A 141,895-nucleotide genomic window follows, 5' to 3' on the forward strand; every position below is an offset into this window, starting at 1 on the left:
AGGTGCAAGCAAGTCCGGTCTCTTCTCCAGCCAACTACAGAGTTGGAAGGGGTTTGAAGGAGCAGGGAATAACCTGGCACCGCTCCAGATTCTCTGTGTCCATCCTTCATTTAACTTACCCCTTCACAGTCTGTGCAGCCTCTCTCCTCATGAAGGAGAAAACAGAACCCCAGTGTCCAGAGAAGGAAGAAACAGGACCATAGAAGTGAGGTGATCTGTCCAAGATTTTGCACCTAACAACCAAGGAAACTGGGATCCCAGCCCATATTCTGACCGTAAAGCCCAAGTCCTACCCACAAAGCCAAGTGGATCCCAAAAGGTAAGAGTCACTTAAAACGTAACGACTGGCCTTTGCTCATTTTCTCTGGGCATTTCCCAAGATGACCCCAGAGCTGCCAACATCTACACATCCCTGGCTACAAAGAAATCTGCTCTGTGCATTAGGGAAAGGACGAGTGAGTGGTGACCTGAGCCCAGTGAGAAGGAGATCTCCAACAAGACAGACAGAAGAGAAAACCATCAGTTTATTGTGTAAGGAATCCAGGACCTTGTTGGTACAGGAAATGTCCACCCCATGGCCTGAGAAGCAGCGATGTCTCTCCAGGCCTCCCTCTCATGCCACAGGATGCCAGGTACAGATCGAGACCCCATGAGAAGGAGGAACATTTTTAAAACGAAGAGAAGGGCCAGTTGCCTGCCCTATGCTGTTATTCCAGAAAGGCCATGAGGCACTTTTCGGAGGTACGGTCCCAAAGGTAAGCCTCCACCAGGCCTGTGGCCCGTGCCCACTGAACAGATCAGTCACGGTGGCCCCTGATGAGCCGGTGAGAGCACACGTCAACACCACTCCGACGGGAAGTGCCAGTCAGTGCAGCTGCTGCCATTCCTCCACCAAGTAACTGCATCACGGCCCCATTTTCTGGGCCACACTGGACGAACGAACACTTACAGGGACACTTGCGGCATACCGGGCCCTGGTCCAGGCCCCTTCCATGTGCCAAGTCCTGAGAGGTGAGCAGTTCTCTCGTTTGACAGACAGGATAACCAACAATCACAAGATGCTCAACAACCAAAAAGGTGCCAAGGTTTCTTGGAAATCTGGTATGGCCAATTCTAGAAAATGTCAATCTAGAGAGGCGGCTCTCCAAGGGTGGTCCCTGGACCACAGCCTCCTGGTCACCGGGAACGGTGTGAGGGAACAGATTCTCAGGTATACCCCAGACCTGCTCGACTGGAAACTCTAGGGGTGGACCTCCTTATCCCTAGTTTAACATGCCCTCCAGGGGACTCAGATGCACTGAAATCGGAGGACCAGGAGCTAGAGACTCCCAAAGGGCACAAGAGCCGAGAGTCAGCAGCAGCTGCAGGTCCCCTAAAACAATGCTTTTCCCAATGTGTGTTCCGAGGAGCACAGGCACACTTGGAGACTGTTAATGGCTATTCCCCAGTGAGGGATTCCACGGTCAATGAATTTGAGAGTCCCTTGGCTTTAATAAAGTTGAAGAGGTGTTTTTAATCACAGGACTGCTAGAGTTTAACTAAACCAATGCACCTTGTGCATCTCAGAGAAAGTACCCAAGTGGCGCGTCCCGGATCTCCTAGACTAAGGAACCCCCCTTTCTGACAACACCTATTATTATCTCCCAGGACACCTGTGTTCCACAGACCCCAGCCTTGAAGAAAGGAAAGCCAAAAAACGCAGAAATTCAGGAAGACAGCAGTAAATGCCGATACCCATTCTGTATTCCACAAGATTGGCTCTCGTTTGGCTTCTGTTTAATGACCGCCTTTGGCAAGCTCGCTGTCTTATGTAAACTAGAGGAACACGGAGTTCACTCAGCCTTAGGGGAGCGGCGGGGCTGGGGTTCTGAGGAAAAGAAAGGCCCGTGCCAGTGACCCTGGGGCCCCGAGTGAGTAATCCACCGCCAGAGCCCAGAAGCACCAGGCGGGCTATTATTGTTATTAGATTTTCAATAAGGAGGGCTGACATTTCCAGGAGCTCGTCAATTACTTTAATAACTGTAATTTTTCAGGGTGGAGAGGCCACGGGGGTGAATGTTACTCATTTCACAGACAGGGGAACACTTGAAGTGAGCGCCCCCATCTGGCTCCAGGGCTCTGGGAAAACAACATGTCACAGATTCAACAGCAGCCGGGGTAGGCAGGTTCTGAAAACAACTACCTGCTCTCAGAGTTGTAAATGCTTCAGTCCTTCCCTGGGTCTGGTGGTGGGAGTCTGCGGGAGGTCCCGGAAGGGTCTCTGACTGAGGTGTTCCACAGGCTGGGAGGGGTGCACATCGCATCTAGGTGAGGGGCTCAGATAGAAATGAAAGGGGGTAGGAAGAGGAACGGAGAGGTGACATCATTTCTCAGGGCCGACAGTCAGGGAGGTGTCATTTACACCTCCCGAGAGCCACGCTGTGGGAGTGCGTCAGACCGGTGGTCATGCCCTCACTTGGCTCTGCCCAACGCAGGAAGCAGGTTGAGCTGAGGACACCACAGTACCAGGCGGTGAGGGAGACATGATGTGAGGGCAGGAGGGAGGGACAGGACGGGCCAGAGGGCACCATGGCCCTGACGCCAGACCTGTGGTCCAGCTGGTGAATCCAGACTTCCCTCCTGTCATTGTCCCACCTCCAAGGCCTAGAACCTTCCCGCTTATCTCAGTTGTGCCTTGCGAAGGTCATCATCCACATTAGAACATGTGAGCAGGGCACAGGGTGCCCTGATGCCAACAGTAGGCAGAGTAGGAGCTCTGGCACCACCAAGGACAGGGAAGTCTCTGGAGGAAGGAAGCTATGAACCAGGAAGTTGAACTGGGAACAGAAAGCCAGAAAGAGCCCAGAACCCTGACGGCCTTGGAGCCACCACACCAGGGTCAATGGCACTGAAAATACTGACTAAAAGCAAATGTATAGGCTATTCAAAAAAAATTTTTTTAATTATCAAGGGTCAAAGCAGCTGGGGCCGCTCTGGGGCACCCTCCCACTATGCTCTCCGGAACCCTGCATCAGGGTAAGAATGGGGTGGCACCAGCAAATCGGGGATGTCATTGCCCTGACTCGCTCTATTGGCGATTTAGAGACACCAGCCATTCCTGGGAGTCCTGGAGCATGCCTCCTTCTGCTCTAAAAACCAGGTCCCGTGCCCACCACAGGCCATCTGCCCTCCTTCTGCCCTCGCTTCTGGAACTGCTCCACGTCCCCTACGCCACTGGCCCCACCTGCCACACCGGGAAAGCAACCCTCGTCCGCAGACCCATGGCACCCACAGTCCTGGAGAGAGAGGATGGGGTGCTCTCCCAGAGCCGCACATCCCACGTTAGGAAAGATGAGTCTTTTTTTTTTTTTTTTAAGATTTTATTTATTTATCAGAGAGGGGGGGGGAGAGAACGAGCACAGGCAGACAGAATGGCAGGCAGAGGCAGAGAAAGAAGCAGTCTCCCCACTGAGCAAGGAGCCCGATGTGGGACTCGATCCCAGGACGCTGGGATCATGACCTGAGCCGAAGGCAGCTGCTTAACCAACTGAGCCACCCAGACGTCCCAGGAAAGATGAGTCTTAAACAAATGAAAACATTATCCTATTGCTGCTCAGAGCTCAAATCCCTGGCCGGGGCAGCATGCTAAGACTCACGGCAGGTTTTAGGTGAAGGATTTATTGGCTACCACAGGGCAAGACTTTACTTTTGTTTAAATCACATTTTCCCCCCCAAATAGATGCTCAAATTCAGCTGTGGGGCAAATCCTGGACTGTTCACTTAAAAATTCCCAAAGACGGCCGGGGCTCGTCACGACACCTGGCAGCACAGGTTCCTGCTTCCTGACCCCAGACTTCTGGTCAATCCCTGACACTTGGGTGGAGACACGTCCCTGCGGGGCTGCTGCCCCTCGTCCTGCCCACGGAGCCCAAGAACCGGCCCAGGAGTCACAGTGCTTGCCTCCCTCTGGGACCGGACCAGGGCTCCAGTCACCCACACCGAGTCAGAGAACTGCACGCAGAGACCAGAACGAGGCTTCCAACCTTCGTTGATGCCAACCACTGTGAGGAGAGGCTGAGGCCTGTTTCCCCAAAGTCACGACTGACCCTTCCCCATGTCTACAACCAGTCTTCTTGAAGCTCTCTCGGCCCACCTCCAAAATATCAGGAGCACCCGTGCTCTAAAAGCCTCTGCTTGCCAGCCCTGATCTTCCAGTCCAGACTGCCCTCTTAAAAGAATGTTCTTTCTTTCTCTTTCCACTTGACTCAAGAGATAGCTGCGGCTTTGATGCATTGCTGCAGCTGAGTGAAACTAAGATATTTTCTGAACCAATAAAGATGATTTCATGCTCTATGGTCCAAAGTGTCTCTTGGATAGAAAAACATTTTAAAAATACTTAAGGCCACATGTGTCTCTCTCCCAGGCCACAGACTCTCAGTAATTCCAAGGGCAAAGCTCTTCACACGAGGCCAATAGAGTAAGGAGGCCTCAGAAGCCAGGGCTGCTGGCCCCTCGCCCCAGCTTGGCCCTGGGCAAACCACCCAGGCACCAAAGCCATTTCCCTGACTGAGAACTGGCAGCAGCTCTGGCAAGGCCTTCATCACCAAGGAGACCGAGCACCAGTCAGGACCCGCTGCGTGATTCTCCTAAGGACATGGAAGGCCAGATGCTGCGGTGGTGAACATCACGGCAGCCTCCTGCTGGGAAACCACTGAATGCTGAGCTCAAGCCAAATACGGCACAATTTTGTGGAAGTCTAAGAACATCGACTGTCCTTGTGAACTGCTCAGATAATGAGAAAATAATGACACTGGCTCCACGCACTGCTGGCTCTCCCCATACACACGTGAGATCTCTAGCAAAGGAAGACAGGCTCTCAGGATGAGGGAGAGAATGTTCTAGAGTCACCAAAATCTCACTTGTGCCAACACCACTGTCACCGGCTGTGGGACCCTGGGGAAGTCCCTTAGCCTCTCTGAGCTTCAGCTTTCTCTCTGGGATGTGAGGCCACTACCTCGCCCTCCTGGGTAGTCGGAAGGGTTAGAGACCCTAAGCCCAGCATAACTTCTGGTGGCTCTTTCCTTAATCACAGGGACCCAGCAGTGGGAAGCCACCAGGTCAGGTGCAGGTGGGAATGCAAGGCTGCAAACACCAAAGGGCACGACAAACCCATTGGTCCCATTTGTCATTTACCCGCAAGGGCCAGAGACCAAGGAGGAAGACGGTGACAAAGAGGAAAAGACCATCAGGAAAACAAACGTGGCTAGATATCAAGCCCTCCCGAGAGTGGGTATTTCCAAATTGCTCCTAATAGCTAACCTCGCAGCAGCAGGCATTTTTCTGGCATGATCTTTCCCATCCTATGAACCGTGTTTCTGAGTCTCTGGAGTTAATATTCGGTCCCGGTTTTGTTCAAAGAGTTTTAACATTTTCTGCATGTCGTGGTCAGCCTCAATCACCTGGAAATTAAACACATGGGTCACAGGGCTGCACTTGACCTCCACATCACCCTCCCTTCCCAGATGAAGAGGGACAGAGATGGAGGCAGGCCGGAGGAGGCAAGGAGAGGCAGAGAAGTCCAAGGTCACAGGCAGATAAAAAGGAGGGTTAGAGCAGAACAGCACCAGGTTCTAGGCTAATTCACATTCTCAACTATGTTTCCACTTAAGAATCTGCTACGGTTGCCCCTGCAGCTTGCCCGTGAATGATTTTTCCCCCCATCATTTTAGGTTACCCAATTATGATGGGGGAAAACAGATTTTATTTCCTTAAAAATCCAGTAAAGTAACATCTCACTTTCCAGCAACCTCATAGCCTGGAAGCACCATGAAGAGTAGACGTGTCTGAGCAGCCTACACAGATGTCCCTCAGGCTACGCACAGAAGTCTGCGCGCGGCCCTCCCTCGGATCCCACACCGGGTGCACGTTCCCGACCATCTCGGGATCCATCTGCCTGCCTGAAAAACTGAGCAGCAGCATATCCGGGGAGGACAGGACAGGACAGGGAAGCAGGGAAAGGCAGGGCAGAAACAGCACACAGTTAGAAGTGGCAAGTGTGGGCAGGAGAAGCTGCTACACGAAGCCAACACAGGAACTCCAAGACAAGAGTGGTCTAGGGCAAACCGTCCTACACACCTCAGCGCCTCCTAAGGGCACCACTGTGTAACAGACCAGGACAGCGACCGGTGTTTCTTCAGATGCCCTGGGTCACCGAGGAAGGGGGCAACGAGGCTCCGTGGTTGCCAGCCACTGGAGAAGGGATGGTTGCATCAGAGAGACCACCATCCCCAGGGGCTGAAGCCAAAACCCAGGGCTAGAGGCTTCAGCCATCTGGAACGCTCCTTTACCAATGACACTGGATAAGTGAGATGCTACCGTGGCCACCGGTGTAATGACACAGGGACAGGCCACCTTCTCCTGGGTCCGTCGAACGGACCCGGAGACTCGGTCTAGAATGGGAACCAGGAGAGAGAAAGGGCCCCATCTACCCTCCCTGCTTCCTTCCTTTCAATCCACCAGCTCTGAAGGACCTGGCCCTTCCCTGGACTGCAGAATGGCTGACGTTCCCTGGGTCACTCCTCCTTGGAAAAGTCTTCAGCCCTGCCAGAGGTACTTACCAGAACAGGGGCTGCCACAGGGAAAAGGGCCCCTTTGATGAGCCACTCCTCATAGAGGTGGTGAATAGCGTTCAGGTATTCCTGCAGGAAACACATAACACAGAGACACACGTATGCACCCAGGCCATTGGGAACAGGGAGGGGAGCAAACCTCTCCAGCAAGGATCTCAGGCGGGGGCGTGGGTGTTCATGGCCACGGGGCACTGGCTTGGACAAAGGGGTCCAACCACCAACCTGCACAGGAGGAGAGCCATAAATGCAGCCACTCCCTCCACCAGCCAGCGGGGCATGGCGACAGTTAGAGGCACCCCTCTAGCCGCCTACTCCCTCCCTCCAGAGCTACCCTACGCCGCTGGTGCCTCGCACACACCATCCACCTGGCCTCTCTTCTGACACCCACTTCTCCATCAGCAGGGCCACCCGTTCCTTCGTGGTGGGGTCCACAGCTGCTCCACGGCCGAGCGTCCCAGCCCTAGGCAGCCTCTCAATGGCCCTATCCACTCTGTCCTTTCCAAGAAGACTGTGACCTTCACTGGCCTAGGAGGCCCACTCCTGCTGCTTCCACCCAGCAGACAACTTGTGCCCTGTGGGCCTTCTAGATCATGAAGACCAGTATCAGAAAGCCCCATAAGGTGGAACCCAGGAGAAAGGCCCGGACACATCCCTAAGCCATCAGTGTCTCTGCATTGGGCAGAACTGGAGAGACACTTCCTCATGCGTAGGCCACAGTGCTCTGGCCACCCACAGCCACCTTCCCAAGCAGCAATTTTACTGCCAGCCCAGAAGCTCCCAGGGAAACCACAATGCCACCTTTTCATCCACCACTCAGTGTCAGAAACACTGAGATAATGGCCCGGCTAATAATGGTTAGGAGGGACTCCAGACATGCCATTTCTTCAGAACATCTGGGTCACCACACAGAGTGCCCGTGCCCTACCACAGCCTGGCCCAGCCCTACCCCCACTGCGCCCTTCCTCCCATCACTCATGTTTCTAAATTTCAAAGGAGCTACCTAGAAGGGCATAGGCCTCCTACGCCCTCATGCTGGTATTAACCTTATTGGTGTTTGGGTAAGACAAGACTGGGTGGGCCTTGGGAGCTGGACAGGTCTTCCAGGACCTGCAGACCAGCCCATCCTGATTTCAGACTCCCATGATGTCCCAGGAAATGCCTGCCCAGCCTCTGTCCCAATGGCATTCACATGAGGCATTCAGCTCAGTATTAAGTGAGCAACTCCTAGGTGCCAAGCTCTAGAAAACTTGCTGGGGATGCAGGGAATAAGACCGAATCTTAAAAAGCTCAGTTTGCTAAGGGATGGGGAACAAATATTTAACCAACAGTTTCAGTATGCTTGTCCTTAGTGCCGTGATCATCGTAAGCCCAGAGGTTAGGGGAGCACAATGGAGGGAAGGTCAGGGAAGGCTTCCTGGAGAAGGTGACATCTGAGCTGAACTTGGAAGGCAACAGAAACCACTGCACAAAGGCACATTTGTGTAACTGCAGGGTGAGTGTGAGTGCGTGTGTAGCCACGACTGGTGTTTATGGCCAGAGCATGAAAGGCAGGGAGTGGATCTGGCAGAATGTGGTGGGACATGCTACAGCGGGGCCTTTATTCCAGACAGCAGCGAGACACCGGAGGGCTGGGGGCTGGGAAATTGCAGGAATGGTGTTCTGTCCTGGGAACACTGCCCCAGCAGCAACTCGAAGCCCAGTTTCGGAGGGAACGTGGGGCGTGAAGGAGCAGGAAGAGGAGAGCAGTCCCACAGTTACGACGGTCCTGACAGGAGGCCCCATGGCCCTGAGCCAGACCCCAGAAGGGCAAGGCTCTGGGCGGGGACCTGAGAGGACCGCCTCCGAGCCCAGCACGGCACTCAGCGCTGGGGGTGTAGCTGCGAGCAAGAGGGAGTGTTCTAGCGAGGCTCCAGAGCTGGGCACAGCGGCAAGCAATCCTCAGGAGGTGGACAGGACACGCCCTGGGGGGGCCCTGCAGGGGGCGGGAGAAGGGACACAATCGGGCAGAGAGGGTGGCAACCACCACATCCAGGGCCCCACAGGTGACTCTGGACTTCACACAAGGTCTCGGGCCACAGTGCAAGTCAGAGTTTGCCAGGCAGTGGGCTAAACTCCTACTTCTCTCTCCACGGCGACAGCACAAGGATCTCATGGAGAGAGGGGCCAGGCTGGGACGGACGAGGCTTCCCGGTCTTTGAGTGGGTTCCAGGGGGCCCTTACCAGGGGAATGACCGTCTCCTCTTCCCTGCATCTCAGCTGCAGCCTCTGGTAACAGGTCTCAGGAGTGGTCCGCAGGTACACTGAGATTTAAAGATCCAGAATGTGGCTCCAGTTACTCTGTTTGTGGCTTGCCAGTGGAGGCCAGGGTGAGGGGGAAGGAAGGCCTGGGCGTCAGGCGTGGAGAGAATCATCTGCAGGTGCTCAGAGCAGGAGACATGGACCACAGCCGGTTCCCAGTAAAGTAACATCTCACTTTCCAGCAACCTCATAGCCTGGAAGCACCACTTTTATTTTCTTGCCATGTCACCAGTCCCACGGGGTTGTTGGGAGGCTGAACGAGGTTCCGCATGGGCACAAAGTTTCGCCCAGGGTTCTGGCGCAGTGGGCCTCGGGAAATGTCCTGGTTCTGTCCCTCCTCCCTCCCTTACACACTGAAAGAACCCATCAAATCACAATGGACCCAGGGAGAGCAGCTTGCAGAATAAAGCAAGGAGGCACCGAAAGCCCCCAGATCCTGCCTGCCCTTGGAGAGGAGGCAGAATTAACGTAGGGGAAAGGATCACCAGTGGTGGGGCCCTGCCCGCTGTCCCTGCAGGCTGGCAGTCCCACCAAGCACATCTTTCCTGGGGCCCTGGGCAGGGAGAGGGGCCTCTCACCTATCAAATCGACAGACACGTCGATGTTCCTCACGATCCAGTCAAACCATTCGGACAGAACCACGTAGTCCACTTCGGGCATCTTCCCGCTGTAACGAGAGGCGTTAGGGTTTTATGCTTCAAAAGGATCCGTGGGTGGCTTCTGTGTAAAGAGCACGGCCCAGGACACCAGGGCACAGCACGACCCTCTGCCGCCAGGGGTCGGTTTCCGCTCAGAGGCAGCAAGTGCCACGGAAGTAGTCGTTGGAAACGCTCCGCTGGGACTTGAACTCCAAGCACAGAAAGGGGCTTTGAGGCCCATCCCTGGAGAACAGGGACAGCGCTCAGGTTGGAAGGTGGAGCAGAAAAACAATTTACCTCTAGAAAGTTATTTTGTGCAAATAATCATGGATGCCCATGGCAGCACCGCCAAAAATAATGAAAACTGAAATCCTGGCATGCCGAGAGAACAGCAAACCATGCAGGAACTGAACGATGCCGCAGTGAAATAGTTCTTAATGATAGAGAAAACACTCACAATTGAGCGTTCAGTGAGAATAGCGAGACATAAAATTGTGCGTAGTGTGACCCAACTCAATTTTCATGAGAAACCGTTCACACATCTTGAAAAAAGACTGGAAAAGAAAGACAACAAAATGCATCCAGTGCTTTTCTCTGAGCTGCAGGTCTATAGGAGACTTGAATGTTTTCTTTCTACTTTCCTGTAGGTTCTAAAATCAGCAACATAGCAATTCCCAGATCAAGGTTTGGGAAGAAGGGAAGTAACTACATGTTTAATTAAAATGTTAACTGAAAAAGGAAGGAAGAAATCAAGACAAGAAACCAAGAGTGTAAGAGGCCGGGCGTCTGCTCCCAGGTCCTGTGCATCTCCCCGTCTCAGAAGGAAACCCACAGGGAAAGAGCCAGAGGACAGGCAACCGGAGGACACACACCTGCCAAAGGCTAGGTGACCCTCTGCCGCCCAGGAGGGGAATTCTCTCTCTCTCTCTCTCTTTTTTTTTAAAGATTTTATTTATTTATTTGACAGAGAGAGATCACAAGTAGGTGGAGAGGCAGGCAGAGAGAGAGAGAGAGAGAGAGAGAGGGAAGCAGGCCCCCTGCTGAGCAGAGAGCCCAATGCGGGACTCGATCCCAGGACCCTGAGATCATGACCTGAGCCGAAGGCAGCGGCTTAACCCATTGAGCCACCCAGGCGCCCGGGGATTCTCTCTTTTAACACGCCACCCACCTTGGATACCATCTTGGATCCACTCAGAACAGGGTTTGGCAGGCCTGGCTACAAGACAGGAGCTGTGCCTGGGCCCAGAGTACATGGTGGGGGGGGGGGGGTTTGGTTGCTGATGAATGCTGGGGGTAGGAGAAGAGCCCACTGGAAGGGCGGTCTGGAGCCAGCCCCCCGCGGGGCTCTGTGCACAGACTTCCAGCTGCAGGGCGGAGGGGTGCAGCGATGGGCACAGAGGAAGGCAAGAAGCTGGGACTTTCGGAGACGGGATTCTCTGGGAGACCAAGGCCACAGCAGCCCTGTCGGGGGCCCGAATGACAACATGGCACAGACTGAAGAGGGACACCAGCCCCTAGTCCTTGAGACTGCCATGGTGCCCACAGGGGAGACTGGCTGTGCTCGGCCTGCACAGCAGAAAGGTAGACAGTGCCCAAGAGAGATGAGCAGGGGCAGAGGGGCAGCTGTTGGCGCCTGGAAGCCCTTCAGGCCCTGGAGCAGACTGACACGTGAGGGCTCCCTGAAAAAGTGGGGGAAGGCAGTGGGAGGAAGGGCCACAACACTGCAGAGGGGACCAGAGCCAGTGAAATCCAGGAACTAGAGGGAAGGGCTTTAAAACCACAGGCTAGTATGGTGTGAGGACAGGTGGCTACCCAGACCCTAGTTCTTTACTCTTATTTCCTTAAGAGTAGCCCATTATTGGGACGCCTGGGTGGCTCAGTTGGTTAAGCGGCTGCCTTCGGCTCAGGTCATGATCCCAGCGTCCTGGGATCGAGTCCCGCATCGGGCTCCTTGCTCGGCAGAGAGCCTGCTTCTCCCTCTGCCTCTGCCTGCCATTCTGTCTGCCTGTGCTCGCTCTCTCCCCCCCTCTCTCTGATAAATAAATAAATAAAAAAATCTTAAAAAAAAAAAAAAAGAGTAGCCCATTATTTATTCAGGGTCTTCCCACAGGCCTGAGTGTTCCAGGGAAACCTGACCCCACCCCAAGCCCAGGCCTCCCTACCCAGAGGAGGCCCAATTGGTTGAAGGGAAATACTCACTTTTCACCAAGCTAAGCCAATCAGGACAAGGCATCCCTTGCCCACAGGGGCCCAGCCTGGACCAGTGAGACATGACGGACGTCTGCAGGGGCTGATGGAAACCATGCTTCCTCATACTTAGAGAAAAGTCACTGGCAAGACACCTACCTTCTGGCCAGCAGATGAGAAGCCTGTTTCTACTACAGCCATTTTGTCTCCATGAGGAAATCATACTGAGGACACAAACAAGACTAGAATAGGAAAACAGGGCCAGAGCCACCGAATGAAACCACCTCTAAAGCCTGCCATTAAGACACCCAGTGACAACCTCGTTGCTCAGGCGACTCTGAGTTGGGTTATGGTTAGCTGCAGCTGAGAGTATCTGATGTCAAGAAACCAAACCATTCTCTCTTTACAGGCTTCCCTTCTCTGGAAAACCAAGTTTTGTTCTCCAGAACAAAAGTGACTGGGAGGGAGTGAGGCTTTCCAAAATGGAAGCTGCTCATCAGCCCCTCCCTCCTCCAGCACCAAACACACAGACAGAACAGACTAGCAACACAGGGCTGTGGGCCGGTCGGCAGCGCACAGAGCTGTCCAGGGCGGCAATCTCACAAGTCAAGGATGCCGGACAGTCAGGCATCAGACTTTGCCCTGGATAATACCACTCGTGTCCACAAGGGTCAAGGCAGATGCTGCCGGATCCCGGAGCAGCCACTGCTGAGTCACAACACAGAACACTTGAGCGTTCTATCAGAACCTAAACCAACACTCCAGGAAAAAAGTGGCACATGTACACAGAAGGACACCAACACGTAGGGACAGGGCTCACACGTGTGGGGATCTCTGCAGCCTGAGCGCTGCTGCTCCCTGGACAATCGGCTCCAGGTGCTCTCAGGACACATCCTGGGTGGCTCAGGGGCCGCCCCAGCCCAGCCCAGCCCAGGCCAAACTGGAGGCTTCCCCGATAGGGCTGAGAGCAGACAGAGGAAGTGGGACTTCCCTTTCCAAGGCTCTCCTGGAGAGGTTCTCTATGGGGGTAGTGCTCTGGGGCAGCCTCCCTGAGGGCAAGGTCAGCAGGCAAAGCTCCAGGAAACCCTCTGGAGGCTGCTGGGAACACCATGGGTGGGGCGGGTATCAACCACAGACCGTCATTGACTGAGTGAGGAACCCCAGGCCTGGTGTGCAGGACAGAGACATCAGGCAGCGGTGCCGTTTCATCCACGGTTGCAGTTTTCCTCCTGGAAACCCTGCCTGGCTCCTCCTGCGTCTGCCTCCAGCATGGGGCGCCCAGCACCACCAGCAAGCCCCTGCCGGGGGCAGCACTGCTCTACAGAAAATCTAACCACGTGACCTACCAACAGCAGCCTGCGTGCACTGAGGTTTCACGGTGCCTTCCCCTTCCTTAGGGGTGGCAAAACTGAGGTCCTGGGCCCACACGAATCCTGCTGGCTGTTATACTTGGCACGGTCTGCTGTGACCTACCCCCTGCAGCCCATAGACTCCCCAGTTTGCACAGCACAGGTCAGAACAGAAACCTCACACTCCAATGCCAGCCACCCTGCTTACATTATTTTGTTTTGTTTTGTTTTTACAAGACCTTGTGGGGACACTTTTAGTCCTGATTTACAGATGAGGAAAACTGAGGCCCAGAGCAGTGAAGCCCAACTCAGTCTGAGCAGGAATGCAGGAATTTAAGCCTGGCTCTCTGTGGCCCCCAAACCCATATGATCTCCATGATGTCACTCGTCCTCCCTGGTCTGTCCATAGAGTGGGGGCTGTTCTGGATTTTCTAGTGCCTCTTTGGCCTCAGCTGGAAGAAAGGCAGAGCTTTCGTCAAGGTCATGACCCAGGCCCAAGTCACAGGTCTGGACCAGAGCAGGGGAGGAGTCCGAGCCCCTAGGCCAGCTAGGGAGGTAGGACAACCTGCCTATTGTTCCAAATGCAGGGTCTTAATCAATGTTCACCATCCCCAGGTGAGTCAGCTGTCTCTCCCAGCTGGGTCCCACTCAGTTCCCCCACTTCTGTTCTTAGAACAAGGCGACCAGCAATCTTATAAAACCTCCGCATTCAATCACTCAGCCCCCAAGGGCTTGGGCCACATAATTGCCTGCAGGGCTTTCTGGCCACCTTCAGCTTTTCCTTTCAGCACAGCGCCCACGCCCACGCCTCACAAGTGCCGGTTGTTAAGGAGACAATGTAACTGGAATCTTCCTCTTCAGCAATTACCACACTGCTCTCACCCCTGGCCAGCCAAAGTGCACTTATATTCTGTTCGCCCAGAACTCGCTGCAGTGGGGGGTCCAGAAGAGGTAGGTCTCTCCGTAGGCGGCCCAAAAGGCAAGAAATTTTGCTTCAAGGGATGCAGAACACCGGGATGTGGCCTGCTGGAACCTTCCACCATGCCCCCAGATTCCAAGGCAAGGTTGGAATGTTTCTGAACGGTTTTTGAGAAAGAGAAAAGGAACAACCCCAACACGGAAGGGCAGCAGCAACAGGCTCCCCACCCTGGGAAAGGGCTGTCGCCATCACAGCATGGTAGGAAGCTTTCTCCTTGAGCACGTGAGGGTCGGGGGAGACAGGCCAGACAGGAGCTGACGTGCGACACATGCCATCCTGGGGCTCCCAGTGCCCAGCTGAGCTCCCCACAGGTGGGAACCAAAACATCTTCCTTTAGGTGTGAGCCAAGGATCCAGCCAAACTCAGTCCTAGCCTACATTTGGTTTAGGCTCAAAAGGACAGTCATCTGTATTTGGGGGGAGCAGAAACCTCTCAAAACACCTACCTTGTCGACAACACTTTGTGGGGGCTGACCCACAGCACTGAGGAAAGCTGGTGTTGTAAGAAGACTGACGGCGAGGAAAGCCCACATCCCACGCTACCCTGCACTTATCCCTACCTATAGCTCTGGCTACAAACGCGGTACTTGCCTCCACACAGAAAACCTCTGGCCTACGGCTGCACCTCTTCTGGCGCAGGAGTAAACCTGCAGACCCTTAAAGCAAACACAACAAAACCCCCAACAACCAAAACCCAAAGAAACAAATGAGAAGGGAACAAACAGTGGGCAGAGCAGGAAACAGGAAGCCCCGCACTGCAGAACTTTCACCGCCATGGGCCGCCCGCCCCCAAGAAAGCCCACAGGACTGGGCTCTTTCTCGCCTGACCCCAAGGAAGCCATAGGAACAAAACTCTCAGGGAAAAGGGCCCGGCCTCACAGCAGAGAGCTCCTTGCAGCTGGTGGCTGGCTTATTCTGAGGCCTTATTCTGCCAAGTGTGCTCCCCAGACAGCAGGATTCTCCCAGGGCTCTTAAGTTAGAAATGCAGGCTCTCAGACCCCACCCTGGACTCCGCAGAGCAGCATGTGTATGTTAACAAGATGTACGGTGATCTGTGGGAGAAGCCCACAGTCATGCCTGGGTAGAAAGGGACAGAGGCCTAGCTCCCCCAGGTCGGCGCCCTGGGAGTCCCCACCAGTCTGAAGCCTCTGGCCTTCAGGAGAGAAACCCAGAGGTCTCTCACCACTCCCTCATTCCTGCTGCCCCACACGGCAAGGCACAGGGCAGCTCCCCCTGCCCAGCCGCCCGCCGGGTCAGGAAGGAGCACTGACCTTCTGAGCCCATCTCAGTGTCTGCTCCGCCAAAAGGGTCAACAGAACCTATAAATCAGGCCTGCCTTGAGGGTTCAAAGGAGAGGAGTGTGAAGAACCAGCAATAAATGTGGCTCCTGGCCTGGCCCTCAACCACCTGAGCGAATGCCCTCATTTCCAGGGAGCACAGACAACCTGGGGTAGGCCACAAGAGGATCATCCGTACTAGGAAGGGTCTTCTCAGGGCCCCTCCCCCGGGAGTCCTCTCGGCCTCCCAAATTTGGGAACTCTGGGACATGTGGCCGAGGAAGGGGATACTCCAAGCCACCTTGTAAGCATGGTGTTTCCTACAGAAACAAACAGAAGAACACATTACAGAACAGAATACAAAGCCCATGTGAATTTCTAAGACAAAAGAGGAGACTTCAAAGTAACTTGCTGGCAGGCTTCTTTGGGCTCCGCAGGCTCGGAGGGCCCGTGGAGAAGCTGCCACCTGTGTGAGCGGTCCTCAGTTTCTAGAGGACTTCAGTGAAAGGGCTGGAGGAGCACCGCCTTCTCCCATCTCCCTGAAACGGAAAGTGGCAGATGGCCTCACCCCCACCCTGCTACCACTGCCCCAGGCTGCCACGGTGCCCCCAGCAGCCCCTGGAGTGCCCAAGGTCACACACCAACCAACAGCCTCTGGGCTGCTTCAAGTGATATCAGCCACCCATCTTTAGGCTCCAAAGAGGTCTTTAGGGGAATCCATGCTCTCCCAAGGCTGTAGGAACTTGAACCAATCAGATGCCAAGAAAAGGAAGAGGGACACAGGACAAATTTCTCATGTGGTTCACTATTGTGCTGAAATCCTAACCACAGATGCCAGGCATTCTGGAGGGCTAGGGTGAGGCATAAATATGAAGTTAACAGGGCAGGAAAAGAGCTCAAAAAAACTAAAAGCTATGGTCTTTTCCTACACTACTCACAGGGCAAGAGCCATGTTTTCTGGACCTATGACCTCAACCACAGCCACAGAGATCAGGAAATCAGAACCGGCGATCAGAAGTGCTGGAATGAAGGGCTACAGGCATGAGTACCCAAAGCCCACAGACATCAGCTAAAACTGCCTCCTGGGAAAACAGGGACTAATGACTCCTGGGGAAATCCACCAGGCGTGGGGCAGCCTACGGGCAAGGGGACTGGGGATGTTGGGTGGGGGGGAGGGGTTTTACTGGTTAATTTTGTTAAGAGCAGGGAAGGCAAGGACCTGCATAAGGGGCATAAAACTTACACTAGGCAACTGCCCCATAGGCTCTCCAAAGACAGACGACAGGAATTAGAGATCGGAAGGGCTGGGGGAGCTTTAGGAATCTAGCCATGCTCATAAAAACAGCAAATTCCAGAGCCAGGAGGGGACCCAGGTTCCTCGAACCCTGCACCTCACTCTCTCCCCTGGGCGTTCCAGGTTACCCTCTTCGAAAGGAGCCACTGGCTGCCACAGAGAACTGGCCAAGGTGTTGGCAGTTACAGGAGAGCCCGCCTCGCTAGGGGAAGGGCACAGGAAGTCCCACCCTGCTGCCCAGGGTCCACGTGTCCGGCTACATTTTCATCAGAGCAATAAACAAACACTGGTGGGGCTCCTTCGTTCTTTCTCTCCCCTCCTCTGCCTGCCCCTCCCTCCTGGCCCTCCCTCCTGCCCCTCCTCTGCCTGCCCCTCCCTCCTGCCCCTCCCTCCTGCCCCTCCTCTGCCTGCCCCTCCCTCCTGGCCCTCCCTCCAGGGGAGGCATGATGAGCAGGGCGCATAGGAGAGTGAAGGGCTGGGTAAGCCTGCAGTGGGCACCGTGGCCCCACTGAAATCCCAGACAGTGCGGGGAGGACAGGGCTCTAGCACCAGGCCCACCCCTGCTGGAAGGTCGGAGGACAAAGCTACAGTCAGGACTTGCCCCGGCTGCTGTCCTGACCCCATGGCATCAGTCTAATGCTCAGAACAGATGGGAGCAGAGGCTCTCATTTTGGGGCCACACAGGCCGAGGGGCATGACCCATGGCAGCTCAGGACCAATGGGAGAAGCCTTTTCGGTAGGAAGGGGTGTGACGCAGCTGGGGCCAGAGCCTGAGGATCCCGTCCGGCTGGAGACCCAAGAGCAGCCCCGAGTCGCATCGGCCAGGAACAGCTAACAATACGCCCCGGGTGCCAGCCCTGGGCTGGTCCGTGCTAGGCAAGTTGCTAGGACTGGCTTACCCATGGCCAGTCCTCCTGTCCCCAAGGAGCTTATGAACCAGCCAGGGGGCAGGGGATGGGGACGACACACAATAGACAACTGAACAAATAAACATGGAAACATGGATGAAGTTGGACCACGTGCTACTGCCATTCGTGTAGGTCAAAACTGGTCAGATATTCATAATTCCATAGGGTTTAACCTACTTAAAAAACAACCTACTTAAACAACCTACTTAAAAGTTGTTTTAAATACTATAAAGACAGGCAACAGGAAGAAGTAATTAAAAGTGAGAAAGCGCCGACAACCTGGACAGGGTGGCTGGGGGCCAGGAGAGGTGACACTGAGGACAGCGGCAGAAGAGGGAGCGGGGAGCCGGCATGTGGAGAGCGGCAGGCAGATGGCAGGACAAATCTGACATCAGGACCTCTTGGTCAGCGAGCTCAGGGCGGGAAGACGCAACAAGGTGGGGGCTGGCAAGGCGAGGGTGACCAGGCACTCAGCTACTGGGGAGGGAGGGGCGTGGAAGGAGCCCCCGCTTCAGACGGCAGCCGGCAGCCCGCCTCCGCTAGAATCAGCGGTCCACTGAGCACAGAAATCAGGAGGTTCCCAAGCCTCTGAGGCCTCAGCACGGTGGGATACCAGCAGGCCCCTAACTATGTCTACATGACAGAGTTCACTCCCATGAAGGCAGAAGACAGTTTGGAGTGAATCTGTAACAAACACTGAGCAAAATGTTCTCGACTGAATGCCCTGTGGCTCTGGGTCTTCAGCCGGCCCCACACCCTCCCACTTCGCTGTGTGACCCACGTGGGCCCTCCCAGCCTCTTGGCCTGGGGACAGCTGGGGGGTGGCGGTGGGGGTGGGGGCGGGCCTGCTTTGGCCGATGGATGTTAGCAAATGTGAAACACAGCCTCAATGGCACTGGTGCATTCCTGCTGGTGCCCCTGTTCTCTGCCGTCACCAGGACGATTGTCCAGGCTAGCTTGCTGGTCCCAGAGGAGGATTAGAGGCAAGAGGAGAGAGATCAGTCACCCCAGTCACCCTTGCCAGAGCCATCTGAGACACAGCACAGAGCCCAGCCATCAAGGTCGACCACCCTCTCCGACTGAGCAATCACTGCAAGCAAACTGTCCGGCCCAAGGGTCTGTGGCTGGTTGTGAGAGCGCATTACTGTGGCAGGGGCTAAGCAATACCACACTGTAGGCATTCAAGCGCTGTCCTGTAATAAACAGTTTCCAATTTCATTTCTACAAAATAAATGGTTTCACAAATTATCAATTGTGCAAACTACGGTACCTTCTATATAGGTTTTCTACAAAAACATATCTTGCGCTGTGAATCGACCGCTCCATCAACCGTACAGGTGATGTCTAAAAGAAAACAAAGTGATTCACTGACTCAGGTCAGGAAGGCTTGAACAACGCCTGTTGCTCCCCCTGCCTACGGTCTATACCAAACAAGAACAGAGAAGCTGTGGGAGAAGGAGGCAGTGACCAGAGCAACAGTGTGGGGCTGACATGGGGCTCAGCGGCGCTCCGGGCTCCGTTGGGGACCCTCCCCACACCCCGAAGCTCCGTGGCCAGTGCAGCAAAGCAGGGACTGACAGCTTGTCAGCAGCAGCCTCTTCCACAGGAGAGGCAAGGCTCCCCTGGATTATCGATTGGGGGAAGTGCTAGAAAAACTGCCAAGTGCTGTCCAGCGGAGGGTTGTCAAGTGAAAAGTGGAGTGACTATGGAGCTCAATAATGCGCACTTGCTCGAGCGGAGGGCTCTGTATGCCGGAGGCAGAGCCCCGAGAGGGCTGGGGTGCAGCTGCCCTCAGCGACTGAGAGCCTGGCTTTCTGGAATCCTGCAGAGATGGGAGACCTTGGTGCCTCCTCACAGGGCTGGCTGGGGATCGCTGCAGCCCTTTCGAAACTGGGAAGGACTGTGCCCAAATGGGCACACCCTGCTCTCTCTCAGTCTGGCCCACAGCATGCATGGCACCTGGACCAGCAAATCACAGACACCTTTGAGGCCATAACCCAGGAACTTCCTGACTCTCCTTCCCTGCGTTTATCTGTCCGTCCATCTTCCTTCCTATTTTTTTCATCCTCTCCTTACTTAGGACTCTCTGCTGCGAGCCCCCCACTCAACCTCTCTCCTTCCACTCCGCTTTCCTTGTCTCTCTTCCTCTGTTTCCTCTTCCTCTCTTCCTCTCTCTGCGTCTTTCATGGTAGATCTCCTTAAACAGAGAAACACACGCATCTCCCCTTATATTCAGATCTATAAGATACCATTTAGATTTGCAATCCAGTCCTGCTCGGGGGAAGTGGGCGAAGGGGAAAAGTGCCAACCTCAGATGCTCTGATCTGTATCATTTAGACAGATACTTGGGGAGACAGAAATTCATAAGGTTCTGCTTCCATCTTTCCATTTTTTTTTTAAAGATTTTATTTATTTATCAAAGAGAGAGAGGAGGAGAGAGCGAGCACAGGCAGACAGAATGGCAGGCAGAGGCACAGGGAGAAGCAGGCTCCCTGCTGAGCAAGGAGCCCGATGTGGGACTCGATCCCAGAACGCTGGGATCATGACCTGAGCCGAAGGCAGCTGCTTAACCAACTGAGCCACCCAGGCGTCCCCCATCTTTCCATTTTTAAAAGATACAGGTTTATAGAATGATAGTTACAGTGACAACAGCCCAGCCCTGGATTGCACCATCCAGCAGAGGGCTATGGCCATATCGCTGGCTGTAGGGATCTCCCGTCTCCCTCATGGAGAGCTCCCAAAGCTCACCTTTCAAGTGGTGCTTTCAATTTTGAACCACAGGTGCCAATCAGGCTCTCCTCAGCAGCCTGGTTTCTAAGAGACTCCATCCCTATTCAGAGGCCCGATGGAAGAGGTCTAAGCAGCCTGTGTGTGCCCTGTGCTCTCTCTCAACACCCAGCTGGCCCAGGGCTAGACACAGGACCCAAGCTGAGCCAGTCAGATTCTTTCTCCCAACAATCAGAACCAAGAGTCAGATCTTGTGAAGGTTAGATCAGTGGTTCTCAAACGTGCAAACAAAGCATGCACTGAAGTCACCTGGAGAGCTTGATAAAACAGACTGCTGGGCCCCAGCTCCAGAATGTCTGGTTCAGCAGGTCTGGAATGGGGCCTGAAAATGTGCCTTTCTAACAAGTTCCCAGTGCTTCTGCTGCTCCAGCTCCAGGCACACTCGAAGAACTGAGGTAAATAATGTTGAGCCCAGAAGCGGTCAGGTCATGAAGACTAGGGCTCACCGTGGCCTCCCAAGCAACTCTGTGGCTACCTGAGGTTGCTGGGTAGGGGCGCCAGAGGCTGGACCTGGGAGAGCTTCAGGGACAGGAAAACTTGGCCCCAGACACAGAGACGGTTGAGCAGCACTCCAGGTCCCGAGCAGCTTCCTTGTGGGGCTTCCCTTCCTGGCAACCCTACACCCCCCACGTGAAGAATACTCTGAGAAGGCTGAAGCTGAGCATCGGAAATGTACCTGAGGACGAGTGTGGTGGTCCAGCATGGTGAGCTGCACGTACGTCTGCAGCGTGAGGCCCCATCGACAGGCATCGCGGTACATCAGCCCCTGCACGAGGGAGAAGGCAGCATTTTACCTCAAAGAGCTCTAGCTGTAGCACTCTGGTCTCTTCCGTCACCAAGGGGTTCTCGTGAAACCCACATGGGACTGAGGTGGGGCCAGGAATGAACCCAACGTGGTGTCGGGGCCCTGAGGACAGAGTGGACAGAGTAGAGAGGCACTGGAGCAGGGACAGGACAACCAAGTAACAGCTGTGACAGAAGCCTATAAAAAGTCCCCAGGGAACACTCACTCAGTCATTTAACAAGTGTTTGTGGAGCCCCCTGCATTCCCTTCTCCACCCAGTGGTCCACGTGCACCTGCTAAACCTCAGCTCTTGTCACTCCTTGTCAGCTCTTGTCACTCCTCTACTCAGAACCTTCCAGTGCTTCCTACTGCATCCAGAATGAAATCCAAAGCCGTTATCAAGGCCCACAGGGCCCTAGGAAATCACTTCCATCTTCTCTTGTCCCATACCATCCTCCCTCTGACTCAATGTGCTTCCAACCACAGGAGCCTCCTGAGTGTTCCTCCAAACACCCAAACACAATCCCGCCTCAGGGCCTTTGCATTTGCTGCGCCTAATGGAACACTCTGCTCCAGATATCTGCACTGCTCCCTCCCTCCATATGTTTAAGTCTGTGCTCCAATGACACCTGAGCAGAAATGCTTTCCCCAACTATCCTAGCCAAAAGAGCAGCCCCATGCCCAGCATTCTCTCTTGCCCGTACATATACAACAGTCCATGTTCCACATTCCTCTTGCTAATAATCTGAAATTCTGCTCTTTTCCACATTTTCGCTTTTGTTTTTGACTCTTGGTGCTAACAAATGAAGTTCCAGTGCTCGCCTAAGAAACTGCAGATTCCTACCTACAGGTGAAAGAAAATCTGAGACAAGTTAGGAGAAACCCTCCCTGTTGGAAGGCTGCGCAAACAGACACCTTCCGGCATCGGAGAGCCGATTCAGACAAAGTGATGAAATGAGACTTTTCACAAAACTATCAATCTTGCCCTTCTGTCCAGAGTGGAAACGTGTTTCAAAATATCTAATTCTATTACATATTTCATGTTATGATACTGTCACTGGAAATGTTCCTTGTACCACAGAGACTGGGACTGCGTCCTGTAACATGTCACCTCTGAGCCCTAACACACATCTGTGACCTGTCTAACCTAATAATCCAGCCCTGGTTCCCAGAGAATATGAGTGCTTCTGAGGCTTCTTTGTTAATGCCCAAATGAGAATGACTGGCATTCCCTCTTCTCCCACATGCACAGAGATGAAACTGTTCATGTCTCTGGGATTCTTTATTCAAAGACTCTAACAGTCTTTGCCCTATGAAATAAAATCCTTTTGCTTGCTTTAGATGTTTTCATAGCTCCTAACACCACCCACCAAATCATACACCAAACTGCCTTCTGCCTCCCCACACAGGACTATGAAGGCCAAGGGAACAGGAGCTTTGAGTTGCTCTCTGCCAAGTGCCTAGGACAGAGTCTGGCACGTGGTAGGCACGCAGTAAGTTCTGGGAGAAGGAATGAATAAGAACAAGTGCAGGCCACTATGTCCTAACAAACAACAGTCAGCCAAATTAGACACAGTCCTTGCCACTAGTGGAACTCACAGGCTACAGAACCACACAAGATGTCAGCAGCATTGCTGGAAACAAAGAGACAGCACCAGCTCCCCTATTCCTCTAGTCAGACCGAGGTCTGTCATTCGCCGGCAGTAAGACCTTTGACAGCTTGTTTGAGCTGCAATACCCTTGCATAAAAACTAAAACTAAGCATCTGTCCATCACGGGGCAAGAGCCCAAAAGCAATATCCCTTTCTTCAGCTCCCTCTTACCGGACTCAAACCCCCACCCATCTCTTGGAAGCAGCCAGAGCAGAGCCTTCCGCCTGGCGCAGACAGGGGAAGGGACACAAGCATACCACAGCCCCTGCTGCTAGGTCCACACCTGGGAAAGCAGACAGGTAGCCTCGGGGTGAGCCAGATTCAGTCCTTGGACATTGCCAAGTGCAAACCCAAATCAGAGGCTTACCAAGGAACCTGGTTACTTACAGACAGAGGTCCTAGGGGTTAGGCCTGGGGAGACCTCGCTCCTAATGAGTTTCTTCTAGGAAAGGGTAGGGGAAGAATGAGCAGCAAGAAACAGCCAAGACAGACCACTTGGGATAGTTTGGGACAGCTGACAGGGGACCCCCATGACCTGCGAACACCCAGCCAGGCCTCAGAGACTGTTGATGTCAGGACACACTCGTACTCATGGCCGTTTTCCATTTTCTCCTCCCTCTTCTCCTCCAGCCCAGGGAAGAGCCTGGAAAAGGCCTGTGCAGGGAGGGGGCAGGCTCAGGCCCGAGCACTGAGGCGGAAGCTGGCAGTCACACAGGAGATAGCACACTCACCAGAGGATTATGACCACGGACATTTCTCCACTTGGGCACTGGTTCCGGTAACACCTGCAAAAAAAGGAAACATCAGCGGTCTGCCGTTCCTCGGAATACAGGCCCCCAGGGTGACTGAAAGCTGGGCAACCCTCTCCGGGAACCCACGACTCCACCCGGACATGGCTTTCTCACATGCTTTCCCAAAGTGACCTTGGAATGGTGTCTGTCCCTGCATGCAAGTCTGCACACAGGCCACCTTTCCAGCTCCCTCGGGAGCTCCCTGAGGACAAGGCATCTCTCTCACCCTCTCCTCCATGTGTTCCACCGCAGCCCTGACTGTCCCCAAGTCCAGCTGGGCAGACAGGGGAGAGAAGGCAAGAGGGAAGCTGCATTGGGCATGCTGACAGCTAAGAGTCACACTGCATTAGTTCACTTCTAAACCGTGCCAGACCCTCTCTGGGGTACAGGTATGTGCTGAAAGGATTTAAATGGGGCTATTGGGGCCAAAATTTTGAAAGTACCTGGATCCATCTGGGGACCTGAGAGTACATGTGAGCAGGGTCTATAGGTCACAGAAGACCAGAGGAAACCAATGCGTGGGAGCCATGATGAGTAACCTCCCCCCACCTCCCACACCTCTGAGCCTTTGCTCATGCTGTTCCTTCTGCCCAGTATGCCCATGTGACCTGATTTCACATCAACTTCCATGACACAGAAAACTCCTACACATCCTTCAAACTCCAGCTCCAGTATTCCTTCCTCTGTGACTTCTGCCCCGACCCTCCCAAATGCCCTCTTTCTGGGTCTTCCGCACTCTATTCCTATCCCGAGTGGCATGTGCTGCTCTACTCAGGCCGCCACTGGAGGCTGGTCTCAGGTGGCCCTGACCTGTGCCCCGGCCAAGGCATGATCAGGCCACACTTACTGACAACTCGCTGTACCAGGTACCATGCTAGGCAAGAGCAACACCACCTCGGTCCCTGCTTTTACAGAACTTTGAACTTGGGGCACGTGGGCGGCTCAGTCCGATGAGCATCTGACTCTTGGTTTAGGCTCAGATCATGATCTCAGGGTCCTGGGATCAAGCCCCCCATGGGGCTGTGTGCTCAGCAGGGAGTCTACTCAAGACTCACTCTCTCCGTGCTCACTCTCTCGCGCTCTCTCCCCCTGCCCCTCCCACTACTCACGTGCCTGCCCACGCTCTCTCCAACTCTCTCTCTAAAACAAATAAGGAAATCTTAAAAAGAAAAAAAACAAAAAACAAAAAACCTTTCTGGGAGAAGCAGACCCTAATCAGATCATCACAGAAATCACATATGTTCAAACCCCGAGAAGTAGTACAAAACAAGGATACAGAGAGATCAGAAGACTCTCCACCAACAAGGATAACCTCCCTGGAGAGGAAGTCTGAGGGCACTGAGCTAAGTAAGATCCGAAGGCCAAGTAAGGCCCTCCCACAGGCAGCAAAGGCCTCAGAATTACAGAACCAAACAAGGGTGCGGTCGCCCAGGCAGTGACAGGGGCTGGGATCAGGCGCCACCACACACCAGCCTCGCGGCCCCACCCAGAGCCATTCTGTAACCTCACAGAGTCCGCTTCCTGCCTGCAGCCCAGGCCGTAATCGTACCTACTCACAGAGAGGACCCTTAGAAGGACAAAATCAGTGAGACAAAGAATGAAGCCTCAACACCGTGCCTGGCGTACAGTGGGAGCCTCCCCAGGTGCTTACTCTCAACACTGTTACTATTTCCGTCGCTCTTCCCCGGGTCTGAGGTCTTACCCGAGAACTTAAGTGCTCCCTAAGTGCCGTGCAGAGTGCCACCGCTCAGGACAGGCATGTCAGGAGCCCTGAGCCTCCTCCCAGTGTGAGGACTCAACAGGAGGACGCCCAGGACACAGCCTACAGTGATATCCGCAGCTACGACTTGTTACAGGGAGAGGATACAAAACAAAATTGACAAAGAAAAGGGGGCACATGGGGCACCTGGGTGGCTCAGTGGGTTAAAGCCTCTGCCTTCGGCTCAGGTCATGATCCCAGGGTCCTGGGATCGAGTCCCACATTGGGCTCTCTGCTCAGCAGGGAGCCTGCTTCCTCCTCTCTCTGCCTGCTTCTTTGCCTACTTGTGATCTCTGTCTGTCCAATGAATAAATAAAATATTTTAAAAAAAAAAAGAAAAGAAAAGAAAGAAAGAAAAGGGGCACAGAGCAAAGTCTGTGGGGAGACCAGGCACAAGGTTCCAAGGGGCCTCTTCTGGGGGAGTCACACCAGAAGCACTGAATTCCCCCGGCAGCAAGCCGGAACAACACGTGTGAGGTGGCGTCTACCAGGGAAGCTGGCCTGAGCCCCGCAGTTCAGGCTTTTTATCAGAGTTTGGGCATGTAGGCCGTCTCTGGCCTGCACACAGAAAAACTCCAGCCTCCAGAAAGAAAGCAGACATCCAGAATAAACTGTATTGTTTGCACAAACAGTTCAGGCACAGAGAGCCATTTCTCTGAGTTAGGAAATGGTAAAACTCTCCCCAAATCTAAGTTTCCACATGCTAAACAAGGGCCAATCTGGCACACGGGCCACTCTGAGGACAGCAGTCTTAGGCCTGCGAACTCTTTTCTGTACAAGCAAAACTATGGCTACAGAAAATTTATTCTTTTTTTTTTTTTTTAAAGATTTTATTTATTTATTTGACAGAGAGAGATCACAAGTAGGCACAGAGGCAGGCAGAGAGAGAGGAAGAAGCAGGCTCTCTGCTCAGCAGAGATGCGGGTCTCCATCCCAGGACCCTGGGATCATGACCCAAGCCGAAGGCAGAGGCTTTAACCCACCTAGCCACCCAGGTGCCCCAGAAAATTTATTCTTTTTATCAAACCATATATATATATATGTATATATATACATATTTTTTTTTAAAGATTTTATTTATTTATTTGAGAGATAGAGAAAGGAGAAGCAGAGAGAGAGGGACAAGCAGACTCTGAGCTGAGCAAGGAGCCAACTTGGGGCTCAATCCCATGACCATGAGATCAGGACCTGAGCTGAAATTGACAGTCGGATGCTTAACAGACAGTGTCACCCAGGCACACCTCAAGCCATACATATTTTTAGTAGAAGTAAAAAGCAGGAAGGGAAAGAATGAAAGAAAAAACCTCTAAATGCATGAAAACTGTAGAAACTAGAGTTAACAAAAAAGAGACAGAAACAGAAAAAATTACACCACTGAACTCTTCCAGTAAGAAGAGTCAGGGTCTTAGTGTAGAGGCCGTCCTCAAGTATCTGTGGGGTTATTCTGAGTGACTGGGCTGAAAATAAATGAGAGATTATGTTAATGGGCTACCCCCAGTAATGTCCCCCTGTGTGGACACGGGTATCTCAGACGAAACACTATCATATTCCAGCCACTCTCAACAGTCCATGGACCCCTCTTAACCAGACCACAGGGGAGTCTACACCAGCACTGCCCAACACGGTGGCCATGAGCCACATGTGGCTCTTACAAACTTCAAATGTGACTGTTCCAAATTGAGATATACCATATGTATGAACTACACTCCAGATTTCGAAGACTCAGTGTGAAAAACAGAATGCAAAATAGCTCATTGATGGTATTTATATGGATTAGATGTTGACATGATAACATTTAGACTATATTACATCAAATTAAATATTCTTTTCGGGGTTTCTTTTGTTGTTTTGTTTTGTTTTAGCAAAACTGTTAGAAATATCACATTACACATGTGGCTCGCATTTTATTTCTATGGGAAATAAATCCCATAGCTTTTTTTTTTTTTAAGGTTTTATTTATTCATTTGATAGACAGAGATGACAAGTAGGCAGAGAGGCAGGCAGAGAGACAGGAGGAAGCAGGCTCTCCACGGAGCAGAGAGCCCGATGCGGGGCTCGATTCCAGGACCCTGGGATCATGACCTGAGCTGAAGGCAGAGGCTTTAACCCACTGAGCCACCCAGGTGCCCCAAATCCCATAGCTTTTATGGGATTTATTTTATGGGTTCTCTCGAACCCAGTATGGAGGCCATACCTCCATGTCCGCTGTGTTGGAGAAGAACTCCAGGCATGTCGTCTTCCCGCTTGCAATGTTGCCCTCAACGCAGATCTAACAAAAGACAAATGCACATTGGAACCAAAAATCGTGCACCCAGGGGAGTATCAGGGAAGAATTTTTAGGGAAAGGCTCAGGTGAACAGCATAAATGATTCAGTCCAAGACTTCAATGTGCACACATTTCCAGGGTCCCGCCATGAGCAGTAACAAACCAACCCTCAGCTCCAGGCCCACCACTAATGGCCACCGGCCCACCAACCTCCAGGACAGACCCTCCCTTATGTCGACTCCTGGACTCACTGCCCACCCAGCTCTCCCCTTCCGTAGCTCCACCCCTCACACTATTAGATTTTAGGCCCAAGTGTTCTGCCTCCTTAACCAGAGCCCAACGGATTTGAGGCTGGGAAACATGTGTATGTTCTGTAGTACCCCACTCACTGCTTTACAGAGGAAAACATGGACTAGAAAGTATCCGGCAGGAGAGGACTTGCTTGAGTACCTTGCTAAGGGCCAGGCCATGAAATGGGTAACGTGTACCAGTACCATATTCAACTTTGCCAGCTAAGCAGGGGGTCACAACACTTTCACAGAAGAGAAAAATGAGGCTTATAGGAGGGGAAAAAAGGAGAGAGGACAGTTTGAACCCACACTCTGGGGCCATCTCACTTTGCTCCCCCCACTAGAAACTCTGCCCATCAGCTGTGAAGGTTTCCTCCTGTCTTGATCCTAACATGTATCCAGGAGACCAGACCATCACACTTCCGACAGATGCCAGGCCCCCCTCCAATTCCAGGTCCCCGCCAGTTCACTCCCTTAGGATGCAAAACCACAAAATGAGCCTAACAGAGTGCACAAAAAGGCAGATCCTATCAGGGCCCTAAAGGATTTGATGTTATGTTGCTGCTCTTTAAAGGAAACAACTTTTTGTCTTCCTCAAAAATGAAGAAGAGCTCAACCTAACACTGTTCTGCATAGACTTTGTCTCCTTCCTGTTCACTGTAGGAAAACGTTGTTTAGATAAGACCTTCTTCTAGAAGTTCCTGTACCTATTCCACGGTGGTGACTGACTTCCCTCCGCACAGACATTCCCTAACCATCCTGTCTTGTGTGTCGTCCTCTGGGTACCTCAATTTGTCACCTCCCAACCCCCATATACGGCTCCTCTTCCTGTTCCAGTCCTCAGGGAAGGTTGCACCATTCACCCCTCAACACCCCGGGTGTCTCTGGCCCTCACCCAGCAACTCAGCAACTGCTCCAGGCCCTATCTCCCACTCATCTGCAGAACCTGGCTTGTCCTCCTGGTCCCCAGTTAAGGCCTCTACCCCCATGTGGCTGGAGCAGCCTCCCCAATGGCCTCTGTGCCTTCCAGTCTGGCCCACCAGTGCCCCTCAACCCCACCCACAGTCCACCACCATCTCTTCCCGAGAGGCAAACCAGATCACATCCAGTCAAGTCTTTCAGTGGCTCTAGGATTCCGGACCTATCTCCAGCCCCTCCTCACCAGCTCTCTGGGGACCGGCCCAATCCTCAGGCCTGCAGGTTCTCCTCCTTCCGACCCACATTTGCACTCCCTCTGCTCCAACACTCCTGCCTCCCCTTTTCCTTCATCTCCCAGGAGGCTCCAAAGCTCCCCAAGGCTCCCCTTAGTCACTGTCCTCTGGAGGCCCTGTCCTCTACTCAACAGCCCCCAGATTCACTGCTGTTCTGGGTCCACCATGGTCCTATTTATTGCCCTCTCTCCCATTAGAATAGGGACTCACTAATAACAGGGGCTATTTGGTCCCCAAGAACTCATTAGATTTGAATGCTTAAGAGTAGCCTTGGGCCTAAGTGCACACTCCATACCACTTCTGATGGACCTACTATGTGTCTGAAAGCACCCAGGACAGGCCTGGCTCACATAAGTGCTAGCTTGATAATTAGCACAGCAGTGCATCAATTCCCAGCCAGTGCAATAATACCCCTCCTTCTGCAGTACCCACCTTTAGAACCCACTCCACCTCTCATTTCAACACACTTCCATAAAGCTCAAGTGTTTCAATCACCAATGCTCTCTGTGTGACTTGACTCCTTCCCAGGCCCTCTCCATCTCCTCCAAATACCCCAAGGACTTGCCCACCCTTTCTGCCCTCTGCAGATCTCAGCCAAGGTATTCCTGTCACCAGCCAACAAACCACTCCCTTCCAAGCCACAGAAGCTACCAACTTCTAGCTTCCTCAAGGAACTGAGCCTCTGGACTGACGGTGACCAAAATGTTGTTCCCCACCGCAGCCAGCTAACGCCTCCAGCATCCCCATGAACATGTCTAGTTTGGCCCTCTTTAACCTTCAACCTCACACCAGCCCCAGGCCCACTCCACAGCTGGCATCTCAAAGTCACTACACCGGCTGAAGCCCTGTCTGTGGACTCCCATGGATTCTCTCTGATACCCCCACCCACCCACTAGTCTCAACACTGGACGGCAGGGGGCGGCAGCGAGCAGACCTTGACTCAAAGCCAGGCAGCCACCCATTAACCCAGGGCAAAACCAACCTTCCCCACACAGAGGAGCATTTTTCAAATCCTTTTGTAATAATTCATCAAGCTGACAGTCCAAACCCACCTAAAGGCTTTGAATACATGTATGCTCCCAACTGTGCAGACTCTTGATAAGGACATACCAGCACCTGCGAACAGGCGGCCTCTGGGCAGGGGGTCTGAGGTCCAGCGGTGGAGACAAGACTTCCTCATCCCTGGAAATCCTCATATTTTTGTCTTTTACTATGTGCACACATTCCTTCACTGCCCTCAGCTCTCCCCTTCTCTCTCAGAATATATAATCTTCCCACTTTATTATACACACACACTACACTGGGGAGTGCATATAAAAGACTTACCACTGATTTTTTCTCTTTTTTGTTTTCTCTATCTTTATCTACAAAAGAAACAAAATCAAATTTTAAGGTCAGTTTTAAGTAATTCACTCTTCCTCTTAATTTTGGAAACCACCACAAAAACAGTAATGTTTACACTTACTCCCTGGCCTAAAAATGTCTTCCAATGACAATGGAGACCCTCCGCGGGTGGGTGGAGGCAGACCCGCCACTGCTGTCTACCTCCACATGACACTGTGCAGCTGCTGCCTGGGTCCAGCTGGCACCTCTGGGCCCCACCTGTGCTCGGCTCTTTTTCACTTGGTGTATTACACTTTCCATTTTCCACACATTTCATATTATGATCCTCACAGATGAGGGCAGCAAGGGGGCCCTCCACTGGGGGCAGCGGGCATGGGTTTCGGCCCACCCACCACACAGGTGGTTCTGAGGTGCCACCCAACAGCCCGAGGCCAAAGAACCTGTAACATAGCTATTCTGCTGGCGGTTCCCGTTTCCGAACTGGGAAGTCTTCACTCCCAGTGGGAGCAGGAAGGCTTTGAGGACTAAAGCACCCACCCCGCGCTGGGGACTGGTTAGCTGCATCTCCCGGCCTCTGTCTCCCCCAAGGCCACGAGAAGCGGACCTGGAACAGGCCCGGGACAGGAGCAGCCCCCGCGAACAGGGGTGGGAGGGTCTTACTCCTCTCTAGAGGGATCTCCACGGCCCCACCCGCTCGCGGCCCGCTGGCGATGACTGTCCTCGCCCCTCCACCATCCGGCAGCCGCCGGGACAAAATCCCAGCGCCTAGGAGTAGCTTCGGGTTCAGGCGGAATGGAGGTCGGGGAGTGAAACCCGCGGCCACGGAGCGCCAGAGACGGGCCGCCAAAGATGGAACAGAGAGACGCATTACCGCGAAGCCAGGCTCGGTGCTGCGCCCCCCACGTCCCCTGGCCGGGGGCGAGGCTCCCAGGCCCCTCGCGCCGCAGCGCCCGGGCTGCCCAGCTCCGCAGCGGCCGCAGCAGCATATCCCGGCGGCGGGACCCGACGGCGCGGCTTCCTCCCTGCGCGAGTCTGCGCCAGCGCAGCGCGCCGCCTCCACCGCCACGCTGGTCGCCGGGGCGCCTGCTGGGACCGGGCTCTTAAAGAGACCCGGTCGCTTTTCACCCGCTCTCCGTGAGGGACAATTCAAGGCAGGACCTGAGCAGGTTGCAGCCAAGAAATCTTCCCGTTAACGGGACGCTGGCGGAATGAACCCCGACTTGGCAAGGCTTGGGGGATGGGTGGCCAACAATACCCTCAACTGGTTGGTGAATTAATTATTGGAGATTACTTAATTGAGCACGTGTTGTATCCAGACACCTGACACGCACTTAGGGTGTCATTTATTCCTCCCAACAGTCCTGCAAGTGGATATAGTCACTCCCATAATCCTCACTGAGCTGATCCTCGGAAATTTAGGTGACTTTTTTAGCATTCATTAAGGGGTGAAGCTGGAATTCAAGCCATCTATCTTGCCTCACAGCCTGCACTCTTTCCTCTGCACTTGAACATAACCAGGGTCTAGACTATAAATGTACTAGATGCCTCAAGAAAGTGTTACAACAGCAACAACGAAACAAAACAAAACCACAGAAAAAAACCACAAGGGCCCAAAATGGAGTTGCTTATGCTAAACCCCACTTCACCAAACCAAGACTTAATCATTTTTACTCTTCTGAAATGGAACATTAGGCCAGTCCATAAGGAATAGCCTAGGTGATCAATACTAGTTAGGTTATCTTCTGCTTTATAGACTTTGGCCAACACCTAAAGCAAAGTAACCTTGCAACAAACACCCAGCTTCTTTGCCAGTGTTATTTCCTTGTTCCTGCTTCCTTTTGACTATAAAAGGTTTTCATTTTGTATAGCTCTCTTGGAGCTCCTTTCTATCTGCTAGACTGGATGCTGCCCATCTCAAATCAATTTTTGCCCAAACTCTTAAGATGTTTAATACATCTCAGTTTATCTTTTAACAAAGGTGCAACCAATATTCCATCTGAACAGACAACTGGGGGTGGGAAGGAAGCCTGCAAATCTCATCTTAGTCAGGTAGCAAAAATTCAGCCCAGAAGTGAGGTAAATGGGGTATATTATGGTATATATAATTCAACAGGCCCAGGCCCTGAAACCTAAAAAGCTGCAGTAAGAACGGTGTGGGCATGCCCATTCTACAGCTTGGGTGGAGGGGCTTCCTTCCTCTTTCAGGAGTATAAGGCGCTACCAGTCTCCTCTAGGACAGAGAAGAGGAAGTCATTTGCAAGAGGGCTCAGTCTCTGGATCTGCTACCAGAAAGCCACACCCCATCTGGAGCTTTCTATATTATCTGCCAGCGGCCCTGTATTATCCGCCATAAACACGCCCCCCATAAACTTCAAGATTAAGTTCAACGTTTTTCTGATTTGGGATGAGGCTGTTAGTTCAGACTGTGATATCCTGGGGGCAACGGCAGGGAATAAGGCCCAGGCCGTTGATTCAGACAGCACATATTTTAAATCTACTATGTGCCAGACCCTGGGAACCCGGCAGGGAGAGGAGTATACACTGGCAGGTCCCGGCTTTTGTGCAATTTATAGTAAAATATATTGGCTACTGATAAGTGTTGTGAAGAGGGTGATGGTGGCTGCTCTAGACGGGGTGACCACGGGAAAGCTTCTCTAGGGAGTTGGTATTTGAGATGCTCATAGTCCAGGGTAATTCTGCAGCCATTCCTGAACACCCCCAATCCCTCCCTGCACCGCTCGCTCTCCTGAAGCACTACCTGACTGGAAAGCCCTTACCTAGAGCTGGAGAGCAGTTGTTTGTACCTGGCGGAGCAGAGCAGGGCAGCACTAGGAAAGGTCCGCCTGCCTGTAAGGCGCATCCCCGCCCCCCAACCCCACAACCCCGCTACGTCCACAGAAATGCAGCAGGCGAACCCCATAAGGCAGCAAAGTCAGAGAGGCCTGCCGCCCACCCCGTGAGGCGCATGCGCACGAGCACGCTGGGGGGGGTAGTGACCTGCGCATGCGCGCGCGAGGGCGGGAACCCTAGAAGGGTGGTTCGAAGCCCTAGTGGCGGTTGCTGTCCCCGCTCGAGGCCTGGCAGAGCTGTACGGCGAGGAGAGGGGATGAGGGGGAGAAGTGGTGCTGCTGCAAGGCTGCAGACATGATGCCCACCCTGAAGCCGAAGCATCGCCCCTTCTGCTTCAGCGTAAAAGGCCACGTGAAGATCCTAAGGCTGGTGAGGCCGGGCCACGAGTGGGGGCGGTATTGGGGCGAGTGGGGGTGGTATTGGGGCGTGCTCAGGGGCAGCGGGGGATGGCTCTCAAGGATAAAGAGGAATCCCCTACCTTCTCTTTCAGCCTAGGCCTCCCCAGAGGCAAGGCGGTTCCCGGGGCACCCTGGGGACAGAAGGAGAGAAAGAAGGCACTGTCCTGCCCTTCAGGGGTTCACAGACACATTCTTAAAGCCAAGGAAGCACGTCTGCATGGGTGGCCCCCACTTGGACCTGCACACCAGATACCCAGGTTAACAGGCCCGGCAGCTGCGCTTGTACCCGGCACATGACAGCGGGGCTGGGGCTGCCGGCTTCGGGGCATCGGGCATGCCGGGCGCACTGCAGTTAGTTCTGAACAGAGGTCTGGAGAGAATGAGCCATCATTTGAGGGAGGTGCCCTGGCTAGTTAAAGAAGTGGAGACTGTCACAGGAGAGTATGTTGAAGGAACTGGGGGGGGGGCGGGGGGGGGGATAATTTTTAAATTTTGAAGATGTGATCCCTAAAGGGGAGGGGATAGAAATAGTAAAAGCTACAGGCAAACAGTTCCACTTAATATGAGGAAGAATTTTCTATTGGGAAAGTTTCCCAGATTAAGTGGCCACATCACTTGGGAAGGCAGTACATTCCCAAACAGCAAAGGTAAAATGCACAGATAAGCACCTAGGGAGGATGCTGTAATTCGGGTGAGTGGGTAGAACAAACTGCATACAAGGTCCCTTCCACACCAAAAATGTGTGATTCTGAGAAATTAATGTAATAGAAGTCAAAGTGTATATGAGAGGTTTAGGAAACTACTCTGGAATTTAAAGGACAGAGATTACTTTGGGTTAGGAGTAATCAGGGAAGAAGTGACTTGCAGGTCTAGAGTTTTATCCCCAGTACTGAAAGCTCTGGAAGAATACTGGAGGGGGAGTAAGATCTTGTGAGAAAGGTTTCATTTCAGAAATATGAATTCCCTCAACAAACACTTAAGAGTATTTAGCTGTATTATAAGACCTGACTTAGGCCATGGAACAACAAAGACAACCAAAACAGAAGTCCCTGGCTCATGGAGTTCTTCAGGTTAGTCAAAGAGACAGACCTATGAGCAGATAGCTATAAAATACATAATAAGATGGGGATAGGCCAGAGAATGAGACATTTAACCAAGCACAAGAGAAGGAGAGGTATCAGGAAACTTCCTAGAGGAACATGAGTAGGGTCTGAGGGGCAGCCATGAGCTGCCATGAGCAAAGACATAGGGGGGAAAAAAAAACAGCATGATTTTTGCAGCAAATTTTAACAAGATAGGTGTTGCCTTATTTTTTTCATTCAAGAAATATTTATTGAAAGCTTACCATGTTCCAGGCACTGTTCTAGGCTCTGAGGAGATATCAGTGAACAAAGCAAAGATCCCTAGTCCTCATGGAGTTTACATATTGGGTTGGGAAGGCAGCAGAGACAAATAGTAAACACAGTAAATAAACGATGCAGTATTGTAAAAAGTTGTACGTGCTATGAAACAGGAAAAAAAAGCCAGGGAAAGGAGTGTAAGGAGAGGAAGTTTGCAGGGTCCAGTAATAGAGTGGTCAGGTTAGGCCTTGTTGAGATGATAATTTAGCAAAGAGTTGAGTGAGGCTAGGGAGTGAGTTATGAGAATACCTGGAGGAGAAGGGTTTGAAAAAGGAACATCCATTACAGTGGCCCTATGACAGGAATGTACCTGAAGGGTTCAAGAAAAAGCAAGGAACGCAGTATGGCAGGAGTGGAGTGACTGGGGACACAGTAGATGAGGAAGGCTTTGAGTAAGGTTGTATATGATCTGACTAACATTTAAAAAAAAAAAGAGACCAGCTGCTATGTTGACAATGGATTGGTCAGAGAGACAGGAGGGTATTGCTGCAAAAGTAAGCGAAGAACCAGGAGACCAGTTAGAGCTATTGCAGTAATCTGGACAATGAGGATAGCGGCTCGGACCAGAGTGTTGGCACAGTATGCTACAGGAAGTGATCATATTTGGGATATAGTTTGAAAGTAGCCCCAATGTGATTTGCTGATGAACCAGGTATGATGTAAGAAAAAGAGAGGAGTCAGGATAACTCCAAAGTCTTTGGCCTAAGCACTGGAAGGGTGGAGTTGCCATCCACTGAAAGCCTGTGGGTAAGGCGACTGTAGGAGGAGGATCAGAAGTTCAATTTGAGAATTAAACATTGGACTTATCCTGTGAGAGGTAGGCTCTATTCTAAAGACCACAGGAAGCCACTGAGAAGTGCATTTGCATTTTAGATCATTATAATACCTTTGTCATGGTAGTTCAGGGGAAATTCTGAAGGTCAGTAGCTTTAGGAACGAAGAGGAGGGAGTGGTTTCCCAAGACGGTTAGCATTAGATCAGCAGGACCTGACGGACTGATCAGTTGTGGGGAGTATTAGGAGCACTGATAATAGGTTTCTAGGGTGGGTGATAAGGTGGTGGTATCACCAGTTAAGATAATGCATACAGGAGGAATGGGCAAGACAGTTCAGTTTTGGATACGGTGAATTTGAGATTCCTATAGGCATTTAGATAGAGATTTCAAATGGCTATTTACGTGTGAGATGTTAAGGAATTATCTCCAATAGGAACCCACATTCATTGATTGGGTGGTGAACAGAATCTAAAGGAATGCCAGTGTTTTTAAAGGATAGGTAAATTAAGGAGAGAAGCCCACCAAGGGAGAATAGTTGCAGAGTTTATAAGAAGTAGGAAAAGTGACATGCAAGCCAAAGGAGTAGAAAAATAGGAAAAAGACAGCCAATGGTAATTAACCCATGGGGGTCCAACGTGATAAGAACTAAAAAATGTTCATTAAATTTAGTAATTCTGAAATCACTGATAATACGAGCAAAAACAGTTTCCATAAAGTGGTGAAGAAATGTCTGAGATATTAGTGGGATATTTAAAAGAGAACTGGAGACAAAGCCTAAGAGTAATGATAGAAGAGCTGTAAATAACAGATTGGGGGGAGAATTCAGTATGACTCAAATCATAGGAACTTATCAGAAAATGAATTAATCACCAGCGTCAAATTCCATGGTGTAGAAAGTTTACAAAAGATGGGGGCTGAGGGCGCCTGCGTGGCTCAGTGGGTTAAGCCGCTGCCTTTGGCTCGGGTCATGATCTCAGGGTCCTGGGATCGAGTCCCTCATCGGGCTCTCTGCTCACCAGGGAGCCTGCTTCTCTCTCTCTCTCTCTCTCTCTCTCTGCCAGCCTCTCTACCTACCTGTGATCTCTCTCTCTGTCAAATAAATTAATTAATTAAAAATTTAAAAAAAAAGATGGGGGCTGAAAAAGTGACCCAAAATTTCATAATCCATGAACTCAAGACTGTGGTTCAATAGAGTAAATCAAGTGCTTTGAGGTGAAATGTTGCTAATAGTAATTATATTAATTATAAAGAATGGCTTATTTAGTTACTGATTATATATTTGCTACATAATCAAACTGACCAATTTAGAAGTTCAAAGGTAGGCTATTTTTGTACTAATAAAGTAATTGAAAGAATCATGAATAAGGAGCCCATAGAGATTTAAGGTTAAAAAGAACATGTAGACGCTACTAGCAGACAGACTGATCATAAAAAGTCTAGCCAGGGAAAACTCTTGACAAAACCACTTTTCAAGAACATAGAGCCTCTGGAAAGAGCTATAACATGACAGCTCCTAGAAATATGACATTGACCAACTCACTGGGACCTATCAGCTTATTTTTCCTTTAGGTCACTTAACATTTCTGTGTTTTATATCTTCATTAGTAAATGAGAGTGGATTGACTAATAATTTTCAGGGCTGTTTTTTTTTTTTTTTTACTTAAAATATTCATCAATTCTGATTACATTCTATTTAGGTTAGAGAAAATATGTAAAAAGTGAAGCATCAGAAATGTTGGGAGTTTTTTTTTTCCTTTGTTCCCCCACAGTGTTTTTCAGAGAATTGTTTTTCTCTAACAATTTATTTTAAATTTTTCTCTGATATTTGGCAACATCCTAAGTTTAAGTTTGATAGTAGATTCCAAATTGCTAAGAGTTAAAGCGTGATGAGCAGATGATAAGGAATTATAGCTGTCAGTACACAGATGTTTTTGAGAAGAACCTATAGGGAAAAATAGAAAACAGGAGTTTTTTGGGGGAGCAGGGTGAATGGAAGGGATGCATTTGTGTGTTTTAGGAGAAGACGACTTGGATATGTTTATAGTATGATGGGGAAAGGAACCAGTGAGGAAAGATTGAAGGTCTGAGAGAAAAAAGAAGATATGTAGTGGAAAAAGATTAAGGGAACAGATGTGGGAAGAGATGGTATTAGTTGTACAACTGGAAAAAAGAGTGGGACACCTGATTCCCTAGAACACAAAGAGAAGGCAATAGCCATACATTGTAGTAATTCCTCTTTTAGGTGTGTGTGTATGTGGCCTAAACCCATTTATTTAGTTACTTTAGAAATGATCATTTTTTACAGCTTAAACTTGCATTCAATAATGGTTGACTAAATCATGTTTTTTCTAATCCTTACAGGCACTAAGTGTGACATCCATGACCTTTTTTATCATTGGACAAGCCCCTGAACCATACATTGTCATCACTGGATTTGAAGTTACTATTATTTTCTTTTTCATAATTTTATATATGCTGAGACTTGATCGATTAATAGCCTGTTTATTTTGGCCTTTGCTTGTAAGTGTTCAGTTTTATGGTTAAAATTAACTACTTTTTTCCTGTCATAGTGAGACATTTTAATAAGCTATTCTTTAGGAGAAGCCTTTAAGGAATGTCTGGTAGGCTTAGGAAGGAGGAACTCTGCCCACTGCTACCAAGTCCTGTGTTGTCCCTTAAGAACCACAAAGGATAAAGTCTCCTCTGAGCTCCCACCTACCAGTAGGTGGGGCTGACTCTTCTATTAGGAGAAGTCACTTAAGTGATGATTTTCTAAAGAAATTTAAATTTAAGATCATGGCTAAGAAATCTATAGAGCATTCTTAATCTTCACTTCCCTTTTAAGTACCTGTTAATATGGCCTCAAAATTGGGGAAAGAGATGGAGGCAGGGACACAAGTATTCACATCTTGCACATCCCTGATCACTAATAGAAAACCAAAATAATCTGGGAGGTTGAATAAAGCACAATGTTATTTTATGAATGTTTATAATCATCAATGCTAATTTATTTAGTACCATATGAATTTCCCCTGCCATGCTTCTAGCACTGAGAACAGCTGCCCAGTGAAGCGCCTAAATGATTCTGGAAACTGTCAAAATAGGCAAGTTCAAGATGCTTGTTAAGGTGTACATGTCCCTTCAGCCTGGACTACTCTCCTGTTCTAGGAAAAACTGAGTTGCTTTACCTCTCTCTCTTCTTTCAAGTTTTACCTCCGGTATCCTGTCTCTGTAGGTCTCCCTGCTAAGACTCGTGCTGCCCTTCCCATTTTTGGCTGGACTGGTAGCTGCACTTAAGTCCTCCTCAGCTGCACTTGTCTCATCCTTCTGGGTTCCAAGGTGCTGATAACCCCTATTAAGGAGAGCAGACTTTAGAGCTTTAAGCATGCCTTCAAGTGGTACCTTCTAGAACCACCTTTGAAGGCCAATCAAGCTAATCACAAGCTGAAAAAGTCCCAAAGGAGAAAGCTGGGAAATAGGATCTTCATAGCAACTCTCCAAACTCCTACTTGATCACAATTTTAGAGCTGGACCTGACTGGAGGGTATCCTAGGGAACAAGGTCACAGTGGGCCCTCAGTGTACACAATGTTATTTAGTAGCAGAAAGGTCTAAGTGAAATTATTCCAGGGATTTCTTCAAGGACATGAGAAGCATGGTCCATATCCTCTTTACTCAGGAAGGTGTATAGTTGCTCTTCACATTCTGCTTTCTGAGGTTAATTAAAACTAATACATTTTAGTGTTTTTTTTCTCCAAACTATAATATTCTCTGGAGCTTATTATAGGTCCCTGTAATAAACTTGGAGCCCTAAGTATAACAGAATACACCAGGAGAGAGGGTGGCCTATGTGTAGACTGAAATTTAGTCTCCAAATCTCTGAGGATCAAACTTTGCTGATATTGTAATCTCTGAGAAATGGTGCCATATGGCTAACTACAGGGTTACTCCATTATGAAACCCAGATTCTTCTCTGCTTTTGATCTAGCGTAATGATTTATTCAGCAGGTGTTCAGTGTCTGCTAATCCCAGCTTCCATAATGGGTTCTTTGATAAAACACAAATCTTATACCTGTGGAATTTTCAGGGAAGCAAGAGAGAGGAGCAATTCAGTGTCATAGGGGCTGGGATGGATGCATAGCCAGGATAGTGTGGAAGCACGGGGGTAAGAGTGGAGGCGTGGGAGGGGCAGTAGGAGGTCAGAGCAGGCAGGGCTTTATATGCCCTGGGTTTTAAACCAACACCACTGGAAGCTTTTAAGGGTTTTTAAGTAGGAGAGTGACACAAGCAGCTTACAATTTAGGAAACTGCTGGTGCCAATGTCAATAATGACTTAAAGAGGAGCAAAACTAGAGGTAGGTCTCAGAGATCACTTCAAATGTTGTTCTGTAATCCAGGCATGAAAATTATAAAGGCCTGAACTATGGTCCTAACAGTATCTACAGAGAAAGGGGTTACTGGGGTAGAATTGATAGGACTAAGTCAATAGGAATTAAGAATGCCTGCCATTTCAATATCTGGAGACGGTCCTGAGGTAGGAAGTACAAAGAGGACTGACTATATTTAAGGAAGGGCCAGAGAGAGGAATGCAGTTAAGTTCAGTCTGAGAAATGCTAGGTTTTAGTTGCTTATGGAATATTCAGATAGAAATGTTCAGAACAGGTCTGAAGCTCAGGAGAGTGAGAAGTTAAAGCTGCAGCTTTGGAAGTCATCACCTTGTCACGGCAGACGAGCTCTAGGACTGGCCCAAATGGTGCGGAGAAAACAGAGAGCAAGCTGAAGGTAAAACTGGGAAACGCCAATATACGGGGTGATTTAGAGGAGGAAGAGCCAGAGAAAGGCAGGAGAGCACGCAAGGGGGACCTGTGTCATAGAAGCAAAGAGAGGAAAGCAGCTCAGAAAGGAGTGGTGAATACTGTCACATGTAAAGAGAACAAAAATAAGTCCTGGAAAAAATATATATTCCCAGGCTGTGTTACCGGAGGCCCCTTTACCAGAGTGGTGTGCCTCTCAAGTGGACAGGTAACCGGAAAGCTGAAGGAATGCTGAGCCTGAGCAGGGCAAGAGAGACAACTGTAATCCAAGGAGCCACAGAGGACAGCTGGCCAGGGACAAAGAAGGGTCAGAAGCACAGTAAGGTTCCTGCAGAGTGTTGAAGGGAATGGGAGCCAGAGCACAGCCCTGGAGAAGCTGCCTGGGGCTCTTCTACTGTGACAAAAGTGAAGGACACAAAGAGGGCTGACGATTTCAATTAGATTTCAATTAATGTGATGGGGAAAGATAACTTCTGCCTCACGGCCACTGCCTTCACCAAAGAGGAAAGGGCATGGTCATCCGCATTCAGATTTGTTATGGTTATCACTGTCCCAAAGCTGCAGTAACTGACAGTGTGTAAAGTAGGCTCCTCTGTTTCCCTCAAGTAACCCAGGGCTTTGCAGTGATATCCAAGTACAGGCTCAAAATTTCTTGAAATTTCCTTTTTTTTTTTTTTTTGTTAGCTTGTTTGGTTTTTATTTTGTTTTGTTTTGGTTTTGTAATTAACATTCTATTCCATGATACCATGGCGCCCCCCCCCATTTTTTTAATAACCACATGTCTAAGTTACCAGGAGTTTGAAGTCTGATATTTCTGTTAACAATACCTTCCTGCCTCCAGAGTTATCCGCAAACAGATATAAACCACTCCAGAGTAAAGATGATTTACCTCTCTCACGCTATATAACCATTCATAATGTAAGCTGCAGCCCTTAAAGCCATTGTTCAGAAGGCAAATGTCCTGTTTCTAGAAATTATTAGATGAATGAGCCACCTCATCAGAAATAATAGTATAATCATTCAGCCTACATGCAGATGTAGGAAAGTTTTTTCCTGAAAATTATCATTTTCTGCCAAATGTGTGCAGCTTTTTATTAATTGCATTTTAGTAACATTATAAAGTTGTTTGATTTACAGTGTAAACTACTACACATAGTCTCTCAGCATTCTGAATTTCCAGTGTACCACTCTATCATAAACCTTCCACATAATACATCCCGCATTCCCAACCAGATGTGTTCTCTCTCCAACTGTATTTAAATAGAAAAGAAATAAGCCAAAGTGTAAATGATTGGTATATCACAGTATCATAGATTAAGAAAAACAGTAGGCATCACTATAGACCAAACATAATATAGGTGTCCTCTTACTATGGCAGTTGGATTTAATAAAAAAAAAAAAAAAACTCACTAAATTTGTTTAATAAAATGGAACTTTCGGGCACCTGGGTGGCTCAGTTAAGCCACTGCCTTCGGCTCTGGTTATGACCCTGGAGTCCCAGGATCAAGTCCCACATCAGGCTCCAGCTCCATAGGGAGTCTGCTTCTCCCTCTGACCTTCTCCCCTCTCATGCTCTCTCTGTCTCTCTCTCAAATAAATAAATAAAATCCTTAAAAAGAAATAAATGGAACTTTCAAAATCTGTAGGCAGCTGATTCTTTTTTTTTTTTTTTTTTGTGATCTTCATATAAAGTTGACATTTCTATTCTGTGTTTTAGGATATCTTCAACTCAGTAATAGCGGCAATATTCATGGTAATTATATCTGTGTTGGCACTGTTACCAGAAACCACAAGAGTTATAGCCTTTGGAGGGGTAAGTGGAGGTTTTTGTGATTTCTTGCTTTAGGTTTGATTGGTATTCAAACTTACTTGAAAAACAGATATAGGAACAGGAATCTATACTATACTCATCCTTGTGTCTCCTAGGCCAGTATATGGTTCCTAGGAGCTTAATATTTCTTATGTGAGGGCGCCTGGGTGGCTCAGTGGGTTAAGCCGCTGCCTTCGGCTCAGGTCATGATCTCAGAGTCCTGGGATCGAGTCCCGCGTCAGGCTCTCTGCTCGGCAGAGAGACTGCTTCCCTCTCTCTCTCTCTCTGTCTGCCTCTCCGTCTACTTGTGATTTCTCTTTGTCAAATTAATAAATAAAATCTTTAAAATATATATATATATTTCTTATGTGAGTACATGCCCTGATAAACCTGAAGGAATATGATTTCACCCTAAAACAGAAGTTAACTAAATAGTATTTCCCATATGTTCCACATCAATATGTAGAGCTGGACTAGACTGAGAAAAGTTACTGGAATCTGTTACACTTAGCTCTGAGAAACCTGATGGCAAAAGACCACGGATGAGTTTTGTAGTGCTCGCTTTTAAGGAAAAGGATACATACCATTTGTTAAGGTGAGACAGATGGCTCTGAGCTCAGTTATTCTTTGTCCAGACCTTTCTTCAGATGGAATATAATACAAGATGTCTGGTGAAACCTTATAAGTAAAGGATTTATTTTGAACGTTGCTTGAAGAGAAGCAAGCCAGTTTAACCAGAATGTATCCTAGAAGGCAAGCCAAAATAAACAAGAGTCAAATAATTGAGTTTTAGTGTCATCTGATATACTTCTGAGATTTTTTTTTATAGGAGGTTCAGAATTGTTTGGCTTTTCTAGATTCTTATCTAGAGATGTGAATATGAAAGACCTTTTCTTTTTTTTTAAAAATCCGAAAGTTCTTAAATAAATCTCCCTCCTGCTTCCTTGTCTTTCCATAGTATGGGAAAGCAAGTATTGGGAGAGCTAACCATTCTCAGACAGCCATGTATGTCACAATCCATGGTTTTTCATCTCCTTACAAAAGACCCAAGCAACTTCATGAGGGATGAGAATTATTCTAGAAATGAGATAATGCTGTAACAGCAATCTCCTCCAGTTATCTTTAAAGATAATCTTATCTCATGGCTCAGTCAGTTAAGCATCCAACTCTTGGTTTTGGCTCAGGTCATGATCTCAGGGTCCTGGGATGGAGCCCTCAGTCAGGCTCTACACTCAGCAGAGTCTGCTTGAGGAGTCTCTTGCTTCCCCTCTACCCCACTCCCCCTAAAATAAATATTTTTTTAAACTTTTAAACAAACAAAAAAGATAATCTTAACCCTCTTCTATGGAGAAAGAGGGAAAAGGCATGGAATTTACAGTTGACTCTTGAATAACATCGACTCCCCTCACAGCTGAAACTTTTAAAACTGACTTCCCACACACAAGCTTTACTACTAATAGCCTACTGTGGACAAGAAGCACCAAAAACATAAACAGTTAACACATATTTTCTGTATCATATGTATTATATACTGTATCTTACAATAAAGTAAGCTAAAGAAAATGTTAAGAAAATCATGAGGAGAAAATACATTTACAGTACTGTACTACCATATTTATCAGAAAAAAGTCCATACGTAAGTGGACCTATGCAGTTCAAACCCATGTTGTTCAAAAGTCACCTGGACCTTTATTCACTTACTCATTCATTCACTGACCCGGTGTTTACAAAGGTGCACTTCAGTAGATGCTGACAGAGTATAGAGTTGTGCTGTCCGATGCCATAGCCACTAGCTACATGCGGCTACTGAGCCCTGGAAGTGTAGCTGGTCTAATTGAGATGAGCTATACATGTAAAATACAAAATGGATTTCAAAGACTTGCCCCAAAAATGTATATTATTTCATAATAACTTTATTATATTGATGACATGTTAAAATTATACTTTGGATATACTAGGCTAAACAAAATATGTTGTTAAAGTTAATTTCACTTATTTTTCCTTCCTTTTTTTTTTAAAGATTTTATTTATTTATTTGACAGAGAGAGAGAGAGACAGTGAGAGAGGGTACACAAGCAGGGGGAGTAGGAGAGGGAGAAGAAGGCTTCCCACTGAGCAGGAAGCCGGATGTGAGGCTCGATCCCAGGATGCTGGGATCATGACCTGAGCCGAAGGCAGACACTTAATGACTGAGCCACTCAGGCACCCCTTGTTTTTTCTTTTTAATGTGGCTATTAAAAAAAATTATGTGGCTTACATTGGTGACTCATATTCTGTGTCTTTTGGACAGCACTGGGCTAGAACATGAGCCTGCCCTATCCTCAAATTGCTTAGAGCCTAATACAGGGAAGAGAAATGTAAACAGCTGTATATAAGCTATTGACAGAGTACTTCAGGGCACAGAAAAGAGGAAGCAACTACCTCGCTCTGGCAGTGGAAATGCAGCTTGCCAGGAATAAAGGGGAGGCGAAGCAGGTGGTTCCAGGTAGAAAAACCAGCAACACGCAGAGTACCAGAGTCATGGAAGGGCAGGAAGTACTCAGTGTGGTCAGAAGCTAAGAAGCTGAGTTTGAGTTTCAGCATGGAAAATGGAGTGGTGTCTAGAGCCAAGGGGCCAGACTTCCTGGCCATTGGATGGCACTGACCAAATAGCACGCAAGGAATAATATCCCTCTTTTCCAGCCCAGGTGCCGGCTCTCAAACAGCCATCACAGTACCTAAAGACCAAGTTCTAGTTTATTCCCTTTGCCTTTTTGTTTGTTTGTTTGTTTGTCTGTCTTCCTGAGGCCTATTTAGAATCCCACCCTTTAAGCAGATGTAGCCCAGCCTTAAGAGTTCACTCTGGATCATCTTAACCACTCCAGTTCTCTGAAGTGCATGTCACAGCTACTGTTGCACGGGTTTAATCTTGAGCTGCTGTTACCTTTGGCCCTTGAGCTGAGTCTGTAGGAAGAAAGGCAACTGAACATTGGGGTGGAAATGTTGATCGATAACTAGATACCTTCAGTAGGGCTTTAAATCATACATGCGGGAGCAAGTTAAGAGATCCAGACAAGTGTTTGTTTCAGAGCCTACACCCCTTCAATATTATTTCTGCTCACCTGAGTTACCTTTTCCTTTCTTTAGGCAGGTATTGGGGAAACGTGGGCATGAGAATGAAATAATCTCTGAAGTCTCTTCCCCTTTCAGTATCAGGTGGAAGCAAGAGAGGAAGCCAGGGGGCAGACCACTTAAAACCTGAGAATGACTGAGGTCCAGAACGTGGCCACAGCAGTGACAAAGTGTCTTCGTTTCCAGGTGTTTGGACTCCTGGCGGGAGTGTGCTGTATTGCAGACGGGGTCCTTATTTACCGGAAGCTTCTATTTAATCCAAGTGGTCCTTATCAGAAAAAGGCTATTCATGACAAAATATAAGTTTTGTAATTTTATATTACTCTTTAGTTGATGCTAAGTATTAAGTATATTAAATGTATTTATTCCTCCACATATTTCCTGTGATTATTCTCATTTTAATCTCAATATGGGAACTGGAAGAAGAGATGTGGGAACTCTGTACCCAGCGCTCACCCATATCGTCATTTCCAAGCCAGCACTGATCCGGATCTGATTGGGTTTGCCTCCTCCTGGGCTTGGGTGGCAGAGAAGAATGCACCCAGACCACCCTAAATGGTCTCCAGAGCCCCCTTCCTGGTCGGCTGGCAGCACGGAGGGGTGGGGTTGCAGGGAAAATGAGTTCCCAGGCTAGGCAGTGGCATCGCATCCCAAATGGCGATGCAGGTGGCTAGAGGGCCTGGTTTGTCCGCGGGACACAGAGCTGGGTGCGCGCGAGGGACGGGAAGCGGGGGGGGGGGGGGGGGGGGGGGGGGCGGCAGCCGTTGGGGCTCGCCGCTGGTTCCCAGGGGCCAGCCTGCCGGTGGTGGCAGGCTCCGAGCAGCAGGGCCTGCCTGACACAGCCAGGCCCCCGGGGCCCATCATGGATGCCAAAACCACCAAGACCCCCACAGGGAGCTTGCAACAGCAGCAGCGTCCCGCAGGTCCAGGGGCTGCCGCAGCTCCGGCGACACGCTCACGCTCAGCTCCCGCACGCCCAGGGGCTGCCCCAGCTCCGGGCACACCCTCACGTCCAGGGTCTGCCCCAGCTCCGGGGACACCCTCAGGCCGAGGATCTGCCACAGCTCCGGGGACACCCTCACGCTCAGCTCCTGCACGCCCAGCGGCTCCCGCACGCCCAGGGGCTGCCGCGGCTCCGGGAACACCTGCACGCCCAGCGACTCCCGCACGCCCAGGGGCTGCCGCGGCTCCCGCACGCCCAGGGGCTCCCGCAGCTCCCGGAACACGGGCACGCCCAGGGGCTCCCGCAGCTCCGGGGACACCTGCACGCCCAGGGGCTCCCGCACCTCCGGGGACACCCGCAAGCTCAGGGCCCTCCGCGCAACCCAAGAACGTAGCACCCGGTGCGCCAAAAGATGCAACATCGAGAACACCCACCCAGCCACCGCAGGTGCCCAAGAGCGAAGCTGAGAAGGCCGCCATGCAAAAGCGTGCGGAAGGACGGGCCCTAGTCCCGATCAAATTCAGGGACAGCTTCAAGCGTTTTTTCTTCACGCCCACGGGAGTGATGAAGGTCATAAGGCTGGTGAGCAGAGAGAGCTGGTGATGCAGGGTGGGTGGGGCCTTGGGGAATCCCCGGGGACGCCGCGTCGGGACTTTGCCAGCCAGTGTGTTCTGCCCCATCTTTCCTCCCTTCTCCCCTGCCCCTCCCCACACTCGACCCGGATTACTAAACCAGCGCTGGTTTTCCTGCCTTTGTATTTCTCAGGTTTTCCCTCAAAGAGGGAATTAGGGGAAGCAGAAAGAGTAAGAGCTGAAACGTATAAATTAACAAACAAAAATAACAGAATTGACCAAAACTGATAAACCAATGGCTAGGATAATATGAAAAAAGACTGAAGAGAGAACATGTATTTAAAGCTAAGACACCAGACAGGGAAAATAATCACTAAGGATGAAGACACTGAGAGGATTCCCCAAGAGTACTTTACAAAACAAATAAACCTGACTACCTGAAAGAAACAGTTTATTTTCTAGGAAAATGTAATTACCAATACTGACCCCAGGATAGAGAAAAACCTAACCAGACCAACGTAAACACAGAAGAAAATGAGAACTGATCAAATGAGTATCTTTCAAAAATATATAAGGGACAGCCTTTTTACACATTAACTCTTTCAATCTTAAATGGGATGTAATTCTGATACGACTGAAACTCCTTCAAAGAATGGAAAAAGAAGAAGCCCTTCTGAATTATTTCTTCAAAGTAGTATAACACTGATATCAAAACCTGACCGAGTCAGACAAAATAGCAATCTCGCTTGTATCAAATCAACAAGTATTAATATATTAGCAGAAAATATTCAGTACTTTTTAAAAATACACTATGATGATGCAATATTAGGACTCTATTAAACTAACCAACATTTTAGGTTAAAAGAACAACAAATTAGGAGATTATGTCAGATAAGGAAAAGAACACATTTGACAAAGTTCAACATTCATTTCTGATTGCAAAAAAACAAAATCCATAAAATAGGTATACATATTTTACTGACATTTTAAAAATAAACCCAAAAGTCAGCACCATATATAATGAAGCATCAGAAGTACTCCCATTAAATGAGGAACAAAGAGGATGCCCTCATCAATACTGTATTCAGTATTTTTCTGGAACTGCTCATCACAATGAGGAGAAATAAGTAACAGCTGAAAAGATTAGGAAAATTTATCATTTTTTCAGCTGACATCGCTGTATGTCTAAAAATCTCAAAATCAACTGGGAAACAAGTTAAAACAAGATAATCTCTACTAACTCACTAGCAGAAATGAACAAAAAAGCATTCAAAATAGAAGAAAATATTTCTCTTTATAACAACAATCAAAATGGTAAAACATCTACGACTAAATGAAATAAATTTGAAAGACCTACCTCAAGAAAACTAAACTAACTGGAAACTAAAATAACTGGAAAGACGTACTTTGTTCTTGAGTAGTAAAAGTGAATTAATTGTTTAATCCTTCAAAATTAGAAGTTAGATGAAATCCCAATTAAACTACCAACAGGCTTAGCTTGGGGAGCTTGACCAAGACAAACACAGGAGACACAAACAATGTGAGGATTAGCTCTGAAAGGGGGACTAAGTCAGACAATAATATAAAATAAGTTGCCTGTAATTTCAAAAGTACTAGAGAAGAAATCAGCACCTCAATGGAAGGGCATATTCTCAAAAGAGACCCAAATATACCCGGGAATTTAGTACATGAGAAAGGTTGGATTTCAGGGAAAATACTGGTGTTTCCCAACAAATGACGTTGGGATAACCAGCAACTGTTTGGAAAGAAAGAAAACTGGAGCTCTACCTTTTTCTATCAAAATCGGTATATATTTATTCTACTTGTATATACTTCTTTCCAGTATGAAATATACCTGGTGAACAGTGGTGACTTTCCAGAAGATGGACTAGGGTTGGGTTGAGCAAGAAGAAAGAAACTGGAGCTATTTTTCATTCTTCTCTACCTAATTGCACTTTTATTATTTCCATGTATTATTTCACTTCTGGAAATATGAGACATTTTTACAAATAAAATATATGTACAAAACGATACAGGCAAGTGCAATATCACCAGATTTACTTTCTAACAGTTGATGGGTTTGCTTCGCTGTTCACTAGCCCGTGTGCATTAAAACACGTCCTGTTTCTTCTCTTGCAGGGTCTTCTCATAGGAGCACTAGTTTCTTTCATCATTGCCAAAGCCCATGAGCCGTACATAGCCATCACAGTTCTGGAAATCTGCATCGTTCTTTTTTTTATTCTAATATATATGCTAGCCCTTCACCACTTGCTGATTAATTTAGATTGGTCCTTACTTGTAAGTGTTCGTTTTCATAATTCAAATATAAGCCTCAGTCCTAGAGTACAGTCTCTCCTCAAGGGAAAACAAAAGAGCTAATCTTTCTGGACAAGAAAAAACTGAGCTGTGACAGGGGTGCTGCCCTCGTCCCAGGGGAGAAACTAGCCCAACACCCAGAGAGATCCCTTAGACACCTCTGTCCCCAGCACCACCAACACACACACCTGCTTCCTTCTCACTGGGGCACTGAAAACAGCGGTAACTCGCAGCCTGTCCTAAAGAAAATTTCAATTAGGTATATGCAGTACCTACTTGCATATTAGGTATATGCTTCTCATCTACTGCTTGTAAAACAGCACATACTTTTATCTTCCAACAGCAGCTACTCTAACATTATAAACATTTCCCCCCTGTGTAATCAAGAGTCAGCATGGCAGAGTTGGCCAAAATGGTCACCCACACCCTGAAAGATTGCAGGAGTCAATCTCTTCTTGGGTACTAAGGACCCATACTCCCAAAGGGGTGCCACATGGCAGAGTAGTCAAGAAAAGAACATTGCATTGCCTTCTTCAGTAACTTATTCCAGAACTTCCTAATCTTTACCAAAACTGAAAAATTCCTGAGGTTAATCCCTCAGGTCTCAGATCAATCCTATTTATTATGGGGCCTGAGGTTCTGTGTCCTTGCAGAATGGAGAAGAACTACTGTTCTGTCCGGGTACAGACAGGGCCCACTCCTGGCCCTGGCATCTTCCTAGTGTGTGAACATTAGACTCCATTTCCCCATCCAGGAAATTCAGCAAAGGAAAATGGTGATCACAATAACTACCTCATAGGGTTCCTGGAACATTTAAATGTGTTTAAAGCAAACACCACAATGCTCAACACAAAGCAAAAGCAAACATTCACTTAGAAAGTGTCCATCAGACCCCATAAAGTAGTTAGCTGGATTTTACCATTTTCTCTTGCACTGCGAGCAATCCTAACTCAGAGGTCAGGCCTCTCCCCCATCCCATGTCCGTGCAGTACCTTTTTCTGACCTTAAGATAGGATTGTTTGGCGTTGAGCTAAAACTCAAAATAACGTTTTTGAAGCATGTGAGGCATTTTCTGAAAAAGCTGCTGAGCTCTCTTTGGCCCACAGAGTGCAGAACGACAGGAAGCAGACACGACAAAATGTGAGCGAGTCTAAACGGACACATGAAAGACCCTCTTCGTTGTGGAGAGCTAGAAGGATAAAGAGGGTTCTGAAGGGAAACCAAAATCTCTGCTCTTGGAGATTTTCGAGAAAATCTTCATTTTGAGCACACAGCATGTGCCAGATACTTCTTCATACGTGTCACCTCATTTAATCCTCACAACAATCTAGTGGGCTTGTAGTTTAGCGGATGAGAAGACGTGATGAAAGGTGAAGTTGCCCGTGGCCATGGGCCGTCACTTGGAAACTCAGACCTGGCTTTAGGCCCAGCTCTTCCCAGACTTTTTGCCTTATTGCCTTACAACGGTTTCTTTGTCTCCATTCTCCCTTCATTGTTATCACTGTTATCCTCCTTGGATTTTCAAAATTTTATGTTCTCTGTATCTTCTCCTATGTTCTCATGGTTTCCTTAAAATATGGAGCTGGAGGTGAGCAAATTATCCTGGAGGGCAGGTACAGGTCCTTAGGGCGGGTGACTGAGGGCTTCACGGCACCAAGGTCAGCTGCGGTCAGAGGGACTGGAGCCCTCAGAGGAAAGAAAGGTCTGCTGCCATAAAGCTGGGGAGCTGGTGGGAGCCTCAAGGCACAATGCTTTATGTAGGGACGAGGGAGAAGATCTAGGAAGTCGGGGCTCCTAAAGGAACCAGGAAGGTCCTATGAGAAGAACTGTTCTCACAGGGGTCACAGACGGCTCATGACAGCGTTTGTAGAATCGCAGGCCTCAGTCAACTCTGATAAAGCCAGGCCCCTTTAACCTTGGGTCCCAGGCCTAGCTCTATCCTTGGGTCAGAGCATCCTCTTTCCTTTGGGTGACTCTGGGAGCCCCGAAGCACGATTCACATGGACATGCCTGGTCCTGGTGAGCTCCCAGCAGCTCCATGGTTGGGGCACCGTGAAGGCTGCTCAGTTACTCAGAGGCACAATGGACTGGCGGTCCACACCAAGTCACCACATACTAACCAACGCAGCCGGTCAGGTGGTGTGTGTAATCTAAGGGACTTGGAAGGTTTTTTTAAAAGACCCATCAAAACAGGATTCAAAACTGTGTTCTCCTATCCTGTCCCTTCATTTCTGGTCTTCCTCTTTCCATAAGGTGAAGGCCGTGTGCCTACGAGATTGTTCAGAAGGATAGTTACCACTGCGTGGTACCACGGAGGCCTTGGCACGGAACACAGTGTGCTGGTTTAGGGAGAATTTGTGTGCCTAGGAGAGGACTACTGGTCACTTCAGAGTAGGAGGACTTGGAGATGTGGAGGCATCAAGCTGCAGAAATCCCCTGGGACCTGATGGAACTGGGGAAAGCCAAGATATCCCAGGGCTGTTTCCGGGCTCTGTGCAGGCTCGAGGACCCACCCACACACTGGAGGCATCCAGCATGCGCAGACCCTCTCTCCTGGCAAGATGGTTTGGTGTCCCCAGCGCTGAGCAGCATGGGTAGTTCAGTGGTAGAATTCTCACCTGCCCCACAGCAGAGCATTAGTGCTGATTTTAAGTGGCGGTTTCCTTAGAGGCTCCCGGGAGTACAGAGGTCCTAATTCCTCTATTCCCATTCTTGTTTGGCAAGGGGCTGGTGATAAAGGCTCCTAGTCCGGAAATAGAAAGATTGGTAAATCAGGGCTTCAGGTGGTCAGCAGAGCAGCAACAAAAAGGACTGGCCTCGCATATGGACCTGCTGAGATCTATGGAGTCTGGGACTGCATTTTGGCAAAGCCTCCTTCTCCAGAGAGATGGTGGAGCCTGGGCTGCGGAATCCATACTCCATTCTCAATTTCATCTTGTGGCTTCTTGTGAAGACTATGACAGTGACTCTGACAGCCAAGGGTCCACCTCCCAGCCAGTCCTTGACTCGATAACCTGGGCCTGCATCAGAGCTAGTGAGCAGAGAGCTTTCCCTACCCCACCCATGGTGGGGTCACTGTCTTCATTGTAAGACTTTGTCATCAATTTTTCCCATGACTCTAGTGTCATCTGTCAACATACCCCAGAAAAGTATGAATTGTAATTCCCTTCGGAATAGCCCATATTTTTAACACTTCTACATTATAAAAGATATTATCCAATATGGTCAGAGAGACTGAGTTCTGGTCAAGCAGATGCTTCTGCCAAGAGAAAGCAATTAAAAAAAAACATAATAAGCATTTTAAACTAAAACTCTGATGATTCCAAAACTACCAGCAAAATCTTTCCATTTATAAGGAGGAAGTGTCAGCTTTCGAATGTCCCCTTCAAATAAGATTAATGAAAAACCACAGTTCTGGTCATTTCTGATCAGGTTATGCCGCACGTTTGGAGAACTCCAGGCACAAATGGAGTCAGTGGGAGTTGCAGCTAGTTGAACACTATACAGTGTTTACCACATATATATTCTTGCTACAAATATCACATTTTGTGAAACAAATTGTCAATGTTCAAATTTTTTTCTAATACTCCGTGATTTTTAAAAATAAGCACTCACCAATAAAGCATCTCTTTCTTTCCCAGTTAAAAATTCTACACAGTTTTATCTAAGGAATTTGGGAGCTTTATGGAAAAATAACAGTCAAGCAACAAATCCATCTCTCATTTTAGTCTGAAGAGGCACCTGAGTCAGTAGGGCATTTAGGGGAAAAGAAAAAGATGATGAGTAAAGATGGCATATGACAAGATTCAGCTGCAATTTTACTCCATTAGGAGAGAACATCTCTTTCTCTCTCTCTCTCTCTCTCTCTTTCTTTCCCTCCTCTCTCTCCCTCTCTGTCAAAGATGAGGCCAATAACAATGATGTGTCTAAGGCAGAAGGGAGGAGGGGGGTTAGTCCAGAGAAGGCTTCTGGACGCTCAAGTCAGGCTACAGAGGGGCCTTGCCACTTACTGGCTGGGCAGCCCCAGGCATGTTGCTAAACCATCTGTAAATTGAGGATAATGAAAGTCTGTTGTGAGAATCAAATGAGACTAACACCCTGGCCCAGTATGTGACACACAAGAAGTGCTCACAAGGCGTGAGCTATGACAGAATGTTAGATATAAGGCAAACATCAGCTCCCAAGGACAGTTTGGGAGAGCATTTCCTTGTGAGCAAGGAGCAGAGTAAATTACAGGAAGGACAGAGTAAAGGAACGTCTAGTATTCCGGTGAGGAGATGGAATTACAACAGGGAGTCAACACGGGGCTAGTCTACACTTGGTTTATTAGTATTATCATTATTCATTGGCTTTCACCTAAATTCTCAACCACCTATGGCCACAGCTAGTTAATTTTTTTTTTAAAGTTTATATCCTGCTTCTTAGTTGTACAAGTTCTTGTGCATTAGTATTCTCTTGGTTCACATAATCCTAAAGGACTAAGCTTCTTGCAAACCTGTGAACCGCTGTGCTCATCTCACTGTGGACAGACTTTTCATGCAGCCCACAGAACGCAGCTGGATCTTCTAACCCTCACCAGCCCTGCTCCTTTTCTCCCCAGTGTTACCCACCAGGTGTCCAAATAATTGCTGTCCCTCCATGAGGCAAGTCATATTCCATGATAGGGACAGGACTCCTTGCTCAGCGATCTCAATGGGAAGCACACCCAACGTCTGCAGACAGTTCAACTTCTGTGCACATTCTGAAGGCAGACAGCACAAGTCCACATTGTAATGCACTCACGGCCCACTAGGTGCCGGTGCCAGGAACTCCTCTGGTACTTTCCGATTCGTTATACCATTTACTCCTCAGATCTACCCAATGGATCCCAATCACTATTCCCATATTTTAAGTGAACATACTGACACAGAGAGATGATAAAACAGGCCCTAGGTCACACATCTAGAAACTGGCAGGCCAAGAGAGCTCATCAACAAAATACACTCCCACCGTACATGTCCCGTATCATATTGCCCCTCTGTGACCCATTATCCATAGAAAAATGCCCAAGATGGGTGCTGTACTTCCAGTCTGGGGGGATGACGGGAGGCAACATGAGAGGGGTTCTGTCTCCCTTCTTCGGCAGATACCCTATCTTAGACAACTTAAACCTCTCTAAGCCTCTGCTATGTCCTCTTAAAATAGGGATCATAACAATACTGACCCTGGAGGGTGTTTGTGAGGGTTAGATAAGGTAAGGACTGGGAAATACTGGGCACACTGAAGAGTTCCCATCAGAGATATTATGATTTCACACACTGGGTGGTAGGGCTCCTTGCTAGAATCAGGCAGGTGCACCAGACAGGCTGACGCTACCAAGTCAAGCCATCAAGACTTAAGGACTTAAAATGTTCCAATTAGGTATCTGGGCCATATCGTGGTTCTGTCACCCTGAGCTTTTGACCGTCTCCACCCTGGTGCCACAGACCCACTGAGTACCCACTTTTCCATTACTGCTCTATTACCGAAGCCCAGCCTCTGCTTATTTCCAGGAGTGGCCTCCATCTACTCATTCTTGTCCTTTATTTGGCACACAAAGCCGCAGTTTGGGCTAGCAGTTACAGAACCCAGTACTGGAATCCAGAAGAGAAGACAAAGGCAGCCCACAGATACCAGGAAAGACCCAGTTCCAGCCATTTCTTAGGAAAGAACAGAAGTCAAGAGCATAGGCATTCACTCTAGAATACCAACCCTGCTCCCCAGATGTGTTCCTGCCTCCTTGGGATATGTGAACCCACAGAATAAATCCCATCTAACTTCTAGACTAGCGGTTCTACCTGCAGATTTGGGAATGCAATTAAATTAATAAAGTGATAACCTAAAATTTAATTTTTATATCAAAAATAAATTACAGAATAGAATGAAGGATTTATATTAATTTAACATATAGGATTATTAAAAATCATATTTATGGAGGTAGGGCCCTATTCCTCTAGTGTTTTTCATGCTCACTTTCTTATGCCCTTTAAGGGGAATATAATGGGAAAGTTGTCAGTTTTTTTTTTTTTTTAATGGCACTCTTTAATGACATTAAACCCATTTCTGCTGACAAAGTTCTATCCAGGACCTTAAGATCACATAAACTCGTGTCTTGGAAGATGCAAGAATTTTGCTGTTAACAGTGCCAGTAATATTAATCAAAGGGAAAGTTTTAAAAAGACACCCATCTGGGATGCCTGGGTGGCTCAGTTGGTTGGACGACTGCCTTCAGCTCAGGTCATGATCCCGGAATCGCAGGATCGAATCCCACATCGGGGTCCCAGCTCCACGGGGAGTCTGCTTCTCCCTCTGACCTTCTCACTCATGCTCTCTCTCACTGTCTCTCTCTCTCAAATAAATAAATAAATCTTAAAAAAAAAAATAAAAAAAAAATAAAAAGACACCCATCCTTAGATGGGTAATTCACTAACTTAAGTTAATTTATATTTTATGACATCCCATTTTCATGTAGAGTTGACAGTTTTCAATTCTGTATTACAGGATCTTGTCAACAGTTTCATTACGGCTGTGTTCCTTTTAATAGTTGCCATCCTGGCGATGCAAGAAGTGGAAAGAAGGCATTTATTCTATGTTGGAGGGGTAAGTCAAAGCCTTCATGACCCCATTTAAGATTAGTATTTCAAAGGTGCCTGGATGGCTCAGTCAGTGAAGGGTGAGCTCCTGGTTTCGGGTCAAGTCATGATCTCAAGGTCATGGGATGGAGCAACACTTCGGTCTCAGTGATCAGCAGAGCGTCAGCTTGAAATTCTCTTCCTCTCCCTCTGCCCCTCCCACTTGCTTGCGCTCTCGCCCAAACAAATACATAAGTCTTTTTTTAAAAAATCAGTACTTCCGGGCGCCTGGATGGCTCAGTGGTTTGGGCTGCTGCCTTCGGCTGGGGTCATGATCTCAGGGTCCTGGGATCGAGCCCCGAATCAGGCTCCCTGCTCCGCAGGAAGCCTGCTTCCCTCTCTCTCTCTCTCTCTCTGCCTGTCTCTCTGCCTACTTGTGATCTCTATCAAATAAATAAATAAAATCTTAAAAAAAAATAAATCAGTACTTCAAGGGCACCTGGGTGGCTCAGTGGGTTAAGCCTCTGCCTTCGGCTCAGGTCATGATCTCAGGGTCCTGGGATCGAGGCCCGCATCGGGCTCTCTGCTCAGCAGGGAGTCCGCTTCTCCCTCTCTCTGCCTGCCTCTCTGCCTACTTGTGATCTCTCTCTCTCTCTAAAAGAAAAAAAAAAAATCAGTACTTCAAAACTCTGCAAAGGGAAACTGGCAGACCGTAATTACTTCGTTTGCAGAATAATATCCCTACCACCACCCCTTCTTCTGCACTGACTTCTTCAGATGATGTAAAGTTACATAAATTCTAAACTCGTGAAACTCTTCGTCCTAATACTCATGCTCCAAATAGGTACAAACTCCTCTTTCAAGAAATGTACACAGTATTTTTTTTGAAATGTTGCAACAAGGTATGCTTGTCTATAAATAGGGCTTTGACTCTTTTGGACTAGAGAATTGTATTTTAAAAGCACGTGAAAGGAAAAGTACGTGACTAGAAAAAAAAAATAGCACATTGTCAAAAATGAATGGCCCCAGAGGAAGGAAGGAAGAAATGAAGGGAGGAAGCCCCCAGCATGTGTCCCACACGGAGCCAGGCATGTTCTGACTTGATTTTTACAATTCTCATTTTTTTTTAAGATTTTTTTTATTTATTTGACAGAGATCACAAGTAGACCGAGAGGGAGGCAGAGAGAGAGAGAGGCTCCCTGCTGAGCTGAGAGTCGGATGCGGGACTCGATCCCAGGATGCTGAGATCATGACCTGAGCCGAAGGCAGCGGCTTAACCCACTGAGCCACCCAGGCGCCCTAAAATTCTCATTTTTACAGATATGAGAACTGAGGTTAAATAATTGGCCCTGGCTCACAAGCCTGGGACAAGCTGGGACTCAAATCTTTACCATATGAAGAGCACAAGAAGTGGCAGATTAAAATGGGAAATGAGGAGATGAGACTTCTGGTCCTGGAAGTTAAGCAATGGGAACAGAAATTAATCTAGAAAAAAAAAAGTTTGACTTCTTTATACTCATTCCATCATCAGCAAATATTTGTCAATCCCATTGGATTGTTCCAGGCCCAGGCTTAGTGTTGGGAACAAAGTCCCTTATCCCTGTGGGAGCCCACAGATTAGCTGGGGCAAGACCTACGGAAGGAAAATGCATTCAAGGAACTGGGGATTAAGTGACGTAAAGAGAAACATCTGGAGCAGGCAGGATGGGGGAGGCACCTAGAATCCTACTATGGGCTGCAGGTCCCCATCTGCTAACTCAGCCACCAAGCCTTCTCCTACCTGCCAGGGGCTCCCACCTGGAGCCCCTCAGTTCTTACTTGGATACTTGACTGCACGTGTGCTTTCTGACTCTGGCACCTGATCTCACCTCTTGATCAAGTCCCAAATTCTGCACTTCCTAGCCTCAACTCTGCCCCCTCCCTCACCAGCTCCAGAGGTCTGAGCGACACCACCCTCCTTGGAGACCCTTGTCCACGATCTGAAGTTCTTTTCCTCCCAGTTGGTCCCCTTGGCAACTCCTTCCTGCTCTTTTCGAACAAAGTCCAAGAGTCCTTTCTGCTGAAGGGCCTTCTCGGGACCTCATACTTATCCAGAGCTTCCTACAGCCGATAAATAGTCCTCTCTGGTCCTTTCTGGTGCTGCAGGCATCCAGTGAGGTCATTAGTGGCAGCAAAACCCACAATTTCCAAAATCCCTTTTTCTGGAAATTGCAGAATGTGCCACAGCGGCCGGCTAGGCAGACACCGAGCAGGTAGTGCTGGGTCAGGGGAATGGGATGGGAGAGGGAAGCCAGGTTGCCGCAGAGCCGCAAAATAACCCAGCCTTCCCTTCCCGTGTATGGTCTTGTGTCTGACAGATCCAGTGTCTCACAGCGGCAATCACGTGTATCCTGGATGCGATTGTGATCACCAAGAAGATGAGGGATAAAATAAGAAAACTCCTGGGACTCAAATATGAAAGCAGTTCCTCCTTGTTCCTGGAACCCAAGAAGACACCTGAGCCACGACCCACTCCGGCACCCGGGAAAGCACCCACGCCGGCAGCGGGGAAAGCACCCACGCCCGCAGCTGGGAAAGCACCCACGCCCGCAGCCGGGAAAGCACCCACGCCGGCAGCGGCAGCGGGGAAAGCACCCAAGCCCGCAGCCGGGAAAGCAGCCACACCCGCAGCGGGGAAAGCAGGCACGCCAGGATCCTCAAAAGCACCCACGCCGGGATCCTCAAAAGCACCCACGCCAGGATCCTCAAAAGCACCCACGCCGAGATCCTCAAAAGCACCCACGCCGGGATCCTCAAAAGCACCCACGCCGGGATCCTCAAAAGCACCCACACCAGGATCCTCAAAACCACCCACACCCGCACCCTCAAAAACACCCGCAGCAGCACCCGCGAAGGCACCGGCGAAGACACCTGCAAAAGCACCCGCGCCGGCAGCGGGAAAGGCACCCACGCCGGCCCCTGCCGCAGACATCAGGCGTGCATCCACCCAGGCATCCTCAAAGGCATCCTCGAAGCCATCCACGATGCCATCCTCACGGGCATCCTCGGTGCCACCCTCGCGGACATAAGCGTCTGTGCTTCGTCCCTCCCGCTAATCCCGCCACTGAGCTTGCATGCTGTCACCCATCCCGGCCCACACGCGATCATAAAATCAGGGCTGCTAAGTCGGGAACATTTGTGCTTCCTCGTGTTGCCTTGTGTGAAAGTCCAGTTACCTTTTTTTGCGCGGTGCCTGACGAGGCTGCCCCAGGGGGCGGTGGCCAGGGCCTTGACCCCGCCGGGCTTCCCACCCACGCAACCCGCCTGCGGCTGGGGGTGGGGGGAGAAGGGGCGGGGGCTCCCTCATGGAGGTGGGTGACCCTGGAGGCAGTCGACCGGCACCCACTGGGGTCCTCGCGGTGCGACTGGGCAGCGGTGGCACCGCGGAGCCAGGTGATGCGGCGCAGGGAGACGCGGCGCGTGGGGGAGCACCAGGCGTTGGCGTTCGCCAGTCCTGGCCGTTGGCTGAGCGGGACCTCTGAGCAGGTCGGTGGGCACCAGGCTCGCTCAGAGGCCAGGCCTGTCGGGGCACAGCAGGAGGGATCCGGCAGGCGGTGAGAAGTTAAGAACTCCCACGCAAAGATGGCTGACAAAGGCAAAAAGGGCAAAGCAGCAGCCCCTGTGCCCGAAGACGCGCCCCCTCCAGGGAACCCCAAACCCGAAGACAAAGATCAGAAGCCCAAGAAAAAGGAAAAGTCGGTGCAGCCCCAGGATGAGGTGGGCACGAGGAAGGGCTGTCGCCGCTACAAGTGGGAATTCAAGGACAGCAATAAAGAGTTCTGGGTTATGGGGCACGCTGAGGTCAAGCTCCTGAGCTTGGTAAGTTGGTCTGGTACCCCTGGGGTGGGGAGGGAGGCGATGATGGGAAGAGAGAGAAGGAGCAGGCTGCAGAGGGGCTCCGGAAGGGCTGTAGAGCCGGTGAGAACCCTCTGCCGGAGCTCAGGTGCGTGTCTCCCAGCAGGGCTGCCTCATAGCTGCAATGGTTATGTTCACCGGCTCCACCGTGCACCCTCTCCTGACACTCATCATCACCATGGAGGTGTCCGTCTTCTGCTTCTTCTTCATTATCTACACCTTTGCCATCAACAGATACATGCCCTTCATCCTGTGGCCCATTTCTGTAAGTGAAAGGAGATGGGGAGAGCCTGAGGCTGGGGAGCATTCGCGTGGGTCTTGGTCCTTGAAAGTAACTGACCAGAGAGACATGTGCCACCTGCCCCGTCTGTGTCCAGGGCACGGGCTCAGCACCTGCCATGGGGCCAGGGTAGGGGCAGCTGAAGTTGGGTAGGAGAGTCAAAGAGCCCAGCTTCGGGGTCGTGGGGGTGGGCCTCCATGCCAGCTCACACTTGAGTGGGGAGATCACTCCAGAAGGTACCCCATCCCCAGAATTCAAAGAAGAAAACCAGTCTTCCAATAAATCAGTAAGATAAAATGAGAATTTTAAAGAAATCCCTTCTAAAGCAATCTTAGAACTCCAGGGACTATCCCTGTAAAGGATGTTAAGCATAGGAGCATCTAGGTGGCTCAGTCGGTTAAGCATCTGACTCATTTTGGGTGAGGTCATGACTTCAGTGTTGTGAGATCAAGCCCCTGTAGTGCTCAGCACTGGGCATGGAGCTTGCTTAAGATTCTCTCTCTCCTTGTCCCTCTGTCCCTCCTCCATTCACATGTTCTCTCTCTCTCTCTCAAAAAAAAAAAAAAAAAAAAAAATGACTTAAGCCCAAAGCAGTCATCCATTGGAACAGGAGCTGGGTAAGTTACCCAACCACTTGTGGCCTCTGTTTCCTTCCTCTACAACATGAGGGCAGAAATAACCTCTCATGGGATTATGCCTGAGAAATAAATGCAAAGTGCTTGATGCTGTGCCTGAGAACTTAGGGACTTGAAACCCTGGCAATCACATGTGTCACCACAGAGCACACCCACTGAACTCCCATCTCACTGCACATTCATAGCATGCCTCCAGCCCACTAAACTCAGGGTTTTACTTGCCTTACAAATGAACCAGTCTCAGAATGACCAAAGACCCACCCCCAGGTAACTCAGCTAGTAAGTGGCAGAAAAAGGATCGAAACCCAGCTTTGTCAGTAGATTCTGAGCCCCAAACTGCACTTGGTTCTGCTTCCTGATCAAAAGTGCCTCGGGCCCAGGGATTCATTGGTCTCAGCAGTGTAGGTGAGGACCCCCAATATAAGGAGAAAGGAGAGGAGGACCAAATAAGACTCTTGGGAGAGGGATAAGCAGCGGACAAAGTCAAGGGACAGCCAGAGGGCAAGTTCCCAGCCAAAGCACTTGAGAAGATAGTTCCAGCAAAATGAAAAATCAATAACCCCTGAAAATCTTTCTCCTGCACCTACCTAAAACCACTACAAAAAATGTAAACACAACTGCTGTAGCTGAATGGCTGAGCCAGTAGGAAAAAAATGGAAACACATGAGTGCCAGAAAGGAAAAACAGGGGTGGCGATGACTCAGGGGTCTCAGTTCTAACTCCCCATTTTGCTTGAGACCAAGGCTTTTTCTCCTCTAATTCCTTCTTCCTGGTTCTGGTGATGTCCCTGGGGCTCCTGACAGAAACAAATGCAAAGTCACAATCAGAACATAAAAAGGTTCCCACAGGACCGGTGGGGATTGGGGGGAAAGGCTTTTCAAAAACAAACTCACAATCCAAAACTACAAAACACCTGAGTTTTAACATTACTATGTCCAAGAATTGAGAATCAGCAAAAACAACAAAATAGAGGATTAGAACTCTGAGAATACGAGATTAATAGAAGAGCTGTCTGGAAATAGTAAGAAATATACTTAAAAGAATTAAAGACATAAACAGAGCCCAAAGAGCAGAATAAGACATTCCAAGGACAGAATATACTTTTTTTAAAGTATAAAATATAATATCTAGAATTAAAACATATAGTTATTGAAATGAAAATGTCAATAAATGGGTTATAAAACATATCAAACAAAACTGGAGAATTAGCAAACCAAATGATACAGGGAAATTACCCAGAATATGGCACTGAGAGATAAAGAGAAAAAATATGAGAGAAGTTGAGATAGAGAAAATGGAATGAGAAAGTCCATCATAAGTCTAATAGGAATCCCAGAAGAAGAGACTCAAAAGAATGGAGGAGGAGAAATACTCAACATGAAAATGACTGTGAACTCTCCAGATTTATGACTATTTTTTTAAAAGATTTTATTTATTTATTTGACAGAGAGAGATCACAAGGAAGCAGAGAGGCAGGCAGAGAGAAAAGGGGAAGCAGGCTCCCTGCTGAGCAGAAAGCCCAATGTGGGACTCGATCCCAGGACCCTGGGATCATGACCCGAGCTGAAAGCAGAGGTTTTAACCCACTGAGCCACCCAGGTGCCCCATTTAATGACTCTTTTTAGTCATTAGTCATTTTAGCCATTGGCAGAGTTGGAAACACCAAAACTCTGTCTCTCCACTAAAGCAATGCTGTCAAAAACTGCCAGAATCAACTTTTTCAGAACTCTGGAATCTAACTTAAAAAAACTTATGGGGTACCTGGGTGGCTCAGTCGAATAAGTATCCAACTCTTAGTTTCAGCTCAGGTCATGATCTCAGGGTTTGAGATCAAGCCCCACGTCAGGCTCCATCCTGGGCATGGAGTTTGCTTGAGTTTATCTCTCCCTCCCCAACAACCCCTCCACCCCATTCTTTCTCTCTCTTAAATAAATAAATAAACCTTTAAAAGAAACTTACAACACAAGGCATCTGGGTGGCTCAGTTGAGTAAGTGTCTGTCTTTGGCTCGGGCCATGATCCCAGGGTCCTGGGACTGAGCCCTACCTGGGGCTCCCTGCTCAGCAGGGAGTGTGCCTCTCCCTCTCCCTCTGCCTCTCCCCCAGCTTGTGCTCTCTCTCTCTCAAATAAATAAAATAAAAATCTTTAAAAACAACAACAACCAGGGGAATGCTTAATAAAGAAAGAAGCTGTTGAATTTGCTAAGAGTCTTGTGGCATTTTAATTTAACTGTCCCCCAATTTTCACATCCTAGCTTGTCCAGAGCCATGAAGACAACAGCCCACATTCCTGGTCACATTCTTTGAGACCTTGTTCTCAAAAAATTATGGTTGTGTGTTTTTAGTTGTCTGGTGGCTCCTTGAGGAATAGGCCCAGGAACTTGACTTTATTTCACCTGCCACAGAGCTTTTTCAGGGCTGAAGCAGCCTCCTGGATAGCATTTTTCAAAAAAGCATTTAAAGGCATATCTACTAACTATAACCACCTGAGGCATGGGAAACCAGATGAGGCAAGCAATAGACCAGAAGTTTGGGAAGGAAGAAGCTAGGGAAGGAGATTCAGTGGGGGAATAAGACCTGTGAAAAGCTACCACATACCTCAGAGACTCCAGAAGGCCACACACATGGCAAGGGCTGGACACACAGTCATAAAAGACCCTAAGCTTTTGCCCCTTGCCTACCTTTAGGCTATGCACAAGCAGCAAGTGAAAACAGAATTCTAAACAGCCTGGACAGGTGCTGAAGGAGTGCCTCAACACAAAGCCAGCTTGCAAAGACTGGTAGAGTATTTGTGTTTGTTTCAGATATTTAAGGAAATCTCTTTCAAATCACTACCTGACAATTAAGTGAGTGAAACAGGGACTTCAGTGGCAGCACTGGAAGAAAACATTCTTTAAAAAACAACAACAACAATAATTTAGGGACGCCTGGGTGGCTCAGTGGGTTAAAGCCTCTGCCTTTGGTTCAGGTCATGATCCCAGGGTCCTGGGATTAAGCCACGCATTGGGCTCTCTGCTCCATGGGGAGCCTGCTTCCTCCTCTCTCTCTCTGCCTGCCTCTCTGCCTACTTGTGATCTCTGTCAAATAAATAAAAAATAAAATCTTTTAAAAAATTTAGAAGAAAGTCATTAAACATACAAATGTCTACACCTCACAACAATCAACAACAACAAATCCTGGGGAGGGGGGTAGAAAACGGTTTACAGAGTAACTACATTATAATATTTAAAACACTCATCATTATAGAGCATGCAAAGAAATAAGAAAGTATGGCCCATTCATGGGGGAAAAATTAATAAGAGACTGTCTCTGAGAAAGGCCAGATATTAGAATTATTGGACAAAGAGTTTAAATCTGTTATCTTAAAAATGCTTAAAGAACTAAAACCAGGAGAACAATTCATGCAGAAGCAGAAAATATCAGTAATGAGAAATTATAAAAGGAGCCAAAAAGAAATTCTAGAGCCAAAAGTAATATAATTGAAATGAAAAACCTGAATAGATCAGTTTAATGTGAACTTGAGCACACAGAAGAATAAATCCGTAAACTTGAAGATAAGTCAATTGAGATTATCCAGACTGAGGAACAGAAAGAAAAAGAATGAAGAAAATTAAAGAGACCTATGGGACACTATCAAGTATACTAACATATGCTGAATCCCAACAGAAGAGAGAGATAATGGAGAAGAAGGAATATTCAATGAAATGGTCAAAAACTTTCCAAATTTGATAAAAGATACAAATCTATACCTCCAGAAAGGACCAAGTAGGATAAGCTCAAAGCGATCCATACTGAGACACATTATAATCAAACTGTCAAAAGACAAAGTCTTGAAAGTCACCAGACAGAAGCAACTAATTTCCTACAGGGGCATCTTTAATACGATTAACAGCCAATTTTTCATCAGAAACTATGAAGCCCAAGGCAGTGGAATGATGGACTTAGGAAAGAAATGGAACAATACAAACAAAACCCTGCCAACCAAGAATCCTATCTTTCACATCTGCTATCTGTTATGAGTTGAATTGTGTCCCCCCAAAATATGTTGAAGTCCCAACACCCAGTACTGTGAAAATAACCTTATTTGGAGATAAGGGCCTCTGCAGATCTAGTTAAGACAAGGTCATTAGAGTGGGTTCTAACCTAGTATGACTAGTATCTTTATAAAAAGGAGAGATCTGAACACAGAGACAGATGTGCTCAGAGGGAAGGTGATGTGAGAAGACACAGGAAGAAGACAGGAAGGTGAAACAAACCAAGGAATATTTAAAGTTACCAGAAGCTAGAAGAGAGGCCAGAACACATCATTTCCTAGCATTTCAGAGGGAGCATGACCCTGCCAACACCTTGATTTCAGACTTCAGCCTCCAGATCCATGAGACAATAAATTTATGTTGTGCCTTTTTTAGCTTTTGTTTGTTTGTTTTGTTTTAATTTATGTTGTTCTAAGCTGCCTAGTTGGTGGTACTATGTTAGGGCAACTCCAATACCCTTCAAAATTGAAATTATCCTTCAAAAATTACCATTCAAGGGACACCTTGGGGGCTCAGTCAGCGAAGCATCTGCCTTCGGCTCAGGTCATAATCACAGGGTCCTAGGATCAAGCCCCACATCAGGCTCCCTGCTCAGTGGGGAGTCTGCTGCTTCTCCCTATCCTTCGAACACTCTCCCCTGCTTGTGCTCTCACTTGCACTCTTTGTCCCTCTCAAATGAGTAAATAAAAAATCTTTTTTAAAAAATTACCACTTAAGAGGTACCTGGTGGCTCGGTCAGTTGAACACCCAACTCTTGCTTTCGGCTCAGGCCATGATATCAGGATCAGGGGGCGCCTGGGTGGCTCAGTGGGTTAAGGCCTCTGCCTTTGGCTCAGGTCATGACCCCGGTGTCCTGGGATCGAGCCCCACATCAGGCTTCCTGCTCAGCGGGGAGCCTGCTTTCTCCTCTCTCTCTGCCTGCCTCTCTGCCTACTTGTGATCTCTGCCTGTCAAATAAATAAATAAAATCTTTTAAAAAAATTATCATTCAGAAATGAAGGAGAAATTAAGATACTCCTAGATAAAACAAAAGTTGAGGGAGTTTGTTGCTAGTAGATCTGCCCTATAAGAAATGCTTAAGAGGGGCGCCTGGGTGGCTCAGTGGGTTAAAGCCTCTGCCTTCAGCTTAGGTCATGATCCCAGGGTCCTGGGATCGAGCCCCGCATTGGGCTCTCTGCTTAGCAGGGAGCCTGCTTCTTCCTCTCTCTCTCTCTGCCTGCCTCTCTGCCTACTTGTGATTTCTGCCTGTCAAATAAATAAATAAAATTAAAAAAAAAAAAGAAAAGAAATGCTTAAGAGAGGGGTGCCTGGGTGGCTCAGTGGGTTAAGCCGCTGCCTTCGGCTCGGGTCATGATCTCAGGGTCCTGGGATCAAGTCCCGCATCGGGCTTTCTGCTCAGCAGGGAGCCTGATTCCTCCTCTCTCTCTCTCTGCCTGCCTCTCTGTCTACTGTGATCTGTGTCTGTCAAATAAACAAATAAAATCTTAAAAAAAAAATGCTTAAGAGAGTCCTTCAATCTCAAATGAGAGGACACAAGACAGTAATTTGAACACATAAAAGAATGAAGAACACCAGTAAAGATAACTACATAGGTAAATATAAAAGCTAGTATTATTGTATGTTTGGTTTGTAGCTTCTTTTTCTGATAGGCTTTAAAAGATGAATGCATACAAAAATAACTATAAATCTATATTAATAAGACTATATGTAAAGATATAATTTGTAATGACAACAGTAAGTTTTTATATACTATTGAGGCTAAGTTGGTATCAATTCAAGCTACACTATGTAAATGTAAGATATTAACTGTAACCCCAAGATAACCACTAGGAAATTAACTAAATAATGTGTAGAAAATGAAATGAAATTTCAAGAATGAAATTGGTACATTATAAAAAATTAAGCACAAAAGAAGGTAATAATGGAGGAATTGAGGAACAAAAAGATATTATATATAAAAAACAAACATCAAGGGGCACCTGGTTGGCTCAGTGGGTTAAGACTCTGCCTTCAGCTCAGGTCACAATCTCAGGGTCCTGGGATTGAGCTCTGCATCAGGCTCTCTGCTTGGTGGGGAGCCTGCTTCCTTCTCTCTCTCTGCCTGCCTCTCTGCCTACTTGTGATCTCATTCTCTCTCTCTCTCTCTTTCTCTCTCTGTCAAATAAATAAATAAAATATTTAAACAAACATCAAAATGACAGAAATAAGTCCTTATCAGTAATTACTTTAAGTGAACATGGATTAAACTCTCTAAGGCAGAGATTATCAGATTGGATTTTTTGAGTGATCCATTTTAAACTGATATAATATGAACATAAGAGACTCACTTTAGTCCAAAGATACAAATAAGTTGAAAGTGAAAACAGGAAAAGATATTTCATGTAAAAAGTGACCAAAAAAGTGCTGAGGTGGCCATACTAATATCAGATTTAATGAAAGACATGAATTCTCAAAGGTGTACCAAGAAAAATAAATGCAAAACCACACCTAGGCATGTCATAGAGGCACTGCTGATCACCAGAAACAAAGGGAAACTTCAAACCAAACCAAAAGAAAAGACAAATTACCTTAAAACAAAAGAAGAAAACCCCCCAAAACCCTCAAAATATTAGACTTAACTTCATATATTTCAACAGCAGTGACACTGGACAGAAAACACTGGAATAATTTCTTTAAAGGGATGAGGTGGCAAGAGTAAAATAACGATATTTTTAAACAACAAATGAAACAATTTCTTGTCCCTGACCTTCACTGAAAGAACTACTGAAAGATGTGCCTCAGGAAGAAGGAAATTAAACCAAAAAGAGATGTAATGTGAAAAAGGAACACTAAGCAAAGAGCCTAGTGAGCTTGTGGATTGAACTAAATAAACATTAAGACAGAATTGGGGTTAAAAAAAAAAGTTATTAACAGCTTCAGGAGGTGGGGAGAGAACACTAAAGGTAGAAATGAAGCAGCAGCAACCCAGTAACAGGTTAGGACCACAGCAGTGGTGTATGACAGGAATGAAAAGTTGTTGATTTAGAAGGACATTTGGTAATGATGTTAACACTAACATATTAAAACGTAATTCTGTATTCTGCTAAAGAATATATTAATAAAATTTTTTTAAAAAAGAATAGAATTCCCAGGCATATAACATCAAACCTAATGAGGAGAAAGAGTGAAAAGAGAATAGAGTTAAGTCAAAGGAGAAAGGGAAAAGGAGAAAAAGAATGTGGTGTATGTTAAATAGAAAAAGTAAAATGGTAGAAATACCATTTATATGGTGGTATATACCAAATATATCAGAAATGGTAGCAAATATAAGTGGACAATATTCTTCACTTAAAAGAGGACTCTAAGGGGGCGCCTGGGTGGCTCAGTGGGTTAAGCCGCTGCCTTCGGCTCGGGTCATGATCTCAGGGTCCTGGGATCAAGTCCCGTGTCGGGCTCTCTGCTCAGCAGGGAGCCTGCTTCCTCCTCTCTCTCTGCCTGCCTCTCTGCCTACTTGTGATCACTCTCTGTCAAATAAATAAAATCTTAAAAAAAAAAAAAAAAGAGGACTCTAAGAATTGATTTTTTTTAATCTAGCTATAAGAGATGGAAAAAATAATAAAAGGAAAATACTAACTAAATGAAAGCTGGCATAGTTTTAATACCAGATTAAGCCAATTTTATACTTTTTTAAAATTTATAAAGATTACCATTTGTAGTAATTCTGAACTTGTATGCACCTAACAAGATAGCCCCCAAATATAAAATATATGTATATAAATGAAGTTATTTATAAGGAAGAATTGGCAAACAGCAACTATAGTGGTAGATTTTAACATGCCTCTGTCAGCAACTGATAGCTTGATCCATGGCATATATAGAACATGTGGAACACTATACCCGACAGCAGAGGCTCTAAATTCTTTTTAAGTACACTTGGAAGAATCATAAAAATTATCCTCAGGGGCGCCTGGGTGGCTCAGTGAGTTAAGCCGCTGCCTTTGGCTCAGGCCCTGATCTCAGGGTCCTGGGATCGAGTCCTGCGTCAGGCTCCCTGCTGAGCAGAGAGCCTGCTTCCCTCTCTCTCTCTCTGCCTGCCTCTCCATCTACTTGTGATTTCTCTCTGTCAAATAAATACATAAGATCTTAAAAAAAAAATTAACCTCAAGATTCCTAGGTGCCTCAGTTGGTCCAACTCTTGATTTTTGCTCAGGTTGTGATCGCAGGCTCCTACGATCAAGCCTCATGTTGGCTCCGTACTCAGTGGGGAATCTGTAACAGATATTCCCCCTCTCCCCGGCCCCTCATGCTCTCTTTCCCTCTCTCTCTCTCTCAAATAAGTAAATAAATCTTTTTTTTTAAATTACCCTCAGGGCATCTGGGTGGCTAAGTTGTTGGGTATCTGCCTTCAGCTTAGGTCATGATCTCGGGTTCCTGGGATCGACCCATGCATTGGGCTCTCTGCTCAGCGGGGAGTCTGCTTCTCCCTCTTCCTGTGTGCCCTCTCTCTCTCAAATAAATAAAATCTTTAAAATTTATCCTCAATAAGAGCACAGCGTAAATGTAGGTAAATAGCCAGTAATTGATATCATACAGACCATATTCTCTAATTTCAGTGTAATATAATTAGAAATCAGTCTGTAAAATTTAACTCAATCCCTGACTGCCAGGAAATCTAGTGTGTTCCCCAAACATATGAAGATTGAGTATTTATGTACTATTCACAGATACTATCCGTAGAATGTCCCTAAACTATTCAAATTCAAATCTATATAAGTAGAAAAGAAGACTGAAAATAGTTGTAAGAAGGTACCAAAACGAAATAAAACACTGGAATTAAGAAGAAGGCAATGCCAAAGATAAGAGCTAAAATTAATGAAATAGGATACAAAGATCCACAGTACAGACCAACAAAACAAAATATCTAGTTCTTTGAAAAAGTCATAAAATTGGGGTGCCTGGGTGGCTCAGTCATTAAGCATCTGCCTTCAGCTCAGGTCATGATCCCAGGTTCCCAGAAATGGGTACAACAGGATCCCTGCTCCAGGGGGAGTCGAGTTTGCTTCTCCTTCTCCCTCTGCCCCCCCAATTGCTTGTGCTCAAGCTCTCTCCCTCTCAAATAAATATAATCTTTAAATCAAAAAGATCAGGGTGCCTGGGTGGCTCAGTGGATTAAAGCCTCTGCCTTCAGCTCAGGTCATGATCCCAGGGTCCTGGGATCCAGCTCCACATCAGACTCTCTGCTCAGCGGGGAGCCTGCTTCCCTTCCTCTCTCTCTGCCTGCCTCTCCACCTACTTGTGATCTCTCTCTGTCAAATAAATAAATAAAATCTTTTTAAAAAAAAAAAGGATCAAAAAGAAATTTTTAAAGATTACAGGGAAAATGTGGACTTTTATGCCAATAAATTGGAAAGTTAGATAATTGTTAATTTCCTAGAAAAAATATAACATAAAATTGACTCAAAAAGAAATAGAAAAACAAGTTAAGTTATAAAAAATTCAACCATGTTTTTATTTGGCACTTGTTTCACTTTTTACACTTAAATATTTTGGTGAATTTGGAGTTATTTTGGGAGCCTGGGTGGCTCAGTTGGTTAAGCAACTGCCTTCAACTCAGGTCATGATCTTGGGGTGCTGGGATCCAGCCCCACATCAGAATCCCTACTCATCAGGGAGTCTGCTTCTGACCTCCCCCCCCCCCCCGCTCATTCTCTCTGTCTCATTCTCTCTCTCTCAAATAAAATCTTTTTTAAAAACTAATTTGGAGTCATTTTGGTATATAGTGTGAATAATGACTTCAGTTTTATCTTTTTTTTCCTTTAAGAGAGACAGGGTGTGCACATGAGCAGGGGGTAGGGTGTGGGGGGGGGGGGCAAAGGGAGAGAGAGAGAGAATGATAAGCAGGCTCCATACTCAGTGCAGAGCCTGATGTGGGGCTCAATCTCACAAGCCCAAGATCATGACCTGAGCTGAAATCAAGTCAGATTAACCAACTGAGCCACCGAGGTGCCCTTCTAGCTTTATATCCTGAGGATTATCCGGTTGTTCTACCCTATCACTCAATTTATTCATTTATTAAATAGTATATCTTTTCGCCACGGACTTTAAGATTTTATTTTATTTTTTTTAAAGATTTTCATTTGACAGAGAGAGATCACAAGTAGGCAGAGAGGCAGGCAGAGAGAGAGAGAGAGGAGGAAGGAGGCTCCCTGCTGAGCAAAGCCCGATGCGGGACTCGATCCCAGGACCCTGAGATCATGACCTGAGCCAAAGGCAGCGGCTTAACCCACTGAGCCACCCAGGCGCCCCATGGGCAGTAATAATAAATACCCACCCAACCAGACAATAACCAGTGCATTTCATGGTCAAACTTTAGAAGCATTTCCTTAGCCATGCCTACAGTCCCCCATCCTGTACATTACTGTGCTAAAAATCTTAACAAGAAAAACAAAAAGTGTATGAATAGAGAAGGGGTAAAAAAACTAGCATCATTCACAGATAATATGATTCTCTACATAGAAAATCTAAGAGTATCTACAGTGAAATTTTTAGAACTGCTTGAGTGCCGCAGGGCAACCAGAGACAAATACAGTATCGTTTCTGAATATGAGCAATGAACAAGGAGAAAATCTGACTTTTCACAGTAACCATTTAAAACAGCAACAGAAACTAGAAGAATCTTATAATAAACCTGTTCAAAGTTTATATGTAAGACTCTACACAGAGATCATAACTTATTGATAGAAAAGAAAACTCTACATAGAATGGAAAAATATACCACATTCACAGATCTGAAGAACCACTATCATAAAGATGATACCCTTTTAATTCTATAAAGTAAATGAAATTCTAACCTGACAGAGGTTGTTCCTGGAACTTTACAAGGTAATTCTAAAATTCTTACAAGGATGGACTCACCCAACAAGATACCGGAATTACGATAAAGCTTTGGTATTAGCTCAAGGATTAACAAAAAGACTAATGGAATTGTTGCGGACTGAATGAGTATCCCCCAATTCCCAGGCTGAAATCCTAACATCTAGAGTGACAAAGTTTGCAGATGGGGCTTCTAGAATAGTACTTAAGATGAAATGAAATCCTAAGAGTGGGACCCTGATCCAATAGGATGAGTGTCCCTATAAGAAAAGACAACAGCGAGATCTCCTTCCTTCTTCCTCTCCCTCACCCCTCCCCTTGCCTCTCCCCCACCCTACTGTGCACACATGGAAAGGCCATGTGGGGACACAGCAAGAAGGCAGCCATCTGCAAACCAGAAAGAGCCCCTCACCAGAAACTGAATATGTTGACACCTCGATTGTGGATTTCCAGCCTCCAGAACTGTGAGAAAATAAATGTCTGTTGTCTAAGCCACCCAATCTGTGGTATCTTGCTAAGGTCGCCTGAGAAAATGAACAAAGGAATAAAAAGAGAACTCAGAGACAGACTTACATACACATGGCAATTCGGTATATGAAAGAGGTAGCGTTATAAAACCACTGAACAGAATATTTAATAAATGTTCCTGGGAATGTGTGTGTGAGCAAGAGAGAGGGACAAACTATACATCGCATTAAAATTAAAACCTTACAACAGAAGACATCGTAAACAACATTTTTAAAACCGATAGGAAAATGAGATTGGGGCGCCTGGGTGGCTCAGTGGGTTAAGCCTCTGCCTTCGGCTCAGGTCATGATCTCAGGGTCCTGGGATCGAGCCCCGCATCGGGCTCTCTGCTCTGTGGGGAGCCTGCTTCCTCCTCTCTCTCTCTCTGCCTGCCTCTCTGCCTACTTGTGATCTCTGTCAAATAAATAAATCTTTTAAAAAAGAAAAGAAAAGAAAAAAGAAGAATGAGATCAGGGATATGACGAGACCTTTTATTTCTTCTTCTTGTCTGACTGTTCTACTTCAGTTTCCTACACACTGCTGAACAGGAGTAGTGAGAGTGGGCACCCTTGTTTTGTGCCTGATCTTAGAGGAAAAGCTTTCAACCTTTCGACATTGAATATGAGGTTAGCTGTGGGTTTGTCATGTATGGTATTTATTATGTTGAGATATGTTCCTTCTATGCCTGATTTGCAAAGAGTTTCTTTCATGGATAGCTGTTGAATTTTGTCAAATGCTTTTTCGTTGTCTATTAAGATGATGATGTGATTCTTTCTCTCATTCTACTAACATGACCTACCACATGGATCGAGTTGCATAACTTTAAAACCTCCTTACATCCCAAGGACAAATCCTACTTGATCATGGTAGAGGATCCTTTTAATGTGCTGCTGAATTTGGTTTGCTGGTATTTCATTGAGACTTTTTGCATTTCTATCCAACAGGGATTGGTCTGAAATTTTCTTTTCCAGTAGTGTCCTTTTCTGGTTTTGGTATCAGGAAAATGATGGCTTCATAAAATGATTTTTGGGAGTGATTCTCTCCTCTTTGACTTTTTGGAAGAGCTTGAAGACTCGTGTTAATTCCCCTTTAGATGTTTGGTAAAATTCACCAGGAAAGCCATCTGGTCCTAGGCTTTTCTTCACTGGGAGATTTTTGATTACTGGTTCATACCAGGAGGAAATAAGCAAAGAAGACACAGACAAGGGTGTTCACTGCAGCTGAGTTTGTAATAATAATTTCCTAAAGGTAGAAAACAACCTAATGTCTCTAGTTTGGTTTCCTCATAGAATACATCAGTTAAAATTTGTGAATTCAACATGTATTTCTCAAAATTGCTAAATCTCACAAACTTTGTTCAGTTTAAAACGCCAGTGCTGTGGGGCACCTGGGTGGCTGAAGTCGGTTAAGTGTCTGCCTTTGGCTCAGGTCATGATGAGAGCATCCTGGAATGCCAACCGGAGTTGGGCTCCTTGCTCAACAGGGAGTCTGTTTCTCCCTCCCCCTGCTCTTGTGCCCCCTTTTCTCTCCCTCATAAATAAATAAATAAAATCTCAAACACACACACACACAACCAATGCTGGGGCCCTGGGGGGTGCTCAGCCAACTGAGGAATTGACTCAATTTCAGCTCAGGTCTTGATCTCAGGGTTGTGAGATCAAGTCTCATATCAGGCTCTGTGCTCAGCATGGAGTCCGCTTGAAATTTTCTCCTCCTCCTCCAGCACCCCACCCCCGCCAACCCTGCACAAGCACTTGCCCTCTCCAAATAAATAAATATATAAAATATTTTTAAAAAAAAAAAAGACAATGCTAGAAGATATATTTTATTTAAATTTAAATTTCTGAAACACACAAAACAGCATATACTGCTTGTGAATATATAATATGGAATACATTCCTGGGAAACATATCCATTAGCTCCAGCGCGTGTAGTTGCCTATGAGCAAGGGGTGTCGAGGGGCTAGAATGGTGACACTGTGGCTCTGAGAAGTTTTACTTCTGGCTTTTTTTTTTTTTAAGCTATCTAAGTAAATATTGCAAGATAGTAACATCTGTTTAATCTCAGTAGTTCATGGTTGCTGGAGGTTGGAATGGGGACTGGGAGGTTTGAAATGTATTAAAATTCAAAAACCTGAAAAAGAAAAGAACAGGCCCTCGACAAGTAGCCAGGGAAGGACAATGAACAGAAAACGGCATCACAGGAACCAAGGGGAAGGGAGGGCAGGCCTCGTCCAGGGCTGCCGTGTTGGCTGCTGCCCAGAGGATTAAGAGGGTGCACAAACTCTGGGCCACCATCACCCCACGAGCGGTGGGGAGGGCAAGCTCTGTCGAGATGGCCATGCTTTGGCCAACTCTAAGCTTGGCTATGTCAGAGAGTGGCTGTGCATGGTGCCTGCTGGGAAAGCAGCCTTTTGCCCAGTCTACAAACATCTGAACTTTTTCAGGAAGGTAAGGGAGACAAGTATGGGGCAAGCTTACGGGTGAGGCCAGAAGGGAAGGAGGGCTGATGGTGGAGGAGGCAGTGTGGCCTTGCAAAGGGGAGACTGTCTAGGAAGTAAGATAGGGAGGGGGTGTGGGGGCAGGGGTGGAGAAGGCAGCTCCCAGCTCCCAGCCCCCAGCTGGGGAGGCCAGAATCCAATGGAGTCTCCTGCCAGCGACACAGCCCACCCTGGATCCAGAGAGGGGAGCTGGCCCCCAGAACAGAAAGATGATGAGGGGTTGTATCACAATTAAGTTGAACAGTTGTGCATTTACTTAAATCAATATTGGGGGAGGGGGGGAGAAAGAGCCACTAAATGTGTGATTTCAGAGGAGATGGCAGCAGAGGGGGGTCCATGAAGGCAATTAGGTGCCCTGGGCCTCAACACACAGGGCCCAGCCCTGGGAGCACAGCACGTCCACCAGCTGATGCATACTCATATTCCCACGTAGGTTTTTTTAAAATGAGGCCAAAGTTTGGAAACCATCCCCTCCAGGGGAAGCAATGCCAGGCTGGGTGTTGAAGGGGGTTTGGTTCTAGTTGAGGTTGCCTCTCCTACCTCCCACGCTTTCAGGACCTTCTCAATGACCTGTTCGCCTGCATCTTCCTTGTGGGGGCCATTGTCATCGGGGTGAAAAGCCGGACGAGCATGCCGACGCCCTACTTTATTGCTGTGGTGAGTCTTCCGTGTTGGGCACTTCATTTGCTCAGAAATCACCTCTTCTGGAGAATGGGTGTTCTCTCCTGACTTAAGGACTTGTCTTCTTTTAAAAAATCTTGGGACCCAGGCAAAGTTTAGAAGTAAAGCTGGTCAGTGTTTCCAGTGAAGAAGATGTGGTCCAGAAAGCCAAGGGAGCTAAGGGCTTCCTCCTCCTACTTGCCCTGATCCCTAAGGCAATGGGCCACATCCAGGCTGGGCTTTAAGAGAAGGGAAGAGAGATGCATGGGGGGGGCAGTGTAGGGGGGATAGGGAGGCTGAGATTGGGGGAGGGGCAAAATCGGAGTATCTCTGATCTGGAAGTTGGGGGGGACCAAGGGATGTCTTAACCAGCACCTGCTGATGAATTAAAACGAGGAAAGACTATGCCAGCTTTGGAACGAAAAGTAAAAGTTCATTCTTTTGTTTTCCAGATCCTCATCGGTGTGGCTGGACTTTTCGCTTTAATTGATATATGTCTTCAAAGAAAACATTTCAAAGGCAAGAAAGTCAAAAGGAATGTGCTGATTCCCCCTCCACCAAGGGAAAAGCCAAAGGGAACAGAAAAGCCACCGGAAAAGGCAGGAGAAAAGCCCCCGGAAAAGGCAGGAGAAAAGCCCCCGGAAAAGGCACCAGAAAAGGCCAAGGATAAAGGAAAGGGAGGCAAGAAATGATGGCAAAGAGACCCCCATTGTCAAAGCGATAGCATGTTTTACCACAAAACATATGTCCACTGTCTATCTTGTCTTCTCTCCAGAATGGTTTTCCTTTCCATCCTAATAATCACCTTTGCTTGGAAAAGAAATTCCTCTTTAAATGGATTTCAAAGCTTAAAGTTGATGTAAACATTTTGTTCAACAAAAGTTTTAGTGCAGAGGTCAAGGCCAGGCCTTGGGCTCTTGGGGTACCTGCAGGGCAGATGAGCTTTGGGGGACCACCAGTGTGGGTGACACCGGCTGTCAACAGTGATCAGCCTGAAGGGCCAGAGGAAAACAAGAGACTACAAAAGAAAATGAACATTTTGTTCATATGGCTATTTTTATACCCCCCCTTTTTTAAAAAAGCATCCGGGTAGTTCCTATGAGAAAAATCAGTTGTTGGCGTGCCTTCCTCTTATTTTGTACTTCAGCATTGGTCCTCCTGTGAGGTGCACTCAGGAGGAGGGTGAAGAGCTGGTCTCGTCCCCTCAGGGCTCAGGGCCTTCAAGAGCCACAGTCAGGCTGGCACACGGGCCAGGCAGGATGGGCACAGGAAGAACTGAGGGGACTCCAAGCAGCCCTCTAGGATCTGCAGTGTCTCCCTCAGAGAGGACCAGGGCATAAGTCCTGAGCCAGGGTCAGCTGGGCCCTGGAACCACAGTTCTCACTCACAGGCCTCAGTCAGGGCCACAGTCTCACTGGACAGACCAGCCATGTGGCATGAGAAGGGTCATCCAGACGACAGGAAAGCAAGGTCCCAAACTGATGCATGAGGAGCTAGAGGAGATGGGGCGGGAGGAATAATGAGGCACCCCCCCCCCAGCCCAGCCAAGAATGAGATGAGAGGCAGGCTGAGAGGTCCGTGGGAGCCATGGTTGTGACTCGAGTCATGCATGGCCTGTGTGCCATGGGGAGTCCCTGAAGTGGCACAGTCCGCCTCTGCCAGGAAAGAGGCTGGAAGGAAGATACAGCCTAGCATTCCAGGGGAGTGGGAGGAAGCATGCAGAGCCAGGGGCTTGGATGGCCCCACTCACAGGCCCCCCACGCCTCCAGTCCCTACTCCCTCTGCAGCACCCCAGCACCCACCCAGACTGGGCAGGAGAGGCACAACCCTGCGGAAAGTGGGAGCAACACGAGGGAGGTCCCTTGTACTGAAAACTCAAAAGTGTACCCTATCCTGCCATGTGACCCAAAATTCCTCTCCTCAGGGTTGAGCCAGGACGAATGGTGTATTAGAATGTTCATCATAGCCAAAAGGCAAAAAAGACACTAACTGTTCAAAAGGAGACAAACCGTGCTACGTTCACAATGAAAACACAACTGTTCAAAATCTGTGGGACACAGCAAAGGTAGTCCTGAGAGGAAAGTATATAGCAATACAAGCCTTTCTCAAGAAACAAGGTCTCAAGTATACAACCTAACCCTACACCTAAAAGAACTGGAGAAAGAACAGCAAAGAAAGCCTAAACCCAGCAGGAGAAGAGAAATCATAAAGATCAGAGCATAAATCAATGAAATAGAAACAAACAAACAAACAAAAAAAAAAAACCACAACAGAACAAATCAACGAAACTAGGAGCTGGTTCTTTGAAAGAATGAATAAGATTGATAAACCCCTGGCCAGACTTATCAAAAAGAAAAGAGAAAGGACCCAAATAAATAAAATCATGAAGGAAAGAGGAGAGATCAGAACCAACACCAAAGAAATGCAAACAATTATAAGAACATATTATGAGTAACTATATGCCAGCAAATTTGACAATCTGGAAGAAATGTATCCATTCCTGGAGACATATAAACTACCAAAACTGAACTAGGAAGAAATAGAAAACCTGAACAGACCCATAACCAGTAAGGAGATTGAAGCAGTCATCAAAAAATCTCCCAACAAACAAGAGCTCAGGGCCAGAACGCTTCTCAGTGGAATTCTACCAAACATTTAAAGAATTATTACCTATTCTCCTGAAACTGTTCCAAAAAATAGAAATGGAAGGAAAACTTCCAAACTAATATTAGGAGGCCAGCATTACCTTGATCCCAAAACCAGATAAAGACCCCATCAAAAAGGAGAATTACAGACCAATACCCTTGATGAACACAGATGCAAAAATTCTCACCAAAATACTAGCCAATAGGACCCAACAGTACATTAAAAGGATTATTCATCACGACCAAGTGGGATTTATTCCTGGGCTGCAAGTTTGGTTCAACATCTTCAAATCAATCAATATGATACAATACATTAATGAAAGAAAGAACAAGAACCATATGATACTCTCAATAGATGCTGAAAAGCATTTGACAAAGTACAGCATCCTTTCTTGATCAAAATTCTTCAAAGTGTAGGGATAGAAGGTACATACCTCAATATCATCAAAGTCATCTATGAAAAACCCACAGCAAATACCATTCTCAATGGAGAAAAATTTAGAGCTTTTCCCCTAAGGTCAGGAATACAGCAGGGATGTCTACTATCACCACTGCTATTCAACATAGTACTAGAAGTCCTAGCCTCAGCAATAAGACAACAAAAAGAAATAAAAGGCATCCGAATCAGGAAAGAAGAAGTCAAGCTCTCACTCTTTGCAGATGATATCATACTTTATGTGGGAAACCCAAAAGACTCCACTCCAAAACTGCTAGAATTTGTACAGGAATTCAGTAAAGTGTCAGGATATAAAATCAATGCACAGAAATTAGTTGCATTTCTATACAGCAACAGCAAGACAGAAGAAAGAGAAAATATGGAGTCAATCCCATTTACAATTGCCCCCCAAACCATAAGATACCTAGGAATAGACCTAACCAAAGAGGCAAAGAATCTGTACTCAGAAAACTATACAGTACTCCTGAAAGAAATTGAGGAAGACACAAAGAAATGGAAAAATGTTCCATGCTTGTGGATAGGAAGAACAAATATTGTGAAAAGGTCTACACTGCCTAAAGCAATCTACACATTTAATGCAATCCCTATCAAAATACCACCAATTTTTTTCAAAGAAATGGAACAAATAATCCTAAAATTTATATGGAACCAGAAAAGACCCCAAATAGCCAGAGGAATGTTGAAAAAAAATAATAAATAAATAAATAAATAAATAATCTTAAAAAAAAAAAAAAGAAAAGAAAAGAAAGCCAAAGTTGGTGGCATCACAATTCCAGACTTCAACCTCTATTACAAAGCTGTAATTATCAAGACAGTATGGTACTGGCACAAAAACAGACACATAAATCAATGGAACAGGGCGCCTGGGTGGCTCAGTGGGTTAAGCCGCGCTGCCTTCAGCTCAGGTCATGATCTCGGGGTCCTGGGATCGAGGCCCGCATCAGGCTCTCTGCTCAGCAGGGAGCCTGCTTCCCTCTCTCTCTCTGCCTGCCTCTCTGTCTACTTGTGATCTCTCTCTGTCAAATAAATAAATAAAATCTTTAAAAAAAAAAAAAAAAATCAATGGAACAGAATAGACAGCCCAGAAATAGACCCTCAACTCTATGGTCAACTAATCTTCGACAAAGCAGGAAAGAATGTCCTATGGAAAAAAGACAGTCTCTTCAACAAATAGTGTTGGGAAAATGGGACAGCCACATGCAGAAGAATGAAACTGGACCATTTCCTTACACCACACACAAAAATAGACTCAAAATGGATGAAAGACCTCAATGTGAGACAGGAATCCATCAGAATCCTTGAGGAAAACACAGGCAGCAACCTTTTCGACCTCAGCAGCAGCAACTTCTTCCTAGAAACATAGCCAAAGGCAAAGGAAGCAAGAGCAAAAAGGAACTATTGAGACTTCATCAAGATCAAAGCTTTTGTACAGCAAAGGTAACAGTCAAGAAAACCAAAAGACAACTGACAGAATGGAAGAAGATATTCACAAATGACAGATAAAGGGCTAGTATTCAAAATCTATAGGGAACTTATCAAACTCAATACCCAAAGAATAAATAATCCAATCAAGAAATGGGCAGAGGGGGCACCTGGGTGGCTCAGTGGGCTAAAGCCTCTGCCTTCTGTTCAGGTCATGATCCCAGAGTTCTGGAATCGAGCCCTGCATCGGGCTCTCTGCTCAGTGGGGAGCCTGCTTCCCCCTCTCTCTGCCTGCCTCTCTGCCTGCTTGTGATCTCTGCCAAATAAATAAATAAATAAAATCTTAAAAAAAAAAAAAGAAAGAAAGAAATGGGCAGAGGACATGAACAGACATTTCTGCAAAGAGGACATCCAGATGGCCATCAGACACATGAAAAAGTACTCCACATCACTCAGCATCAGGGAAATATCAAACCAAAACCACACTGAAATACCACCTCATAACAGCCAGAATGGCTAAAATTAACAAGTCAGAAAATGACAGATACTAGAGAGGATGTGGAGAAAGGGGAACTCTCCTACACTGTTGGTAGGAATGCAAGCTTGTGCAGCCAGTCCAGAAAACAGCATGGAGTTTCCTCAAAAAGTTGAAAATAGAGCTACCCTATGACCCAGCAATCTCACTACTGGGTATTTACCCTAAAGATACAAACGTAGTGATCCGACGGGGCACGTGAACCTGAATGTTTATAGCAGCAATGTCCACAAAAGCCAAACTATGGAAAGAGCCTAGATGTTCATCAACAGATGAATGGATAAAGAAGAATTGGTATATATACACAATGGAATACTATGCAGCCATCAAAAGAAATGAAATCTTGCCATTTGCAATGACGTGGATGGAACTAGAGGGTATTATGCTGAGCAAAATAAGTCAATCAGAGAAAGACAATTATCATATGATCTCCCTGATATGAGGAATTTGAGAGGCAGAGTGGGGGGTTTGAGAGTAGGGAAGAAAAAAATGAAACAAGATGGGATCAGGGGGCACTGGGGTGGCTCAGTGGGTTAAAGCCTCTGCCTTCGGCTCCGGTCATGATCCCAGGGTCCTGGGATAGAGCCCCGCATCGGGCTCTCTGCTCGGCGGGGAGCCTGCTTCCACCTCTCTCTCTCTCTGCCTGCCTTTCTGCCTACTTGTGATCTCTGTCTGTCAAATAAATAAATAAAATCTTAAAAAAAAATGGGATCAGGAGGGAGACAAATCATAAGAGACTCAATCTCACAAAACAAACAGGGTTGCTGGGAGGTGTTGGGGGTAGGGGTATGGTGGCTGGGTTATGGACGTTGGGGAGGGTATGTGATATGGTGAGTGTTGTGAAGTGTGTAAGCCTGATGATTCACAGACCTGTACCCGTGGGGCAAATAATACATTATATGTTAATAAAAATAATTTTTTTAAAAGTACATATGAAACAGCCTGTAAAATAGACCAGATGTTAGGAACAAACCAAATCTCAGTAAATTTAAAAACACTGAAATCATACAAAGCATCTGCTTTGATCACAATGGAATGAAACTAAAAATGAATAACAGGAGGAAAACTGACAAATATGTGGAAAACATAGAAAATTAGAAATCAGAAAAAGAAATATGTACAGATGAGTGAAACTAAAATACAACATTCAAAACTTATGAGATGCAGCAAAGGCAGTGCTCAGAGAGATACTTATAGATGTGAAAGCCTACATTTAAAAGGAAGAAGGATCTCAAATGAATAACCTAACTTTACACCTTGATGAACCAGTAAAAGACCAAACTAAACCTAAAGCTAGAAGAAAGGAAACAAGACAGATTAAAGCAGAGATAAAACACAGAGTAGAAAAATAATAATCAACAAATCCAGAAGTTGGTTCTTTGATAATATCAACAAGATCAACAAGTCTTTACCTAATGACAAAGAGAAACAAACAAACAAAAAACTTGTCAGAATTGAAAGTGAGGACACTACTACTGATGATAGATAAATAAAAAGAATTACAAGATAATTCCATAACAGTTGTATGCCAAAAAATTAGATGAAATGGACATACACACAAGAAACACATGAATTAGCTAAACTGACTCAAGAAGAAATAGAAAATTTCCCATAGATCTACAAAATATCAAAGTAGTAACCAAAAACCTCCCAACAAATATAAGTCCAGTACCACCAAACATTTAAAGAATGAATACCAAACCTTCTCAAACTCTTCCAAAAAACAGAAGACAAAGGAATACTTCCTAACTCATTTTGTGGGGCCAGCACTATCCTGACACCAAAGCTAGATGAAGATATCACAAAAAAAGAAAACTATATACCAATATTTTTTATGACTACAGATGTAATCTGGTTGGCTCAGTCGGTTAAGCATCTGCCTTCAGCTCAGGTCATGATCCTAGAGTCCTGAGATTGAGCCCCACGTCAGGTCTCTGCTTGGCAGGGAGTCTGTTTCTCCCTCTGCCCCTTTTGCTAGTGCTCTCTTTCTCACTTGAATAAATAAATAAAACCTTTAAAATTTGTTTAAAAAAAAAAAAAGAAAATTGAACTGACATTGGAGCCACAGTTCAATGGTGGGTAGGATACTGTGGCCTAAATCTAACCAGTTGATTGTATACTTACAAAAATCAAAAACAAAACAAAACAAAAACCTATGATGTCTATAGGAATTAACTCCAGAGTTCACAGAATATTAAAAAGGTCCAAGATACATTCAATACTTACTTGACATATTCAGACCTAGAAAAATCTCAACAATATAAGAGAAAAAGACAGTCAATAGACAACAACCCAAGAAGAACACAAATGGCAGATTATTAGACAAAAATTGAAAGAGGGGCGCCTGGGTGGCTAAGTCGTTATGTGTCTGACTTTGGCTCAGGTCATGATCCCAGGGTCCCGGGATCAAGCCCCACATCAGGCTCCCTACTTGGCTGCTTCTCCCTCTCCCACTCCCCTTCCTTGTATTCCCTCTCTCGCTGTGTCTCTCTCTGTGAAATAAATAAAAATCTTTTTAAAAAAAAAATTGAAAGAGAATATTGTAACCATGCTCTAAGAATAAGTGAAATAAATGGATAATAAATGGGTAGGTAGAAAGTCTTAAGTTAAGAAATATAAGATGTTTTAAAAAATCAAATGGACATTTTAGAAGTGAACACGATAACCAAAATACAAATTTCACTGGGTGTGCTTAACAGCAGAATGGAAATGGCAGAGGAAGGAGTTAGTGGACTTGAAGACAGTTCAATAGAAATTATCCAGTGTCAACAAAAGAACGTAATAAAATTGAAACAAAATGAATAGATCCTTGGGGACTTTAGAGACAATACCAAAAGGTCTAATATTTGTACCACTGGATTCCCACAAAGAACGGAGTAAGAGTGTGGCAAAAAAAGTTTTTGAAGAAATAATGGCTGACAACTTCCCCAAATTAGCAAAGGACATAAATTTATAGATTCAAGAAATACAGTAAACTTCAAACAGAAGAAACAAACAAACAAACAAATGCCTATCAAGATACATCTTATCAAATTTCTGAAAACTAAAGATGCAGAAAAAAATATTGAAAGTACCTACAGAAAAATGAGGCAACAATTTGAATGACTGAGGATTTCTCATCGGGTACCCAAGGAGCCCAAGAAGAAACAGCACAGTTTTCAAGTGTTAAGAGACAATAACTGTCAGGGCACCCAGATGGCACAGCTGGTCAAGCATTCGACTCTTGGTTTCAGCTCAGGTTGTGATCTGAGGGTCAAGACTGAGATCTGCACTGGGCTCTACACTCAGCATGGACCTTGCTTCAGATTCTCTCTCCATTTCCCTATGCCCCTCCTGCTCGTGTCCTCTCTCTCTCTCAAATAAATAAATCTCTAAAAGAAAAGAACTGTCAAACCCAGAATTCTATATCCAGTAAAAATACCCTTCATGAGTGGGGGTTAAAAAAAAAAAAGAGGGACGCCTGGGTGGCTCAGTGGGTTAAGCCGCTGCCTTCGGCTCGGGTCATGATCTCAGGGTCCTGGGATCGAGTCCCACATCGGGCTCTCTGCTCAGCGGGGAGCCTGCTTCCCTCTCTCTCTCTCTGCCTGCCTCTCCATCTACTTGTGATTTCTCTCTGTCAAATAAATAAATAAAAATCTTTAAAAAAAAAAAAAGACATTATCAAAAAGAGGAAAACTGGAGTGTCTGGGTGGCTCAGTCAGTTAAGCATCCAGCTCTTGATTTCAGCTCAGGTCATGATTCCTGGGTCATGAGACTGAGCCCCGAGTTGGGCCCTGCACTCAGCAGGAGTGTCTGCTGGAGATTCTCTCTGTCCCTTTCGCTCTAACCTGCCCCCCACGCTTCCTCCCCTCCACACTCTCTCTCTCAAATAAATAAATCTAAAAAAACAAGAGGAAAATGAAGAGAACATATGGCTAGTAGATCTGCTCTGAAAGAAGTGCCAAAGGAAGTTCTTTAGACAGTAGGGAGAATATACTGGGAAAGAAACACAGAATTTCAAGGATAAAGGATGAGCAACAGAAATAGTAAATATCTTAAAAATTAAAAACAGAATTACCATATGACCCAGCCATTCTGCTTCTGGGTATATAGCCAAAGGAAATAAAAACATCATGTTGAAGAGATATCTGCACCCCCATGTTTATTACAACACTGGACTCTTAATTTCAGTTCCGTGGTGATCTCAGAGTCCTGAGATCTAACCCTGCACCTGGCTCCTGGCTCAGGAGGAAGTCTGATGGAGATTCTCCCTCTCCCTCTCCCCCGGCTCCTGTGTTCATGCTTTGCCTCTCTCAAATAAATAAATAAACCTTAAAAGGGGGGGGGGTAAGTATACAGAGAGTTTAAATTATATAATTAACAAGATACATAATGGATACATGGTACCCAACTAAGACGGAATTTTCCATCTTTTATAGCACGCAAGGAACACTTACAACCTCTGATCTGTATCAGAACTCAAAATCACAAAAAGTTCCAAAAAGCAGAACATACAGAGCTGTTCTCTGAATAAAATAAATACTAAAATTTGATATTTACCATAAAAGTGCAGCCAAAAATTTATCAAACTAAAAATTTTAAAACACCTTTTTAAATTATTCTTGGATTAAAGAGGAAATTTAAAATGGAAACTATGAGCTAATTAGAAGTGGATAAAAACTAGAGCATTATTTTAAGAATGTGTCCTAAGCAGTCCTCAGAGAAAAATTTATAGCTTTAAATGCCTTCATTAGGAAACCAAGACTTAAATAAAGGATAACCCAACACACAACAAATAAAATGAAACAAAAACTAGAGGTCAATTCTGTTTATGAAAATAAAGGCAAAAATCTCCCCCCAAATACTAACTAAATGAATCTAGGGGTTTATCAAAATAGTGAAGCAACATGACCATTAAAGGCACATCCCATGAATGCAAGGACAGGGAGCTCCGGGGAAAAAATTGTTATCGTCAGTCACCACATTCATAGACTGAAGGAGAAAAACACCACATTCTAAAAGGAGAAATCTGTACGGCAAAAATGCAAAGTAAAAGACAAATGATAAGCCAGGAAGAACTATTTGTACCTCAAATTTCAGAAAAGGGACTAATTTCCTGAAAATACACTTTCTTATGTGCCCATTTTTTTTTAAACCAACAATTAATAGAAAAACATACAAAGTGTATGAAAAGTCAGTTCTCAGAAAAGCAAATGCAAATGGTTGTTACACAGGCAAACAAACGAAAAGCAACCAACACCCCCCCCCTTGATCCACTCGTAACTAGAGAAATGCAAATTAGGAACACCCTGAGGGATTTATCTTTAAATACCATTCTCTAGTGAAAACCAGAGCTTCCTGGAGGAATCTAGGGCTGGGATGGGGAGAATACAAAATGAATCTTATAGGACCAGAAAATAAGGAAATGGGGAGGAGGGAGGATGGGGAATGGGTACCCAGAAGCCCACCAGTAGGAGCTAATAAAGGCCAAAGATTCAACAATTTAACGAACAAATCAAGCATGATCGTATTCAATTATAACCCAAAGAATAAAATAAAAAAATAAAAAATTAGTGCAGGGGGTGCCTGGGTGGCTCAGTGGGTTAAAGCCTCTGCCTTCAGCTCAGGTCATGATCCCGGGGTCCTGGGATCGAGCCCCGCATCCGGCTCTCTGCTCGGCGGGGAGCCTGCTTCCCCCTCTCTGCCGGCCTCTCTGCCTGCTTGTGATCTCTACCTGTCAAATAAATAAAATCTTAAAAAAAAAAAAAAAATCAGTGCAGAACAGAAAATATTCCTCACGCAGGAATGTAAAGGGAATTAGCAGCACCTTTCTTCATCCCATAGCAGACACTTCCCGGTGCCATCTGAGTGACAGGTGGTGGGCTGGACGAGGACAGTCTCCCATGCAGCTCACAGCCTGTGGTGGAGGGACAGCAAACACAGGCATCCAGTCACCTCAAGCAGGGGCACCCCTCGGGTTCTCCTTGCCTCCCCCTGGGCCCTTTCAGCCACCCCAGTGAGTCACCTTATTCTATTTATTTATTTATTTATTTAGCACGAGTTCCCTTTCAGTAAAGTGAGATAGAGATTACTTGAAATAAAATGCAACCATTTTAAATGGTGCATTTGATGTGCTTTGACAAATGCGTATTTCTGTGCAACAATCACCCTCATGAAAATAAAAAAAACAGTTCCAGCGCTCCAGAGAGCTTCCTCCTGCCCCCAACCCAGGTCACCACTGATCCGACTTCCGTCATCACAGCTGAGTTTCGCTTGTTCCAGAAATTCATAAAAATGGAATCATACAGCATGTACCCTTTTGAGCCTGGCTTTTTTCATTCAACATCATGTCCGCAAAATGCATCCCTACTGTTGCATCTGTCTGTGGTTTACTCCTTCTTCCTGCTGAGCACATTCCAGGGGCGGGAAGCCCCGCAGTGAGTTCATACTCTCAACTGTAATGTGCCATTGGGCCTTCTGCAGTTTGAGTAATTAAAAATAAAGCTTTGGGGGGTGCCTGGGTGGCTCAGAGGGTTAAAGCCTCTGCCTTCGGCTCAGGTCATGATCCCAGGGTCCTGGGATCGAGCCCTGCATCAGGCTCTCTTCGGGGCAGGAGCCTGCTTCCTCCTCTCTCTGCCTGCCTCTCTGCCTGCTTGTGATCTTTGTCTGTCAAATAAATAAATAAAGTCTTAAAAAAAAAAAAAATAGAGCCTTGGGCCCCCAGCGGTGGCTCAGTCGGTTAAGCCTCTCCCTTTGGCTCAGATCAGGATCCCAGGGTCCTGGGGCTGAGCTCCACATCCGCTCTTTGCTCAGCAGGGAGCCGCTTTTCCAGGCTTCTGCCCCTCCCCCGCCTTGTGCTCCAGCTCAGGCGCCCCTATGCACTCTCTCTCTGTCTCTGACAAGTAAATAAATAAAATCTTAAAAAATAATAAAAAATAAATTAAAAAATAAAAATAGAGTCACTATGAATGTTCAGGTTCAAGCCTTCTGAAACACACGCACTTTCATTTCTCTTGGGTAACTCCTTCCAAATAAAATGTCCAGGGCAGGGCACCTGGGTGGCTCAGTGGGTTAAGCCTCTGCCTTTGGCTCAGATCATGATTTCAGCGTCCTAAGATCTAGTCCCGCATCAGGCTCTCTGCTGGGCAGGGAGCCTGCTTCCTCCTCTCTCTCTCTCTGCCTGCCTCTCTACCTACTTGTGATTGCTCTTTGTCAAATAAATAAATAAAATCTTTAAAATAAAATAAAATGTCCGGGGAACATGGTATGTCTCTGAAGGAGCAGGAGGCTGGCTGAGGACAAAGCAAAAGCTGGCGCCTTGCACCCCCCCCATCCGCTCCCCTCCATATGTGTAGCATTCCTGAGGCACCCCTGACTGCCATAAAATGATAAATAGTTAACTTGCTGAGATCACAGTCCTGCAAGACAGGAGTCTCCCTTGGTTTGCAAATGCAGTGCAGAGGTCCAGGTTCGAACCTGCAATAAACGACCCTTGCTGCTTGGCTTTGACTCACGTCTCTGGTGGTCTTTTAAGGTGGGGGTAATATTCAGTTGGCATTTCATCTCTAACATTTTAAGAAACTGCCAAACAATCTTCCTCAGTGGGGGTCATCACTTCCACCCCCATCAGGGGTGTATGAGAATTCCGGTTGTTCCACATCTTCTTCAGCACTTGAATGGGAGAGTCCCCTTTTCTGAAGCCATTTTAATAGCTATAAAATAGTATCTCATGGTGGCTCTAACTTGCACTCCTAGATGTCTAATAATATTGAATACAGTGTCAAGTGCTTACTGGACATTCATATATCTTCGTTGGATTGTCCGTTTAAAACTTCGGCCAATCCAAAAAAATTGGGTTGTTTACTACTTCTTAGTGAGTTACAATTTTGAGCCAAATTAACACTGATTAGTATCAGGTTGTCTCTGTTCTAACCCTCACCTGGCCTTCTCCCAGGGGATCTAGAGTAAGCTCCAAACACCAGGGTCTGGCTCTTTACCATCTGTCTTGTCCCCCTGGCCCTTTGCTCAGTCTTTTCTTCCACTAAGGCTCCTGGCAACCCTCGGAACCCGACATAACCAGCCAGACACCTATTACCAAGAATCATCTCATTCAGGAGTCTCCGGACACACTGTTGACCCACACCCGGCAAATGAAGGTGATGCATCTTCCTAACACTGCTGTTGAATGAATAAATAAATGAATGAATGCCTCTTACCCAGCAGGAGGTGCCATCAAAGTCTTCTTTGAGAAAGTGACACTGTGGGATGATCCCAGAGTGAAGAGTTCATCAGATAAGGAGGTGGAGAAGAGCATTCTGGGTAGCAGGGTCAGCAGGCTCCAAAGCCCTGGAGTGAGGAGGGAGAGCAATTTGTTCAAGAAACTGTAAGAAGGCCTATGTGTGGGAGAGACAGGGAGCAGAGGACACCAAGAGATAACGTTTAATCTCCCCATTTCCCAAGGTTTGGGGGATAAGGGAAATGGAAGTGATCCTGATTGAGGATTTAAGTATCCTTCTGGCTGCCAAGAGAGGAAGCAGAGAGGCCTCTTAAAGACATGTTTCCAACAGTCCTGGGAGGGGACGGGAGTATTCTGGGGCCTTCTAGGGGTCTTGGTGATGGTGAGAAGTGAACAGAGACAAAGAAGGCTTTAGGAGGTGAAGAGGTACGGGCCTTGGTGATGGACTAGCGGTGAGGGTGAGGGAGAACAGGACAACCTCGGGTCTCAGATCTGGGGAGGGAAGGATGGCTGGCGGTGCCCTTCATTGGGGCCCAGGTGCCCTTGGGAGTCGCCGGGGTATGAATGGGAAGAGGGAGCAGAAGGCAGGCTGGGGCAGCCAGTAGAAGAGGCCGGGCTGGCCAAAGATGGGAGGGAGGCCAGGGGAGAAAGAGGGAGTGGGGTGGGGAGCTGACTGCTCCAGGAAAAGCGCAGGAGGACGAAAGGGTCTTGCCGTTTGGGCGCCTGGCTTCCTGGGGCCTGGACGTGAGCAAGGACACGGGCAGGAAACTAGACGACGCACGAGTGTACTCAAGCCTTCAGGGCAGGCAGGGAAGACTGGAAGCCCCGACGGGGCGTTCAGGGGACGCAAAAAGAAGGTCTCGGAGCTCCCGGCCACGGCTGTGCGGAGAGTGCGGGGGGGTGTGAGGGGGCCTCAGGCCAGCCCCACGGGCGCTCCCGCCCCGGGTGGGGGGGCGCCGGAGCAGCTGGGGCAACCTAGGTCAGAGGGGAGGAAGGCAGGAGGAGGAGGGCGAGCGGAAGAAGCTAGCTGGGCCGCGCGGAGCAGGAGACGGCTAAGGAGGGGAGGAGGGGACGAGGCAGGAGGGGAGGGGCGGGGCGGGGCGGTGGGGGATGCGCCCCCGCTCCTGGGTCTCGCCTTTTTCTCCTTCCGCACAGTCCGGGTTTCCGCTTCCCTCCCGGGCGCGGGGTGAAGGAGCGGGGCGCGCCTCGGTCCCTGCCGCCGCCGCCGCCGCCGCCGCCGCCGCCGCCATGTGGCCGCCAGACCAGGAGCCCGACCCGGACCCGGACCCGGCCTCGGCGCGCGCCGGCCGCTCTCCGCCCGGCGCGGCGATGCCGGGGCTCCGCGCCCTCCTGCCGGCGCGCGCCTTCCTCTGCTCGCTCAAAGGCCGCCTCCTGCTGGCCGAGTCGGTGAGTGCGGCGCGGGGCCCGGGCATGGAACCGCGGAGGCGTCGTCGGGACTCCCGGGCCCCGCCGAGCCCTCGGAAGCGCGGAAGACGGGCGGACCGGGCGGACCTGGGAGCACTTCCCGAGGCGTCGGGGGGCGCCGAAGCTCTCCACGCGGGAGGCAGAGACGAGGCGGAGCCCGAACCCAGGCCCTTCGGGCTCCCTAACCCAACGTTGGGGGCTGCTCGGGAAGCCTGAGGCCCGGGCCTGCCAAGGCGACGGGAGGGTCCCTGGAAACTCAGCCCGGCACTGTGTGACCTCGGGCACCTCCGCCCTCTCTGGGCCCCCGGAACGGGCTGCGGCCCCGCATCTTCTGGCATCCGTCATGGGCGCTCCGCTCCCCAAACTCTCCCGCCATTCTGGCTGCGCCCCGGGAGAAATCAGCCGGCTCGGTGTTTCGCGACGCCCGAGTCGGGGCCAGGGTGGGCTCTCCGCGCCCCTGCCTGCTTTCCTGGGCGCAGGGAAGGCCGGCCGGGCCTCGAGCTGCAGGGCGGAGGCCGGGGTGGACTCCGGCCAGCCAAGACGGGGAACAGCGGGAAGTGGGAAGGGGACCCCCGGGATTGGGTGAGGCCCGGGCCGCACAGTGCGGGGTGTGCAGGCCGACCCCTCCCCCCGGGTGCAGGGGGCGGGGGCGGGGGCCCAGCGGGGTGACTTCATCCCCCTCCTCTCCTCCCCTGCCCTGATCCAGCCGCCCCGCCCCCGCCAAGCTCCTTCCTCCTTCCCGCAACCCCCACCCGGGCCTGTCAGGCCTTTGTCTTGGGGACACTACGAGAACTCCCGCACCATCCGCGGGTGGGGCGGGGTCTTGGTGCTGGGCCGCTGTGCAGGGAAGGGAACGAAGTGGCCCGGCGCAGGGAAGGCGAGATAAGGAGCAGCTCTTGTTACTTAGATCCCCTGCAGTTTGGCTGTCCCTGTTATTCCCACTTTGCAGACAAGAAGGCTGAGGCCAGGACGTCTAGGGAATTTGACAGGACTTGAGGGTCAGGTGAGGGAAGGATGAGAGTGGGGATCAGAGGAAGGAGGCTTCTGCCCCAGACCTCTTCTTCCTACTGCTCAGGGCAGATGGCGGGAGGCCTTCCTGCCACTACTTCTACCCCTGGGGTCAGCCCAGAGGTCATCAGCCCACACTCCTCTCGTTGGCACCCCAGTCCCAGCCTGGAGGTGGATGGGAGCCACTTTTGCAGAGAAGCCTTAAATCCACAGGCCAGTGAGGGACACCAACCCCAACCCCCCTCCAGCCAGCCTCAGACGAGGCCCTTTTGTAGCTGGGTGTCAGGAATCCAGATCTAGGAGGTTGAAGAAGTAGGGGGAAGAACTGGTTAGAGTTGATCACAAAGGGAGCCACTCCGGTCAGTCTTGCCTCCCTCTGGTCACCCCTCGCTGCCTCCAGGCCCAAGGAAACGGGAGGCTGACGGACAGGAAAGGGGAGGAAGTAGCCACCAGGAATCAGGGAAAGAGGAAACAGGAATGAAGGGGAGCTTCCCAGAATCTGGCTTTGGGGGGTGGTGGACAGGAAGGGGAGGGAGATAAGAAGAGGACTTGAAGCAGGAGCTATGGACGGGGTGGGTCAGGGTCTCATGGCCTTGTTTTCCTGGGAGGCCCCTCTCTCTGCCTTAATTTCCCATCTGTCGGGTTGAACCCGGCTACTTCCCTGGCCCTGTTCAAGGCAGTTTTGGATGCCCTGGGGACTCCCTGGGATCTCTGCAGCTCATTTGTCTGAAGCAGCCACAGCGTTTCCTGTGGGGCATCTCAGTGTCCCTACAGGGCCCCCTGGGCTCCACTCCAAGCTACTCAGCCATGGACATGCGCAAATCCTGCCCAGCCATAGTGACAGAAATCAAAACAGATAAAGGCCAGCACCCATAGGGCAGGGTTCCTTAAGCCCTACAGGTGTGTGGTCAGCCAGCCCTGGGTTCAAATTCCGATGCCTTCTCATTGGCCCCATGATACTGAGCAACTCACTTCACCTGTCTGTCCCTCAGTCTTCTGATCTGTGAGGTGGGCTGTGGGCAGCACCCGTGTATGGATGGTTGTGAGGATGCCCAAGCCTCAGGCCCTGGCCAGGGAAACAGCGCCTCATATGGTCTGCAGAACTGGCCAGGGGGCCTCAGCATCTTCAGGCATCAGTTCCCACCCACAGCAGGTGGACAGGGCTGCGGAGAATGCTGATTCTTGTTCCTTAGTGCAGCATGCACTGAAGCGGCAGGGTCAACGCACCCCCCTCCCGGAGGTATTTTCTTCGTATGAACTGGCAAACAGAAAACCCAAAGAGTTAAATCATCAATGCCCATAGACCCACTGCGTAGACTGTACAGTTGTTAACCTGCTGCCGGCTTTGCTTTATCACGCATCTTCTCCTTCTGTCTGTCCACCAGTTAGGTTTTCATGCAGAATAAATTACCTGCATCAGTACATTTCAACTCTGAGCACTTCATCATGCATATCATTAAATTCAAGATTTGTGTATTGTTTTGGGAGTTGGGTGTCATTTGTTGAAGTGGTTCCTGCTTCATGAGCTGCCTCTGAGACTGCTTGGGTTTGATTTGCCCTGTTGTGCACCATCTAAGTTGGGTGGATTCTGCCATAGAGCCTGCTGGGGTGGGGGGGCTGGGTATGCAGCCGCAGAAGGCAGCCTCCTGGGGGGCTGGATACACATGGGAAGCTGGGACATCCTGACTGGGTCCTGAGAGGGCACAGGCACGGGAATCAGGGTGCAGACCTGTGCCCAGAGGCCTTAATGGCAGCAAGCATGTGGGCCAGGGCCCCATGATGGGGTTCTAATCCTGGCAGCTGCAGGACTGTGGGCAGGTCACCTCCCCTGCTGGAGGGACCTCTGGCCCTGGCTGCAGAGCCCAGGGCCAGGGGTTGTAAAAAAGGTTCTGATTTTTCCTCCCGTCCCCTCCAGGGTCTCTCATTCATCACCTTTGTGTGCTATGTGGCGTCCTCTGCATCCGCCTTCCTCGCAGCGCCACTGCTGGAGTTCCTGCTGGCCCTCTACTTCCTCTTTGCAGATGCGATGCAGCTGAATGACAAGTGGCAGGGCTTGTGCTGGCCCATGATGGTAAGGGCTGGGCCCAGGAGGAAGGGGCTGGCTGCATTTTGACCCTCATCCTTTCTTCAGTGCGCCAAAGGGGCTCTTTACAGTTGGTTGGAGCCCGGACTCCCCACTCAGCAGACACGTGACCCAGAGCAGGTTGTCTTACCTCTGGGAGGTCTCTGGAGGAGGCTGAGAACCCCAGCTGACATCCTGGCCACTGGCCACCAGGTGGCGCTGGTGCTCCCAGCCGGGCCGGCCGGAATGAGCCTCCGCCGCAGGAATTCAAGCCATTTCCACAAGAGCAGGACAGGTTAAATGAGGACTTGCGGGGTTCAGCCAGACCCCAGCCATCTGGCAGCTTGCCTGGTCACCCAGGAGGCCCCAAAGCCCCACCTCAAATTTTGCTGTTTGAGAAGGGACAGAAGGGCTGCGAGTGAACCCTGGTTCCTTGGCTTCATATCCAATGTGTTTCCTGATGGGCTGCACTCTGTGTCCCTATTTTAGGAACAGGTGAGCAGAAACCATGATAGGTAAAGGTATCTGCCACAAGTATGTGGCACAGCGAGGCCCAAGGCCAGATCTCCCCACTGGAGAGCCAGCAGGAAACAAGTGACCAGGTTTCCCACATCTTTCTCAACAAACAGGGAGATGTGCTTGTGGGCCCAGCCACAGGGCAAACTGCAGGCTGGCTCACGTCCTGTTGTCCACTGGGCAGGGCATGGCCAGCTGGACCCGGAACGGGGCAGCCCCGCTGCTGGAAGCCTCCAGGGGCACCTGGTCAGGGGCAGGAATGGGGGGAAGGGAGAACTAGGGAGTGCAAGGTGGGGCCAGGACAGGGCGGAGCCCCAGGGGTGCCAGACCTGCAGGGCCCACTGTCCCCTGGGAACAGTGGGTTCCAGCTGCGTTCCTGCCACCTGGTGCCCTTCTGAGCCCATGCCCCTGTCTGGGCTCCCAGCCCTGCTCCAGATCCCAAAGCTGTGCTCCACTCCTGGAGCCCAGGGCAGTGACCACGCCCACCTCTCCCCAGGACTTCCTGCGCTGTGTCACAGCCGCTCTCATCTACTTCGCCATTTCCATCACAGCTGTCGCCAAGTATTCGGACGGGGCTTCCAAAGCAGCTGGGGTGAGTAGCCACCCTAACCCTGTAGGGGGTTGCCCAGCAATGCCCCCTCAAGTTCACCCCACCTCTGATGGAGCCCCAGATGCCCCTTGGACGCTCAACGTCTGGGGCAGAGTCTATGCCCACAGGGGATCTCAGAGATTCCAAACTCCTCTTACTAGAGGCTTCATCTGCCCCAAGTTTTGAAGGCTGTTTGCCGAGCCAAGGTAACAGCTCATTTTGCTTCTTGTTGGTACCGGGAGGGGTGTGTTTGCTATCTGAGCTACGTATCCGAGCATATCGAGCAGGGCGGCAGCTTCTCTGCTTCTCCCGGGCTCTCGGACCCGGGACTCCCACCGGGCTCTCGGACCCGGGACTCCCAGCTTCTAATGATCGTTCCCATCCATCCTGTCCCCTGTCTCACAGGTGTTTGGCTTCTTTGCCACCATCGTGTTTGCAATCGACTTCTACCTGATCTTTAATGATGTGGCCAAATTCCTCAAACAAGGGGACTCAGCAGAAGAGAACACAGCCGATAAGGCAGAAGGTGGGTGGCCACCCTGTGGGTTTTCACCTGGGACCCTGGCTTCTCAACCCAGGACTGTTGCTGGGGACCCTGTTCTCCTTTAGGGATGCTTGACCAGTTTGAGGTTGGAGGAGCATTCCCTCTCTCCCAATATGGGCAGGACATGGGTTCCCAGCCTGGTTCTCCTGTTCCTTTATGGGATATGGATCATAAAGCAGGCTGGGCTGGCTCCCCGGGCCCTCGGGCTTTCCAGGAAAGGCATGCTGAGGGCAGGCCCGGCACCTCCTGCTGACAAGACCTTCCGTCGTGAGCCCCCAAGGCAGCCGGAGTGGCCACCTACCCTGAAACCCAGGCACCTGCCCAGTTTCACCAGCCCGTGGCTCAGGGGCCAGAGAACCAGGCTCTCATCGTTACCTGCAGCACCTGGGCAAGCTCAGGTTTATGAGCAGAAACCATCCTTTTGCTAAGAATGGATGAGGCCCATCTCCCATCCTGTATTTCAGCCACACCTAGGGTCACTGACCCTAGACATTTTCCTTAGGCCTTTGTGACCTACTCATTCCCTGCCCTGGGTGTTTCTAGACCACTAGCCCAGTAAGCAAGTAGGAAGTGACCGTGGACACATGTGTTTGAGTATTGTGGGCTTTGAGACTTGGAGATGGACGTATGATTTTTTTGATGTAAAATGATTCCTAGCTTATGTGTTAGAATACAGGAAGCCCACCAAATCAGACCAGTCTAACCCTCTGGACAGGGCCAAGGGAGTCAGGGTTTACAGAGGCTCTCGGAGCTCATCCGTGATCCGGCAACAGGGTGAGGACAGACTGGGGCTCCAAGAGACCGAGTTGGCCGGTGAAGGGGTGTCCCTCCCTGAAATTAGCAACCGGCACTGGGGCTGAGGCTGGAGGGTTAGCGACTTGGGTGCTTTTCCTTCCTGGAGTGGGGGTTCCAGAAGATTCTAGAGAGTACTCAGTATTGGACTTCAGGAACCCTTGACTCAAACTTTAGATAGGCCCTTAACGTCATAAAATGTGTCTGATTATCATATAAAATTAGGACTGGGGGCAAGGGGGACTCAAACTATAAGATGGCTAAAAAGCAACTTCCTGATTTTCTAGTATATTTTACTTTCTTGTGCCAGAAAAGAGCTGACCCCACCCTGCCCTGCTGACTTGCATGGTAGGGTTGAGTTTGGTGAGTTTTCAGGCTGAAGCCCCAGCCCACTCACAGCCCAGGGGAGACTGGAGAGGGCCTGGAGCAGGAGCATGTGGGCTCCCCGCTCCATGTGGCCACATCCTGGAGGTGACAGCAGCTGCCCCTGCAGCGTTGGGTCCCAGGCCCCAGGCCAGCCCTCCTGCTAAGCTGCCACCATCGACAGCACAGTCCACGCGGGAGGGGTCTGAGCCTGGGGCTCTAGCCAACAGCCAGAAACCCAGCCAGTCTCCCCAGAAACAGCTTCCAGGCCCCGCTGGCCTACAAACTCCTGCCAAGCATCCCCTTTGCTTTGCTTTCAGAAGAGAATTCCGACTCTGACTCTGACTGAAGCCCTGCCCCGCCCCAACGACCGGAGCCCCCCAGGCTCCTACAGTCGTGCCTTCCGGCTGGGCGCAGTCAAGACACCACATGCGCTGGGAGAGAGGCGGTGACTTCTCCAGCAGCAGTGGGAGCTTCTGACAGAGCCGGCCTCCTCACGCCCCGAGGTGACACGCCCAAGCCCGGCCTACCCAACAGCACCCCTTGGCTGAGCAGCATCTAATAACCACTGCACACACGGGGGCATCGTCAATAGTCTGCCATGCCTCCTCATTTCTGCCCCACAGACCTTTAGCTTTGTACACTCTCTGCCAACAATAAGCACAAGGGGACAGAGCTGATGGAGCCCTGTTACCTCTGTCCCCTGCAGCGGGGAGGGGGGGTAAAAGTAGGACCAAAGCCACCACAGGGCCAACCTGCTAGGCCCCCGGGATTTTTGTCTGCATTTGGTGTCCCACTCAGCCAGGCACTTTGTTGAGAATGATCCTTGCAAGATCTTCTGTTCCAGGAGCACCAGTTCCCTCTTCATTTTTGAAGCAGGAAGAAAACCGACCTTTGCTCTCCTCTAGGAGCGAGCAGGTCACAGTGCCCAGAACAGGCACCTCACACCCTGGGGGGCCACGTCTTCTCTGGGGGACCTGACAGCTGTAGATCAGCTTACCAGGTCCAAAAGATCCAGATACCTAACCATGAAATAACTGATGGTTTCTGGGGGGCTGGGCAGGCCCAGCCAAACCCTCTTTTCCGGGGGCCCGCCAGCCGGCGAGGGGCTCTCGGGCACTCAGGATGATAGTCTCTCGACACCAGAGCAGGTCTCCTGACTGCCTTTCGAGAGGTGAGATGTGCCTTCTGCGTTCACCTGAGTATACGTCCTGTGTATGTTCAATGGGATTTTGTAACTTTATGTAATTTTTTTTTCTTTTTTTTACACAAAAGTAGCTTTTTAAATGGCATTTCCTCTGACCCAAGAGGCCTGATGAATGAATGAATGAGCCAGATGTGGACCCATGTCTTGGGCATTTGTAACCTTTGTTCTTCTCTTGCATGTGAAAAAAGCCATAATGGATTAAACCAGACTGACTCCATGCTTGGAGTGTATGCGTTTGAAAACAACTCACACCACCCAGGGCAGTGCAGTCCAGTGTCCTGTTCAGCACAGATGGCTCCTGTCGATGGTGAGTCCGACAGCTCCAGGGCTCAGCTCTTGCTCCACAGCTCACACCGCCGACGCCTCTGACGCATGTGCTCTCCCTCACTCCTCACACAGTCCTGGTTCTCAGTGCAGGAAACCGAAAGAAGGTTCTGGAGCTTGCCTTGGTCCCCGGAGCCCCTTTGAAGGGGCCCAGGGCCCTCTCACTTAGTGTCAGGGTTAACGATCAACCGTGCCTCTGAGGCAGCCACAACCTGGGGCTCTCGTGGTTTGGAATCTGGTTGCACAAGGGACCTCAGAGTTGGAGCCTGGGAGGACGCTGGGTCAGCATCTGGCCTAGGCCTTCTGCTCCAGCTTTCGCACACGTTCAAAACCCTGTCTGAGAGCTGGCGTGCAGATGCTGAGAGGAGCGTATGGCGGGAATTTCTGCCCCACCGTGCCTGTGCAGGTAAGCCAGCCTTGCTGCCTGTCGACACCCACACCATGGCCCCTCTCGTGGATGCGGACTGTGTTCTGCCTCCATCTCCGAGGCCTGTTTCAGAAACTGGGTCCACAGCCTTGGAAGGTACAGAGGGGAAGTGAGAGCAAGGACAGAGACAGTGCCACTTTTATGTGTCCATTTATTAAACAAGTACTCCTTCATGACAATTTAATACAATATTTATTAGCGATTAGTGTTGAGAAAATTATTTTCCTCTACATACAAAAATACAGATTTGAACACTATGAAAACAATCAGGACAAGTACCATGAAAAATAGGTCCTTCAAAAGAAATAAAGGGGCAAAATTGAGGGCAATGTGAGGCTCTGTCTGCTGTCAGGGACAAACCGCCAGGAGCAAAGGCTTTGGGGCGCCAAAACCACTCCAAATGGATAGTGTCAAACCCACAAGCTAGAGTCTGAGAAGCCAGGAGACCCACCAACAGCATAAACCATCCTGTGCCACATGGGCATCACCTCAGAATGCCCACAGCTGTGTCCAACTAGCAAAGGAAATAGTCTTTTTTAAGAAGCAAAATGTAAAATGTTAAATTAACATTGCCCCCCAAAGTGCCACTGGGCCAAGTACCAATGAATAATCAGAGTTATTAGCCATCTGACTTGACGTCCTTTGTTAAAATAATTACATATTCTGACCCTTCAAAGGGACAAAAGAGAAGCTATAATCTTACGTTTCCATAAATCCACTCCTTCATGTTGCAGCGGCTCAGCTAGTTTACTCAAGAATTTTCTTGACCAGACAGAACCCACATCCTACTGGGGTGGGAAAGCCAAAGGAGCAGGTAGAGTGTAGCAAGTCTCGATTTCATGAAGCTCCTCGCAGCAGGACATCTATTTTGTCCAGGCAGAAAATCAGAAAGGGCCACGGAGCCCACCCCGCACATCCGTAAACCAATGTGAGGTCCGAGAAGGCCAGCCAGTGGAGGCCGCGCGGGCAGAGGGAAGCCAGCAGCCTGGCAGGAGCACTGGCCCGAGCCGGTCCTGGAAGACATCAGGCCGGAGAAGGCCCTCAGCCTCACCAGCCCCCAACAATGGGGCTCTTCGCTGTTTTGGACCCAAAGAAGGGGGAGTCAGCACCACGTGTGTCTATCCTTTTTTATGAAACCACTTTCTCCTTTCTGCTTGAGGTGAGCAGTGGCTCTCTAACTGACCAAGTGGTTTAAAAATGCCAGATGCAGTTATACTGATTAATAATCATTTCACAGAAATATACTCTTACTCTCAGACTGTTGAAATAAGCAGAAACAAGTTGCTGGGGAGAGAAAGCAGCAGAGAGGAGACAGGAATAGCCAAGGTGGGTTGTTATTGTTTTTTTTCTTTTTTAAAATACGTAACGAAGTTTAAAGGGATAATGGCCAAACCTCAAAACCATCATTGCTAAAAGCAATATTAAAAGGACACAATCTAAAATCATGCTACAAAAATAGTGTCATCTGGTTTAACTAAATGTACATCTTTTTTTTCAATTCCATGATTGACAAGTGTTTATGTGACTGACACACGGAAGGCACCGAAGGTGAAGAGATTATTATTTGTCTTAAAATATACAAAGACAGAATTACCTACGTTGTGGGGAGGGGGGAAACACATACAGTCATACCTGTAATAAATAGTTAAGTGTTTCTGCCACGGGTTCCTGAACCCCTACAAACTTCAACATATACAAATAGTTTCGATCCCTACATTCGCTTCGAGGGAACATCAAAATCAAGTTATTAAAAGCACTGGTTTTATCCACATATGTCAGTTTCATCAGGAGGCAGGGATGGAAAACTCATTTTGGGTTACAGAGTGGAAGCGCTGGAAGTAGGCAGCCCCCATGTGGGTCTGGACCGGCCTGGGGGTCCATGCAGGCCTCCTGCCCTCGTCCTCTCCCTGGGAGCCGGCCCTCCCCCAGCTTTGAGTCCGCCAGTTCTCCAAGCCCTGATGATCTGCCTTCCTCCATTCTCTAGAGAATTCAAAACTTGCAAACCTATTCTGGAAAGGCAGGAAAGCAAAATGGCCCACAGAGGAGGACAACCATCCGTTAGACCTGGCCCTGCCTGGCCTGGGTACCCGCCCCCCCCCCCTGCCCCACCATGTCCTCACTTCCTGGTTAAACAAGATGCTTCCCACCAGTGTTTGGCATCCTCCTCCAGAGACGACTCAGATTTGACCCGTTCGGACTATTACCAAGTCCCATACAAACCAGCCCCTGAATCTACCTGTCACACCTCCACTCACTCCTCAGAGGCACAATTCAGTAAAGAAACTTTGGGCCGAGCCCTAATCCCATCAACAGAGCTTGCTCAGGTCCTCTGAGACAAGTTCATTAGAAACAGAAAAGTTCTGAGAGCTCCCTACCAGCCGGGCTTTTAACCCCTTAATGAAGGCTCTCTGCTCTCTGGCCTTTGTGTACAATGCATCCCAAAGAAAACAGGCCACTCCCAGGAGTCTAATAAGCAAGTCACCAAATTAATGTCCTGGCATAAAAATGTAGACAAAAAAACTAACCCTATAAAAATGATGCACTATTAAAGGATCCATAATCTAAGTTTTACTTTAGGCAAGTTGCCACTGATTCAAGCCCAGTGGGCTTATAGGTAACTTCTTTCTGTACTGTTGATTGATAAGAAAAACTGGAAGGGGGGGGAATCCCCAAGGTTGGGAAATGACATCCAAGTGGAATAAAAATGTAATCTAGACCAAAGAAGGGAAAATACATCAGGACCCATTGCTCTGTTTCACGCCCAGGAGTGTATAAATGCCACTTACAGGTGTAAGGAAAAGTCAACCGGAACATTCATTTTCAGAAGGAAATTCCCGATCGAACAGGTATTGAGGGTGTTTTCTGTCAGAGATGGTTTCTAAAGAAAAGCAAGGGACAGGGTCAAATATTTCAAACTGCCTTCTCAACCAGACAGTTCTTAAGATCTCAGTAATACCTGCTGAGGAGAGAGGAAACACAAGATTTTATGAAGAGCCAGGAAGATTTCCAAAGCTCAAGGCGGGCAGCGTCAGCGCTGCGTTCCCTCTAGGCCCGCACACCGAAATCTGAGGCACCCCGTCCAGACTCGAGAGACGCCCAGAGCCCATGTAGAGCGCCAAGGCGGGCCGGTCCCCACATCCAGCTCTCCCTCTCAGGCGGATTCCAAACACAAGACCTCATTTTTTCCAAAGCAAGAGGATAGGAAGGTAGGTCGCCAAGTACATTTTTTCCAAATGGCCCAGGTCAGTCACCACATGTGGTGTGAGGAAGGATCCCCAGTACACAGCGGCATGTGCTGAGCCCCTCCCTCCCTCCCACTGCCCGAACTGGCCCCGCCCCCTGCTCCCACCTCTCCAGGCCTTTGCCTAGCTGGTCCTCAGAGTGGGTGCTTGCTGATAAGGTAAGAAACACTCAAAGACAGAACTCCTGGGTTCTGTAAAGTTCACTAGGAACTAAAAAAGCGTCTGGGACCTCACAAGCTCATGGCAATCCCTGGGGCAAGAAGCAACTTTTTATTTTGCTGGAGAGAATCAAGCGGCAAAAGCCTTAAGTCTAGAAAGTGTTTTTTGTTTTGTTTTGTTTTGCTTTTTGCTACCTGTTTAATGTCATTATTTTCCTATAAACAAGATAGGGAAAAAACATCAGGTGGCAGCAAATGACTTCATGGTTGCTTGGTTTTGAACACGGAGGCACGATGGGGACCACTTAAACCATCACTGACTCCCAGAATCACTGAACTGGCCACACACTGCCTCCACACGCTATTCATCTTTAGGGAAGATCTTGCATAGCCAGAGATTAGAACCCGCTCCACCTCTTAAACACATGCAGGGGTGAGGAATTTCTTCCCAAAGAACACACGAGTGTCTACAGGAGAAGGACCACACACAGGATACGACACACGGAGGCATTATTTCAGGCTTACTGGCTGCAAGCGAGAATTCACATATGTGCACAAAGGAGTTGGTGCTTCCTCTCCCCAGGAGACTGCCTATGGCTTAACTGAAGACCAAATCACTAAGAAAGCATCAAAGAAAGACTGATGAAACTGCAAATTTTAAAAGAGTAGACATGTTTTCAGTGGAGTCAAAAGCTCTCACCAGAAGCATCCAACACATCAGACTTACCACCTCTACCCACAGGCAAGAGCATCCTTGCCAGGGGACTGTCGCAGTGCCCCGAGGGCTGGGGGTGGGCTCTGCCTCCAGGAGCTGAACCCTCAGAGCCATACTGGGTCCCCACTGGCTTCCGTGTGGCTGGGCCAGACTCTGCCCATAAGGGCACTTCAGCTCTGCTTGCCGAGAGAGCAAGGTGTTGGGGCTGGACAGGCTATGCCATCCCTGCCTTTTGGTAGGCAAAGGTCATCCCTCTTGGACAAGTGTTGCTGCACAAAGTAAAAATCGAAAATAAAATACTTTGTATCAAACTTCTGTGAGAGTGTAATCCGTAGGCCTTTGTCCTTTCCTGGCTTTCTATGAGGCCAATGAGGGTCTTTAAGCCTCCATGACTGTAATCCTTCTGTTTGTAAGGGAAAGACCTCTCTCTCCATATCTTCAGCACTGAAAAAAGACACAGGAGAAGCGGAGGAAAAAAATACCACATCAACTGAATCAGTGCCAAGACCAACCTTCCCTGAAGACGTCAGTGTCTGCGTCCTTCCAAAACCCCCAGAAGTTCCCCGAGATGCTTGCGGGTTTCAATCACACAGTCTCCAGGAACAAATTCCAACTTATACAGCAACTGCAGTTCCCATCAAGTCTGGCTCCCACTCTGAAAGCCAGCATCATCCTACCAGAAAGCTGAGAAACATGAAGATTGCCTTAGCCTTAAAATCCCCCAAACCAAATCAATGTGGTCCATATTGGAACTATTAAATGCACAAATAGGCTTCCTTCAATTTGGAGGAAAGGGGGGGGAAAAAAAAGGGCCTGTTAAGCCCCCCTACATCTTGACTATCTTGTTTGTACACAGAGGCAGCACAAGGAAAATGCAGGCAGCGTCACACCTGCCCTAGACAGCCGAATTCCCTCCACCAGTGCTCACTGCCACACTGCCCGGCGCGACCATCTGTGTCACCACGTCACCCAGGTTTGTGAGCTAGAGAGTGGGCCTGGCCGCTGCTGGGTTTGCTGGGAGCTAATTAAATATAAAGCAATGTATTTACAAAAAGTATGGGGGGACCTCATGGCACAAAAGATATTAAATAGTTATAGGGACATAAATAATTCTGAAGATTCTAACACTACGATGCAAACTGACTCTAAGCCCCTCTGTGGCACAAGATGCCATCACTTGTTATCACCTGTAAGCCTTTACAGTTTTGATGGACTTCAGAACCATTTCTTGCAGCTTTCAACACATCCTCAGGAGATCAACAGGCCCTTTTTCACCAGACGATAAACCGGTTTTATTGTAGTGACTTGGGAAAACTTGGGCAGCAAACCTGCCTGAGTGGTATTCTTTCCACCCCCCCATCTCACTTCAAAGGCGGCTTTTTAGTGAGGCCAAGTAACATGATTCCCAGCAGATTGCTGATAAAGCTCAGGGTGGTCTTTCCAAGTGGGCCCCGCTGAATGCAGGGCTGAGTCGTTGCCAGCCTGTGTCTAACTGGAACTCTCAGAGGGAGATAAGCCCATTTCTGACAACGCAGACACACTCAACAAATGCAGAATAATACACAAAAGGAGCAGATAAAATCCAGATGTCCTAATCTCCTCCAAAGTCACTACATCTACTAAGTTCAAGGTCTACGACTCCTGACTGGTGCTGCCTCACAACACACACAGGGGCTGGGGGCTCCATCCCACCTGCGTGGAAGCAGGGGTCTGCATAGGACACAGACAAGGAGCTTACACATGTGACCCAGGCCACTGCCCCAGAAAGGAAACACAGCAGAATTCCAATCGTACTGGATGGCCTGTCCACGGGGCTAACCCCTTGCCCCCACCCTTCAATAACTGCAGGCTGAGCAGTGGGACCGGCACTGGGAAATCAGAGGCATGGGCAGGGCTGGACGCTTTCTCACCTACGCTGTGTCCCCCCCACCGCCCGACACACTCACGTCCGCTCCCCCCTTACACGGTGCCCGGCCACCACTGCCATCGTCCACCACTCCGCGAGGTCGGCCCAGGGGCTCTCCCGGGGCTGCACACTTGTCCCCACAGCGGGACAGGTCTCCTCTCCGGGGATGGCCGAACGCAGAATAAGTAGAGTGAGAAGAAGGTCTGTAAACATTAACAGTTCAGAGAGGGGAAACCAACAAGGTCAAACAATTTTTCCGTGAACAATAGTTAGTCTCCAACAGGAAGAATACGAAGGACAGAAGACACGACACTACAGCATCAGAGGGGCTCAGTGAACACACTCACTGCATAACCTTCACTTTCTCAAGAATCCGTTCAAAATCTGACGTCACCACAATTCTTCCCAACAACTTCCCAGATCAGTGTTCATAGTTAGGACCCTGAGGCACGAGAGCGACAACCTGTGCCTCCCAAAACATCAGTGAAACCATGTGTCGTGGTGGAAATTCAAGTATTTTCAAATCCTAGACAAACCTACTCAGAATCACTTTCCAACTGTCCTCAGGCATTCAAAAATTAGCACACGTCCCTAAAACAGAGATGTGTCCCCACCCGTGGTCCATGAAGCCAGCTAATGGGCAAGCATTCTGGCTGGTGGAATGGACTGTACTTTTTTGTGTGACTTTTACCTGAGAAGGTCAAACGGCAGGAAGTCTGCAATTCGGCCTCCAAGTAACAAGGGTGGATAGGAAACTGGGAAACAGGATGGTCCCATATGCCTGGAGGAGATCGTGGGATTCGGGGAGGTGACGCATGGGAGGAGCAGCGGAGTGAGTTCTCTGCAGGGCAGGGAAAGTTTTCTGAAGGGCGACCTTCCCGCATGGCAGCAGGCCTGCCGGGCTGTGCCAGGAGGACAGCAGCTCTTCCCATCCCCATAGAGTCCAGACCCTGCAAACAGCTCCAGCAGCACACGCGGGGCCAAACCCTTGGTGTCTCCACGGCCCAGGGACGGAAGACGAGGAGCAGGGGAGGGGTCCGGGGGGAGGACTACACGCTGCCCGGGGGCCCGCGGGGCGCCTGGCCAGCAACTACTGCTGGCTCTTCAACCCTGCACCTTCAGTCCTTGATTCTTTTTTACCCCTCTTAGCAGCTCCCATTAATCCAAAGTCTTGACTTGTCACAAAAACCTAAGACAGGGTGGCTCAGCGTCAGATGTGAAGCCTGTACTCGGGGACAGTGAGGACCTAGAGGAGACACAGCAGCCAGTGAGGCTGGCGGCTCCGACAGCTACTGAATGCTGGAGAAGCCGCCCCTGCCCCCGTCTCAGCAGCTGCGGCTGGGGTCCCGCCTCACAGACCCGCCAACAGGGCCACTCTCCGAAAACCCTTTCCCGTAATGAACTTTTTACCAAGAGGACAAAATTCAGCTTAATCACAGGAAAATCTGACACGACGAGGAAAAGAAAACTTGGTTGGAAGGGTGGGCATGAGGATGAGAGGGAGGAGGGCCCCTGGGGCTCATGTATCCAGGCGCTGAATCTCAGGGCGACCGTCCACGTCTCTGGACTCCGTGCGGGCCCGGATGTAGTCACTGGCGCTCTGCTGGTGGACACTGACTCTCCATTTCTGCACCGCCAGGAACGTGTTCACTGCATACACGGCAGTTGCCAAGAAGCCAAATATCTACAAAACACAGGCACGGTTAGTCCTCGGACCATTAGCCGTTGACGGGGTGTCTGGGCAGGACCGGCCCCGAGCAGCTCTTGTTGACCTGAGCCGTCCCCACAATGCCCAGACCCACTGTTATCTGGCTGTCAGACTACGGCCAAGAGTGTAGTTAATCATGATGCCCAGAAAGTCCTGCCTGACCAGAAGACAGACAGCCTGAGGTTTTCTCTTGAAGTATTTTGGATCTACGAAACACACACACACACACACACACACACACAAACACACACACACACTTCACAGAAGTGCCTCTTTTTCGTGGCCACTGGTCTTGGGTAAGAAAATACAATGTAGCCAAAATACCAAATAGAGAGAAAATGAGTGTCAAGCCACAACGCCTGACGTCCCAAACTGTGGCCCCCAAGCCTCTGCCTGCTGCCCAGATGCCTTCCCCTGGACAGCCCCAGGTGGGCAGCTCCTAGGTGAGCAGCAGCAGAATTTTAATGATTTGCTAATGACGGGTCAACCTATCGAGTGACACCTAGGTGAACAGCTTGTTCCGTGTTTTTTTACAAACCTTTTAAACTCCCCTTCACATCACAAAAGTGCTGCCTGCTCATTATAAATACAGAACAACACAGAAATGCAAAGCACAGAGAATCAAAGTCTTAACATGATCTGCTTCCTACCCTGCCTGCAAAGGCATTCTACCTTGAAGAGAAAAAAAAAAAAAAATGTCATCTGGCTGCTAAATGACATCAGGACTGCCCTCTCCTTCATTAAGAGCCCCACACTGACAGATCAGGCTCTTAAAAGCAACAACACTAACAAGACATCCAGGGCTCTGTTGCAAACAGACGAAATGAGTGATTCTCAAACTTGAGTGTGTACCTGAAGCACCTGGAAGGCTTGTTAAAATGTATTTCTGGTTCAAGGGCTCCAGGATAGCACAGTCGGCTGAAGGTATGATTCTCAGTTCTTAGCTCAGGCCATGATCTCAGGGTCGTGAGATCGAGCCCCGCGTCAGGCTCCATCTGTGTTCAGTGAAGAGTCTGCTTGGGACTCTTGCTCCCTCTCCCTCTGCCCCTTCCCACCATACTCTCTCTCTCAAAGAGATAAATAAATCTTTAAAGTTGGGGGGTACATTTCTGATTCAGTAGCTCTGGGGGAGCCTTCTTCTTTTCTTCTTCTTCTTCTTCTTCTTTTTTTTTTTAAAGATCTTATTTATTTATTTGACACAGAGAGATCACAAGTAGGCAGAGAGGCAGGCAGAGAAAGAGGAAGAGAAGCAGGCTCCCCACCAAGCAGAGAGCCTGATGCAGGGCTCGATCCTAGGACCCTGGGATCATGACCTGAGCCAAAAGCAGAGGCTTTAACCCACTGAGCCACCCAGGTGCCCCAGGAATGGCCTTTCTAAAAAGTTCCTTGGTGATGCAGAGGCTGCTGTTCTGGGAACCATACTTTGAGAACCACAGCACTAAAGGAACTAGGACCTCCATTGTCCCAGTAACATCATCATTAGCAAAGAAAAAGCCCAAGAAGAACAAGCAGGACACATCCTAGGGGACAGAGGAGAGCCAGTCATAGCATGTACGAATCGGCCTGTGTTTTCACCAGCCGAGTGCACTTACCACAGCAGCAATTTCTGCCCCGGTTTGGTGATTTAAAGCAGCCAGTACGGTCGAAGCGATAAAGAAAAAGAAAGTGCTGAGTCCAGTGTTGACCAAATCCTAAAGAAAAAATAAAGTCACTTGAAAAGAATTTTTTCATGCTTTTCCCTGAAAGCAATGCAAAGATTTTCAAAATAAGAAGCACAACATCCAGCCTCTCTGATGGTTCCGCAGTTTAGTCCTGAAGGCCCAGGGGTGCTGGGCCCATGGAGGGAGGCAGAGATGGGACCGGTGTACGATGTACATCACCTGATAGGTCACCATGGCAAAATTAATGTTTTAACCAACCACACAGTCATTTCTTAGTGAATTTGTCTAGAAACCCAATGGCTAACCCATCAAGGACACGCACCCTCATTACCGTTTAGAATTCTATTGTCACCTTTTTAAAAATATACGTTCAAAACACCTTGGCATGGACAACACTCCCCGGGAGTCCAGAATATACCAAAACTGGCGATATCCCCTCCAACGTGCCCTCGTTTGTGTGTGACATTCCGAGCATACTGTTTTCCAACCTAGACAACACACGCAGCCGGACCTCATGCTCTTGCTTACACAGTCTTTCAAGGCTCTGTGTGGCTAAAACCCAGAGGATTTTCTCCTAAGCTCTCTGAAAAGCAAAGGAGGTTACACATCCAATGCTTCCAAGATTGAACTCTTAGTTGTTGAGAGGAACGGAGCACAGCGATTAAGTGTCACAACCCGACTGGGACCTAACCAGGCACGACGTAGGATAAGCCACTTCATTTCTTGTGTCTCATATGAGAATAGCACCCACGCCTCACCGAGTTCTCCTAGGGCCCCGGGGGAGCCACGCACAAGAAGCGCCGATCCCTGCACCTGGCTCACAGTTACGGTTCCCTGCCTTTAGTGCTGCTTCTGTTACTGCAGTGTGACAGCGGGCCCCCAACAGCCTGGGCCATGCCAGAGCCCCTCTATCATCTCCACAGAGAAAGAACCCAGAGAACACGGAAAACATGTTAGACTGTTTAAGTGCCCGGGGTGGCGGCCCTCAAGGGCCATCTCCTCTTTCTAAAGATGCACGAAGAACAACGTGCTCATCATGAAGGTACTGAAGATGCGCGGCAGGAAGCCCTGGCTCCCTCCTGGCGTGGGCTTCTGCGGGGGCTCACGGCGGGCTGCGAGTACCCACAACTACAGAACTATCCAGAAATGTCAGCCAGCGGGGCCACTTTCAGCTGTGGCCAGTGTTCAGCAAGGGCAGATTTTTCACAAATTCCAACCAGGAAGTGTTTAGTTAGAATGCTCCGTTCTGCGTAAGGTGCTGTAGGGGTAACGAAGACTACAAAATGTTCTTTCTGAACCAAAGACTATTCAGAAGTGGGGGGCATGCTTTACGATACGATGCTGAGGTCAGACATCAAACAACATTATATGTACATCAGGGACAACAACAGAAACATACACGTGTGGTCAAGGGCCTACATGCCCTTGCTGGCTCATGGTGTTTGTCCATGTGATTTCCACATTTGGAAATTCATTTTAAGTATCATGCTAGTGCAGAAAGGTCCAAGTATAAGGACGTTCGTGGTAGAGCTTAAAATAGCACAAAAAAAAAAAAATTGGAAGCAAAGAAAATGCTCATGAACTGGGGATTTGTGAAATAAAATGGTATCAGAGAGGCACCTGGGTGGCTCAGTGGGTTAGGACCTCTGCCTTCGGCTCAGGTCATGATCCCAGGGTCCTGGGATCGAGCCTCACGTCGGGCTCTCTGCTCCGCAGGGAGCCTGCTTCCTCCTCTCTCTCTCTGCCTGCCTCTCTGCCTACTTGGATTTCTCTCTGTCAAATAAATAAAATAAAAAAGAAAAAGTTTAAAAATAAAATAAAATAAAATAAAATGGTATCAGAACAACGGAACACGATGTGGTCATTAAAAATAATGATGCGGGCGCCTGGGTGGCTCAGTGGGTTAAGCCGCTGCCTTCGGCTCAGGTCATGATCTCAAGATCCTGGGATCGAGTCCCGCATCAGGCTCTCTGCTCAGCAGGGAGCCTGCTTCCCTCCCTCTCTCTCTACCTGCCTCTCTGTCTACTGTGATCTCGCTCTGTCAAATAAATAAATAAAATCTTTAAAAAAAATAAAATAAAATAAAAATAATGATGCAGTTGTACGTTTACCATGGGATATACCTAAGATAGTTTAAGTGAAAAAGCGTGATTCTGATGGCTGCATTCTCCCCGCTTCACACATCACCACGTAATGCCAATGGGAAAGCTAGGCTACCTGGTCTGGAAGGTTGTCACACCAAGTAATACAAGTGGTTATCCCGATGGGTTCTATCCTGTAGGACTTTTCGACAGCTTTACTGAGACGTAACTCATATACCACATACTATGCCCAATTAAAACACACAATTCAGTCACCACGATCGCATTTTAGAACACTGTCAGCACTCCAAGATACTCATCAGCAGGCAGTTTTCCATTCCCTCCCCTAATCCTAGGCAACCACTACTCACCTGCTTTCTGTCTCTGTGTCTTCCTGTTCTGGACACTTCATATAAGTATAATTATGTATTATGTGGTCTTTTGTGACTGGCTTCTTCTACTCAGGAGCACGGTTCTAGGGATCACTCCTGCTGGATCACTTCTCTCCCTTCCATGACTAGGCCATATTCAGTCGCACGCATACACCATGTTTTTATCTACCTTCTCGTCCGTCTTTGGACACATGAGTTATTTCTACTTTCCGGTTATTTTGAATGACCCTCATGTGAATGTAAAGGTTTTGAGGAGATGTATGTTTTCACTGGTCTTGGATCATCACATGATTTTATTTTTTTTATTACCTGCATCTTCCAGCTTTTCTGTAACAGACACTGCTCGGCACAGCTTAAAAGACTTAAAAGGGGGAATACCGCGGGTGTGGGTCAGCATCAACTACTGGAGTTCCTTGTCCGGGAAACAAAAATCAAGCCTTGCAGGTTCATCCTTCACATTAGGGGGAACACACAGACATGCCCTCTGATGGGCTTTGGCGGGGGGGGGGGGGTTAGTCAACGATGGTGATCCATTTTTTTAAAATATAGAAGTAACATTTTATTTAATAATTGTTTAGGTAGGCTCCACACTCAACATGGAGCTTGAACTCACAGCCTTGAGATTAAGAGTCAATGCAGTCCACCTACTGAGCTAGCTGGGTGCCCCCAAAAGTAATTCTTGATATCTACCTTCACCAGTTCCATTTTAATGTACTCCTCAATACATGCTTTCATTTAATTCTCACATCAAGCCTATGCAGTAGATATTCCCATTTTATGGGAATGGGCTGAGTCTTTCAGGAGTTCAGAAACTTGACCAATGAGCTGACCCTTTTTTTAAATGCTCTTACTGGGACGTGTACTCTCTCAGCCACATGCTTTCCAGTTTGCCCCAGCCATCCCCACTCCCTATCATCTCATACCCCCCACTACTTTATGCTTCCGGTCTGGCCTCTAGAACACCCAAGGGTGCAGACCGTCCTTGTGCTAGGAGATGAAGAGGAAATCCACCCTCCCAAACACAGGCTTCCGGGTGTCTCCTTTGCTGACACACTGGTAGATACAGGGGTGAGCCTCTCTAACTCCACTAACAGGTCAACAGGATGTGGCCTAGAGGGTGTGAACCCAAGGCCTACTGGCCATATCTGGCCCACAGACCGGTCTGACGTGCACAGCATTCCAAACAAATTTGAACACGCCATCATCTAAACACCGGAAGACCGCACATTAAAAACTAACCTCTTAAAGAAAAAGAAAAAAAAGAAGCTTCTAGCTGTTCTTGAAAAGCTGTTCTAGAAATGCCCGGAAGCAACGACATAGCAGGGACTGGGAAGGAGAGCCACCTGCCCTGTCGCCCCATCTCTGGCCTATCTGCTCAGGCGCCCAGCCCAGGCAGGCCCACCGTCTCCAACACCATCTCCATTCCAGAGAATGGGCCATCCAGCAACGTGCCCTCCCTATCCATCCACACTCTGGGCCCAGTGGGTACCCACACAGCTTTCAAGGCCCAGCCGACATCTGGCTTCTTCTCTGAACATTCCCCTGCTGACATCCACTCCAGGCTTCTGCCCCAAGGCATGTACTACCTCTTTGCCTATGTTCCACCAGGACTTCCACAAAACTGGATCTCACGAAGCACGCTTACCAAGGGGCAAGCAGCTTGCATCGACCCACCCCATGCTTTTGGTTCCCAAATCCCAGCACAAAGCAGGTGTCCAACAGATGTCTGCTGGACAGGCCACAGGTGAGACAGCTGAAAACAGGCTCAGGCCCCAGGTTCTCACTGCAGCTGCCCCCAAACCACGAGGATCTGTGGCTGGCTCTGGTGTCATCTCTACACATGGATGCAAATGGTCAATGACTTTAATTCAATCATGCCTGTGTAATGAGATCTCCACGAAAAGCCCCAAACCACGGTGTGCAGGGAGCTTCTGAGCTGGTGCTGCACCCCCACCCCATAAGGACAGAAGCTCCAGAACGCTGAGACTCTTCTGGACCCTGCCCTATGCATACGCATCCCTTCCGTCTGCCTGCTCCTGAGTTGTACCCTTTTTGGCAAACCAGTGAGCCTAAGTACAGCACTCCTCCCAAGCTCTGTAAATTGTTCTACAGAATTACAAACCCCAGGAGGCAAATCTGCACTTGGTGCAGGTCCCCCAGGAGCCCCGTTTGTGGCAGGTGTCTGCAGCAGGGGGCAGTCTCCAACTGGGCCCTTCTCCCGGGGATCTGTGCCAACTGCAGAAGTCAGCGTCGGAACAGAGCTGAATTTTCAGACACCTTGTTAGTGTCAAGAGAATTAGAGATCTGCTTGGTGTGGAAATACTACACAGATTTAGTTGTCAAGAAAAAAAAAAAAGACCTATATTTGGTGTGAAAAGGGGTGTCAGGAAACATTATACCACGAGTCATGGCCAAGGCCTTGGGGCTCTGCAGGTGGCCCCTCTGGGTGATCAGACTGTCCCCACTCAACAACCAACCTGGGTTCTTGATTGTGCAAGGTCTGTGGGGTGAGCAGGGGCCACCGAGGCACTGAGGAAGAAGAGCCAGGACAGTCTGGTGTCACGGCAGGCAAGAGCAGAGAGTGCAGCAGGAGGGACAGAACATTCCAGGGCAGTTCTGCTCGCACTGTTCAGTGGAGGAGGCGGTGGTGGGGGGATACGGAGACAGAGGAACAGCCAAGGGATCCAGGACCATGGAGGCCCCAGTGATCCTGACCAGAGGACTTTCAAGGATGTCAGGTTTCTCTCTTGACCCAGGTGGATACTCCACAGCCTTTATCAGTCTTCATTCAACGGTACATTTTAGCACGTTTTCTGAGTGAGCTATATTTGACAGTGAGAGGTGAGAAAACAGTGATGGGGAGGAGGGAATAGAGCACAGACCTTCCCTCCTTGTCAGAAGTTTGGAGAAGCAGTCCATGACGGGACTCAGCGAGCTGGCTAAGGAGAGTAGGAGCCCCTCGCAGCCGGCTTTCAGTAACAGGCGGGGATGGCAGAGAGGGGTGGCCTGAGGGAGGAGGCCTGGGCACTAATTAAGGTAAACATGAGTGGGACACAACGGTGTATGGGCCCCGAATATACAGAGAAAAACAAGGATCACCAGGTAAGTCCCACAGACTCATCAAAATCAAGCAAGTCCAGAGCTAAGAGAATCTTTCTGCTCGCATCAAATAATGCTTGTATAAAACACATACTTTGCAGCGCCCTCCTTATTTATCATTTTCCACGAATATTTTTGTGTCAACAAAGGCTCCTGAAATCACCATTTTTCTAACTCTATACCAATCACACCCTGTTTCACTCATTAGCCATAACGGGCTCTAATGAGGACAAAATATTCCCACCCCCTTGTTAGAGAAAACACATGGTCAAGGCCAACCCTCTGTAGCGACTCAGTGAGCTGTGTCCAGCCCCGAAGAACTCACTTTTCTCTCCCCTCCCGGAGAACAGATGACCTGAGCTCCCCTCAGTAAGTACACTTCCTCAAGTTCATGTACTCATGCACTCTTCTGTTGAATAAGCATGCATACACCTTCATCTGCTCCAAAAGGGTGGAAATTCTGGAAAGGATCCCAGAGGGCTGGAAGTGTTCTCAAGTGACCGTATCACACGTAGGCGTGTGCCCTACCCAATGCTGTCCAGGAAAGAGAATGTATATGAACTTCCCAGTGAAAAAGATGCAGGTCAGTATGACCCAACATGTGGTAGGCACCAAGGGGAAAAGGCCCTTCATGTTTAAAACAGAAAAATCAGAATTCTAGCAAGCTCACTAAAGAGGTATTTCTGGGGATAATGGCCAGTATGAATTAGTTATTAAGCTGCAGTATGAAATCTTTTAACAGATTTATAGCTGTCAAATCAGTAGATAAGACTTAATGAGGGAGTAAAGCCAAACCTGGCAGAAGTCTGTAGGGGAAACGTGGTTGGTAGGAGACCAATATGCCTGCGGTCATATTAATCTCTCTCAGAATGGCAGCTGCGTACACAGGCTTGAGGTCCCTTATATGCACGGTCTCGTTTCATTCTTAAAACAACCCTATAAAGGGCACCTCGGTGGCTCAGTGGGTTAAGCCTCTGCCTTCAGCTCAGGTCATGATCCCAGGGTCCTGGGATTGAGCCCCCCATTGGGCTCTCTGTTCGGCGGGGAGCCTGCTTCCTCCTCTCTCTCTGCCTGCCTCTCTGCCTACTTGCGATCTCTCTTCCTCCTCTCTCTCTGCCTGCCTCTCTGCCTACTTGCGATCTCTGTCTGTCAAATAAATAAAATCTTAAAAAAAAAAAAAAAAACAACCTCTGACCAAAGCACAGAACCCTCCATGTCCTCCCAGTTGCCTTTGAATTTAATGCTAATCCTAGGCTTGGCAAGTCACTGGCATATTCATTCGTATTTTCAATTCTTCCCAAATCAATGCTTTTGTAAACAGCTTTTGGGTCCAGTGTGAAAAATATGCAAACGTATTAATTCCATTTTTTTCTTTCCAGGTTCTGCAAATATCAACATTACCAATCTGCTCAGAGGAGCATAAAACTGAAATGACATCTTTCAAGTGGGGCAAAATAATTGCTATACGACGGCTCTACCGTTAGTGAAGATTCAACTTACTTCACAGGTTTACTCAACCCAGTGAAGAAAGTTAAACTCTCACGGCTGCACTGCAGTAAACCCAGCATCAAATAAACAGGCGCCCAACAAGATGGCGGAGAGACTCTGGGCCGCCCTTGATGCTGGACAGCACCCGGTCCTTTCAGGGTCAGAGGGCGGTGGGGGTTTATACTCACGGTCAGGTTCCAGTTAATCTGGGGGATCCTCATGTGGAGGTTCAGACTGAACAGGATCAGCAAGACTCCCGTCACCACAAAAGCGCTACAGCTCACAAACTCAAAAAAGTAGAGGCCTTCACACGGGGAGCACTCCATGATGGTCTCTATGCAGATGAACGCAATCAGGGCCAAGATCTAGGAAGAAAATTGGAAACACACACACGTGTGTATATTTAGTATCCATCCGTGGACATATGTGCCTGCCACATTTAAATAAAACCCCACCGCCGCCGCCATATGCGGCCAGGAGTCCTCAGGGGACGGCAGTATCGCTGTCAGGAACAGGACCCGATGAAATTCTTATGTAACAACAGGTATGGGGGCCTTGGCAAAGGGACCAAGTCCTAACGTGGACACCTCCGCCCCGCCGTGGTCCCCGGCCACTGTCTGGGGGCGGCTCGGCCCCTGGGAACAAACAGGAACGGCTCTGCCATGTGTTCAGTGCTTCCTCCACCACCAGCAAGTGGTCACGGCCCACACACGTTTCTCATTCCGAGTCCCTACCGCAATTATGCTGACGCCAGAGGGCAGGGTCCAAATGGTGTCTGTTTATGCCATCTGCAGCTACCCTGGGGGTTCAGGCAGAGGTCAAGCAGGTGGTCGCGGACCCCGGAGGGCTTTAAAACAATTACAAGCGCCTAAAGGCGAGGCCCACCTAATTCATTCACAAGCTATGCTTTTTAAAGGCGATCACCAGGCCTGGCCATTACAAAGTCAGAACGACAGCTTATAAAAATGCTAAAAAATTGGGGCGCCTGTTTGGCTCAGTCAGTTGGGCTGCCTCCAGCTCGGGTCATGATCCCAGCATCCTGGGATGGAGCCCCATATGGGGCTCCTTGCTCAGCGGGGAGCCTGCTTCTCCCTCTCCCTGCCTGCATGCCACTCCCCCTGCTTGGGCGCGCGCTGTCTCTCTCTCTCTCTCTCTCTCTCACTATTTCTCTGTGTCAAATAAATAAAATCTTAAAAAAAAAACGTTGAAAAATCCACCAATAATGGCACCAATTTCTTCCTGAAGGACCAAAGTAACATTCCAGCAATATGTCCTAAGAGCTTGGAGATCACAGTCAAACAGGTATTGGTGGAAATCAACATGTGAGCTTTTTTTTTTTTTTAAGATTTATTTATTTGACAGACAGAGAGCACTGGCAGGCAGAGAGGGAGGCAGAGAGAGGGGGGGGAAGCAGGCTCCCTACCGAGCAGAGAGCCCGATGCGGGACTAGATCCCAGAACCCCAGGATCACAACCTAAGCCAAAGGCAGCAGCCCAACCCACTGAGCCACCCAGACGCCCCACTACGTGAGCTTTTAAAGGAAGATTTCAGGAGAAGGAGGCGGCCCAAAGGCTCAGTGGATGGCCCAGGGAGCAATGAAAGGTCAGGTGGTCTTGCACCAAAAACCAGATCGATCTTGGGCTCCTGGCCTCTACTCGAGCACTTCTCCAACCAAGTACCTCGCAGCCCACCACATGTCTGTTGGGCTGGCAGGAAGGGCTACTAAAGATGGCGAAAGTTCCCGCCAGAAGACCTGAGCTCGGACAGGAGAACAAAGGCCCAAGCAGGAATCTGAGACCCCCACCCCGGGCTCCCATGGACCAATGGGATCCCGATGAGCAGGCGGGATATCCAAATAAGGGAAACTTCCAAAAGACCCCTGAGCTTCCTCGAGACCCCTTAAAAGCCCCCTCCTCCCTGCCTTGGGCGCGACTTCCGCCACTCTGCTTTCCAGAGTGGCGGAACCTCGCCCAAGGATGCCCACCTCCTCCTGGCACAACTTTCCTGGCTCCCCTTCTCCTGAGCCCTGAAACTTCGCTGGAGAGCGTTTTTAATAAATCTTGCCTTGCACCCACTTTGCCTGGTGTTGTGTTTATCTCGCCGGAAAAAAACCTTTACATTTGGTGCCGAAACCCGGGAAGGGGATTGAGCCCCCACACAGTGGGGAGGCTCTCTCCTTTCCCTGGCCGAACCGGACCTGCCTTTCCAAACGCCACTTCCGAAGCTGTGGTGAGTTTCCCCGATTCCGCACCTCCTTCCGGAAAGCCCTGCCCTAATCGCGGCCGCATCAGGGTGGACCCCGCCGGTCACCAGGAGACCTCCGTGACTTCGAGAGGCTGGGAGACGTCCTAACCTCTATGGTAGTTGACACAGTTTTTCCGCAACCCAGTGGTGGACGAGGGGACACCTTCCTCCAGCCCTCGGGTTGCCCGGCAACGAATCGTGGGGACCTCCCAATCCAAATTCGACCCTAAAACATCCCGGGGGTGTTTTAGGCCTGCTGGCCAATCTTAAAACCCTGGAACTGGACCAGGACCTGCGAAAACGACGTTACTGTACTGTCGCTTGGCCACAATACCGATTAGACAATCAGTCCCAATGGCCTCCGGAAGGCACATTTAACTATCAGATTTTCATGGACCTAAATAACCTCAGCAGAAACCAAGGCAGATGGGCCAAGGTCCCTTATGTCCAGCTTTCTGGACTCTGCACTCTCGCCCCTTCCTCTGCTCTCACTGCTCCACCTCTCAGGTCCTCTTGGCCCACTCCCCTCCCCCTACCCTGCCACCCACTGTTCCCAAAGACTCGGACCTCTCCTCCCCCTCTCCTCTCTCTGAACCCCCGGAGAGCTTCACCCACCCACTGACAAGAGGGCCTCTGGTTCCTCCTCCTCCTCCTTACCGCGATCCTCCACCCCAAGGTCCCTTAAATTCAGGATTTCTGAACCGGCGCTCTCGTCTACCCCTCCTTCTCTCCCTCCCCACTCCTATTCGAACTCCGCAGTAAACGGGAAACTCCAATCAAAGTTTACTGAAGGTCAAATAGGCTCTTGTTATTTGTTAAAATCTGCTAGCAAAGAGATGACTAGAACTGATGGTTAATTGTGTGTCTCGGAGTTTTAATGGGTCATTCTTAAGGTAGCATTCAAAGTCTTTGGTAACCGTTAACCGAATGGGATAAAATACCAGAGCGCTGGTCCCGGAACTAGGTTTACGCTTTTGAAATCTGTTGTTGGTAAACACCTTTTGTGCTTAATTGAATTCTGTTTTAACAGCCGCAGGGCTACTGTTTGAGCTAGATCCTTTCATAAAGAATGGAAGGGGAGACTGATCATCTCCCATTAGCCAGGGATACCCAAAGGGGAGGGTGTCCAATCTGTTTGAATCTGAAGAGTGCCTGACTGCGTGAATGTGTCTGTGTGGCTCCAGCCGCACTAGGGCTCGAAAGCCCCCCCCCCCCCCGAGTTAGTCTGCCCTCCAAGGGAGGTTGCTGGAGCTGAGGAAGTTGTTTGAGTTCATGCACCCTTCTCTCTACAGGACCTTTCCCAAATTGAGAAACGTTTGGGCTCCTTTTCGGCCAGTCCTGATAACTACATTAAAGAATTCCAATATCTGGCCCAAGCCTATGACCTCACCTGGCATGACTTACATGTGGTCCAGACCACCACCCTCACCATAGAGGAGAGGGAACGCATCCAGGCTGCTGCCCGGGAGCACGCGGATCAGGTCCAGCTCACTGATGCTGCCATGCCAGTTGGAGCCCGGGTGGTCCCACCTGTAGAACCAGGTTGGGATTATCAGGATGGCCAAGATGGCCACTGGCGCCGCGACCGCATGATCCAGTGTCTCATAGCCGGCATGCGGGCAGCCTCTAATAAGGCCGTTAATTACGACAAGATTAGGGAGATGGTCCAGGCCCCTACGACAACCCCACCATGTTTCTTAACCAGTTGACCGAACCTTTAACCCAGTACACTCGCTTGGACCCTGCCTTTCCTGCGGGGGCCACGGTACTGGCTACTCATTTTATCTCTCAATCAGCACCGGATATACAGAGAAAGTTAAAGAAGGCTGAGGAGGACCCTCAGACCCCCATTTCTGACTTGGTGAAAATGGCATTTAAGGTCTTTAATTCCCGTGAGGAGGCGGCTGAGCTTAAACGACAAGCCATATTCCAGCAAAAGGTTCAGTTGCAGACCCAAGCCTTGGTAGCAGCCCTGCGGCAGGCCAGCTCCGGGAGCCAGCAGAGAGGGGCAACCAATCACCCCCCCCCCGGGGGGGGGCTGTTTCAAATGCGGGGCCATTGGGCTCACCAGTGCCCCAATCCAAAGCCCCCAACTCGGCCTTGCCCTCAATGCCATTTGATGGGCCACTGGAAATCCGACTGCCCTAACCTCGGGGTATCTTCGGCACCTCAACGTGGGGGGCCCCCCGAGACAGTAAGTATGGCCTTTCAACTGCTTGGATTGGAGGACGACTGACGAAGCCCAGACTCAGCCACCCCTCTCACCCAGGCCAAGCCCAGGGTTACGCTCCAGGTAGTGGGTAAGTCCATCTCTTTTTTGCTGGACACGGGGGCTACCTACTCTGTTCTGCCTTCCTACTCGGGACTTACTCGAACCTCACCAATTACTGTTATGGGGATCGATGGGACCTCCTCCAATCCTAGGGTGACCCTTCCCCTTACCTGTAGCCTGGATGGGTTTCCCTTCCCCCACTCGTTCCTATGATTCCTTCCTGCCTGGTCCCTCTACTGGGTAGGGACATTCTCCAGAAACTAAGGGCAACTATTTGCCTCTCCCCTTCCTCCCCTCTATCCACCTCAACCCGTCTCATCCTACACCTCTCCACTCCCTCAACCCTCACTCCAGATGACCTACCTACCTACTGTAGACCCTCAGGTGTGGGACACCTCGGAACCCATCATTGCTTCCCACCTTACTCCGGTTAAAGTACAGCTTAAGGATAACTCTAAGTTTCCCTCAAGCTCAGTTCCCTATTTCCTTAGCCCACCGCCGGGGCGGCCTGAAATTATCATAGAACGGCTTTAACGTCAGGGACTCCTGATCCCCATCATTTCCCCCGTAACACCCCATCCTCCCAGTACGCAAGCCCTCAGGGGCTTATCGACTGGTACAAGACCTTAGGCTTATCAACGAGGTCGTGGTCCCCCTCCACCCAGTCGTTCCTAACCCTACTGTCTTGCGTTCCCCCAAACACCTCTCACTTTACTGTACTGGAGCTAAAGGACGCTTTTTTCACCGTCCCTTTGCACCCTGATTCCTATTTTCTTTTTGCCTTCACCTGGGAGGATCCTGACACGCATGCTTCTGGACAACTAACTTGGACTGTTCTACCCCAGGGGTTCAGGGACAGCCCTCACATTTTCGGCCAGGCCTACAGACTTAACAGCAGTGCGTCCTTAAGGCCAGCACTCTACTACATATGTGGATGACCTCCTCCTCTGCAGCCCCTCCCTCTCGGTCTCCCAAGACAATACCTCCACCCTACTTAACTTTCTGGGGGCCAAGGGATATCAAGTACCCCCCTCTAAGGCCCTCAACATGACCTTAGGGCAGCCCATCACGGTCTACTCTCCTGCCGACTCACAGACCTTAGCCACTGATCCCTGGCCCATCTGACTCCTCGTCTCCAGCTATTCCATCTGCTATTCCTAGAGAACCCGCATCTCTCTCTCTCTACCTCCCCCCGCTTAAACCCTGCAACTTTACTGCCTATACCCTTGCCAGATAAGGGGTGGATCTACATCCAGGACAGGATTGCCCTGCCAGGCAATCTGGTGCACACCTTGATTACTGACATCCACCAATCCCTCCATAGTGGCCCATAGGCTCTCCACTAATTTCTTCAGCCATTGTTCTATCATCCTTCCTTATCTAAGGTAATCGAAGTTGTCCACAGGGCTTGCAAAACCTGTTCCGTCGTGAATTCACAAGGAGGAATCCCGCAGACCAAGGCCTAACCAACAGCTCCGAGGTCATCAGCCGGGGGAAGACTGACACCTGGACTTCACTCCCATGCCTCACCATAAAATACATTTCACAGGCTGGATCAAGGCATACCTCATGGCCCGGGAAACAGCGAACGTAGTGACTACAATACTCATCGAGCGCATCATCCCGACGTTCGGATTGCCCCGGACCCTCCAGTCGGACAACGGACCTGCCTTCATCCCCAGTGTAACCCAACAGGTAGCTGAGAGCCTCAACGTAACCTGGAAACTTCACATCCCGTACCACCCACAGTCATCGGTAAGGTAGAAAAGGCCAATGCAGTGCTCAAAGCCCAACTCACCAAACCTACCCTAGAAACCCATCTTTCCTGGCCTACACTTCTGCCTATAGCTCTCAAAAGACTCCTGGCTACGCCCCGCGGGTCTTCAGGCTTAAGCCCATTTGAATTACTATACGGCCCGCCCTTTCTTAGAAATCATAGCCCTCCGGCCCTTTCCCCGCCTCTTTTATCCTATCTACCTTACCTCACCCCTCCCTATTGACTGGCCACTCCCCAACTTCAGGGCCACAAATAATACGGTCCATATGGGCCCCATCGGGGGAAACATACCTATTATTAATGTGTCCTCCCTTACCACCACAGCTGCCATATCACTAACTCCTCCCTCCTGTACTGTACTCCCTCGGGAATATTTCTCTTGTGCCCTCAGGGAATCTATCGCTGCCTGACCACTAACGACTCCCTGGGCTGTACATTCATTCTATCTCCTTCTACCACCATCTACTCTGAATCCCAGCTGCTGTCCATCCTATTTCCCCAACACCATGGAGGAAGGGCTGCCTTCCTCCCATTCATAACAGGGGCAGGAATAGCCACAGGGGTGGCAACTGGAACAGCGGGATAGGAACCTCCATAGACTTTTCTTACAAACTCTCCCAAGCCCTGAATGATGACACGGAACGGGTTGCTGACTCCCTCACAGCCCTACAGACGCAAGTCACCAGCCTGGCAGCCTTAGCTCTACAGAACCGACGGGCCTTAGACCTTCTGACAGCCGAAAAAGGGGGGACCTGCCTATTCTTAAATGAAGAATGTTGTTACTTTGTTAACCAGTCAGGTATAGTTACTTCCAAGATCAAAGAACTCAGGGATCGGATCCAAGCACAGTGGCGAGACACATCCTCCTCCTGTCCAGGCCCCCTACAACTGGGTAACCTGGCTGCTCCCTCTGGCTGGACCTGTATGCATAATCCTCCTTCTAATCTCAGTTGCTCCCTATCTTTTCCAGTACTTGCAGGGTAGCCTACAAGAACTTGCCTGAGTATCTGTCAATCAACTCCTCCTCCAGCCCTACTCTCGCCTGCCCACTTCCGACTACCCCTATGACGACGCCCCCTGTCAGCAGGAAGTAGCCAGAACCAAGTCGACGCCCCTGACACCATTATATTAAGCAAAAGGTCGGAATGTTGGGCTGGCAGGAAGGGCTACTAAAGATGGCGAAAGTTCCCGCCAGAAGACCTGAGCTCGGACAGGAGAACAAAGGACCAAGCAGGAATCTGAGACCCCCGCCCCGGGCTCCCGTGGACCAATGGGATCCCGATGAGCAGGCGGGATATCCAAATAAGGGAAACTTCCAAAAGACCCCTGAGCTTCCTCCGAGACCCCTTAAAAGCCCCCTCCTCCCTGCCTTGGGCGTGACTTCCGCCACTCTGCTTTCCGGAGTGGCGGAACCTCGCCCAAGGATGCCCACCTCCTCCCGGCACAACTTTCCTGGCTCCCCTTCTCCTGAGCCCTGAAACTTCGCTGGAGAGCGTTTTTAATCAATCTTGCCTTGCACCCACTTTGCCTGGTGTTGTGTTTATCTCGCCGGAAAAAACTTTACAATGTCCAGCCTGGGTCAGAACATGAGGCGACCTCCACTGCAAAGGTCCAGGACGTGTACACAGGCAGCTCTATGGTCCCAGATCTGTCCTCAGAGCCAGCAACATCGGCATCACCAGAGAGCCGGCTGAAGTACAGAATTTCTGCCTCTCCTCTTTGATCTGTGCAGTCGGAGTGACAAGATCCCCAGATGACTGAAGCGTGGGAAACACAAGGCAGGGGCTGCTCTGTGGCCCTTCTCTGCCTCCTGGAGTCCCACGCATGCCTTTCAGGGCACCACTCAGTGCCACCTCCTCCCCATGCCTTCCCTGATTGTCTCTCCCCCTGCCAGACATTATTTGATTCCACCCTCTCCCAGGAAAGCTTGTTCATCTGTGACTGCATTCTACCCTTTTTTTATACTTGACATTATGCCTCCCTCTGCCTCCTGAGCTTTCTGAGGACAGGGGCCAGCCCATCTCTCTCCACCCAAGGTACCAAGTGCAGTAACTTGCACATCATCAACAAATGGGGGCAGGTGGGGGACTAAAAATCTACAACCCACAGTTACTGACATGCTTGCCAGGTCTCCCCGTTAAGAGGCAGGGCAGGGTAGCTCCGCTCTATCCATTATCCAGATTTGTGCCCAGCAATCATAAAAGACACCTCTCCTATCAATTTGTGGTTCACAGTGTAAGTCAGCACATTAGAGACAGGAGTCTTTAAGCACATTCTTTGTCCTTTTCCTAATGGCTCTTTTAATTTTCTATTGAATCAGGGACCTGAATTCTCCATCTGAATTACATGCTTGACTTGCAATCAATTCACAAAGAAGTAGTTCATATAAGGGAAACTCCTAACCTTTTTCTTCTCCCTGTAACTGGATCTAGTAATCTTGGGCAAGAAATAACACACTGTACTGATGAGTTACAAATGTTTCTGGTATGCTAACTTCAACCATATTTGTGTGGGAAGGTAACACCTACAGTCTTAAATATTAAAATAAAAACAGTTTCAAGAATATGCAAATCTAACGGGCCACTCATGCAGCAGCAGTGAACAAAACAGAAATCTGCTCTCTAGCTCATCGTCTAAGGAGAAGCTTTCAGAAATGAAATTAAAAGTACAGTGTGCCAGGCGGTATGAAGTACAAAGGGGGAAGAAAATCAAAGCAGGGAAGGAGAATGCAATGTAACTAGGGCAAAGGTGTTTGAAGTTTTAGGGAGTGACACGGAAGGCCTCACTGAGAAGGTTCTAGATGTATTACGAAGTTCATTTCAGTCTCTTAGAAAGGCTATTCACGTGGAAGAGAACTTCAACTGCCTCCATCCTGACCTCAGTCTGTTATCTGATTGAGTTCTTTCAAGCTTATCTCTCCACTCAGGAAAAACACCCTGCAGGCAAGGCATTCTGGGCTAGAAACTGAAACTACTCCCTCAAGCAACAGGGCCTGCCCTGAGCCAGCAAGAACCCGGCCAGGTTGACCCCAAGACCGTCCTGCACCTGACCTTTCCGGCCGACCGGCTTATACCTACAACCTCTGCCCCACATTTTCCTTACCTAAACCCAGAAGTATTTTCGGCGCTTGAGAGATGGCTCTGTCTTCCTGGTGTTGCCCTCACTGGAATCAATTCCTTTCTAGTTTCACCACACCGTCTCTCTCTGCCTTTGTATTTTGTCTGTGGCCAGTAGCCAAACCTGGTCTGTGTGGAACGCCTGGAGCCAGGGGCTCTGGCATCCAGGTTACAAAAGGATGTAACTGAAGAGCGAATGAAGAGATAGGCAGGGCAAGGTCCACAAGGGCCTGGGCAGCGCTCATGTCCTGCGTTCAAGTCTCCACAGGGCTCAGTCCGTAGCCCTCTTCCCCTTCCCAGAGATGAGTGCGGCTGACACCTCCAACTCTCTAATCTCATGGCTGGTTCCCTGGCAGCCAGCCCCCAGCCCTAGGTCCCCTCATTACCACAAACTCGGATGTGGTTGAAAGCGCGTTGCTGAGAAGATCAAAAGACACCTCTTATCATGTAGAAAATTTCAAGGGTTTTAGGAGCTTCCCACCAGAAATGAGATGAAGAACACGTACACACAAGACCACAAGTATTCAAATGCAGAGATATGGACAGATTGGCACGCACACACAACTATGCTCGTAATAATTTCATCAGTCCCCCTTTGACAGATATTTTGGTGGCCTCTAATATTCTGTTTCTAATAAACAGGACACTTTTTTGCCTGCTTTCTGGCACAGCAAATACCTAATTTTCCTCCAGCAAAGTGAAGTCTAACAATCATTGCTAAAATAAAAGCTACCTATAGACCCACAAGAAGGAAATAAGGGCTCAAGATTATACGGGAAGCCAACAGCTTCAAAGGAACCAAGGAATGAAGAGTAATTCAACTTCTAACAGTTCTGCAGTAGACAAACGTCACAATGTGAAACAGCACAGAGATGTTCAAAGAGATGCCAATAAGTAACAGTTACTGCATTTGCCAACTGGGGGATCCTGCCCATCCTTGGACAGAGCCCTTTCCATGGGGCACTGACCAGCTGACCTCCTGGTCACAGTTGGTAAGTGAGCTGGGATTCAAAGGTTGTCAGGTTTCCACCAGTGCCGCTAATTATGATTGACAACATCAAAAAGCAGGAAGGGAGGGAGAAAAGACTTGAGCTGATTAAGTTACTATTAAAACTTTAAAAAAATTTCAGGGGTGCATGAGTGGCTGAGTTGTTTAAGCATCTGCCTTCGGCTCAGGTCAGGATCCCAGGGTCCGGGGATCGAGTCCCGCTTTGGGGGACTGTTTCCCCCTCGGCCTGCCGCTCCCTGTTTTGTGCTTTCTCTCTGACAAAGAAAGACATTCTTTTTTTTTTTTTTTAAGTTTTATTTATTTATATGACAGAGACACAGTGAGAGAGGGAACACAAGCAGGGAAGTGGGAGAGGAGGATGCAGGCTTCCCACTAAGCAGGGAGCCCAACGTGGGGCTTGATTCCAGGACCCTGCGATCAACGACCTGAGCTGAAGGCAGACGCTTAACAACTGAGCCAACCAAGTGCCTCAAGACATAAATTCTTAAAAAAAAAAGTATACAGAATTAATCTGAAATGTTGGTATACATCAGGAACAATTCAAACTTCAGACTGCCACTATTTTGCATTGAGCACAACACCATTACACAATCCGTGTGCTCTTACACCACATACATTAACTTACAGACAAGTGTGTCGCATTTTATCACTAGCACATTTGTTCAGTCTGTTTCAGCACATGGGAGGCAGTTTTATGTGCCATTTGGGGACATTGGGGGGGGGGACTTTCCAAAGTCAGTTCAAGGTTTGTCAGATACCATCTGACAGGGACACAGGGCTTGTGATCTCCCACACACACGGACTGTGCTCTGTGCTACCGCTGCAGGCTTCTGCCGCACAGACCCTGGGATTCTGATCAGTTCTATTTTTTGTGATTTCCACCCAAAACAGAGAAAATGTACAGTGTGTTTATAACTGCATATTCCGCATTACTGAACAGAATCCTGATCTATCCTGTGGGTTTTAGGGCCCGTTTCTTCTTCATGATGTCAGCTCAGAGCCTATCTGAAAGCCATTCCTGCAGAAGGAAGGCTACAGTAACTAGCTAGGGGTGGATGTGACAGAGGGACCAAATGTAACCGATCTCTCACTCGGCTTCCAATGAGCCAAATCCCCGTAACGCCCACTGTTACTCCATCACCACCCGCCCAGAGGAGGTGTGATTAGAAGTCAGAGTGGCAAATGTGGAGTTCTGGGGCATAAACTCCACCAGGGTGAGCGTGTATCTGCCTGGGGAACATCTCACAGAACAAATGTCCAACCCCACAGTGTGCCTGGAAGGCGGAGAACAAGACATGCTGGTAAACAGCGCTGTTCCTTACTGCGGCCCTCCAGAACAGTCCTGACACCTGACACTCCCACCAGTAGAAACATGGGTTTTAGGACATTTTTTATTTTTTAAAGTTGTATTCATCCATTGGACAGAGAGCATGAGAGAGCACAAGCAGGGGGAGCAGCAGGCAGAGGGAGACGTTAGATCTGTTTGTTGCCGCAGCATAACACAACTCATACTGACTAGAAAAGGTGCTGTGGCATACTGTAAAATTTCACAACGTATCTTTAGTATGAAACTGCAAATCTGGGTGCCTGGGTGGCTCAGATAGTTGAGTGTCTGCCTCTGATTCGGGTCACTGTCTCAGGGTCCCAGGATTGAGGCCTGCATCCGGCTCCTTGCTCCTTGGGGAGCTTGCTTCCCCCTCTGCCTCTCTCTGTCTCTCATGAATAAATAAAATCTTTAAAAAAAAAACAAACTGCAAATTTTACAGAATGAATGTGTCACTCACTCTTCAAGACACCAGATCCAAATTGTTTTACAAACTCTTACCAGATTGTCAAGGTTAAGATATAGAGATATGGGGCATCTGGGTGGCTCAGTGGGTTAAAGCCTCTGCCTTCGGCTCAGGTCATGATCCCAGGGTCCTGGGATCGAGCCCCACATCGGGCTCTCTGCTCAGTGGGGAGCCTGCTTCCTCCTCTCTCTCTCTCTGCCTGCCTCTCTGCCTACTTATGATCTGTCTGTCAAATACATAAGTAAATAAAATCTTTAAGATATAGAGATATGGACCATGTTATTTATACTTTTAAAACAAAAGAATAAAATATGCGGAATTTTATTTCAGAAATGCATCTATGTGATAGGACTGTGGATAAGTTTTTTGGTTTTGGGGTTTTTTTGTTTGTTTCTTTTTTTAGTAGGCATCTTTTATTTTCCAAAATGTTTACAATGAATATATGTGCTTCTTTAAAAAAAAAAAATTCAAAATTCTCTCCATCAACACTTTTTGAAGCACTCAGGTTTATTATGAGTTACACGTTAGTGACCTCCAAGAATCAATCCTTATTTGTTTTGAAACCATTCATGAATATTTTACAATGACATTAAAAGCTCTAATGGAAAATGAGAGTCATTCTGCAAGCCCATGTTGGTCCTGCTTCTGTATCAGAAGAGTTCATCATTTCTAAAGCCTTCTTGAGAGCACAATCCCACAGCCCAGCTGCCACTGCACTCTAAGTGCAAGCCGTGGGCACAGAACAGCCTAGAGGCCAGCATGTAACAACTCTGACTCAAGTGAGGGCAGGGACCACCCGCCCCCCCGGAAGAGAGACCCTAAAATCTGTGAAGACATTTTCGAAGATTAAGCAAAATCCTAACCTTCCTTCATCACCAGTTTACCAATGGATCTGATGAAACTCATTCAAAGATATTCATGTAAGGGAGCCAGGGTGGCTTAGTTGGTGAAGCAACTGCCTTCGGCTCAGGTCATGATGCTAGAGTCCAAGGATCAAGTCCCACATGGGGTTCCCTGCTCCGCAGGGAGTCTGCTTCTCTCACTGACCCCTCTCCTTTCATGCTCTCCCTCATTCTCTCTCTCAGATGAATAATAAAATCTTTTTTAAAATTATTTTATTTTTTAAAGATTTTTATTTATTTGATAGACAGAGAGAGATCACAGGTAGGCAGAGAGGCAGGCAGAGAGAGGGGGGGAAGCAGGCTCCCCGCCGAGCAGAGAGCCCGATGCGGGGCTCGATCCCAGGACCCTGAGATCATGACCCGAGCTGAAGGCAGAGGCTTAAACCACTAAGCCACCCAGGCGCCCCAGATGAATAATAAAATCTTAAAAAAAATATATTCATATAAGCAAAAATCACAGTATTTAAAAATAATTTTAAGGAGCCTTAGAACAACCAGTCCCATGCAAAAGGGACTGCCCACATGAAGACCATCTCCAACAATGCGATCTGCAGTGGCTCCTAGGTGGCCAGTTTCTTCAGTAACACTGATGGCACCTAGAGGCCTGCTGGGCTTGGGGTCTCAGTACCAACGCAGCCAACCCACCCCATGATACACACAGACAGAGAACAACCCAGGTCCGAAGGCTCAGTGTCCAGGCGTTGTTGAGGACGACAGAGGGTCACTGAGGGCGTGGGTGGCAGCAGAGGGCTTGAGAAGTCTGCCTGGAGGGCACTGGACTCAGGTGGTCTTAGAGGAGAACCAGGAGAGAAAGCCTGTGTGAGGGGGTGCCTGACTTCTGAAATGAGAGCCTTGGCTGGTTTGTAGCTCACTGGTTTGAGAACCAGTGATGTAGAGGGAGCATCAATAACGTACGATGCTCTCAGGGCCCCGGGCTGGGCCCCGTCCTTTTGCTGTCACATTCATGCCCACTCGGGAAGCAGAGGGCGTCTCCGTCATGTGGCCAGAAGAGACATCCAAGGCCCCCAAGCTACTGTTCCACATACCCTGTTCCCCTACACCAGATGTTTAACCTGTGACTGACCAGGGTCCAGTCCCCCCTGCAGCCCCCTGGAGGAAAGCATCCCTGCATGGCTTCTCTTCCAGAAACACAGTATGCGACCTCCACAACCAGGGCCGCGAGGGCCTGTGACAAAGCTCACAGCTTCGCTACTTGTTCTCAAAGGGATCTAACTACAGTCACATCTTAATTTTTCTAAGAGGGTGGGGGGATGGGGGACCCGGTGATGGGTATCCAGGAGGGCACGGACTGCGGGGAGCACTGGGTGTTGTATGCAAACAAGGAATCACCGAACACCCCACCAGAAACGAATGATGTGCTGTATGGTGACTAATGGAGCATAAATTAAAAAAAAAGAATTCAGAAGTCATAAAAAACATTTTTCCCCCCCTAAGGAAAGTGATCCACGAGTTGCTCCTCTCAAGGGAGGCCATCCCCTGAGGAAAGTGGATTTAAAATTTTTCCCTCCTCTCCCCTGAGACAGTAGAGCAATGAGCAATTTTTTTAATTTTTTATTTTATTTATTTTTTTTGTTGGTTCTCAAACCAGTGAGCTAACTGCAATGTCAGTGGACTGGAGCTATAGATTGGAGGCAGAGAATTAGGAGAAATAAGAGAACTACCTGCTTAGAAGAGCTGAGAGCCACCAGGCTGGCAGGGAGTCCTGATCAGGCAGGAGAAATCGTTAGGCAAAGGAGCCCAGGGGCAGAGGCAAATAAATGCCTTATTGTTGAGAAGAAAGGGAGAGAGAGCACAGAAAGGGAAGGCTGCCAAGGACTTGGGGCCAAGAGCAGCAAGAAGAAAGCAGGAGACCAGGGGAGGTGACAGGCACCTGAGGCTCTGCCAGGTGTGCCCCCACGGGCACCCACATTCCCAGCCACTCCCAACTCCGAAGGCTTCGTTTTCATTTCCGATGAAGGACAGGAGGGATTGGGCTGCGGCCGGTCTGGGAAGCTGTCAGCCTGGTCTGGTCCGGGTTTGGCCCATGTTACCAGGCCAACTCGCCCAGGGATCCTGACATATTTTCCAAGCTGGGTTCTGCTGTGTCAATAATTTTGCCATTTTATGATCCTAAAGACATACATAAGTTAGAGCTGAACTCAAGGGACTGCATTTCAGTATCTTTGTTTGGCTTGACTCTCACCTTTAACACCAATGATTATATTTACATAAGTGAGCCTGATCTCTCTCTCTCTCTCTCTCTCTCTTACACACACACACACACACACACACACACACACTAGACCCATGGGTCACTTGTATGTACTGGCTAGCCACAGCACACCACAGTCCCGGACAGATTAAAATAGGCTTATTTTTGGACATCCAACGACGCAGAGCACACCAACAGTGTTCCCAATGAAATGCAAAACATTTTCTTGCTCTTTAAAAAAAAAGTTTCGAAAACTTATTATGCGGTTTGATGATAGAATTGCACATGACTTCAGAAAACCACAGGACGGTCAGCATCTTTCTTGCCAAAAAAATGCCCACAACATTTTCCTGCAAATGCCACCCTGCCCCAAAAGCTACATTTTCAGACTGTTTCAATTAGTAATGGAGCAAAAAACAGCGCACATGTAGAGGACACAGGAAACGCGATGCCTTCAAACCGTGCACATGTGAAGGCAGTTAACTGTGCGGCTGCATTCCTCTCCCGGCTGCCCTTCTCAAGTCCTTGCTTCCCGGATGAAGCTGAAGCCCCAGGAAGTGGTATCACATCCCTACTGGATTCAAAAGCAAAACCTGCCCCCTTTCCTTCCTCCCCCTGCTTGAACTCTCAGGGAGCTCCACACCCTAGCATCCTTGACAAGCCACCTTAAGTGACAAGGGCACTGTTTTTCCCATTGAATGAGAAACCAGTCATCCAAGAGGAGCTTTTTGCGAAAGATTAATCTGGGCCGCAACAGTGAACTGCGTATCCTAAGAGGTCAGGAAAACCCGCCTGGAAAACCCTCACAGCCGGGAGGCCCAGAGCCCGACCAGCCCGGGACCTCTGCATCAGTCAACGGCGGGAGGGTCCAAGAGGAGAGGAACCTACTTCAGGGGCCAAACCCCATGGCCCTCAGGCCCTTGCACAAACAGTCAGCGACTTGCAGATTTAAGTACCTTCCTCCAGACCTTGACACACAAATTAGGGGACTACCACTCAGCAGGATCTGTCAGTGGTGTCCCCAGCTCCACAGAAAATAAGGATGGTGGCCCTCCTACTAAATTCAACATTTGCTGAGCGCTTCTCCTGTGGGCCACATGATGCAGCGGGCACTGCCCCAAGCATTCTCACTCGATGTCATCTTCATTCCACCCTGTGAAGAACACATGGTTGATCTGCTTGTTTTCAATCGAGATGTAATAGATGGGCCATAAAATCCACCCATTTCAAGTATACACCTCAGTGGGATTTAGTATATTCAAAGCTACACAACCATCACCATAAGGTAATTCTAAGAGGAACATGTTTGTTTGCTTGGGGGGGCGGGAGAGAGAGACGCTTTACTTGGGCAGCAGCACACCCAGCAATGCCCGACCCAGGGGTCAATTTCACAATTTTTGACTTGAGCCCAAATCAAGAGTCAGATACTATAAACCAACTGCGCCAATCAGGTGCCCCAAGGAACATGGATGCATTTTTAATCTCCTATCCTATTAATGAAATTTTAAAAATGAGGGGCAAGATGTTAAGCAACTGGGTACCCTGGGTGCCTCAGTCGGTTAAGGCTGTGCCTTCGGCTCATGATCATGATCAGGGTCCTGGAATGGAGCCCTACATCGGGCTCTCTGCTCGGCAGGGAGCCTGCTTCCCCCCGTCTCTCTGCTTGCCTCTCTGCCTATTTGTGATTTCTCTCTCTGTCAAATAAATAAATAAAATCTTTTAAAAAAAATGTTTTTTTAAATAGCTGTGTCCACTGAAAAGGCCTAGAAACACAAGGTCAGTAATCGTAACCATCCTAGTGCCCAGACTGAGGTCTCTAAGTATTATTTTACACTAACAGGAACAAGAACTTCTAGGAGAAATGACTGATTCCAGGTCTGGGGCAGGGCACACACAAGGTAAGCCTATGTGAAAGCAAGTATAAGGTCGAAGGCCATTGAGGTTTTGTCAGAAGGAGGCAGGAGTCAACCTGAAGGGGCTCCCAATGGCCAACAAGATAATACAAGTAGATGTATTTATACAATATACATAGAAATATACACATAAATACATATTATAATAAACGTATACACCTGAGGACATTGTATACATCTGAGTAACATTCAAACCTTGATTTCTAAATAATATCATTTTCCAGTGAAGGGAACCAAGGCTCCCTGGAGAATTCCAGGGCTGAGGTAGGAGGATCGAAGATGAGCCTGGAATTCTTGTGTCTGAGGAAGAAGGGAACATGTCTAAAGGGCACTGGAAATGGTTCAGAGGGGCTCCCATTGGCCAAATCTGGGACAATCTGAGCATCAAAATAGGTAACAATTAAATATTAAAGTCTGTGAATAAAACATGAACCCATGAACACATACTGACATAAACAAACAGGGAAGAGGAGAAAACTCTTTCTTACAGTTGAAAATCCAGCTAATTAGAGGTGCCTGGGTGGCTCAGTCGTTAAGCGTCTGCCTTCGGCTCAGGTCATGATCTCAGGGTCCTGGGATCGAGCCCCGCATCAGGCTTCCTGCTCAGCTGGAGGCCTGCTTCTCCCTTTCCCTCTTCCTGCTGCTCTGCCTACTTGTGCTCTTTCTCTGACAAATGAAGAAATAAAATCTTAAAAAAAAAAAAAAATCCAGCTAATAAGACTGAAGGAAAGACGGATCCATACAATGGTCATTTGCCAGCCATCGTAACAACACAGGATTCAAGCAAGAATCAATGAATATTAAGACTAATGAGTGAAAGCTTGAGGAGTTACAGGATAGTTACATATTCAAAGTATCTTCCCACAAAAATACTTACTAATTATACAGGGGGAGAAAGAGTAACCTGAGAGTGGAGAAGCCTGGCAGCTATCACTTGAACCAAATTAAGATCACCAGTAAGGGAGCAGGTATCTACGTCATCTGCCTCTGACAGGAGGCACTGAAAATAAGGCATCATTATTTCTGCGGCATTCCTGACAACCACAAGATAGCCAGAGTCTAAACATGAGAAAACGTCACACAAACCCAAATTGAGGGACGTGCCACAAAATAACTGGCCGGCATTCCTCCCAAATGTCAATGTCACAAAACACAAAGGCTGAGGAACTATCCCAGACTCAAGGAGATTAAAGAGAAATGACTGAACACAACATGTGATCCAGGATGTTCTTGTACTATGTAGAGTAGGTTGTCGGGTTTTTTTTTTTTTTTAAGAATTTATTTATTTATTTGACAGAGAGAGAGGGAGCACAAGCAGGGGGAGTGGGAGAGGGAGAAGCAGCCTTCCCACTGAGCAGGGAGCTTGATTCGGGGCTTGATCCCGGCACCGTGGGATCATGACCTGAGTTGACGGCAGACACTTTAACGACTGAGCCACCCAGGCGCCTGCGTGTAATACTTTTGAGGCAACCAGAGAATTATGAATAAGGTCTGCAGTTTAGCTTTAGTATTGTATCAGTGTTAATTTCCTGACTTTGATCATTATGCTGTGGTTTTAAAACAACAGGGTCTTGTCTTTAAGGACAATGAAGTATTTAAGGATAAACCGGTGTCAAGTCCATACTACCAAAGACTTAAAAGACTCAAAAGTCTTAAAATACTACATAAATATACACATACACATGTGTCTGTACACACACAAGGGGAAAAGATACAGCAAATGTGGTAAAAAGTTAACATTTGGAGAATCTAGGAGAGAGTACAGATTACTCTGTACCACTCTCACAACTTTTGTGTGAGTCTGAAATTATTTCAGATTCCAAAGTCTTTTTAAAAGACCACAAAATAATGAAATATATTAAATACACAAAAGCCATAAGTTTTTAATGGACAGTTCAAGGGGAAAATCCCACTGTTCGCCTTTGGGGGTTGCTAAAGCATCAGCTTGTTATTAGGAAAGCGGATAAAGGGGCACCCGGGTGGTTCAGTGGTTAAGTGGCTGCCGTCAGCTCAGGTCAGGATCCCAGGCTGGGACTGAGCCCCGCATCAGGCTCCCTGCTTCTCCCTCTCCCACTCCCCCTGCTTGTGTTCCCTCTCACTGTCTCGCTTGCGCTCTCTGTCAATTTCTTTTTAAGATTTAATTTGAGAGACAGATCACAAGTAGGCAGAGAGGCAGGCAGAGAGAGGGGAAGCAGGCTCCCCACTGAGCAGAGAGCCCCATGCAGGGCTCAATCCCAGGACCCTGAGATCACGATCAGAGCCAAAGGCAAAGGCTTTGACCCCGAGCCACCCGGGCGTCCCTCTCTCTGTCAATTAAATAAATAAATTAAATCTTTATTAAAGAAAAAAAAAAAAAGCTGATAAAGGCGTTGGCATTCAACCCAACCCCCACAGTGCCCAAGTCCCGCATTGGCAACCAAAAAAATAATGTCTCCAGATATTGTCAGATGTTCCCCAAAGGGCAAAATCTCGCACCTCCATTCAGAACCACGGATCCAGGTCATGATCATCACTGGCTGTTAAGCTACTAAGTAAAAGGCTGATGAGGGGGGTGCCTGGGTGGCTCCCCCAGTGGGTTAAAGCCTCTGCCTTCAGCTCAGAGCTCTCTGCTCAGCGGGGAGCCTGCTTCCTCTTTCTCTCTGCCTGCCTCTCTGCCTATCTGCCTACTCATGATCTTTGTCTGTCAAATAAATAAATAAAATCTTAAAAAAAAAAAAAAAGGCCGATGAGGAATTTTAAGTAGATGGACCAATACACTCATACTGAGCCATCGATCCCAGTCTCACTGAAAGCAAGACCATCAGACACTTTTGCCTTCTGATGTCGATGCAACAGGATGGACACGGCAGCACCGAGAGAGCTTTCTTGCCATCCCCCGAACCCAAGCCTCCAGAATGAACTAGTTTACAGGAATGGCAAGAGTCAGAGAAGCATGTTAACTTTACATCCACAAGACCCTCAGCCAAATTCAAGATGTGGGCAACGCTACACAACACATTACCTCTTCTCATCAACAGACAACCAGCCTAAAAGGAGAGGAGGGCTCCTGCAGACTAGGAGAGCCTAAGAAGCGTCCTGAGCAGAGGCAACGTTTGGATCCTGTTTAGATCCTACTTGAAACAAACCAAAAAGGCACTTCTGAGATCCCTGGAGAAAAAGAAACACGTTCTGGATCTTAAGACATTAAGGAACTGTTAATTATTTAGATGTGACAATACTGTGGCGTGTCATTTAGGGAACACGGTCTTTAACCATTAAAGCTGCATACTAAGTATTTACAGCTGAAATGCTGCTGTATCTGAGACCGGTTTTAACAGGACAGCCAGAAAAAGTTGGGAGGGGGTGGTCACTGGTAAAAGAAGAACATACAATGTTGGTAACTGCTGAAGGTGGGTGAAGGGGATATGGGGGGGGTCATAATACAATTCACTGTACTGGGATGAAGGTTAATTCTTTGTGTCAACTTGAGTGGGCCAAGGGGTGCCCAGATTAAACGTGTCCTGGGTAGGTCCGTGAGGGTATCCAGAGGAGAGCAGCATTTGAACCTTAAGTAAACTCGGTAAAGCAGATTGCCCTCCCCAGTGTGGTGAACACCATCCAGTCCACTGAGGGCCTGAACAGAACAAAAGGGGAAGAGGGGAAGAGTTCATCCCTTTCTTCCCGGCCCACGGCTTGCATCCCATCTTCTCCTGCCCTTGGGTTGGAGTTTCTGTCATGGGCTCTGGGCCAAAAGGACTCTGAATTACACCACCAGCTTTCCTGGATCTCCAGCTTGCAGACAGCGGATCATGGGACTTCTCAGCCTCTACAACCATGTGAGCCAATTTCTCACAATAAATCTCCTTTTATATCCTACGAGTTCTGTTTCTCTAGAGAATGCTGATTAATACAACTAGTAAATGCTTGTAAGTTTCCATAATAAAAACCTTAATTTAAAAAGAATGTGGAGGGCGCCTGGGTGACTCAGTTGGTTAAGTGTCTGTCTTTGGCTCAAGTCATGATCCTGAGGTCCTGGGATTGAGTTCCACATCAGGCTCTCTGCTCAATGGGGAGTCTGCTTCTCCCTCTACTTGTGACCTCTCACCCTCTCTCTCTCAAATAAATAGAATCTTTAAAAAAGATGTTGAAGGACTTATATCCAGAATATACAAAGAACTCTCCAATCTTTACAGTAAGAAACAATCCAATTTAAAAAAGCGGGTAGAAGAGGGGTCCGTGGGTGGCTCAGTCAGTTGGGCATCTTCCCTTGGCTCAGGCCATGATCCTGGAGTCCTGGGATAGAGTCTTGAATTGGCAGGGGGGGGGGGTCTCTGCTCAGCAGGGAGTCTGTTTCTCCTCTCCCTCTGCCCCTTCCCTCAGCTCATGTTCTCTCTCTCTCTCTCCCTCTGTTGCACTCAAATAAATAAAATCTTAAAAAAAAAAAAAAAGTGGGTAGATTACCTCATGAAAGAAGATACATACACAGATGGCAGATACAGAAAAGACCCTTACCACCATTAGTCACTAGGGAAATGCAAATTGAGATCACAATGACATACCATTTCATACTCACCAGAGTGGCTACAATTTAGAAAATAACAATTAAAAAATAAATAACAATTAACAAATAACAATTCTCACAGATAACAACAATGCAAAGCCACTAGGACTCCCATACACTACTGGTGAGAAAGCAAGATGGCATAAAGCCACTCTACAAATGGTCTGGCAGTTTCTTATAAAGCCAAACATACACTTAATGCCATACGACCAGTAATCCCACTCCTAGGTGTCTGCCCTAGAGAAAGGAAAATTATGATCACGCTTATACCTACACATAAGGTTTACGACAGCTCTACTTATCATCACCAAAAACTGGAAACAATCTACGTGGCCTTCAAGAATGGATAAACAAATAGTGGTATGCCCATAATACCACTTAGCCCCCCCCCCAAAAAAGGATCAAACTATTGATACACAGAGGAACACAGAAGAATATTTCAAGTACATCATGCTAAGTGAAAAAAGCCAGACTCAAAGGCTACAAGACTGTATGAGTCTGCTTACGTGACATCCTGGAAAAGGCTAAACTGTAGGGATAGAAACAAGACATACTGGTTGCCAAGGGCTGGGTGGAAGAAGAGGGAATGTTTAACAAGAACATGGAGGAACAAGACAATTCTGATGCAACTATTCTTTACTTTGACTGCAGGGGTGGACAGAGGGCTATATATTTATCAAAACTCACAGATCGGTATACACTTTAAAAAGTGAAATTTATTGTATTCAAATGAAAAATACTGAAAAACACATCCTGTGTCAACTTAAAGATTTTTTTAATAAAAATGAGAAACAAGGGGTGCCTGGGTGGCTCAGTGGGTTAAAGCCTCTGCCTTCGGCTCAGGTCATGATCTCAGGGTCCTGGGATCGAGTCCCGCATCGGGCTTTCTGCTCAGCAGGGAGCCTGCTTCCCTCTCTCTCTCTCTCTCTCTCTGCCTGCTTCTCCATCTACTTGTGATTTCTCTCTGTCAAATAAATAAATAAAATCTTTAAAAAAAAAAATAAATAAAAAAAAAAAAAAAAAAAGGCTGTGAAGTCTGTTGATAAAAGAAGCATGTTATCATCCCGTTATAAAGCAGTCTGCAGGTTGTGTGTGTGTGTGTGTGTATGTGTATGTGTGTGTCCACACACCCATGCATACGCACAGAGACACAAGCATTATGCACGTGATTAGTGCTCGTCTCTGATTAGTAAGATTCCAGGAAATTCGCTTGTTTTCTTTTAAGGTACTGGTATTTTCTGATTTTTTTTCCCCTAAAAATAAGTTTGTGGTACCTTTATGATTTCTTTAAAGAGTAATCTTGAAACAAACAGATAAAATGATAAACACCAGCTTCTCTGGGAAGCTTTTCCTGATTTCTCCACAGGTAGCCCTTTCTCCCTTCAGGCTTCCCTTCGATGTCTTCCAAGCAGGCTGCCCTCAGTCTCATTTTCTCCGTGGCCCTTTAGGCTCTCCTGCTGACTGAGCTCAAGGAGGAAATGCCTCCGACTCCCGTGATCACTCAGTTACTGCGAGGCGGTGCCTGTCTCAGGAATCGTGTTTCTCTGGTCCCTGCTCCATCCCCCCTTAAGGGGCATTCAATAACCAGCTGGTTAATGACTGACCGGCCAACGACCAATGAACAGGCATCGAATAAATGACCATTAAGCCATACCCACAGGGTAACCAGACACTGTCCAAAGGGAGATAATTAATGTTTCGGGTCAACCTAGAACACAAGCTCAGGTGAAAGGCTTTTGGGATGACCCCTGGCCAGGTAAGCTTCTAGAAGTTATTTGGCAGAAAACATGCAAGGCTGGCTTATCACTTGCCTTATCTGTGGATCAGAGACCCGGGACTGTCAATTCATAAGATAATAAGCTTTAAAATTACCCCAAAGGGATAGAGGGCCAGGCTAGTGCCTTCTGACACACACTCAAGGGTCAAAGATTCAGCTACGGGAATAAGGAAGAGGCCAGATGTGGTAATAGTGTCAAGTGAAAACGAATTTAGGTGATTTTAGGTGACATCCGTCACACTGAAGCTAAAAGTCAGTAAAGGATGAGATAGAAGACTTAAACTTTGATGGCAGGGTTGAACTGAAGGGTCACCGATCTTTTCTCATCTTGGACATTCCATTTTCACACCTACAGGATGAAGTCTGTCTGTTAGTTTGAAAAGATATGAAGACCCAACTCATTTCGATGTACATTTTTGCGGGGCGCCTAGGATGGCTCAGTCGGTTAAGCATCCAACTCTTGATCTCAGCTCAGGTCTTGATCTCAGTGCTGTGAGTTCAAGTCCCACACTAGGCTCCATGCTGGGTGTGGAGCTTACTTTATTTTTTTTTTTTAAGATTTTATTTATCAGAGAGAGAGAGGGAGAGCGAGACAGAACGGCAGGCAGAGGCAGAGGGAGAAGCAGGCTCCCTGCTGAGCAAGGAGCCCGATGTGGGACTCGATCCCAGGACGCTGGGATCATGACCTGAGCCAAAGGCAGCTGCTTAACCAACTGAGCCACCCTGGCATCCCTTACTTTATTTTTTTTAAAAAAGATTTTATTTACTTATTTGAGAGCGAGAGAGTGAGCATGAGTGTGGGGAGGGGCAAAAGGAGAAGGAGAAGCAGACTCCCCACCGAGCAAGTGGCCGATGTGGGGCTCGATCCCAGGACTCCTGAGATCATGACCTGAGCCGAAGGCAGATGCTTAACCAACTGAGCCACTAGGTGCCCCTGGAGCTTACTTTAAAAAAAAAAAAAAAAAGTGTATTTTTGTGATTCCCTGCACATGCCAGGAAGATCCAGAGCAGTATTTTAAATATTTCCTTACTTCTAAAACAAAAATAAATAGAAAAAGAAAAACACCACAGCACTACAATTTCTCTCTAGCCTCAGCAGACTAAGGTCCCTGCAGCCTACAAGCCAAAAGCCTATTTGCTATAGAAAATGTAGACACCTGGGTGGCTCAGCTGGTTAAGCATCTGACTTCTGGTTTTGGCTCAGGTCACAATCTCAAGGTCATGAGACCAAGTCATGGGGAGTCAGCTTGAGATACTCTCTCCCTCTACTCTTCATCCCTGCTCACATGCATATCTATCCCCCTCTAAAATAAATAAATAAATCCTAAAAAAAGAAAGAAAGAAAAACAAATTAAAAAGCTTCCAAATATCACAATTTGGGAATTCCTGTTCCAGCTAATGGATTAAGTACAGTGCACCCCGTCTCTCCAACTGAATGCAGCTGTAAAATCTGGAAACAGTGCACGGAGCAGCTCCTTCAGGACACTTAAAACTAAACAGTAGTAGGCAGATGAGGGAAGCAGACCAGAATTCAGAGTTCACTGAACCAGCAGCCAGTTTCCTATTTTTCCTCTCAGTATTGCCCAACTTGGACTCAAGGCAACCTCAAACTCAGAAAAGGGAACCAGGTATGGAGAGAGAGAGCTCTAGGCCAATCCCGCCAGTTCTGGCTAGAGAAGTGGTCGAGGGCATTCTATTTAATACTATAAATATTGGTGGGAAATCCTGTTTTTAATTTTCCTTAAAAAAAATTTTTTTTTACTTCACTCTCCTATTCCAGACCCCAGGCGAGCGTGAAGCGGCAGAAGCAGCTGCAGCAGCAGAAGCCCGCAGACGCCCTAAATTTTGACGAAGGAGACTCTTCCCATATGATCTAAGGAAGCAGAATTCCAAGAGGGAGTCCGACTTCCTTTCCCTGTCCCAGTCCTCCTACTGCTTGCTACTGGGCATGGGCACAGCCATGAAAACAGGACAATAGCAACTAACATGCCAGCTTCTGGACACATGTCTAAAGAAGGGGGTGAAAAGGGGAACTGGAACTAGCAGAAAGGGAAAGCGATCCATCAGTCGCTCATAAACTTGGGGGCTCACTCCAAACTGGACATGTGTAGACCTGACCTTAAGCAGCACAGTGAAGACTTTCAGAACCGAACTATGGGACAGGTCACCACACAGCTCTGAGACTGACCCCTGGACAGCACACATAAGGGGACCATCCAAATAGCATCACAAAGGCTCTGAAACAGAACTGACATAGAATCCTCAACCCCACAGAAGGCTGGCTTGCCACCCAAATCCAAGCAGGCTGATGGCCTTCTAAAGCAAACAAAACAAAGATCAACATTCTTCACAGGATTTAAACAAGACCAGAGTCTCAAAACATAATAATCAAATGTCCATGATATAATCCAAAATTACTTGGCATACAAAGAACCAGGAAAATCTCAAATCACATGAAAAAAGGGAATCAACAGATGCCAATGCTGAAATGACACAGTGCTGGAATTATCAGGTTACAAAGCAGCTGTAGTAAAAATAATCCAAGGAAAAAGGACAGATGAGTACATCTGAAACAAAAAAAGAAAGAAAGTCTCAGCAAAGAAACTGAGATATAAAGAACCAAGGGCACTGGGGTGGCTCAGTCAGTTAAGCATCCAACTCTTGGCTTCAGTTCAGGTTGTGATCTCATGGGTCATAATATCCAGCCTGGTGTCAGGCCCCACGCTCAACCAGGAAAGACTCTGCTTGAAGATTGTCTTGATCCTCTGTCATTTCCCACACTCATGCTTATGTGTGCAGGCTAATAAATAAATAAAATCTTAAAAAAAGAAGAAGAAGAAGAAGAAGAAGCAAGTGCAAATTTATAGAACAATATCCAAAATTAAAAAAACTCAATGGATGGGCTAAAAAGCAGAATGGAGCTGATCAAGTAAAATAACTTGCAGAGAACCTCAGGGATCTATGGCATAATACCAAAAGGTCTACTTATTTCTGTCACTGGCATCCCAAAAGGAGAGGAGAAAAAAAAAGAAAAAAAAAAACATGAAAAAGAAAGAAGCATTTGGAGAAATAATGCCAGACAAATCCCCATATTTGACAAAAGACATAAATTTAAAGATTCAAGAAGCTCAGCAAATCCTAAACAAAAAATAAAAGAAGTCTGTGCCTGGATGCATCATAAACCAAACTGCTGAAAACTATGGAAAAAAGTCCTAAAATCAGCCAGAGAAAAAAGATGCATTCTACGTAGTCAAACAATGATTTGAATGATGCAAATTTATCATCAGAAACCATGGGGGCCAGAAAGAAAAGGAATAGCATTTTTAAAGTACTGAGAAGTTCTATATCCAGCAAAACTATCCTTCAGGTTTAAAGGTGAAATAAAGACATTCTTAGGGGCGCCTGGGTGACTTAGTCATTAAGCATCTGCCTTCGGCTCAGGCCATGAGCCCAGGGTCCTGTGATCGAGCCCCATCATCACATCAGCCTCCCTGCTCAGTGGGGAATCTGCTTCTCCCTCTCCCACTCGCCCCGGCTTATGCTCCCTCTCTCATTATCTCTCTGTCAAATAAAAATTAGAACTCTTAAAAAAAAAAAAAAAAGACATTCTTAGAAAAAGAATTAAGAGAATTCATAGCCAGCAGACCTGCTCTAAATGAAATGCTAAAATTTCAAATCATCAGACAGAATGGATCCCAGAGGAAAACCTGGAATGTCCGGAATGAAAGCAGAGCAACAGAAATGGTAAAAACCTGGGTAAATACAATGGACAATTTTCTCCTCTCAAGTTCTTTAAAATACGTATGATGTTTGAGAGCAAAATTTCTAACACTGTTTGATGGGATTTCAGGGTCTATGACAACTAAAATGAGGGAAGGGAGTCAAGAGGCAAATGAACCCATGTTATGGTAAGGTTTCTGTACTTTACCTAAAGTAGTAAAATAGTAATTATAATTAGACTGTGAAATGCTATAAAGTAATTCTTAAGGCAAACACTTTACAA

At 48.2% G+C, this 141,895-nt stretch overlaps 5 protein-coding genes across 11 annotated transcripts in view; 3 read left to right on the plus strand and 2 right to left on the minus strand.

Moving 5' to 3' along the window:
• Window positions 1-5,224: 5,224 nt before the first annotated feature.
• TK2 (thymidine kinase 2) lies at window positions 5,225-43,069 on the minus strand. 4 transcript variants are annotated; one of them, XR_198886.3, is made up of 11 exons: window positions 31,293-31,488; window positions 30,404-30,441; window positions 27,505-27,579; window positions 23,492-23,545; window positions 21,001-21,090; window positions 18,808-18,881; window positions 9,485-9,573; window positions 8,829-8,908; window positions 6,597-6,677; window positions 6,115-6,228; window positions 5,225-5,438 (listed from the first exon to the last, which is right to left on the minus strand). XR_198886.3 is itself a non-coding variant. In XM_045076140.1 (10 exons), exons 3-10 carry the CDS (start codon window positions 27,508-27,510, stop codon window positions 5,340-5,342), a joined length of 573 nt encoding a protein of 190 aa, XP_044932075.1. In that variant the 5' UTR covers window positions 27,511-27,579; window positions 30,404-30,441; window positions 43,052-43,069; the 3' UTR covers window positions 5,225-5,339. The 4 variants fall into 4 exon arrangements, 3 of the variants coding, with proteins under 3 accessions (XP_044932075.1, XP_012907628.1, XP_012907629.1); XM_045076140.1 differs by lacking the exons at window positions 6,115-6,228; window positions 31,293-31,488 and adding an exon at window positions 43,052-43,069; XM_013052174.2 differs by lacking the exon at window positions 6,115-6,228 and having other exon boundaries at window positions 31,293-31,486.
• Window positions 33,423-59,168, plus strand: LOC101681015 (chemokine-like factor). Of its 4 annotated transcripts, XM_045076139.1 has the most exons (5): window positions 33,423-33,640; window positions 38,206-38,364; window positions 42,375-42,470; window positions 55,929-56,027; window positions 58,357-59,168. In XM_045076139.1, exons 1-5 carry the CDS (start codon window positions 33,566-33,568, stop codon window positions 59,065-59,067), a joined length of 1,140 nt encoding a protein of 379 aa, XP_044932074.1. In that variant the 5' UTR covers window positions 33,423-33,565; the 3' UTR covers window positions 59,068-59,168. The 4 variants fall into 4 exon arrangements, with proteins under 4 accessions (XP_044932074.1, XP_004744366.1, XP_044932072.1 ...); XM_004744309.3 differs by lacking the exons at window positions 55,929-56,027; window positions 58,357-59,168 and adding an exon at window positions 45,765-45,947 and having other exon boundaries at window positions 33,425-33,640; XM_045076137.1 differs by lacking the exons at window positions 33,423-33,640; window positions 38,206-38,364; window positions 42,375-42,470 and adding exons at window positions 46,337-47,103; window positions 49,233-49,391.
• Window positions 59,169-59,434: 266 nt separating this feature from the next.
• On the plus strand, window positions 59,435-76,451 carry CMTM2 (CKLF like MARVEL transmembrane domain containing 2). Its single transcript, XM_004744308.3, has 4 exons — window positions 59,435-59,857; window positions 60,000-60,158; window positions 75,255-75,356; window positions 75,812-76,451. Exons 1-4 carry the CDS (start codon window positions 59,621-59,623, stop codon window positions 76,049-76,051), a joined length of 738 nt encoding a protein of 245 aa, XP_004744365.1. The 5' UTR covers window positions 59,435-59,620; the 3' UTR covers window positions 76,052-76,451.
• A 13,430-nt stretch (window positions 76,452-89,881) lies between these two features.
• Window positions 89,882-97,356, plus strand: CMTM3 (CKLF like MARVEL transmembrane domain containing 3). Its single transcript, XM_004744312.3, has 5 exons — window positions 89,882-90,040; window positions 92,982-93,137; window positions 94,141-94,236; window positions 94,639-94,759; window positions 96,253-97,356. The coding sequence occupies exons 1-5, from the start codon at window positions 89,882-89,884 to the stop codon at window positions 96,279-96,281; spliced, it is 561 nt and encodes a 186-aa protein (XP_004744369.2). The 3' UTR covers window positions 96,282-97,356.
• A 668-nt stretch (window positions 97,357-98,024) lies between these two features.
• CMTM4 (CKLF like MARVEL transmembrane domain containing 4) overlaps window positions 98,025-141,895 on the minus strand; it is a 73,341-nt gene continuing 29,470 nt past the window's right edge. The window contains exons 2-4 of the mRNA XM_004744585.3: window positions 114,529-114,705; window positions 107,212-107,310; window positions 98,025-105,595 (exon numbers count right to left, since the gene is read on the minus strand). Coding sequence (XP_004744642.3) covers window positions 105,431-105,595; window positions 107,212-107,310; window positions 114,529-114,705 — 441 coding nt within the window. The 3' untranslated portion in view covers window positions 98,025-105,430. The remainder of the gene's footprint in view (window positions 105,596-107,211; window positions 107,311-114,528; window positions 114,706-141,895) is intronic.

The sequence above is a fragment of the Mustela putorius genome, unplaced genomic scaffold (assembly GCF_011764305.1).
Source record: "Mustela putorius furo isolate JIRA1106 unplaced genomic scaffold, ASM1176430v1.1 tig00000174_pilon_pilon_pilon, whole genome shotgun sequence".
Lineage (NCBI taxonomy): Eukaryota > Metazoa > Chordata > Mammalia > Carnivora > Mustelidae > Mustela > Mustela putorius.

Excerpts from the sequence above, each read along its gene's own strand:
- TK2 (XM_013052174.2), bottom strand. The coding sequence starts at position 31,407 with ATGCTGCTGCGGCCGCTGCGGAGCTGGGCAGCCCGGGCGCTGCGGCGC. Across the intron at positions 18,882-21,000 it reads ACCACCACACTCGTCCTCAG|ACATCACCTGTACGGTTGAT; the intron begins GTACATTTCCGA and ends GTTTTCTTTTAG. Across the intron at positions 8,909-9,484 it reads CGTGTCTGTCGATTTGATAG|TGTACCTGCGGACCACTCCT; the intron begins GTGAGAGGCCCC and ends TTTAAATCTCAG.
- LOC101681015 (XM_045076137.1), top strand. The coding sequence starts at position 46,441 with ATGGATGCCAAAACCACCAAGACCCCCACAGGGAGCTTGCAACAGCAG. Across the intron at positions 47,104-49,232 it reads TGATGAAGGTCATAAGGCTG|GGTCTTCTCATAGGAGCACT; the intron begins GTGAGCAGAGAG and ends CTTCTCTTGCAG. Across the intron at positions 56,028-58,356 it reads ATTTATTCTATGTTGGAGGG|ATCCAGTGTCTCACAGCGGC; the intron begins GTAAGTCAAAGC and ends TGTGTCTGACAG.
- CMTM2 (XM_004744308.3), top strand. The coding sequence starts at position 59,621 with ATGGCTGACAAAGGCAAAAAGGGCAAAGCAGCAGCCCCTGTGCCCGAA. Across the intron at positions 60,159-75,254 it reads TCATCCTGTGGCCCATTTCT|GACCTTCTCAATGACCTGTT; the intron begins GTAAGTGAAAGG and ends CCACGCTTTCAG. Across the intron at positions 75,357-75,811 it reads CGCCCTACTTTATTGCTGTG|ATCCTCATCGGTGTGGCTGG; the intron begins GTGAGTCTTCCG and ends TTTGTTTTCCAG.
- CMTM3 (XM_004744312.3), top strand. The coding sequence starts at position 89,882 with ATGTGGCCGCCAGACCAGGAGCCCGACCCGGACCCGGACCCGGCCTCG. Across the intron at positions 90,041-92,981 it reads GCCTCCTGCTGGCCGAGTCG|GGTCTCTCATTCATCACCTT; the intron begins GTGAGTGCGGCG and ends CGTCCCCTCCAG. Across the intron at positions 93,138-94,140 it reads GCTTGTGCTGGCCCATGATG|GACTTCCTGCGCTGTGTCAC; the intron begins GTAAGGGCTGGG and ends ACCTCTCCCCAG.